General features: G+C 40.0%; 4 protein-coding genes across 10 annotated transcripts; 1 reads left to right on the top strand and 3 right to left on the bottom strand.

Annotated features, from left to right (window-relative positions):
• Positions 1-39,142: 39,142 nt before the first annotated feature.
• On the bottom strand, positions 39,143-75,668 carry STK31 (serine/threonine kinase 31). 3 transcript variants are annotated; one of them, XM_040548709.1, is made up of 23 exons: positions 74,986-75,665; positions 74,819-74,871; positions 73,253-73,351; positions 72,053-72,127; positions 71,208-71,366; positions 69,445-69,800; positions 67,735-67,924; positions 65,758-65,873; positions 64,776-64,935; positions 60,036-60,158; positions 57,285-57,464; positions 55,585-55,701; positions 54,441-54,560; positions 53,819-53,950; positions 52,405-52,506; positions 51,368-51,448; positions 50,939-51,064; positions 50,122-50,247; positions 49,737-49,823; positions 48,726-48,875; positions 46,875-47,000; positions 44,815-44,883; positions 39,143-40,192 (listed from the first exon to the last, which is right to left on the bottom strand). In XM_040548709.1, exons 1-23 carry the CDS (start codon positions 75,011-75,013, stop codon positions 39,932-39,934), a joined length of 3,036 nt encoding a protein of 1,011 aa, XP_040404643.1. In that variant the 5' UTR covers positions 75,014-75,665; the 3' UTR covers positions 39,143-39,931. The 3 variants fall into 3 exon arrangements, with proteins under 3 accessions (XP_040404643.1, XP_040404645.1, XP_040404644.1); XM_040548711.1 differs by lacking the exon at positions 48,726-48,875 and having other exon boundaries at positions 74,986-75,668; XM_040548710.1 differs by lacking the exon at positions 74,819-74,871 and having other exon boundaries at positions 74,986-75,667.
• Positions 75,669-77,047: 1,379 nt separating this feature from the next.
• FAM221A (family with sequence similarity 221 member A) lies at positions 77,048-87,745 on the bottom strand. Of its 2 annotated transcripts, XM_040549138.1 has the most exons (7): positions 86,313-87,738; positions 84,801-84,974; positions 84,138-84,328; positions 81,659-81,865; positions 80,753-80,863; positions 79,969-80,057; positions 77,048-78,676 (listed from the first exon to the last, which is right to left on the bottom strand). In XM_040549138.1, exons 1-7 carry the CDS (start codon positions 86,537-86,539, stop codon positions 78,614-78,616), a joined length of 1,062 nt encoding a protein of 353 aa, XP_040405072.1. In that variant the 5' UTR covers positions 86,540-87,738; the 3' UTR covers positions 77,048-78,613. The 2 variants fall into 2 exon arrangements, with proteins under 2 accessions (XP_040405072.1, XP_040405074.1); XM_040549140.1 differs by lacking the exon at positions 80,753-80,863 and having other exon boundaries at positions 86,313-87,745.
• A 6,988-nt stretch (positions 87,746-94,733) lies between these two features.
• CCDC126 (coiled-coil domain containing 126) lies at positions 94,734-108,354 on the bottom strand. Of its 2 annotated transcripts, none has more exons than XM_040548543.1 (4): positions 108,227-108,354; positions 98,279-98,408; positions 97,235-97,636; positions 94,734-96,295 (listed from the first exon to the last, which is right to left on the bottom strand). In XM_040548543.1, the coding sequence occupies exons 3-4, from the start codon at positions 97,470-97,472 to the stop codon at positions 96,114-96,116; spliced, it is 420 nt and encodes a 139-aa protein (XP_040404477.1). In that variant the 5' UTR covers positions 97,473-97,636; positions 98,279-98,408; positions 108,227-108,354; the 3' UTR covers positions 94,734-96,113. The 2 variants fall into 2 exon arrangements, with proteins under 2 accessions (XP_040404477.1, XP_040404476.1); XM_040548542.1 differs by lacking the exon at positions 108,227-108,354 and adding an exon at positions 107,812-108,041.
• A 4,468-nt stretch (positions 108,355-112,822) lies between these two features.
• TRA2A (transformer 2 alpha homolog) lies at positions 112,823-138,470 on the top strand. 3 transcript variants are annotated; one of them, XM_040546709.1, is made up of 8 exons: positions 112,823-113,357; positions 122,484-122,617; positions 124,214-124,385; positions 128,059-128,247; positions 135,828-135,943; positions 136,454-136,561; positions 137,278-137,345; positions 137,516-138,470. In XM_040546709.1, exons 1-8 carry the CDS (start codon positions 113,322-113,324, stop codon positions 137,524-137,526), a joined length of 834 nt encoding a protein of 277 aa, XP_040402643.1. In that variant the 5' UTR covers positions 112,823-113,321; the 3' UTR covers positions 137,527-138,470. The 3 variants fall into 3 exon arrangements, with proteins under 3 accessions (XP_040402643.1, XP_040402646.1, XP_040402644.1); XM_040546712.1 differs by lacking the exon at positions 112,823-113,357 and adding an exon at positions 114,586-114,604; XM_040546710.1 differs by lacking the exon at positions 112,823-113,357 and adding an exon at positions 121,894-122,203.
• The last annotated feature ends 5,709 nt before the right edge of the window (positions 138,471-144,179 follow it).

Genomic DNA, 144,179 nt, shown 5'->3' with positions numbered 1-144,179 from the left:
GGTTTGTTCAGCCCAGAGCAGAGCAGGCTCAGGGGAGGCCTCATGGCGGCCTGCAGCTCCCTCATGAGGGGAGCGGAGGGGCAGGCGCTGAGCTCTGCTCTCTGGGGACAGCGACAGGACCCAAGGGAACGGCATGGAGCTGGGACAGGCTGGGTGTTAGGAAAAGGTTCTTCACCCAGAGGGTGGTGGGCTCTGGGACAGGCTTCACAGGGCAGTGGTCACAGCACCAAGCCTGTTGGAGTTCAAGAAGTGTTTGGACAATGCTATCAGATATGATTTTTGGGTGGTTCTTTGTGGAACCAGTGGTTGGACCTGATGATCCCTGTGGGTCCCTTCTAACTCCGGGTATTCCGGGGTTAATAAGGGAAATCTAAACTAGAAATACTGCAGGACAGTAATACATCCTACAAACTGTCTGGTATAGAGCTGATTGGGAATTTTTCTGACACAACTTCAACTGAAAAATTTTGCAGAACAAGGACAGTCAGTAATGAACTCCACCAGTCACAGCAGCATTACAAACAAGCAGCCACAGAAAAAATGCTTACTTCACCTAACAAATAACTTCTGGGGTGAGAGGCACTTGGGGAGTTGTTGCTTCATAAAGTCTGCAACTTATGAGCAATGTTAGCTAAGTTTGTAACGTTGTGTTGGAACAGATATATTTAATAAGAACAGTCACTCTGGATCTGATAGAGAAGACATCTACCCCACATCCAGGCTCCCACAGTGATGAGCAGCAGATGCCTCCAATATAGAGTAAGAACTGGGCAAGGATGCCATGAAACTTCCCCCAGCACAACTTCCCTGCTTCAAACACCCTAGAGCTGGAGCATATCCTAAAACAAAAATACAATCTACTGCTTAACAGCCAAAGCATTTTTCTTCTTTTGATTTTTCTGTATGTTTTGGGGCACAAATAAGCCTTTGGGAATAAAGCTTTCTGTAATGATGATCTTCACTTAGATGCAAAAAAATACCTCTTTCTGTTTAATTTTGAGCCATCACACAATAGACCAGTTCAAGAATGTTAATTCTTGTAGTATAAGAAACCGTAATGACAAGCATTCCCCTTTGACTTTACCACTACTGATCTTACATGTGGTCACCAAAAGTGTTGTTTAAATCATGGGTTATGCATCACATGAGCATATTTTTCTTTTACTCTTCAGTTTCAGTAAATTTTCAAATTCATACTGCTAAGTTCAGTCAAAGGGTCCTAGATCTTCATAACAATGGCAAAACAAGATGTGCAGTAAGTTTCCAACTTAAGTATTTAACAATTTAAGTATTTTAGCACTTGTGACTGGCTGCCTAGTTTCCATGCAAATCTGCTTGGGTTTAATACTTTCACATGTGAAAGCCTTCCAGCCATTCCTCCTGTTAAACAAGACCAATGTTGACGTGGCCCATCAGCTCTTTCATACATCATCACTTCTACAGAATCTCAAACTGCAGAACTGGGCATGCTCCAGACACAGTCACATGTCAAAAGAAGGGGAACATAAGAACATATTTAAACACATGAAAGTGATCAAAGACACATTTAGACATTTAAGAAACCCAGTAAGTTCATTCAGGGCACTATCATCTTTTATAAAACCCAGAAAATATGATGTTATGTGCACTCAGAGGCCTTCAGACTATCTAGGGATATAAACTGATGTAAGAAAATGCAAAGAGATCAGGACAACAACCTTAAATGACTAAAAGGCTACAATCCAAAGAATTTCCTTCATCATCTTTTATTGTTTGCCTGACATGAAAACAGGAAGGCATTGTTTAGATTTAATTAACTGAAAAGCACCTGAATATTCACAGCAGAACTGAATGCATGGCAGCTCAGCCTTCTTCGCTCAACACTAAATACACCAGCAGGCTGCCTTTGCTATCACTGTCCTTGTCCAAAACCTGGAGATTCCAGTCTAGTATCCTAAAATGTCTGTCAAAGCACAGTTATACTTTGCTGTTGATTCCAGGAGTTACTGAGAGAAACCTGAGGGGAATCCAATGCTAAAACAAAGCCTAAGTGTAGATGACATAAGTCATAATGACACAAACACAAACACAGCAAGCTTCCTGTGCATATCTTGGGGCTTGCCCTAGCAGAAGGCCACTGAGGGATTGCCTTAGGGTAAAGTCCCAGTGAAGGCAGCGCCACTACTACTGCTACCTTACTCCACTTCCCCGGTTACTCAGCATATGCATCTCAGTACACAGGCAAACACCCTTCTGAAAGCTGCCCTCATTACCTAACACACCTGTCTGTATGCTTGCTTCTATTTCCAAGCAACTGCCAACAAAGCAAGGTTAATGATGATGGTAGCACATTTGTGAATATATGTTCAGCAAAATGCATCAAATACAGCAAACCTTTTTCACTTTAAGTGAAGTAAGCAGAGACATGCAAACTACTCTATTTGGTCATACAAGCAGAGATGAAAAGACAGGAAAAAGGTGTTTAGAACATAGTCTTAATTCAAAGGTCTGATGATGAGACATTTCCTGGCAAACAGCATTTGGACTTCAAAACACACAAGCAACAAAAGCCCAGACTTTCACTGTGTTAACTTCATTCACTAGGCTTTGGCAGAGGAGTGTGGCAAGTATACTGAAGACATGCCAATATTTACAGGTGCAACCTACTCCCTTTAGGTTATCCAGTTAAAAATAAAGCCAAAGCACGAAGTGAAAAAACTAATTGAAAATAGCACATAATAAGACTAATCAAAACTTAACCGTGACTTGGTTAAATTCACTCATAATAGTTAAAGCTGTAAAGCCAGTTACTAGTGTTGTTCAGGTCTGGGATTTCCCCCTGATGACAGTACCAGCAGAAATGGTTAAAAAGCAGTCAGCAGCAAAGCTAATGGAAAGAAAAAAGCTTTACAGTGGTATAGGAGCAGTGTTCAGAGAGGGGGAAAGGCTTCTTACAGTCTTAACACATAAGGGGCTATTTAAGTGGCACATTCTGTTCTGTCTCTTTCTCCCACACAAAGCAATTGTTCTCACTACAAGCAGTCCTGCTGAAGGTATCAAGGCAGATCCAAGCAAAGTTGTCGTTTGGTACCTGACGAGCCCTTCGGTCCAGCAGATTGGTCTATCCCCTCCGAGTGTACTTTCACAGTTGGATGAAGATGATCTAAATCCACGTTGTCACCTAAAGGGGTAGAGCTGCCTCCAGCCACGTGCTCCTGCCCTTGTGCAGTGGCCATCTGGCCAGGCAGATCCACGAGCTGACACACAGCTGAAAATTAAACCTGGAAAATAAGGTTGCTGGCTACCTGCAAACAGATTTGCTGCACAGCTGCCTGTAAGTCAATGCTGGCAAAGGGAAAGGAGCAGAAACATGAAGGCAGACAAAGGCCATTTCAGAGGTGGCATAGACTTAGATGTGCCAACACCCTGCAATAAGTCCCTGCACTGCTAGTTAGGCCCTACCTTCCAGGTATGCAGGTTTGTGATGTTTTTCCCCAAAACAGTGTTGGAACACCCAATGGCAACCTACACAGAAAAATGGGAGACCAAGCTCAATTTTCCACCTGACTATCCCCTAAAAAAGCTCTACTCAATCTCCTCTGCTCTCTGCCCCATCCATACCTTGTAATTATAGTTAAAGGTACCTGGATCACTATTGTTTAGCACTTCACATAAAACACTGTTGCAAAACTACTCAAGATACACAGAAGCACAAGTCCTCCCTTTCCTTTTGTGTAAATCTTCTTGAGAACATTTTTCTTATGACCACATTCAGTGGGATGAATCAAAGCTTTTCCTTGCTCTTGCACAGTCTACCTCTTCTGATTTACCTGGTTTGATGTGGCTGGACCATTTAGCACAAGTTACACAAATACAGGTATTTAAGGTTAATGCCAGAAGATAAAAGAAATGTGAATATATATATATATATATATATATATATATATTATCTGAGTTGTTTTCATTATCCAAAGACTACTGATTGGGCATCAACTCATTGACTAATGATTACTGTCTTCCACCCCAAAATGGCTTGAGGTTCCACCTGAAGACCAAGGGTCCCTTATAGTTAGCAGACAATTTTTTTATATCTTGAAGATACAGACAGATGACAAATAGAAGAATTTAGAAGAAAACTGTAGTTCAAATCACAGACACTTCAACCACCTGGCTTCATTACAGTAAATAGCAGGTTGATCGCAGAGAACTCCCACAAAACCTCACACCAAAGATGTAATTACATCATATACAAAATGAGGGATAGTCACAGTGGGACATCTAAACCACAGATTATCTACAAAATTGTGTCCTTCAAAGGTCTTTCTCAATGCTTGGGGAACAACCCTGGAAGTGAGTTACATGGGATAAAGTTCACTCCAAGGAAGGGACAGCCCAAGAACTAGATGCTATAGCAATACAGGTACTCTGTAAGCCATTTAAGATCCATGTTAGCATGATTTTGAAGGCCTGAAGAGAATAAGCTTTGCACTGGTTCTTACGTGAATCACAGAATCATAGAATCATCTAGGCTGGAAAATACCTTCAAGATCACTAAGTCCAACCATTTACCTAACCTGAGTCCCATCACTTAGCCATGTCCCTTAGTGCCACATGCACGTCTTTTAAAAACATCGAGGGATGGGGACTCCACATGTCCCTGAGCAGCCCATTTCAATGCCTAACCACCATCTTCATGAAGAAATCTTTTTAACATCCAATCTAAACCTCCTCTGGCACAACTTGAGATTGTTTTCTTGTCCTATCACTTGTCACCTGAGAAAAGAGAAGGACACCTCCTTGCTGCAACCTCCTTTCAGGTGGTTGTAGAGAGCGATGCGGTCTCCCCTCAGCCTTCTCTTCTGCAAACTAAACAACCCCAGTTCCCTCAGCTGCTCCTCGTAAGTCTTGTTTTCTAGTCCCTTCACCCGCTTTGTTGCTCTTCTCTGCACATGCTCAAGCAACTCAATATCCTTCACGTAGTGAGGGGCCCAAAACCGGACACAGTATTCAAGGTGCAATCTCACCAGTGCCGTGTACAAGAGGACAATCACTTCCTTAGTCCTGCTGGCCACACTATTTCTGATGCCGGCCAGGATGCCACTGGCCTTCTTGGCCACGTGGGCACACCGCTGGCTCACGTTCAGACATGTTCAGTTGTGAATGCAACTTACTAGAGAAGATGCAAATTAAATTTAAGATTACATTCTTATCATGCTTCATGGCTTAAGTTCTCCACATGATGAGGTCCGCAGCAAACAATTCATGCAAACATCCAGAGAAATAATATACATGTCATTTTCTGAAAATACAAATAATCAGAGAACAATTATCAAAGTCTGGACTATTTTTTTCCCTTTGAAAATAGAACAAAGGGAGACTTGATGACTGAGTTGTAAAAGAGAATGATTCAGGCTGTAACATGCCTCAGAGGAGGTAAACCTGAATTTAAAACAGTTTCACAAAAAAAGCCATGAAGTTGCCAGCCAACCAGTATGGATGGTTTTGCTTCTGATTTGATTACTGGCATAAAAGTCACTGAATCCCAACTCTCCAGATGAATCAGTGAGAGTGGGTTAACACAAGCCACCACTCTACATATTTTGTTTCTTCCAAGTTACGAATTATAGTCCAATAAACAAAATTTTCCTTGAGTCATCAAGTAGTCAACTATCAGAACCAGATTTATTCTCATTTGCTAAAGAGCATTAAGAGCCACTGTCACTTAAGCCAACCAACTTAGTTTGTTTTCACTAAAGTAGACAAGAAAAGTAACTTGTTCTAACAATGGATCAGGGCAGCTTCCTAAGAGGTGTTATAACATGGTTGCTTGTGGAAAGCAATACGGCAAGATCCTTATTGAGTACCATGGTCTTAAAACTTCCAGGAAAGCTGTCAGTCACCAGCACATCTGAATGTCAGAGTCCACATCTGAAGTGCCCTTTTTCCTGACAATATGATTTATAGCCATTTATTAAAACAGCTTATAATCTAGACCTGTTTGTATATGTCATCCATGGTGGTATGTAGTGGACTAATATCTTCTATACAGATTTAGCTGTAAAGGGGATTTTTGATAACTGTCAATATCCTGTATGGCAATAACACTTTCAGATGACTAAATCCTGGACAGAAGCTATCTCTAGGCCTTTGCTAGGAGGGGAAGATAGCTATTAAATATCAGACGAACCACCACACAAACCTAAAATACAAGAAAAACATAAATATATTTATAGAAAATGTCAGCAGAAAAAAAAAATAGCTCCTGGCCAACAGTTTTACAAATTATGTTCACATGCAGTGAACAACAGGCTTCACAACTGACAGCATCTGCTCTCTGGCCTTTCACAGGTTAAAATGAAAGGAGGTCCTTTGGAGTGAACCAAGGCTAAGAGAGCATCTCATAAAAGTTATAAAACAGTCCAGACCTGACAGTCTGTTTATCATAATTGCAGTTAAGCAGGAAAAGTGAAAAACTAGCCCTTTTGATCTCGATCCATATACTACACTTGGGGCCATCTTTATCCAATTTTACCAGACCATTCAATTTGAGACAGGGAGCACACAACTGACCTGGAACCCAGCCCTCAAAAGTGAAGATGCACCTTCCTCCTCATGCAAGCTGCATGTCAGTAAGAAACAGGTGTGTTCAGCACCATTCAAGGTTGGGAACCTGACCCCAGTTATACAATCACAGAATCACAGAATGGCCGAGGTTGGAAGGGACCTCTGAAGATCATCTAGTCCAATCCCCCTGCCGAGCAGGATCACCCAGAGCACATTGCACAGGATGGCATTCAGGTGGGTTTTGAATATCTCCAGAGAAGGAGACTCCACAGCCTCTCTGGGCAACCTGTTCCAGTGCTCTGTCACCCTCACAGTACGGAAGTGCCCTCTCATACAAGGACATCTCTCTCCCATTTCTCCTTTCGTCCAATTTACTCTGCGTGTGTTTTGTCAGAATTCAGCCTTGGTACAAAACATGTTCTTTCTCAGATGATCATCTGGCAGCTATTACCATTTGTGCATTAGTCTGTTCCAGCACTATTAAAAAAATCACATCCATTTAACTGCTCATGGGCAGACTGAGCTCTCTTCAGAAAAGCTACAGGTGATGTGCAACCTCTTAGGCACCTGGAGAGAGATCTGTACTTATGATTTACAGATCCCCTATACAGATTTAACTTCAGTACAGCAGATGGCACATTTGATGGACCCATCTAACATAAACAACAAGAAAATTCTCTCTTCAACCCCGGTCTTTCCCAGGGCTTAAATACCTGCATCAGTCTGGGATTTATAGCCTCTTCTACAGATCTTCTGGATCACACCAGATCTGATTATTTCCAAAGCAGAGCAAGAACCACTTCAGACCTAGCCTGAACCCCAGCCCCCGGCTCCGACCTTTATACAATAACATAATCAAAGAAGGTTTGGAAACATCTGAAATTTACCTTTTAGTACACAGACACCTAATTTTGCTATACCTTGAATGACTAAATCTTTTTGTAGTTCTCCAGAATGTGACTACAGATAGGGACACATAAATTAGAAAAGACGAATGAGGACAGAACGTTATTAAATAAGCAATAGTAATACAGGAGAATATTAATTATGCAATACCTGATAGATCATTAACTCACTCTCTTTGGGATTCTGCAGCAATAAATCATGAGGAAAGGTACAACAGATAAGATTATTAGCAACATTTGTGGGCCAAAGGTTTGAAAAATCGATCAAGATTTATTATGCCTTTGGAGAAATCAAGCATCTCTGCACGTCACTGTTTGAATTTGCCAAGTGAGACAGGTAAACCTACCAGAAGGAGGTATCTAGAGTACTAGATGGTAAGTAATAGCACATCTTGCAATTTATAAACTACACATTTAAAAATTACCTAATTGCAAGCAAAATACAATCTCCCCAATGTATCAAATCCCAGGTTTGTCACTAATAATGAATCGTATATACTTAATCTTGATTCCATAAATTGTTATTTTTTTCTCTCTTTTAGCAATGGCAATAAAAAAAAGATCATGCTAATAAAGATGGCAAGATTTATTTTTGAGGATGGTAATACAAAGATGCTGCTCTATAAGCAGTTGTAACATTTACTGAAGGCGGCCATAGATTTTACTTCCAGACAGGATGATTATGACCATATAGTCTGGGCTGCTATGAAGCACCACTGGCAGACGAAGCAATTTCTGCATCAAAGCCCATAAATTCCTGCTCAGACACTTCCTCGCTTTCAGAGGCCTGTCCTGATTTACAGTTTTTATATCCTATCCCCATGCTCCTGTGTGACACAATGGCTATTAGCCCTTTCTGTTAAATATGCACCCCACACGCATAAAACTGCGTGACTGCATATATACATATATGGATTGTGAAAATGGCTATAAATTAAGAGATCTAACATCTTTGAAGAGCCCACACTAAAAGTGTATTTTTACAACTCCTTTTCTTCCCCCTGCCCCTCCCCAGCTGCACAAATCAAACCCAGACCTGTTGTTACCCAATTGCAAGCACCTCACCTTCTGGGCCAACATTCTGAATACAGCTTCTTGGTAAAAGCTGGATCACATCTTTAGGACATTTCTGCATAAACGTCTTCAGTAGGGCACTGAAGAGATGTTAAAAGAGATGTTTAATTACAGATTGGGGTAATAGGAAGCAAAGAGACAAGCACTGAAACAACACTTTTTCTACCCCCTTTCCGTGCCCAGCCTCCTGCCTTCCCTCCTGACTCCTCTGCCTGCACCAAGCGCCGTGGGGAGGTGGGGGGCAGGTTATGGCCAGTACCCAGGGGTTTCTCTGCTTCTCCTTCCTCCTTGCAGCTCTCCTCTGCAGCTCCCCATGGGCTGCAGCTCCAGTCAGTAACATCTGCTCCAGTGTGGGCTCTCCACAGGCTGTGGTGAATAGCTGCTTGGGCACGCAGAGCACCTCCTCCTCCAACCTCTCACAGAATCACACACAGAATTACACAGAATCACAGAATTGTAGGGTTTGGAAGGGACCTCAAGAGATCATCGGGTCCAACCCCCCTGCCAAAGCAGGTTCCTTAGGGCAGGCTGCCCAGGTAGGCGTCCAGACGGGCCTTGAATATCTCCAGAGAAGGAGACTCCACAACCTCCCTGGGCAGCCTGTTCCAGTGCTCCGTCACCCTCACTGTGAAGAAGTTCCTTCGCTTGTTGGTGCAGAACTTCTTGTGATCCATTTTGTGGCTATTGCCCCTTGTCCTGTCCCCACAAACCACTGAAAAGAGGTTGGCCAAATCCCTCTGTCTCCCACACTTAAGGTATTGGTAAACATTAATAAGATCCCCTCTCAGTCTTCTTTTCTCCAGGCTGAACAGACCCAGGTCTCTCAGCCTTTCCTCATAGGGGAGATGCTCCAGGCCCCGTATCATCTTTGTGGCCCTCCGCTGGACTCTTTCTGGGAGACCCCTGTCCTTTTTGTACCAGGGAGCCCAGAACTGGACACGGTACTCCAGGTGAGGCCTGACCAGGGCAGAGTAGAGGGGGGAATTTTAATAAAGTCTTTCCAAACTTATTAGCACTTCAACAGAGAACACTTAAGGATTTCATTTTAATGGTTTTGAAGAGGTACAGCGCAGAGCCACCAGGAATGCACATCCCTACACTGAAAACAGATACAAAATTGTGCATATTACATTTACTACCAATATCTGGAGTAAATCCCCTTTCAGTCACAAGGATCACTGAGCTCCACTGAGGCTTTTGAATGCATCACCGGATAAAATTTGGTAAATGTTACAGGTATACTACCCTGGTTTCAGCTGGGATAAAGTTAATTTTCTTCCTCGTGGTTGGTATGGTGCCATGTTTTGCACCGCAGAGAAAAATAATGCTGATAACACAGGGATGTTTTAGTTGTTGCAGAGCAGTACTTACACAGAGCCAAGGACTTTTCTACTTCTCATGCTGCCCTGCCAGTGAGCAGGCTGGGTGTGCACCAGGAGCTGGGAGGGGACACAGCCAGGACAGCTGGCCCAAAGTGGCCAGAGCCATATCCCATAAGGTATGATGCCACATGGAACAACAAAACTGGGGGAGTCGGCTGAGGGGCAGGCTGTCACTGCCCAGGAGCAAGCCGGGTATTGGTCGGCTGGTGGTAAGCAATTACATTGTGTATCACTTGCCCGGTTTATTTTTTTGTTGTTGTTGTTATAGTGTTTTGGTTATTGTTTGCTTGTTTTGTATTGTTTTCCTTTCTTATTAAACCATCCTTATCTCAACCCACAAGTTTTTGCATTTTTCTTTTCAAGTTTCTCACCCATTCCATTGTGGGGAGCAGGTAGTGAGCTGTGTGGTTTTAAAACGGTGTCTGCCAGGTTAGGCTACAATGTATATACAGCATGGATTTGATGGGAAACTCCCTCATCTTGAGATGATCATATACTCTGCATCACAGCAAAGGAAAAATCTCCAAGTCTGGGGAACAAGTTCAAGATGGAGGAGACTGGATGGACGGACTTCTCTGTATCCTAGAAAATTAGACCACACTTGCCGTTTATTACAGAATTTTCTTAATCTTATAAATAGACAACTCAAGAAGCTTAAGTTCACCATGTTTCTCAATATTATTTTCGTGGTTTAACCTGGCAGACAGCTAAACACCACACAACCATTCTTCTTTGTTCTTCCTTCTTTACTCCTCACAGCTTTGTATAGTGGTGGCCTTGCAACAGAGAATTCAAATCGCACTCCTGCTTCCGAGTCAAAACCAAGAAGGTCCATACAGATCTCCAAACAGATCAGTGCTTACGGACACACAGATATCTCTTCTTCCAGCTCCACACAGCCTGACGGGAACCAGAGACACCTGACACTTGGATCACTGATTTGTGTCAGCACTGAATCCTGAGGTATAGTTTCAAGAATAAGCACACAGAACTGTAACATTTGCTTCTAAATACTTTACTACCTGGCTGGAAGTTAGCATTTATGCTATTTTTCTTCATTTTTAAATCATCAGTAGTATAAGCAAGTAGTTTCATAGCTTTAGGCTCAGCAAGAACACAGTGAGCACTGGATACAATTTCAGGATCTCTTTGACACACATTTGTTGCTTGATATGTAGGTTCTGGCATCCTAAGTCAAACGACATTTTTGCTCTTAGGCCCTGGAGAGAAGAAGCCCAAGAGCAAGATGAAACAAGCTGAAGGTTTCATCAACACACAGCCAAGGGTGGCTGAAGGTGGGGTTTTGAATAGCATGGTGTTTTCTGCTACACATCTGCTACGACTGAGAGCATGGATTGAACACATCTGTATTTGAGTGGCTGCTCCGATCACAGTAATTAGTTCTATAGTTACCACATACAGGTGTTTAATTATCAAGGTCTCACTAGCTACAGGTTTTTATTAGACTTTTTTTCTTCCTCCTTTTGTGGCATTACACCATGTGTTCAGACTTGATGGGAATGGTACCCTTGAGAGAGCACATCTTTGAACTTCAGGGTTTATTTTAGCCATCCAAAGCAAGCAGAATTAAATAAATATAAATGGTCACATGCATGCACACACCCCAAGCTGAGTCCGGATGAGGACGAACAGATTGTGCAAACAGAGGTTTATCCAAGAAACAAGTGGCAAACCAGTGCCCTACACTGCATTTGCTGGAAGTCTTCACATAATCAGGCAGCTGAAAGTTAATTTTCTCTCTGTATGGCAGGTGATTTAAAAAAAAAGTTTATATTTGGGACATTGGAGTAACCAATATTCTTAAACATTTTTGCAAATAAAACCAATATTCATTAGCACTTGTGATCCCTCCCACCACCCACTTTACTTGGCTCATCTCTACTCCCCTCTCTTCTAAAATACTGCCAAGTGACTCCAAGTGAATTTCTGAGAGCTCCCTACAAGATTTATTCCCAAGACCAGCAGGAGTCTTGGGATTTCCCTGAAGACATTTACACCAGAAGGTCCAGTGCTACCAATCACTTCCATCAGAAGAACAACACGCATTATACAAAGACATTAGGTCTGCTTTAAATGATGGCAAATCCATCAGATCCAACCATAAGTTGTCTTCTTGATTATATTCATTATTAATCTTGTGCATCACAAACACTCCCAAAAAGTCCATTGAGAGAGTTGGCACCTTGACATGATGTTATACCCTGAACCAGCCTCCTCACTGCTACAGGATGACTGCTCACCTTCAGAAGCAGTGCTCTCCTTCTGCACAGGCACAGTTAAATTGAGCACCAGCATGGTAGGAAGCATTCAGCTGTTTTACTGCTATTCCTGCACTCTCAGGTGAAGGCATCAAATCAGATGGGAAAGTCCAATGGATCACATCTAGCCCACGGGGCTGCAGCTTTTGTTTTATTCTCAGCCAAGCAGAAAAATCACATGGTGCTAGAAATGGTAGGGCACGCATGACTGACTACTCACATGAGCACGGAGCATATGCTGCTGCAGGGTTGCTCAATCTTCACCACCCAAGCTTGTGGACATACACAAGATGTGCATTAAAGACTTTTGTAAAAATATCAGGATCAATTCAGCAGAGCACAGAAGAGTAGCGTTGGGTATATTCATGGACCAGCCCAGAAGGTGTCTGTGTCTCCTGTCCCAGCAGCCAGCCTGTGGCCAGAGGAGCTGCATTTGCAGAGGCCATCACGCCACCCCTGTACCCACAGGGCACATGCTGTCCATGGACAGGACTGAGAAGATTGGTGTTGGACACGATCTGTCTGAAAATTGCCTTCTGTTGTGATAACCTGCACCACGCTAACAGATTTGCCAACGGAGCACAGTGGGACACCTGAACCGTCAATGAGCTAAGCAAGGCTCATCCAGACCACCTCTACTCCATGTATGTGGTCATTTTCTTAACGTAGTAATTTTATGTGATCTCTGTCTTGATGAAAGCAGAAATCTCTAACCACCAAGCATGACCCTTGTTTTTTTCTTTCCATCAACATTTCAGAACAAAAATCCAGGTCTGAACAATTATTCTCAGAGAAAAAGCAACAGCAAAACTGGAATGCATTAGCCACAAATGAGGCAATTAAGTCTAACCTTTGCTAACCTGGCAGGTCAATGGTAACAAACAGTATGCCAGGAGTTATTTGGGTCCTATAGATGCCCTTTAAAAAGCCAATTATCTGGAAATGAGTGACTCTGACAGATTACAATATAGCAGCCCTTCAGAAAGGGCTGGGAGGGCAGGGGAGGGGGCTCTCGGGCTGGCCCACATGCAGCTTTCCAGTGTAATTGAAAAGCTCTCACTGTTCAGAGGAAGGCCAAGGTTTCTTTCAGCTGAAGGTCTTCGGAATTAATTGCGCTGCCTCTTACCAAGGAACAGTAGGGCATGTTTTCTTGGATGCTGTGTCAACATGTGAATGGGGTTTTAAGAGGTACAAAAAATTACAAAAGCAAAGCAAAAAAAAGAGAGGGGACACAGCAAGCTATATAAATAAGAGTGCCAATTCTTTCAAAAATGACAGGATGAGATGAAACAAAACTGAACTGAGCTATCTTTATGAAATGGCTGTCAGGGCACATAGAGGGACAATGGTTATGAAGCGGGTAGGACAGGCGTGCCCATGTGTGTGTACACAGGGCAGGGAGAAGGAGGGCCCTGATGTCAGTTTGGCTTTCAAAAATAAAATCCTCCTCTACATACTATCTTAGTGAGAGCAGTATGTAAAATCCCACGCCAGGGACTTCTCCAGGTAACACTGCTGGCCTCACAACAGACCTCTTCATCAAGGGATTGGGATTCCAAAATTTATTTTGCCTCAGCCTTTTTTTTTTTTATTTTCCTCCTCTTTTCTTCTTCCTTTCTTCTAAACCCGGGCAGTTAGGAATGCTGGTTCAGCTACAGCCCTGAACCAAAGCTACATTGCCCCTCCTAGACACAGCAAGAGGGAACCAGGAAAACCTGACGTGAATGCAGTGAAGGACATCTACCTGCCGTCTGGCATCCAGTCCACCACTCTCTCCTCTCTCTACTGTCCCACCTACTCCTACCTTGCCCCACTGCCTCCATCCCATTTGTCCTTCGCTCTTTCACTTTCCAGCAATCATCCTTAAGCAACAGAGGCTGTAAAAGGGCTCCAGAGAGCAGGCTCTCAAAATGCATCAAACAGCAGAAAATTAATGGAACAAAAATCACTACCTGCAGCCTGTACGAGTAGGAATTAAAGCTCTGGAGACAAGTCAAAGCTTTGTAGGGACAGCCCTTTAAAACTCAGGCTTTAGGATGGCCTGGACAAACTCTGGAAGGCAAGTCTCTGAATATTACATCTGAGAATCAACACACAGCCTTGGGCCCACCCAGGCAAGCAACATTTACAGCGAACTGATGAGGCTGCTCACAGCCATAAGCACTATGGTTACTCACACTGTGGCTGCCCACCTTCCTCTACCTTCCCACCTCCAAAGGGTGACCGACCAGTCCTTAGTCTATGGTCTTCCAAAAGGTATTCACCCCTGCTGCTCTGAGCATGTTACTGCAACACACAAAAATCAGCGCTGGTTTTAACCATTACAACACAAAAGGACATGCACATTGGCACCAGATATGACCAGTGTATATAACTCTCTGCACCGTGCAGACTCTTCTTGAGACCACTGTGCTGCTTCTGCAGGATGGCAGGCTGCTTCACGTTGGCTCTAGTGGCATGCAAGTGATTTGCATGTGATGTGGCATGCAACTGATTGCACGTGAAAAGCCTCTGGAGTGGGAAGAGCACGATACTGCCTGGGGTTAGGCAATAACACGCACAAGCACTATTGCTAATGTAGGCTCCTGCCCTTGTGTGTACTTGCCTTCACAGGCCAACTGGAGAGAATATGAAAATCCATAAACATCAGCAGAGAGCAGGGAGCAATCGGAAAACATGAGATCATAAAACAGCAAAGTACTGCAAAATCATTATATGCTCATCTTTGACATGCAGACTGGATGTCTCCAGCTTTGGAAAACAAAACGCAACCGTCACAGCACCCAGCGAGAGCAAAACAGGCGGCAAAAACAACTGCATCCGTCAGCTCTCTAACTACCCCATGCAGACCAGCTTCCCCTCCCCTCCCCAAAAAAACTTTAATTTATTAGTTCCTCACCCCAAATTCCCATTTACAACCATAGACTGTTATCTCCCAGGAGTCTGACCCACCGACAGCTACTGCTCTGTGAGAGCAGCTGTGCTGCGTGCCAGCCTGTAACACAGGTGAGCTGAATAAAAGCAGCTCCTGGGGTGCCACACATTTAATGAGCTGGGATCTCTTAGCAGAAGTAAATTTACAAATTTTGTATTTATTATAGCTCTCGATATAAGCAACTAAAATGCACGGACCATTAGTTAAGCTGCTTTTTTGGTTGATTATGTTATCAGAACTCCCTATGGTGATCTGACTACATATTACCATATACTTAATGGCAGTAACTGTTGGTAATACCTGATCTGACAAACACAGGGCTTTACAGCTTCTTTTCTAAGAAAAATATATCTAGAAAAATTGACCCCTGGTCCTTTCAATGAATCATTACACAAAGAGCACACCGGGTCCCCTCTCAGCAACACCGGCCACCTCTGTTATTAACTTCCCACTCAGTCCGCTTAATGCATGCCTCGCTGACACTGGACCTAGCAGCTTGTTTCTTACAAGTGCTCAAGTCCTACCGATTCATCTCTGTTCCCACTGCTATTTTTTCCATTTCATTTACTGCTTAGATCTGTTTTTCCCCCCCACGCACGTTATCGCCGCGGTAGTTTTCCTCCACCTCATGCCACCTCCTGCTCAATAGCCACCCCGGTCTCTGTGCTGGCTCAGTCCCACAGGCCCAGCCCTGCACACACCAGGCCCAGATGGGTGCCACCACTGACCTGCACTGGGAAAAGCATCAGTGCAGAGGGTCCGAGCCCACCATCACTACTTGCTTGCTTACTTCTGAAATCAGTAAATGCTCTCGCTCATGTCTGGCCTTTAATCAAGCAGCACAGGACAACAGCAACAAAAAGCAGAGCCCTTAGGTTACTAACAAGCAGCGCTACTAAATCCCAAAAGCCTAAGAGACACTGTTCCAAACCCCCCCAGAAGATGTAGAGTGCCTGCCTAACCTAAGTATTTGGCATCTCCAGAAGCCCGGGCTGCAAGCTCAGCAGAGCAGACTTTCGTGATTGTGGAGGTCATGTGGTAAGTCAGCTCCTCGGGCCTTTCAGGCTTTTCCTACTTCAAAGAACTGGCAGGAGCATGAAACCTGAGAGGAAAGGAAAAAAGGTTCACGTGTTTCCCCTGGAAAATAAAAAGGGTGTTTGATTCTACCTCTAATTAGTTGCTTCTTCAGCATCCAAGAGCAAACCCTATCCTCCTGTGTCCACAGCAAGGCTTTTACTGGTGAGCCACACACAGATGCTGTTCACAGGGCTGCCTTTACACAGGCACTCTCTGTTATGAGATTTTTCACCCCAGCTCTGTTCTGTGATCAGCTCAGCTTCACTTGGCATGGCAAAAGCAACCAGAGCAGTTTAGACCCACCAGCAGTTACACGGTTGCACACCTAGCGTCCAGCCACAGTTCTATTTTATCATCAAATTACCTACTCCAAAGACTAAATTTCAGAGCAAGCTCCATCGTGGGGACCCGCTGGGACTGGCACCAGTGTGATACCACCAGCTGCCCCCAAGCCCAAGCACACCAGGACTGCCTCCTTCCACTCACTCAGATTTCCTCCTCCTTCAGAGCCTGGAGATGTCAGCCTTCTCAGAGACATTTCTTCAACACCACTGTCTAACCTTATCATCTCATTTAACCATCTGAATTTTCACCAAGCATCCTCTACATTTTTTTCCTTATAGCCTGCTGTAAACATGTTTCTCCCGTTTTGTCCAGTTCCTCAGTATTGCCTACAAGGGCACCTGACCAGATCTAGTCTCTGAGCATAAAATCTACCCTCACTAATTCAATCCATTCTCACTCTTCTGCACATATTGGTCTTTCATAGCTCATTTATCCCATTTCAGTGGTTTTACCTTCTGGCTCTGGCTGTTATCAATCCAAATTGTTTTTTTCTCCTTCTTTTAAAGGCTTTAAATATCTTTTTCTTGATTAATTACATGTTGTTCCCAGTTGCTTTTGGCTGAACACTCAAACAACAGGTGAGAATCAGCGTGATGTAGTAGCAACATAGCTCTTCCCCTCTTTCCTAGTTTGTTAACAGCCCTTCTCACCACCAGGCTTTCAGCACCCAACCCCATTCCCCATGGCAATTAGTGAATGGCCACTTGTCAAGTACTTCTGCTACTTAAACATGAGGAGGACCATGTGTAAAGTTGGTGAGAACGAATGCTTCAATCCAACCCCAATCTCCCAGGCTGAATTTCAACCTCTCCCTGGAGGCCCCACAGCCTCAGAAGAACAGATACCAGGCATTAAACAAATCACGGGGACAGGCCCAAGTACCAGCAGAGAGGCAGGGAAGAGAGAGAACTACAGCAAAGAAGAATAGCACCAAAAATAACTTTATTCTGAAAGACTCCTAATTGAAAGAAAACCTCAAAAGCAATCCCCACAAATCACAATGTTCCTTCAATGGACAGTCCAGGGGTGACAATTAGACTGAAGGGAAATTCTTGACACAAAGTTTGAGGTTGGAGCTGTAGCAAACCTTTTCATCTAGGCCTATGCTAAACCAAGGTTGCCTGCATTCATACAGGAAAAAGCAATCAAGGAGTTCATTTGTTTGGGTTATTCTTGCCTCATGGTGCTGGAACAGACGCTCAACTTCCTATTCATTTTCTCCAGCAAAACCAAGTGATTACCACTTTATTTCCACACTCAAAGCTGAAATAAAAAACGGAATCCCACGCACTCCTTGTGCAGCCTCTACAGAGTGACTCGTTTTCTTGGAACAGGTTACAGTAATATGGCCTTTCTTAAGCAAAGACTCAGCAAACAAAAAAGCAATGACTGTGATCTCCTTTTCTATTTTATGTCCTGAAAAGGCAGCCCAAAGGGGTTTTGTTCACTGTAAGACTTCTTTCTGTTTAATGATTCTGTCAATAAAATTTGGGGATATCAGAAATATCTCCAAAACAACCCAGAGATACCAGGTAGGAAAAAGGTTTCTAAATGTCCACATCAACAGCTTTTCTTCCATTTGCCAGCACTTTAAGATAAGTCTACTTTACATAAAACATATAAAAGAGAACCGTAAACAGTCTTAAACAATGAATCATGTGTCCTCAGTTAACCAGTTTCGTTAGCTTATAATGTATGATCCTACTAATACTGTTCTTTCAGAAAAAAACAGTGTTAGGCAAGATAAAGATCTTGTAACACAAAAGCAAGCAGCAAAAATTCTGGATGTAGTTCTAGTACATCTTAGAAGAGTAATGAGTAGTCAGACTCCTTTTCCCTTTTGCAAATGATTAAATCAATCACTTAGGAGCTTCACCAAATCCCTTCTCTACAACAGGAAGCTCCAATTAAATTAGTTATTAAACCCAATTAATTAAAGCTGCACAATTTCTATACAGATGAACTTGGTTTTGTGTGTCTTACTTGCGTTCAACCCTCTTTCTAATCAACGTAAGTAAAATCAATATATGAGAGTTAATAAAGCTTGCTGATAGTTGAAGGATGAATTCCAAGTCATTTAGTTACAGTTAATTTGGAAAAATGTTCTCTACTACACAAAGCCTGCCCAAATTGCCATTTTCTCTTATCTGAGAATCAATCATCTGACTTGATGACAAGAAGGGGTGGGGGGATACATCTCTTCACTCTACAGCATTAAATGATTAATTAACGTTTTCCAGGTAACATTTTAAGTGACAAATAGGAGAGCTTAGACTGTAACAACTTGTCAGAGCTTGAGGAAAGCCTCCTGTCACACAGAACGGCCACAGCTGTTTAGCAGCAGCAGAAACTGAGCTGAAGAACAAGGAGTCCAGAAACACAGCCCATATGACGAGGGCCAAGGAAGAGCTTCACACTCCCCTGAGAGTCAGCCCCACTGAGCCAGTCTTATCCATATACGCATGTAGGCAACAGAAAATACAGAATTTAATTCTGCCATTGTAGACAAAGCCCTGGTTTTCCTGAGGCATGGAGACCGATGCTGGTGAGGTCTGAATTTTAGTCCAAATTTGCCCAGGACAACAAATCCTAAATTGCAGTTGAATACTTTGTAACTGCCTGCAGCCGTCCATGAGCTGCCAGCATGAATAGCAATGGCTTTGTGTCAGCCAAAACCCTGCAAAGGAAGCAGCATGGCCCTACCCTTTGGTGTGAGCACCAAAGCAAGACCTTCCATTTCTGGGAACGGCGCAAGTTCCCACGAGCTGCTCTGCGCAAGGCCTAACACAAAAAGGTTTGCCGTAGTTTTGACTCATCTTCCCTCTCTTCCCACTAGCTTTTCCGAATGTTTTTCATTTGTTTCTTTTTTTTTCATTCCACAACTCTCACATCTCCCCCATTCATTCCCTATCCCCTTCACAACCTCTCTTGCCCTTCTCTCCCTTTATCTCCTGCCTTCCCCCAGCCCCCTCCCCATTTTTTCCTCTCCTTCAAGTCCCTTTGCAGGCACTTGCAAACGTGACTGCTCAGCAGTCAAACAGAACAGGAAAACCCAGGCATCAAGGGAACCTTACTGCTTCGGCCTAACCTGAAATAGACTGACACGGGAGCAATTAGAATGCAATTTTATGTAATAAGATGATTTATTCATTAGTACAAGGCATAGATAAAAGCTTATGGCTGATGAGAGAAGCAGGTTTGTTACAGCTGTCAGTTCCACCAGCAAAATGTATTAGTCATTTCATTTTTCTTTTTATTTTTTTTAAACACCAAAAGCATCCTATAATTATGTGTATGTGCCCTTCCTTATAGAAAGAGGCTTTGCACAAAGTTATTTTCATAATAAAATAGCAACAATTAAAGTGTCATAAGATGATTGGTCTGTCAGCGAGTTTGATTGACCCGCGTATTCCTGATTTTTTTTTAATATTATTTTCTAGTTTCTAAAAGATAACAGTAAGATTTTGGTCTCAAAATATCTATCTTCTCCACAGTAGGAAGGTTAACAAACATCAGGTACTTTAAGCATGCTCTTGGCCAACAGACCTATAGAAAATTTCAGATGAATTCTTTTCAAGGCCAGCGTCGGTAACAGGAGTCTTCTTTTCTTCTTGTTTTTGAAATAATTTCACCACAGCCCAAGTACCAACACTAAATCTCTTCTAAAGTTGTCCTTCCAGCCAAGACTGATGAGTAGCAGAGATCACCATGAAAAATACCTGCACCACTGATGGCATGTGGAAGAGACTGCACAGCTTTGGTTCACCGTCTCACACACTAGCCACAACGCTTGAGACTCTGCAAAAAGCAAAGAGCACTCAGCTTTACCTTTCAGTGATCACAGCAGGAGCACACGGTTTCCCTTTTGCAGTAGTTCCAATGTTGAATTCGTGCTGGACAGGAGCACTCAAAGCCTGCCCCATTCCTGCAACGAAGCACTTGGACCTCAGCAACATGCACAACACAGGGAGGCTTCAGACCCCAAAACAAACAAATGAAAAAAACTGACACAAGACAACAAGAAGGTTCCCTGGGAAGTAAGGAAAACCAAGGAAGACTATGTTCCACTTGTGGATTTCTCAGTGCAAGAAGGCCAGGTTGTTAACCCCATCTTGAATGAGTTTGGGACTGCTTTAATGTCTGACCTAGGGAAATTACTAGAGAAGGCAAATGTCTTCTAAAGACCATGAAGTCTTCATTTGCAGAGCAGGTGCTGTGTTTGCAAAGGGACCTGTAATAGGTAGGCTTCATATTAAAAAAAATAAAAATAAAAATAAAAATAAATAGAGAACATAAACACCTTAATTCTGTTTAAAACAACTCTTGTTATCAAGTGCTGTCATTAAATGGCCTCTTTCATTAGTGCTCTTTTTGTGAAAGAAAGGTGTCAGAAAAAGCAACCCTTTAAATAATAATAATAAAAAAAAACACTCAGTATCTTCCTGGTATTTAGAGTCCCATTCATAGTACCCCTTTGTGCAAGGACACCTCTCCCCTCATCAGAGGGAAATAATTCTCCACTCAAACATACTGGTCTCGCAACACTATTCAAAATAGAGGTACACACAATAGGTGAAGGGATGTCTGCCTGTATTTAAACTGCAAAAGCAATACTTAGAAATAACAAGGATTAGTCATACAGCACGCAAGACACTTTGTTCTGTACTTTATGAGAAAGTATCAATTACAGGATGGAAGACAGCAGTATAGCATGGGAATAGACTGATGCTCAGTACAGACCACAGTGAGCAATGCGACCGATAGTCTACATGGGCTAAAAGAAGAGATTTCTCAGAAGAATTCCCACTTTCATTTCAGTTTGGATCTATGTTTCATCATGGCTGACTCAACACGAATCACTTAAGACAGCACATCTAGTGAATTCTTACAACGTATTTTACTATTTAGAGGTGGAAAAGCATTCGCATAGTTCACTATAGGCTTAAACCTGACACACATTACGCTCCCTTAGAGATTTACCGAAGCATGTCCTAAAGCCTCTTGCCAGCGGATGGCTCACATTTCCCTTGCAACATCTATATCAGGTGTCTTCCCTTCTTCTGTGCAGACTCCACACCAGTCCCCCAGTTGAAACTGAAAACTGTGCCTCGTTCCCATTAAATCTGTGAAGAGATTTACCTTTAAAATAACAGGTCTGCCCTCAGTTTCAATGGCACAGCTATTTGCTCAGGCCCTCTAACCAGCTTTAATCTGTCATTTTTCTTCCCTATTTGCTTGCTTTTAGCACATAGCAATGTACCTTTCTAAACAGCTCCCAGATATATTTTCCAGTTCCTACATTCTTCTCCAAAACCCTGTATTTGATGCTAACAGTCTAAAAATGCACTGGTCAGAACAGAATGCTACCATCCAGATGTGATTACCCCAGACCAATACACTAACACGCTCACGTTCCTCAGTGGCTAAATGGCTAGCATAGTTTTGTACCTCAGCCTCACTGAAAGGTAACTGAAACCAGATACAGAACTAGACAACTCTCAGTGAGATGAAAACCAGGAATTAAATGCCTGCTGTTACCACAACTCTTGAAAAAGTTTCATTAGGATGCCATGGGATTCCCATTTCATAAGCACAGAATCACAGGGTGGTTGAGGTTGGAAGGGACCCCCGCTCAAGGAGGGCCACATAGTACAGCAGGTACCCCCAGCACCGTGCCCAGCTGGCTCTTGAAGTTCTCCATTGATGACCTTTCAAGGCAACCTATGCCAATGCTTGGTCACCCCCACAGCAAAAAAATGGTCCCTGATGTTCAGACAGAGCCTCCTGTGTGTCAGTTTTTGCCCCCTTATCCTGTCAGTGGGTAGCAATGGCCTTCTTTGCACCCTTCCCTCAGCTATTTATACACATTGATGAGATCCCCCCCCCCCTCCCTTGAGCCTTCTCTTCTCCAGGCTAAACAGTCCCAGCTCTCTCAGCCTTTCCCCACCAGAGAGACATTCCAGTCCATCATCTTTGGGGACCTTCACTGGTCTCCAGTATGCCCGCATCTCTCTTGTACAGGTAAGTCCAGCACAGGACACAGCACTCCAGACGTAGTCTCCCCAGTGCTAAGGAAAGGGGAAGGATCACCTCCCTCAGCCTGCTGGCAATAGTCTGCCTAATGCAGCCCAGGATACCAGGCAGTAAGGACTTTCTTGTTGGTTTTGTTTGTTTTTCACTCTTTCCTTTAAGACTAGGACTCTAGATCCAAGACTTGTCACCCAGGACTTGAATGTCTCAGCTGGAAGCCATTGTGTTTCCGTTAGTTTTGTACAAAAATAAGACATGCCTTCAGAGCAGTACCTTTGGCAAAAGCATCCTGCTTCTCAAAATATTTCAGAAACAATCATTTGCTCTATTAGATGCAGAGCATCCGATCCTAAGTCAGCAGGTTCTGTGGCAATGAACTGACAAACCAAGTCACCTCCAGGGCCAGCAGTGCTGGTGCCCTTCCACTCAGATTAGCTGTGGATATCAGGCAATGTCATGACTAAGGACAACTGGTGAGTTTGCAGCAGCCTTCAGCATGTTAGCTTGAAGATACAGCTATGTGAGTCATAAACTGTCCCTTTTAGGAAAACATCAGTACAAATATTCCTGCTCTCCATATAAAAGGCACTGCCATTTAAAGGGTTAAGGCGCTGATATGTTCACAGAAGTTATCAAATACTGCATTGAGGGTGTAATGTAAGAACATAAAATATATTTTGCAAACTGTTGCACCAAAATATCCAAAGATCAAAGTAAAATCCAACAAAAGCAGGACCATGTCATGCTGGTTCCATAAAAAATAAAAAATAAAAAAATTAAGTGATATATATCTTTGCAGAGACTGCTTTACTAGAAAGTTTTGTTCCAGGTTAGCGATACATCCTGAAAAACATATCTCCACTTCTCGCACAGGTGGTAGAAACTAGCACGAAAGCAAATGCTGCTGTTGAAGTCAACAGGTGACATGCTAAATTACACTGGGAATGAATAGCCTCCTCCTGCCAGCAGGCAAAGCTGCCGTAGAGTTATTGATTCAGCTGCACTGAGGTTTTCAGTATCCCTGCAGCAGGCAAGTGACTGCCCACAATGAAGCAGCATCCAGAGGTTCCCCTCAAGACTCTGTGTTTGTTAAGCCATAGAAGAAGTTCATACCCAAAGACCTTGTGCTCTGATTTTTTTCTAAATCATGTGGAAAAAAAATGGGTAACAAATAAGAAGTGAAAGAAAGAAAAAGACTGAAATCAAAAAGATAGGAGACTACAAGGTCTTACAGTATATAAGCCAATAGCAGTTCCAGACTGGATTTAAAACGCACACATGAAACCCATTATCTGTAGCTGCTGCTCTGTCTGGCCACTAGCCTAATTTCTCACCAACATCACAGAAGTGTTACTCTGCATCCCAATTCATTAAAAGCATACAAACTTCCTACTGAAATATCCGCATAAGTGCCATCCTTTCTCATACAAGTGAGAAAATTTCCCTTTGGTTTACTTGCATAAAATATTTTCAGGCTCATACTTGCCACTGACGCTGCAGTCACCAAAATCACACGACGTGAAAAGCACTTACACGCCCACGTAGCTCTGCAAGCACAAGTCACTACGTTCAAACATCCTGCTCAGGGCATCCAGCGAGGGGTTTTCCCTTTTCTGGGGCAGTGGGAGAGTAGCCTGCCCGTGTCAGCTGAAAGAACCGTCTCCAGCATGCCAAGGGAAGCAACCCTTCCCCTCTGCCCAGCACCGGTGAGTCAGCTGGAGCACTGGACCCAGTTCGGGACTCCCCAGTACTGAAGGGACACGGACATATACGAGCAAGGCATAAAGATGGCTACACGGACTGGAGCATATGGCACACGAGGAGAAGCTGAGAACTCAGCCTGAAAACCAGAAGGCTTAAAGGGGAGTTTATCAAAGTGTACAAATATCTGATGAGAGAGTGTAAAGATGACTGAACCACACTCTTCTCAGTGGTGCCCTGTGAAAGAACAAGAAACAATGAGCACAACCTGAAATACAGGAAATTCTGTTTAAACATAAGAAAGAACCTTTTTTTTAATTTGATGGTGGTCAAAAAATAGAGTATTACCCAGAGAGGTTTGCAGTCTCCATCCTTGGAGATATTCAACACCCAGCTGGACAGTGCTGAGCAGGCTGCTTCTGTTGATCCTGCTTTGAGCAGGAGGTTGCACTAGACAACCTCCAGAGGCACCTTCCAGCCCCATACATCCTGTGACTCTGTGAATATGTTGGCTCTAAGTGTCTGTTGTTAGCTTGAGTCAAACAAGCAAGCAGCACCTAAGCCAGAGAGACAGAAAGCACACATTTATTTGGCCTGCATGACATTATCACAAAGATTTATTTTTTTTTTAAACATTGCATGTGTACATTACACATCTGTCTACCCACATGCTTGCTAACAGCTGTGAGGTCTGCCTTGTCATGCCCTGAGTTGTTCACTTCGTTCTGGGAAATATTAAATTAAAATGCCAGCTTTCAGATTCGATACATTTGAGTGCTTTTTTGCATCTTTGTCATCAGCAGAGTTCAGAGACGAAGATCTCTGAAGATCTCAGATGCAAACAGGCTTTGCCCTAACGTTTACTGACTCCTGGAGACAAGTAACTGAGTTGAGTCACAGCTCAAAAAAAGAAATGAATGCAAGCACATATACACACACACACACGTGTTTTTTAATCATCACCCCCAGGAGGTTGCACTTATTTCAACACTTTGAAAAAAGTATAAGGATTCAAACCCCCTCTTCCTTCATGAAAAAAGTAACTACAAAGAAATACAATTCCCAACAGGCATTTTATACACTTGTTATAGAAAAAAATTTAAAAGGTGTCAGCATCTGGAGAAATTGAGTAGCTGCTGTGGCTGAAAAATGGTGCAAGTGAACCATGGACCAAAGCTAAAGGCCTGATGCTGTAATGAGGATTTTCTGCATCCTTTAAGTATTCTGTTAAAGTAAGGTTTGGGTAGTCACCTGCATATGAACAGAGATCCCTTCTGTACCACTACCTAGCATATGAAGTGATGCAGCCCCTTGAAGTTACACTTAAAGTAGAAAAACAAGTGTGGCGGAGTCGGGGATTCAATGCAGAGGAAGACAAGATCACAACTTGCAGACTGAGAAATCAATGTAAGATAAATCACCTCATTAATGATCTGGAAAAATCAGTTTTCCACCCCATTTCTGCATGGGGCAGCACATTCCTTGGCATGGAGGAAATGTCACAGCTGTTAACTTCATCTCAAGAGGACACATACACATCCAAAATATATCCATGCCAACACCACCTCCCTTGACACCTACAGTGAGTCAAGAGACACACATCAAATCTAAGTGGTGTTAGCAACTTAAATCTAATCTGCAAAAAAAATATTGACATTGATCTCTACATGGTTGTTATCTACGCCAATACAGGACATTTTCAAAGGGAAAAAAAACAAACCTCAAAATGAGAGCTACAGTCAGACAATGGAAACTCATTCCACGCAAACTCATTCCCAATGCATTTGGGCATTTTGGTATGGCATTGCAGTATGAAACTTCACATCTCACCCTGGAAGTCAGATTTTTTTTTCCTCACTTCCACCTTTTAAAATAGCCCATGAAAAGCACAATGTAAGTGTTAAAAAAAAAAAAAAAAAAGCAACAAATCAACCACTTTTTACATATTTTAAGTAATTAAAAGTGAGATTTTTAAATCAATTTCTTTTCTTCTCATGATTATCTGGTATATGAAGTGTGAACTGTAAGGTAAGATCTCACTCAAGTTCCAGACATCACCATAAGAACTATATGTAATGTACAAAAAATTTAACAGAAAACATTTCATTTCTTTTGCAAATAAAAAAATAAAACCACTTTTGAAAAGCTGACAGCTTTTCATCTTATTTTATAATAATAAATTCAGAAGTCTGCATTCTTAGATATTTCATTCTGATCTTTCCTTAATCCCAAAGTGATGAATATTAAACACTTGAAAGTAGTTTTGAGTAATCGGATGAACGGTGAACTTCAGAAAAAATCCTCGAAAACCCTCAAGTATTACCTTGTTTTTTTTAAAAAATTCTGTATTTAAATAGGTCACTGCTACATCCTAAAGTTTTAACAATTCTTAATTAAGATGTATAGAATTCCTTTCAACACTCACATGCACATTAAATATACACATTCTCAGAACAAAAACAAACCAGAAAAAGCCCACATACGTAGTTCTGTACAGCAAAATACGTCATAGCTGTGCTTTGACAATAGGGTTCCCTTAACATCACTGAAAGCAAATCTTTTGAAACCATTTCTCAGACCAACGTCCTGCTTCTAGCACAGCTCAGATTTTTCACTGATACTCCTAGGTCAACGCTAGCTTAGCAGAAGACATCCTTTACTCAACCTCCCCCAGTGGAAGGCAAGAGGAAAAAATACCTAGACACGGCAGGATAATTATGAGTTCCCAGAAAACACAGCTAACTGGTTATCTTGTGAACTGGCATCAGAAAGCCCCTAAAAGTTGCATTAATGATGGAGAGAGGGAAAGGACACAACAGGAGGAGGCAACAAGAGGACACAGAGCGCTTCTCCTTCAACACACTGCACAGTTTCAGGTTCTGTTAGACAGAAGCCGTGCCATGGCTAACAAATTCCGATAGGGAATTCCTTTTTTTTCTGCTGGCAAACTTCTGAATAATTACTTGTGGTTTGGGTGGGATCTCCACAAGCAACAGGCTCAATTGCACTGAAGAGAAAGGTTTGGATTCCAGAAATCATCATTTGCATTGTACTTATCTAGAGTTGTCACCTCTCTACATTCAGTGATCACCGTAGTTCACCCATTTACTGTAATAAAGCTTAGTCCTTAGACCCTCAGCACGGCAGAAACTTAGTCCAATAAAAGGCAGGAAGTTAAATCTTGGTAACTGCTCTTTGTCAATGCTATTGCAAGAACACTGACTCATAAGTTTCTCCAAGCACTGAAGAAAAATGCTGCTTTGGATCTGGGTCCATATACCTACATGAAACTCTGAAGAAACCAAAATCAGGTCTACCATAGAGACTTACTGCAGCTCTCCTTGGAAGTGGAGTGACAACTGTTGTTTGTGTCCCACAATAAAAATCCTAGGAGCACATACTTGCAAGGATTGCACTCCTGTTTCCTTTGTCTCTGGTCCATGAAGTTCCATTTTCATGAAGAACAAACTCTTAAAAATCTGTCACAAATTTAACAGTAACTTTTCGCCTTCAATTTTAGATGCATTTCTTTATGTTCTTGGCTTATCTCAGAAGATCTTTCCCACATGGTGTAATAATGCAGACTTCCTCTCTGAACCTGATGAAGGCTATCCTATTTCAACACATACCATGTGGTAATGGTTAAACCAGTAATAGGTTTAGAGAAGCAGACTTCCAGCCCTAAACATGATGCCCCCTGTCTCTCACTCCAAATACACCCTTTTATTATTTCCCACTTAACGGTATATACCTTTCCATTACCATTTCAATTAAAACTTTGTAACTGCAAGAAACTTTACAAGTCTCCACCAAGAAACACTGAATTATTATCAAAAAAAAAAAAAATCATTTTTCCCATATACTCCATAGAAATCAAATTTAATATTTACCAGGAAATGACAAAGGCATTATGTATGTATATAATTTGGGAATTATTACAGGAGCCATACGCTATTGCAGAATCCTAAAAGAAAGTACACATACTTCTATCCATAGTATCCTGCTCTGGATCAGCACTACAACGTGCCCATCATTCCTGTGCAGCAACCAAAACACTCCAACACCTGTAAACAGCCAAACTTACACGTCCTAGTCCCAACATGTTGATTTAAAAAAGCAGAGGAGCAGAAGTCTGTGCACCAACCCTTCCAGTGCTGAGTCAGTGTGCAGCGAACCCCTCCCACCCACCTCTCAGCCCCAGTGCTGGTGCACAGCTGAGGTGTCTCGTCATCTGGGCTCCAGCTGGCAGAGGAGCTCAAGATGCTCACTTTATTAACAAGTTACCTGAGAAACTGCTACTACACACAACGCACCCAAGACAATACAGAGCACTCCAGTTTAGTTCGAAGGAGTTGCATTTGCTAGTGGTATGCATTTTGGGCAGAAGTCCTCAGTTTTAGAACCTCTCTCTAATTTTCCAGAGCCACGGTCCATTTACACTACATACATACTTCAGATGTCTCCCTAGTCAGAGGAAAGAGGAGGAAATAGGTTCATGGATATAAGAAAGGAACGGTGTGAGGGACGTGCATGTTACCAGGAAAATTTCCAGAAGTTGTTAAGCTACGTGGAGCACTAGCAGTATAGGACTGCTGTGAGTGTAAATGCAAATGCAGTAGAAGTGATGGTAGTAAATATATTTAAAAAAAAAAAAAAAAAGTAAAAATATTTAATCAAACAATACAGCTTGGCCTGGGGCAGAGGCCAGAATGCTTTGTCTCACAGGGATTCTTGCAATTTCAATCAAGGCAGGCTAGGCATTAGGCCTCACAAAGAGGTCTTTGCCACACAGAGTTGCAAAACTTTGAGTACACAGATGAGGAAACAGTGACACTGGTCCAATTTCACCAAGCCGCTCAAGGCGCCTGCTTTAATCCACCTCCACTCAGACATTTAGGCACAAACTGAAGCACTTTGTTAGTCCATACCTTGAAGTCACTGCCTGTGGGGGACTTAGAGCTGTGGCACATACTCTAACCAAATTCAGTACAATTTCTAGGGTCCCATCAGATGACTGAAAGGTCTTCCAAACGAACCACCACCCTGACTGCATGGACACAGCAAACAGGAGAACACACCCTGCTATGACCATCTCAACAATTGACCTGTGAGAGAAGGAACACTCCAGTTTCTGTTTTTTCAATTCAATTCATGCAAAGGGCCAGGCGAGCTTATTTACCCTCTGCTGGTTCAGGATTCCCCCTTGACCTTTGATTTTCAGGCTTCCTGAGAAAGAGGCCGATAGCAACAATTCAGTACAGAGCTGATGGACCAAAACATTCTACATACTGAGACTCTTCTGGAACACTTGGTGCATCGCTCCGTTTCGAAACAAGTCAGCTTGCATCACATCGTATATTTATTTTTTTTATATTACTCCTACCAGGGAGAGCTGAACAAAAGCAGGTGTGTTTTTCAGAAGTTCACCTCGTGCTGCTGCATATTCCCCCGCCTTAAGGCAACTGTGACTAGATCATTGTAACCATCTCCGCAGCAGATATGCCAAAGAAGCACAGCAGCTGGGGAATTGACAGCAGATGACAACTGCTGAAAAGGAATCTGTTTTCATCAGTGGATACCTTTTGGGAAAAACAAAAAACAAAAAAAAAAAAAAGATGAGTTGCAAGAACAGAGGACAGGGATTTGGTAACCTCTCTCAAGCGGTAAAGTAAGTTCCACTTAAAATCAGGTTTTTGGGGGTTCCATGTAAATGTGGATGTAAACGCAGCTTCCTACACAGTCCGATGACAATTTACCAGCAGGTGGTGCGTTATCTGGCAATTCTTTCCCCGTGGTGGCAGACTAGATGTATAGGCACAATACTCCAAATAGAATGTTTCCCCACAGGATGAGACATCCGTGGGTGTTTTCGGCCTTGTATCCAAACAAAGCTCAATGTATTACTAATCATATACCCATAACATTCTGGCCACAGAAGATAGTTGGTGCTTGCAGCAGCGCATTTGAAAACTAGCTAAGGACAACAGGCCTCCATGTAAAATAAACTAATTTAAAATTGATTTGCAGCTCTACTCAACAAGACTTTACAATTGATAAAGCTTTTGCTTAAGTCATCCTTGCAGGCCAGGTCTATTATTTTGAGGGCTGCAGGTCTCTGCAAATGTCAAGCTAAACCTTTGGCACAGAGCAAGTCATGCGTGCAGCTTCCAATGAAGAGAAAAGGCTAGCTACAATTTAAGCTTTCTAGGGCTAGAACTGCAGGTGGATGTGGATTGCATGCAGTTAACCTATGTCTCCTCTCCCTATGATCTGCAAAAGGCATACTAACCCAGGTTTCCACATCTTAATTGACACAAATTCAAGACGTTACTCCATGTTCACATACTATTTTTATTGAGGAAACCAACCTACCTAATAGTGAGCAAGTAAAAGTGATATATTTAAAAATATGTACTACAAAAGACATAGCCAAGTAGAACAGAAGAGTTATCCAGTCCATCTTCCTGCCAGATGGCTGTCTTGGTACAGTACTAGAGGCTTCAAGCCTCCTTAAGCAATGCCTAACTATGCAGAATCAGAATGTTTCTTTCCCTAATGTCCACCCTCAATTTCCTTTGCTGTACAATTCAACCCATTAATCCTCAAAGGGCAGAAGTAGCAGTAACTTCATTCTGTTCATCTCTGTTCTAGGAGGCTTTTACCTCTTTTGAGAACTTAAAACCCACCCTTTCTTTACTTAAGTCTTTTTTCCACGTCACAGATCCTTGTTTGTAGACCTCAGTCTTCCTCATACACTTTTCTGAACCATCTCTGAGTTTTCACTTTTCCTTGATGTGTGATGTCCAAGTCGAGAAAGAGTATCTTGGCCAAGAAAAAGTCTATTAAGGAATCCCTCTTATTTTATTGAGAAGACATATAGTAGCACTGAAGTCACTAGAGATGTTTTTTTAAGTGACCAAAAATCCTGCCATCCTCCACTGATTTACCCCAAAGTTGTTTGGCATTTAATTTGCTAAAGCTAGCTCAACCTGATTTTGAGCTACTAGGATGATTAGTGAATGGTCAAAAGACATGATTCTGCATATTCTTTAAAATTGACCCAATCTTGCACAGCAGATTACCAGCAGGAACAGGGAGGTGATTGTCCCCCTGTACTCTGCTCTGGTGAGGCCACACCTTGAGGGCTGTGTTCTGCTTTGGGCCCCTCACTACAAGAACATCGAGGCCTGAGGCATCATTAAAGATGATACGGGGCCTTGAGCATCTCCCCTATGAAGAAAGGCTGAGAGACCTGGGTCTGTTCAGCCTGGAGAAAAGAAGACTGAGAGGGAATCTCATCAATGTGTATAAATAGCTGAGGTGTGGGAGACACAGGGATTTGGCCAACCTCTTTTCAGTGGTTTGTGGGGACAGGACAAGGGGCAATGGACACAAAATGGATCACAGGAAGTTCCGCACCAACATGCAAAAGAACTTCTTCACGGTGAGGGTGACGGAGCACTGGAACAGGCTGCCCAGGGAGGTTGTGGAGTCTCCTTCTCTGGAGATATTCAAGGCCCGTCTGGACGCCTACCTGGGCAGCCTGCCCTAAGGAACCTGCTTTGGCAGTGGGGTTGGACCCGATGATCTCTTGAGGTCCCTTCCAACCCCTTCAATTCTGTGATTCTGTGAGGCCCTGGAATGTGTCCAGAGAAGGGCTACGAAGCTGGTGAAGGGCCTGGAACACAAGTCCTGTGAGGAGCGGCTGAGGGAACTGGGGTTGTTTAGTCTGGAGAAGAGGAGGCTCTGGGGAGACCTTGTTGCTCTCTACAACTGCCTGAAAGGCCTGAAAGGAAGGTGTGGGGAGCTGGAGGTCGGCCTCTTCTCACAGGTAACTAGTGATAGGACTAGAGGGAATGGCCTCAAGTTGCGCCAGGGGAGGTTTAGGTTGGAAGTTAGGAGACATTTCTTCTCAGAAACAGCAGTCAGGCATTGGAAGGGGTTGCCCAGGGAGGTGGTAGCATCACCGACCCTGGGGGTGTTCAAGGAAAGGTTGAACGTGGTGCTTAGGGACACGGTTTAGTAGGTGACATTGGTGGTAGGGGGATGGTTGGACCAGATGGTCTTGGAGGTCTCTTCCAACCTTAATGATTCTATGATTTCAAGTTTATATGACATTTACTTTCAATTAAGCTTAGAAATGTAAAAAAAAAAATCTGAGGATACTTATTTTATTTTACTAGGGCAGGTACAAAGATGTCAGTAATATGTTCATATGCCTGTAACTTGTTTCTCCTCACCCCACCGGCTCCTGAAAAAGCAATAAGCATTATTAGAGCAAATTAATTCCTGTGACTGTTGGAAGTACTGATTTAGAAATCAGTCTCTACCTATCTACACGAGATTTCTGTGTAGCTTTTCAAACTTCAAAAAAAGTTAACAGGTGGCACAGCTGGTATAGCACTTAAACAGAGGGGGCACACCAAAACAAATCATGCCACTTCGGGATTTTAAACTGAAAGTAAACCTACAGAGGGTAATGAAAAGGTTAAATTTTCTCTAATTAAATTAGAGACATGAACTACTCAAGAACCTGAAAGTACTTCTGTAGTAGTGCTGATTTAACATTAAGCAAATGCTGATTGCTTCCAACTTAAGTCAACCCAGGATCACTCTAAGTGTCTGTGCACTGATCTACGGTGCAGGTCACCTTCAGCAAATGAACAAATGCATTTTAAAACAATTTCAATGGACTCTAAATTTTAGGTTAAGATAGTGGTCATTTGATAATCCGAATGTCTTAATCAGCAAGTGTTCCACTGCACCGCAGGAAGTTATTTCACAGATTTAAGAGGTTGGAGGGAGATTTACTACATGTACGTAGGAACAATCAAACCTGCACGCTCTCCTACGACTGGGGTGAGACAAGACAATTCTGCCACCTTACTGTTGAGCTATTTATCTGATGACACACTAAAAAAAGAAGCGAATAGACTTATGAATCATAAAATGATACTAACTGCAGCGGATGATGAAATTCATGACTCAGGCTACTAAGATTACCGTGTTCCAAATTATACTACTTGCATTTCTTTTATGTATTCCTTTGCAGCTAGTATAATTTGTAGTTACCATCAATTAAATGACACTAATAAATGGAGTTTTAAAAGATAAAAAAATGAATCGTGATGTTAAAAAGCAAAAAAATGTCAAAAGATTAACTTAGTATTATGCCTCAGGGCATTTATAAAGATATTAACACAACATGCAGGTCTATCAGTACTCTTCAACTAGGAAATGTTTCACATTTTCAGTAAACCACGTTCAGCATTTTGGCCCTTCTAACAGCAATAACAGGTGATTTCCTGCCACTGTGTTCTTGCAGAGGAGAAAAGTGGTAACTTCTTGTAGAGTTAGGACTCACAAGAAGGAAATAACAGCATATGGGTGGTAAATATAAAAACTACCAAGTATTCTTCAGCTGTACTGCTTAGAACAAGTTTCAGTGCACATTTCTTAAGCTTCCTATCAAAAGCCATCTTCTTTTAAAGTCACTTTCACTGAAGAGAAATACCCAGGAAGGAAAAAAAGTGGGGTTCAAAGACCAAGTCACGGGTATCCAGCATCTCCTTCAGTTCTCCAGCAGCGGGAGCAGACGACCGCAAAAGTGAGGTTTGTGAGCCTGATCTTTAAAGATTAGCTGCTCCCTAGTAAAACAGGGGGACAACATGCAGCACAAATTCAAACGAGGCTGAAGGCCTACTATAAAGTTGGAGGCTGCTTTGTGACAATCACTATGGCATACCCAAGTGATCAGTCTCAGTTTATGCACATTAGAAGTCACATTACTGGCAAACAGCATCACGAAATAAACAACAGTGTCTCCAAGCAAACACAAGCACCAAACCATTCCCATCCTTTACGATAGTCACGTTTGTAGAGACAATGTAAAGAATTAAATACTGAAGTACAAAGGCTGTTGAGTCAGTTACCACATTACGAGGCCCTGACAGCAAAAGATGTCCAAAGAATGTAACAACTTTGCAGGTATCAGACAGTAATACAACACCATCAAACTCTGTTTAACAAAATATTTCAGAAGAGCACTAGCAAAAGGCCATTAATGTGAACATGCTGTCATCCACCAGTAACAACTTGGCAATATTTTTTCACATGATGTGTGGGAAACTGTGGCCCTAGCTGTACCTGCAATTCAGGAACATTTTCACCTGCTCCCTGAGCATCCTGCATTAACAGGCACAAATGGCAGACGCTGCCCAGATAAGCCTCAACTCTCCAGTGCTCCTCAGTATTTAAAGGAGGAGGAGAGGCCTCTGGGAAGGTAACGACTATGCACATCCTTCCCATAAGAGAGTTTCATAGACCATTCCAGTTAAAAAAAATAAAAATAAAAATAAAAATAAAAAATGGTGTATTGTTCAGTGTGAAGCTACCTGGAAAAATAGGATTGCATACAAGAACTATCTGTCAGAGGCTTGCCTCTCCCCCACTACTCCCTTGGTAGAAGTTATTGCTATCGAGAAGTATCTTTCATGAATAATGGTTGGTGTTGTAATCAAGTGTACGGTCACATACTAGAGAATCTCACTCCCTAATAGAAAACAGGAAATGGAAAACCTGAACCAGAGGAAGCAAAAACAGGAAAGGGGAGAAGTAGAGAACAGAGACTGCCAATAAACAGATTAGTTTGAGCAGTCCCTGAGTAGTGAGGTACAGCACAGAGCAAAAAGGACAGAAGGCTCAAAATACATACATACATGAACGAATGCCAAAATGGAAGTCTAATTTGTTATACCTGGATGCTTGAAGTAGCAGTGTTCCTCTAAGCACACCCTGAAGCATTCTTAGGCCAACAGATGAGTTAAAAACATGCGAACAGAAGATTCCAACTATGCTTAAACAAAGAAAAAAGAAACAAAACAGAACAAAATAATACAAAAAAACCCACAACACTCACTAAAACAGGGGCAGGGAAAAAATTTATCTAGAAAAAGTGACAGCCAGTAGAACACATGAACAACAGCTCCACCTCTTGCTGGCAAGGACTGAGGATAAAAATTTCAGGCAGAAATCCATGACTGATGATCATATGACAACTACACACCTGTAACATGAACACTACCAGTAACCACCCTTTCAATAACCAGCCTTCGGCAAGTGGCTAGCATTGCTTTTGTGGAATCATTGTTTTGACAGTTATCTTAAATTAGGAGAAGGAAAAGTTACTTTGGAATAGATCTGCAGTTCCCAACAGTGCCCTTCAACTTTAAACAAAATCCTACCAGAAAAAATGCTTTCAAATAAAAACCAATTCCAGTTCCAGCAGCCTCCACACGCATATTCTCAGCAGGCATTTACTTTTGAGTGCTCATCCAGCTTTCATCTCAAAAGTTGGACCAAACCAACTTCGATCTATTTTCTCCAAAGGAATTCTCCTGGTTATACACAAACTTACACTGTATGCCACTTTTACACTGATCAAGACTCCTTAAATGTTTGTACAGACTTGCAGCCAGTAGGACTTGCACAGCATGTGGGCACTCCGCATGCTTCACACAAACAGCAGGAGAATTTTTTGTGTGCTGTTTATCACTTCAATTCCCCCTACTAAACCTTGAGACACCCAAAAGACCTTCCAGTGGATATATAACACTTACATGCTCCTTCAAGAGTTGCCCACATGTCTAGTCTACTCCTGTCTTTGTGAGGAATAATGTAACCCAGCACAGGGTACATATGGCAATGCTATTAAGAGCTTTCATTTCACAGATTTTCAGGTTCTGGTCATCACCATCACCTTTGAGAGCAACAGAGAAACCATATTACCAGGCCGAAGTCAGGAAACAGAAGAAAAGATCAAGGGGTTGTCTAGCAGCAGAAGTTTCAGAAACGTGCAAAAGATTCAGCAAGTGACAGTGAGGACACAGTACATGTTCCCTCAGCCCCTGGAACTAACCCCATGCAGCTCTATATTGCTAGAAAGGCTCTAACACGTATTTAATATGACAGGTACTCTAGACTACACCTGAGAGAAGAGACAATCCAAGTCACAGCTGGTAAGAGTCACGTGTGCTGTTGAATATTTATAAGACTGATACTTGGCATCTCAAAGCCTCAAAGCCCCAAGGCTTACACACACCATGCTCTTCCACTTCAAACAAGGACTCTCTTCAGAGCTGCCAAATCTGCCCCTATCCCACGTAATGACACCAGGTGGTACACCTGTTGGCCTTGCTGAAACAGCGGACTGCTGAGCTGGAAAAAGAGATGATAAAGAAGCCAGAGGGCTCTCAGATTGCCAGATTAGTCTTCTAATAGCATACTTGGAATACCAAAACCTTCTGGTCTATCCTGAGACTGCCGAGATGAGACTGTCCAGATCCTTTCTGCTTGACCATTGTACCAGTCATAAGGATTGAAAAAAAAAAAAAAAAAGGCTGAATAGCTGTAAGTCCACAAACAAAGAAACATGTCAAGGAGTGAAGAAACATGTCAAGGAGTTCCTGCAAGCTTTCCCAGCTCTGCTCAGCAAGTTTCTACCTGCAGGCCCTTTGCAGCTAGCTACTGAAGTAAAACAAATAAAAACAGAAAATAGTTAGCACAGCAAATAGTTTTTCTCTCCACTTATTGGTGACATGCTTTACAGCAGTAACACACACACCAGACAAAATGGAAAGAAACGATCTGAGTTTTACTTCTGAAGATGCACCTACATAGTGCGATCTTGATGTATTTCCTTGCAAGCTGGGAAAATGAACAGACTGCAGTTGAAAAATCTCATCCAGGGAAGTCCATGAGGCAGCTGCTATGAGGGAATTTAACCCACAGACTATACAAACCTGCATTTATCAGGAAAATAAAAAGTTAAAACACCAGTAAATGCCGAGATAAAAGACTATTCTGGAGTACAAAAAAAAAATTCTCAAAACTGCACAGGCAGAAATGTTAAATACTAATGGAGTGACCAACAAACTACATGGAAAGATGTAGCAAAGTTATTATGGATGTTGGAAGGAACATGCAGATTAAGAGGCAGTGAACAGAACAGCTGGAGTCTCAAGAAGTGACAATGTGTGAGCATTCAGAGAGGAGTAATTCTTCACCCAAACTATGGAGATAAAAAAAAAATCTTTACTCTCTCCAAATCTCCTGAAAGTAGTCCCCTTCCCACAGTAAAGACAATCCTCCGAGCCCTGCAGGCTACATTAGGTAGAGTCATAGCAAGTGATTGTCTGCAGGTGCCTGAAGAAAGCATATCCTCATATGTGACTTTGTTAGCAGATCTACAGGTTAGAAGGTGCCTGCAGCAGGTGACTTGGATATGATGTCCTGTGCAGACGCTGAGACTGATACAGACATCTATCTGACTGGTGGGCACCAAGGCCAGGAGTGCAGACAGAAAACAGAACTGAACAAGTAACAAGGTTACTGTCCTCATAAAAGAAAAAATACCTATGTATCAGCGCCGAGACTTGGAACTGTAGGTCTATCATTAGAGGCCATAAGAAGACATGAACATCTTCAAAGTAAGTAGAGCTTCTGTCATGTGTCCAAGCAAAGCAACAGTTAGCCTCTGAAAGTCCCCCATCTGTTTGGTCTGCACAAGGACACTCCTAAAAACTGCAGAACACTGGTACCAAGGAAGAGTGAAGTAAGTTTTGTCTGAGCTTCTTCGTAGGAAAACCTAGTGAGTAGAGACACTATTCCTACAGCATCATTTCAAGCTCTGTTCTCCAAGTTCCCATCTTCCAGACAGAAGAGATGCAGTTTAAAAAGGTATGTCACAAACTAAACAGAAGGCAGTCCATTACAATGGATTAGTATGCAACTTCAGCAGGATAGCTGTGCAACTTGACACTGAACCAACCTGTTTTCTTAATGCCTCTGGCAAATAAGGAAAGAAAAGAAAGCCAGAGCTACAAAGTTACCACAGGAAAGGTCAAAGTAGAAATAAACAAAACTGGTGACACAGAGAAACTGTAATCAATGCTTAATTCAAATAGAAAGGCTGTCCCATACCCTGACGCTTGTATGTACCAGAAGCTTTTAAAGGCTTAATTGCAGGTTTTATAAATAATTTCACCTCTCATGTTAGGTTCCATGTGTAAAAATCAGATTACTTATAGTTGGTGAAGAGATTTGGAAAAGATTGCAGCTTTTGAATCAAACATAAACAGAGACTTCTAGTTTCAGAAAACAAAGGTTAGTAGTTATGGGATTTAAGAAGTATGCTTTAGGTTGCATGGACACGTGCAGAAAAACCGGGCAAAAAATTTATTCCAATATACAACAAGACACAAACCAAATGGAACTCAGTTCAGTGTTTAACATTAATTAATGTTAGCCTTTTGTTAACAGTGAAAGGCTACAATCAGACTTGGGAAGTATCTCTCAAAACTGCTACCAGTTGTTTTCATTGACAAAAAACAAGGCATTATTCTTCTGTGATTTCAGTAATGAAAATACATTTAACACACTAACCAAAAACTCTAAATCCAAAACATTTTTAACAAAGGTTTTGATATCATTGATTGTATATGCAATACAAAAACTAGAAAATCATTATAATTTAATGAAAAAGGACAAAGCATCTTACATGCTAATCTGTGTTAAAAAAGAGTGATTTAAGGATGGAAAAACAAGTCTATTTTCAGAGACGAAACTGCCAAGGTGACATCATCTACCCACTGCCCATTACTGTTGTACCTGAGGGCTTCCTGGTTTCCCTACTGCTGTGTCTTGCCCATTACATACTGGATTTCTACATTCTTCATCTAACAACATGCAGCTTTAGTAATTCCTCTACAGAATACTAGTCTGCCAACAGCACTGTCCAAGAGCAACACCCAGAGGCTAAATATATCGCTACAGAAACTCTGAACATTTTAACCATTTTTTTTTTCTGAGAAAAGAAAAGCTTCATAAAGATAAACAACAATTTCCTGTAGAAATAAAGACCTGACAAAACTCTTTCAATGGTAATGTTAACAGAAAAGCAAGTAGGCAAACCCACTCAAAATGGCATTTTTATAGCTACTGTGAACAATGAGAACAGATGATTTACAGACACACACTTATGTAGAGCAGACAGATAAAAAGTAAGTTTTGCAACATGCATGTGTATAGCATCCTGGTTAGCAGAGCAGCACTGCAAAAGAGCAACTAAAATGATGCTCTCCTGAAAGTTAATTGCCTTTTGCAAATGCAGAAAAACAGAAGAGCGGCAGCCTGCTCCCCATTTCCTTGACCAGCTGTCAAAGTTTTTTCTTCTTCAATCTTGAAGGCAGTTGCTGCAGAAACACCTTGAGTACTGAACAACCTGCAACTAAAAAGGTAATACCCTAGAGCATCTCTAACAGGAATATCTAACCTACAATTGCAGCCAGAAGGGGGACAGAAGACTGGATACGAAAGCGAGTCGCTACAGCTTCATCTTAAATACTTCTGGCATCTAATATGACTATATCCTGTAAATTTAAAGCCTACGTAACAGACAAATAAAAAAGACTGACAAACTAAGAACACAATCAGGAACACCACACTTACATCTCTGAACTCTTATTTAGAATCAAATGTACTCTGAAGAAAATGCAGTTAAGGTTATGTAACCCCAAAACATGACTGCACCTACCCAACTTTTTATATTTTGAGATTTCAAATCAGGACAACTGATTTCATAAATAAACAAAAACACAAGTTTCAATCAAACACATCATGAACAAGTTCCTTATCTACTGGAGTAGGGTCTATCCCATTCTCCTCAGAGTTAATTTTAATTGCATCTTCCTTTTCATCCATCTTCTCAGAATCATGCTCCTTGTGTGGCACGTGCTCTTCACCTGGTTGTGATGAATCTGGAATCACATCAACTAAGAGGAAGCAATCATCTGCCAGCACCTGCTCAGCTGTCAGTCTGTTACAGCAGAACAAATTCCGAAGAAGAGATTTAACTTTATCATCCTACAAACAGAGGTAGAAGAATTTCATCAGCAAAGGAAACAAACGTAATTCCAAACAACAACCAAGTATTAGATGAACAGGTCTCATAAATGCTTGCAGCCCATGGCCCTCACAAAAGTTTGTACCACAGCACTCTCCATGGTCTGCACCCTTCACAGACATGGTGTTTGTTAACAACAGAATAAAAGAAAGCTTTCGGCACCAGGTCTGCCAACTTGGTGCCAGCAGACTTCACAGAAGAGCATAAGTTATGTTTTAAAACACTAGCTTCTCAGCATTTTAGAGAAATACAGAATCATAGAATGGTTTGGGTTGGAAGGGACCTTAATCATCATCCAATTCCACTCCCCCACACCCCGCAATGGGCTCTTGAAGTCTGCCTTTCTACTGAGAAGGAACAGAATGGGTGCCATTCACCTTCTACAACATCAACTTTTAACTCTGTTCTATTGATTTCTTGCAGAGCAATAAAGTAAGAAAAAAAATGAAGTAATGGGAGTAATGGGCTCTAAATCAACAGCAGCTGTTTTGCTATTAGGCCATCACTTACACTCAAGCTGTTTGAACTTCTCAGAAGGGATTACGTGCCTAAATGCTTAGCATATTAACAGTGCTAGACTCCATGCATAAAACACAAGAACACGGCTGCTACACATATGCATGTCAGCTGTTGAGGAAGGAAGGGCACACACTGGATTTGAACAAGGGGACTGCAAGAAAATCTCAAATGATAATCTAAAGACATAGATTAATAAAAACCAATGTAAAAATAATCTTCCCACAAGGGGGCGCTCATGTTTGTAGCCGCTGCAAGCCAGCATCGCCTCTGACCTGGGTCAACAGAACAGCAAAGCACAAGATACCTGCGCACCACCCCTCAGCTATCTCCGTTTCACCCAGACAAAAATCTATGATGCAAAGGAATGTACACAAATTGTCAAAAATCTGGAGACAGAAACAAGCAGACAATTTCCAACTTTCCCACTGACCGGCACAGTGACTCAAGAGAGACCGCCCCTCTCTCCAGATAATCTGAAATCTGGGTGGAAAGACAAGATCTGAAAACTGTTGAACTTGCAGGCACACAGGACTGTTAAATGGTTACAAAACATTCAAAACGCTTAAAAGAGAATCTCTAGTTAAAAACATTCAAACATTTGATGCACTGAAATGCAGAAGTAAATCATGCGTACACGCTTCCTTGGTAGAATTAAAAATGAAGAAAGCCCACGCATTTAAAGAGCTTGAAAAGTTTTGTACTTCCATATTCCCACTTCAAAAAAAAATATCAAAATATCATCAGCAAGTTTCCCCTTTTCACCATTTTCTCACACTAAGGAAACCTAAAACGGATCCCTTAAGTAATACTGCTGTAGGACAACATTTCATTGCGTTTACTCCAGCTGATTTGATCTTATTTACTCCTTTTAATAAATACACAAAACTGAATGCTGAAGTACGCTGAATACTGAAGCTCAGCATGGTGAAACGGAAGGTACAAGATCACGTCTCTAATCACTGCTTCTCCTCAACAGCTACATAAAATTAATATCCCCTTGTTGAAACTTAATGTTGCTTTCCTGCATTAATTTTACATTTCCTGAAAACAAACAAAAAAATTTAATGGTTGCAAGCATACAATTCCTCTAGGCATGAGACTGAGATGGAAGGGAAATTACCAGCCTGTCAAGGGCCTGCAGATGGGCATTGAGATTAATTCTGAATAAGCTGATTAAAGATAAAGTCCTTAAAAGCAAAATAGATTTTCCCCAAGAACTGGGACAAGGATTAACAGCCAGAGGTCTTCGAGATTCCCCAAGAAACTGTTGAAATATATTTATTAGTATTACATTTCTTAGTAGAACCCTCACGGATGTTCCTGTGAACTGCAGGAAGAACAAACTGCTTTGCAGCAACCTTTGACAGTTTGTGCACATGCACGCACATGTATCCAGGATGAATCCTTAAACTACCAACAAAGATGCATTGATTAGGATTGCATCACCTGGCAACGTTTTTAAAAAAGAAAAAAGCTGCTTCTTTTTATCAGTGAAAAATTATTAAGAAGCTTGCTCTTACTGAGAACTGTAAAATGAATGAATCCCTGCTAAGAACAATAATGAAGAACATTTGTTCTTCAGATAAAAGCAGATATTGCACTTCAGAAGATACTTATAAGAAAAGAACAAAAAATAGTAAGGGAAGCTGAAACCAGCCACTTATGCAGAAATCTTACAAGCAAAGTGAACCAATTCCTATTTTTATGTCTCAAGTAACTCTTTTCTATTTCCTCAAACAAGTTTTCCTTATGTGTGAAAGAAAGTTAGTTTCTTTCAGAATCTAAGGATTATTATGCACAACCCTAAATGATGCACTGGACAGATGCCTCTGTGCAAGTTTGTGTGTAATATTTTTAAAATCCTACAGTTTGTACTAATGATCACAGAATCATGATGAATCGTTAAGTACTGGATCTTCTTTCCTACAGCACTACACGTTTCATGAGAATCATTTATTTTTTAATAAAAAATGAGCAACCATAATGAGGAATAAGAAATGCTATTTACACGAAGACCTCACTGCTCAAATGCTACGTTTTTTATTCCTTTATTTTTCACGATAGTGTCACACTGGAATTAACTTTCCAGACGGATTTGGTAGGCAGTCCTGTGCTTTAATAGTAGCGATTTCAACACTGGAGAACACGGCTGAAAGTTATTAAAGAGACACTGTACAGGAGATCAGTGATCTAATGGAACAAAATTATTTAGAGCACTGTGCTATGCAGTGATACACAAGTTACCTGGCCTTGACATTGGAAGCACTACAGCTGTGTTAGCCTAATACTGTATCATGACAGTTTCTGAGCTTAAATAAAAGAGGATACACTAAGCTCAGAATGAACACAACTCTAGTAAATGCAGACCAATTTTTGCACCATGTTATCCTAGATAGCTTTGCAAAGCACTCACGTCATTAATACAGAAGTACAACCAATAAAAAGAGGGATTTATTAGGGTTTTGTTTTCCCTTGCTAAAACAACCAAAACTTACCTGGCCAACAGCGACTCTACTGTTTCATTCTACACTTTCCACTTGAAGTATTTTTCTACTTTTCTGAGTAGTATGGAGACTTACCTCTAATTCCTATATTCCTTAGAGAATTCTGTTTATTAACACTTCACTTAAAAACTAAACAGCTTGCAGGGTTTTTATAATAGTGTAGGACATGATTTAAAGAGTCTCACAACCTTCTCAAATCCAAAATCAAAGCTATCAAAAAAAAAAACTCAAAGGCAAAGTTATCACTAAAAGAGAGATCAAAAGAAAAAGCATGATGTGAGAAATATATCCCAGTAATTAAAAATCACAAGGGTAACCCACTCAAAGGAGGTGGGAAGGGCAAGAAGACAAGAACAGGTAACTAAAAGAGTCCAGCAGAAGTTTGAGGTAGAAACTAGTCTAAGCAAGCTAGTGATTTGAAAAAGGCCCATAAACCTCCCAAAGAATTTCTTTAAGCTATATATGTTGGCATAAAAGTTGGAAACACGTAAGAGATAAGAAGAAAAAGGAATCACCTGTAGCAAACATAGAAGTTGAAAGCAGGCAAGAGAAAAGGTCTTAAGTCCTGGCCTGAGGACTGAAAGCTTATGGGAAAGAATAAACCTGTGTGCCTTCATATTTCCAAACTTAATTGTCCAACTCTGAAGACAATCCTTTGCTTTCCGATAGGTAGCATCCCATCTCTTGGATGTTAATCATGAGTAGACAACTTTATAGCCTTCTCCTTTATAGCCTATGCCTTTGTCAACCTGAATATCTCTTTCCTTTGGTTTATTTTCCTCCAAGGCATAGAGAAGGCCATAAAATTACCTACTTCAAAGGTGGGGACCTAAGTTGGGAAATACGAAGGCACGCAGGTCTACTCTTATTTTCAAAAGTCATCAAGACATTGGGCAAGGGTCAGTTTCAAAAAACAGACTGAAAATATAGTTCAAGGTGGCAATAGTTGCTAGCACAGGCCAGGCATAGAACAGTGGCTGACAGAAAACAGTGAAAGCAGCAACATTAGATCTCATCACTTGAGGTCCTCTCACATCTCTGCACTTGTTTGAGGCATTTAAGAAAGCTTACATTTCACACACACAAAAAAAAAGCAGAAGATAAAGGGTACAATGTGACTTTACAACTGCATTAAGTGATTAAAAGCAAAATTGGCTGTTTTATTAATGCTCAGGAATTGTGCAATTATTATGTAGAAGACAGAAGAACAAAGCCAACTTCCCTGACTTCGGAAAAGACAGGCTTCTAACTCCAATACCTCCTTCAAGGCACGACTCTCAATGATTTATTCCCCGAGTCTGTAACTTGGTGTCACTCAATTAACAGTTATCTATGAAGTTGTTCCTTCTGAGGTTGGACTTAATATTTAAGAAAATCCTGGGATTTTATACCTTCTCAAATATTACTTTATTTTTACTTGATATTTAGAATATCCAAATCAGAACATTTTCTCAACCCAACACTTACAATCAATTTTTGTTTTTCCTTTAAAAAAAGGTATCAGTTAATCACCTCTAAACAAGACCAATCTAATCTACCTCATCTGACAATCAACATACCATACCAACCACATCCACCTCAGGTGTTCCATCTTCTCTTATGCCAAATTCCTGGTTTTGAATGCAAAGCTGTAAATTAAAAGATACATAACATGTAACATTGTTTTACCCTTTAGTTTAACAAATATCAGTCAAGGAGATTCCATGTTTCAAGTGAAAATGGACTGTTGTGAAAAATGGGCAGGGGAAAGCTTTTTTGTAGTTTCACAATAGGGTAAAATACATAAGTGGCTCACATTCGCCTTACACAGGAAAAAAACAATAAAAACAGTATCCGAGAAGAAACTTTTGGAAGTCAAAAGAAATAGACTTTTTAAAACATGACTCGAAGTCCATGCCTAATCTGTACATTTAATTATATAACCCACAGCATCTCTTAAAGAAGATGAAGTCTGCTGTAAAACAGCAAACATGAACCCTACATCCATAAGCAAACTGAAGTTTCCCCAGCCCTTATTAACGCCTAGAACCATGCCTGTATACAGCATTTTTCAAAATCCTGCTTGCAAGTTGAGCTGAAAATGCCTCTATTCTGTACAATTATAAAAACAATGAGAAGAAGCGTGTGTTTTGTCAGGGCTGGGCTCCTGTGACACAGAGCAGCTGAAAACTCACAAAACCCCTGCTTCCATCTTAGAAGTAGTAGGGCTGCTCAACGAGGGAGAACACAATTTCAGGTGTCTGCCATCAAACTAGCAATTGCTGAACATAAGACCAGAATATGAACTAGAATATTCCATCAAATGATCAATACAACACCAAGACGGAGCTGGAGATTTGTTACACGTGGATTAACATGAAATTCAGCTGGAAAGCTTGGAGATCAGTTTTCAGAAGACTGCAGATCTTGCTGCATCCCAGATATTCTCTTCAAGCAGAGCCAGCCATTGCTAGCCCTCCATTTGTTATGGTGGTTTAAGTTTTTGTTTGTTTTGTTGGTGGTAGGTTTTTTTGCTTTACACTCACTTTATTCATTTCCGCTTGTAAAAAAAATTTTTTTTTTTTGAACAGAAGATTTGACTAGTGGCACTGAAAATGTTCCAACAAAACCGTACCACATTAATAAGCATCTACAATATTAAGCTACATTTTAGTTCCTCTATTTCAGTAGAAAAATTACTTAATTTTACGCAACTGCTCTATATTGGGACAAAAAGATAATGAAGAATGACTTTTCTAAGAACCAGCTTCATCTTCTCAGCACAGGTAACTGATAATGGCTACTGATCAACTTGTGGCTTATGTCCCTATCACAGAGTGTTTGAAGATAGCTTCAGCCATCCCTTCTGTGCCACAGGATCATTGCGCAGCTGATGGAACTGCCAGCGTCACTTATCTGAACCCCAACTGGTACTCAGTGAACCAGCTCCAATGGATCAGGTGCAAAAATCACTGCGTGGGAACATCAACACTTGCTTGGTAGCTCATCACTTTTAAAAAAGTCTAAGAGATTTGAAGTTTTCCATTTGGAACACATGACACTGGGACCCTGAGCTGAGGAGGCAGCAAAACACTAAGAGAACACAAAAAGGAGTAGGAAGAGGAGATGCCGCATAATGTGCGACCTAACACAGAAAAGCAGACTGCTTTCTCCTCCCTGACGCAGCACACACTAAGGAACAGAACACCCATCTAAGGATAGGGAGGATGTCCTGAAGGATATCCTTCACCAGGGCTAAAGTCCTACCCTTACCCAAATCAAAAGATAGAGATGATGAACACACTGCCTCACAGGCAAGGGCACAAGAAAAGAATCAAATAGGGTTACAAGGATGAATGAGAAGCAGGGGAAGAACTTACAATCCCCAGAATGAGGAACAAAAACACAGTTTTTGGTCATGTAACTACAAATTACATTGTATACCTTACAGAAAAATGCACCGCCTTCTGCCCATAAACTCCCATTTATTCCACACCTACCACTCAGTTTAAAATATGCACACTCACTTCTCCAAAACATTCGACGTAGAATTTGAAAATAACATTCATCTATTGCTGTTTATGAAGCCTGCTACAGTTCCTCAGTTTTGTAAGAAACTCTCTCATAAGCCATAACTTACCCAGAACAGAAGGCAGCCGTAAGCATACATGTCAGAGGCTGGAGAAGCTGGCTGTCCCATCTTCAGTTCAGGAGAAACTAAGCTCAGGGAACCAACGACCATTGTGCTTGCAACAGCACGTTGTTCCTATGGGGAAAAAAATTGTACTCTTTAAGTGAAACCAATAGCAGATCGAAGGGGAGGTATCTCCCTCTCTAGTTTAATGGATCAGACAACTTTATCATAGCATTCTGTGCTGACCCCGAATGAAACGTAAAATCCTCCTTTATTGGTGGAAAATATGGGGTGTAAAGGAGAAAGGAAATAGTCACATATCTATCATCTGTACCTGTAATAGAAAAATAGTGCTGGCAGACTTTACTCCACACTGGAACTATTAAAGGTCATAAGGTAATAAAGAATACAAGTTACAAAACTTCTCAAATTAGAAGAAAAAATACAGAAAATGGTTAAAGACATTCAGTACTACTTTCGAAAACTTTAGTTCTATTATCAGTTCTGCCAGTTTTCCCATTTTCCCCGTCCACCTGGCCTTCACTTGAAACTAGCTACTTCCTTCTTCCCCATTTCCAGGGTATTTTAGGACTGCCTACTGCCACAATAAAAGCTAGACCCTGAGTTTCAACCTCTCTCCATGACTGTAGCCACCACCAGCTACAGCCAGACTGGAGGAGACAAGTCTCCAGATTGCCAAGAGTATTCAGCAACACAGCTCTGCTCATCAATTCGTGATCAAGCAGAAAGCACAACCATTGAGCAGTGCTGTGACACTTCCCATAGAGCAGGCACAAACTGATCCAGGCTGTGAACCACACGCGGAACTTTCCTGCTCCATTATAACCTAGCTGCAGGAAGGAATAGAGATGAGGCTCTCCTCAGCTCTTGCAGCCTTCAGATGGCACCACCTACACGGTGTATGACCTTTCAGAAAATTCAGCTGGCAACATTTTTAGAACATCTCTCCTTTGCATGCTGAAAGCAGAAATCTGCTTGTTGTCCAAGCATGACACGCTTCATTAAGATTAACAGAGAATGCACTGACAAAACAGAGATCAAGATTCTCAAAAAAAAATATTTTTATTATATATATGTATTATATTAATATAATGACATAATGTAACACAATAATATTATATAAACATTGCTATAAAAAATAAGCAAACATGAAGACCTCTAGCACCCAAATATGCTCAAATCAACTTCAGTTTAGAAAGTCAAAATGTGACAACAAGATACACCAGTAGTGGAGAGACTTTGCCATGTAAACTAAGTAAAACAGTAAGGGAGTAGATTGTATTCTTAAAGAACATTAGGCTTTCCCCAAGAATGATTATGAAATTCTTTACTACAGAAACCGAGGACTAAAGAAAAATACATACAAATACAGGTATGTTTATATAAGTTAATATGTGTAATCTTGTTAGTTTACTGAGACAGATTAAAACACATAGTAGAACCTCATTACCTATCACACAGAAAGGCAAAGTCTTCGTACAAGAGCTAGATTATTCTTTCCTCAAACAAGTTCCTACCCTCACCTCTGCTGATGCTGATTACCAATAAATATAGAAGAGAGCCAACTAGCAAGTACTGCAACTTCTGTATTTTTCTGTTTGTTTTCCTTAACAAGGGCTCATGCTCCGTAATTCTTCTCTTCCACATCCAAGATTAGATTGTGTTTACAAAAATCTCAGCAAGACTCAAACCACCCAACCCTATTCAGAACATGAAACAGGAATCCTACTGCAGAGCACAATGTTTATCAATAGATCTTATGTACTTCATCTATTTTGATACGTAACTGACTAAAAGTCACTAGGTTGTTTTTTTTTTAGTTGGTTTTTGTTTTACCTCTGGTTTAGCAAAATCAAAGTCTCCAACAATTCCTTGTTTCCGATTCACAGCAAAAATGTTGTTTCCATGCAGAGATCCATGTACTATATTAGCTCCATGCAATGTTTGCAGGCCTTGGGCAACTCCTTTCATCACTTTTAATGCCTCCTAATGATTTAATTTTGGTGTTTATTACAAAGATAGTTATGGAAGAACCAAAAAACAACATCTAATGTTTCTATTCCAAAACTAAGACAGATTTTATTTTTTTATTTATTTAATTTTAAGATTGCACATATACAAAGTTCCTGACAATTGTTTCATAAAGTATGGATTAATTCCCAGTAAGATTGTGATGACCTGCACAGCCAGTCATCTGATTGTTTTGTCTCACAAACAAAACGTAATCACTGGTTAACAATTCACTAGCATTAAACAAAAATAAACAAAAATAAAACCATGTAATATATTTTGGGATATGTATATTTACGAGTGCCTCCAAGTTAACAAGCAGAAGCTTTTGAGTCGTCAAACATAGCTAGGGAAAAAACTGTACTGGCTTCTAGCTACTGCTTCTTTGAGAAAGGTTGGCTGGCCAAAATGCCAATGAACGGTGTGGGAAGGAGGGAAAGGAAAGGGAAGAGAGAGAAGAACACCTCCTGCGCACACATACACACCCCAAGGCCTCCCCCCGCCATAAGTCCTCTAAACTTCAAGACAAGAATGCCTGCACTTACAAATTTAACGTATTCACTCTAGAATTTTTGAAGTGTAATAGCAGTACAGCTGAGGCACTGATTTTAATAAAAGAAGAAAGTGTATCCAAGTAAAATCTCTTTTACAAAATGATAGCCTACTGCTTGACCAAATGCTAGTCAAGCTATGTTAGGCAACTCTGTACAGTCACTGGCAGCCACCAAAGGAAGAACACTGCTCACACACCTCCGGCAGCATAATATACAGTACAATGTTAAGAGTTCAGTCCAAACACATAAAAAGGAAAATGCTGGTAATCTCAGTTATACTTACTTGTAAAGTCAGAGGTGTATCAGCCTGTAAAGCTCGCAGACTTGCCCCTGGGTAGTATGGGACCATTAAATACACCAGAGGATCAGACTTTAACAACAAAAACAAACAAAAGTTTAAGAATACATTGTTTCCGCTATCAGGAACACTGGAAAATTGAACATGCCTTAAAGATGTGTGATATATCAATTGATGTTTACTAAGAAAATAGTTCATCTAAACTGAAGTCAGAAATATTTTTCTGATTCAATACTCCGACTGAAAAAAATATCAAAGCCTTAAATTCCAACTTAAAAGTTCTTCTGCTTAAACTTAAAACAAAAAGCAAAACAAAAAACACAACTAAACAACAACAATAAACAAGCAACATTATCGATTTGAATCTTGCCTTGCAGAAAAGAAGAAACAACAGTTGTAATAAGCCAGATTTCTCCTTTTGTTGATTCCAGGCCCTGTGATACTTGGCAACTCTTTCAATCACTTTGCCTTCTGAGCTCACATCTACAGAGTATCCCTGAAAAACAAAACAAATACCCAAACTCTTACTCCTAATGTCTGTAACACTACTGCACGACACTTTTTTAATTGAAGAAAGGCAAACCATTAGGTTCCATCAAATAACTCTCTTCTATTTATCACAAAACTCAGTAACAACTGTCATAGATTGCTTTCATATTTATTAACACTTAGAAAGTCTGTAACAACAAAACAAGAAGCAAGTCTCCCATTTAAGAAGTATTAGGTAAAAAAAAAAAAAAATCAACTATGCCTCCCGTGATACTATAACCCTTGGTTTCTCAATTGCTAGCACACTGGAGAAGAAAAAGAGCAAGGGGAGCACAGCAGTTCCTGAAGTTTCACAGTGATATATCATCTGGAAGACAAAACAGCATTTGCATTTTTGGAAAAAAGAGTAATGAACAAGTTAAAGGGTTCACCAAATACGAGAAAGAACAGACAGCAGAGGGGATGCACTGCTCACTACAGCTGCCCTCAAAAGAAGTGAAAAATCAGCAAGTAACAGGAAAACAATCCAGACAGAGAACAAGGTCTTGTGTTCTACAGGCCCTGACAAAAAACGCGTATCAGAAAAGGGTTGTTAAATGCAGAAATACAAAAGGAACAGCAGAGTTCATTCAGAATCAGCACATTCCCAGGTCGGGATCTCACCTGCAGCGCTAACTGAAAGCCAGGACCAACATTACCTTTAGAAGAACCTTCTGATCCTGAATTTCCGAACACACTAACGGCCGCTTTGTGCTCAGCTCCTTCATGGGCTCAGCATCTAAAAGGTCTCGCTCCAGGCTGTGCGACAGAAGTCCACCTGAATTCTGAAGCACACATACACACAGATAGCCAGAATAAGAGTACAGTATTAACAGCCAGCAACACTCACAGGCTCTAACTCTCTCTTCTCTTCCTCAATCAACTTAACAAAGCACAAACACAGTGGGGACTTGTTAAAAATGAAGTTACCGCATCTGTTAGCGAGAGGCTGGCTGCACACAAAATGCCACTGTAAGGCAGCTAACAAAATACTGATCACCACCCAGAAGGGCAGGGAGTGGGAGACACAGCCATGAGAGTGCCTTAAACAATAACTGACAGTAGATTCGATCACAACCTCAGCTTACCATATAGCTTAAAATTCCTGCTTCTGGATAAAGAAGGGGCAACTCAGGGAACCACTTCTGTACCAAGAAGGAAAGTTTCTCCTGAATGAAGGAAACAAGCTTCAGGTCATTAGCTTCTGACACCATATACACCAACATTTGCCATGTTCAGACCAGGACATTCAAATGGATATCCATGCCTGTTCCACTTTCAGTAGCACCATGCAAAATAAGACAGGGAAGGGACAACACCCCATCTCGCACACTAATACAGCATTTCAATATGCATAGATAGATTTTGGAAAGCTCTAAGGGTCAATAAAGTTAAGGCCTTGAAGAGCTCATGTGCTATGAAGGAAAGACATCCCCTTTTTTTCCTAAAACAGGCTTTAGTAGGCCTAAACAAAGGACACAGCTTCACTAGAACTAAACAAAAGAAAACAGAAATCAAGTAGTAACGTAGATCGAACCACTCAAGCATCTACAGATCTCACACAACCATAATGCAAGGTAACTATTTTGCACAAATGCCATGTCTGCAGAGGTAAGATACATCATCATCACAATCCCTGGTACTCTTCTACTTCCTTAAAGGTGATGGTTTCAATTCTTCCCTCCATACAGAGGACTTAGAAAAAGGGTGATCTCCTTCACTTCAGGATAAAACCCTGTTTTACTCCACTGCTAAGTAAACATTTGCCTTACTTGCACAGAACAGTCTGTCTTCAGTAACTGAGCTTACACTTTAACCTGCAGCTCTTCTGGGTCAAGAACTGCAGCTCACATTTTCTCTCACTTCACCCCATTTGGGGGAGGGGAAGGGGATGCAAAGAAGTGTCTGAAGAGACTATGTCCAAACAGAAACAAAAAAAAAAAAAAGAATCGATCAGCCTCCCTTCTGTCTCCCAGAGATTTTGCCAAAATAGGGCCACCTTAACATTCAACACTAAAATTTAAAAAATGGGATTTTTGTATCCACGTCATACGTTAAAAGCAACTGAAATGCAGATGTGCCTCGCAGAGCTTTATTTTAGCTGTCTAAATAATTTAATACTTACATATTCTTCACGTTCCTTGTATATTTCCTGAAGAACCCCATTTCGCAGAGCAGCAATTTCCTCTTTTATTCTTGTCATTTCAAGCTCACTGCAATCATCAGACTGCGTTAGGAATAACAAAGTTAGCATACAATTCCCATTCTGCTATTATACCAAACAACAGTTATCTACTATATCAGGATTAAAAAGCAGTTTCATTATCACAGTTCTGGAGTTAAATGCATTGTGAAGTTTCAGTCTCCATCCTGGAAACCCAAGGGATTCTCTTAGAACCTAATCACAGGAAAAGGCGCACCATTTATTTACATAACAGACAAAATGTTCTAGCCCTTTGCCTACTCGTTTCTTAAGTCAAAGAGCTTTTTTTTGTTTAAAGAAATTAGCTGACCCCATATAATCATAACAGAAACACCGTTCGTCTACCAGCAAAGCTACGTTCCTTAATTCATTCACTTTTTTCTTCCGTAAGTGCAAATTTGCCTCATGCCACCTCATTTATCAGGAACCCTTTTACCAGTGGCTTTCATTTTAAATCCCTCTTGGAAGCTCACTGCCCCTTCACAATGCTTACAAAGACACACATGCAGGTTTCCTTTCCTTAAGCATCTCCAGAGTAATTAATGTGTGATCTATGCACTTGTGACATCATCAGTGCTGTTTATTTGATTTAGAGGTAATATTTGCATTCTTTCAACTTCTTTGAGGGGCAAGTGGGAACCCTGAAAATTGGAACAGACATTGACTTCTGCCTCCAAAAGGGAGGCACACGCGTTATGAACGAAGCGGACATGGCTCAGAAGGAAAGCTTTGCAGGTTAAGGTAGAAGTCTAATTTACTTGCTGTTACACACTTGAACAGAAGAGGTAAGACAGACCAACTCCAGGAAAATGAGCACTACGCACACAAGTATCACCCTGCAGAGTGATGAGTGTCACAGGCATTACAGAAAAAGTAAATCACACAACCAGCAGGGTAAAAACAGCAGGACCAGACTATGCAGTGCTTCGCAGTGACGGCCACCAGAGGGACCCCTTCCCTTTCCTTCCCAGAAGGGCTCCTTTCAGAGCTGTCCCAGACTTTACGGCAGCTGCATTTTGCGAAGGATTTCCCATGATTTTTAAGATAGTGTTACCTAACTGCAGTTCCTAGCTTGACATGAAGAAAATGCAGGTATTTAGCTCCTCACACAGCTAGTTAAAAGCATCGGTAGTGTGGCTAGGGACTGAAAAAAATGTCTATATAAAGTTAAAAGCAAATTCAGCTCCAGCAACTAAGTCTTGACTGAAGGGACACTTGAAGAACGTATCTTTGAAGCACAGAAGGCACAAACTGTTCCATGTAGTTACCACTGATTTGGACAAAGTTCATGTTCCTAAACGAATCTGAAATAACAAAAACTGTAACGTTTCCATACTTCCTCAAGGTTGTTCTTTTCAGCCAGTTTCCATCTTAAATGGGCCTTCAAGCTTTTCACAGTTTTTTTAATTGATAATAAGTTGTCAATATTAGGACTTTTATTCAGCCATTCCTCAGCTTGTTTTTTGAACTAGGAAAAAAAACAGAAAAAACATTCAAGCATTCTGTTTTAATATGCTTTAATCCAATACATTAGAGAAACTGCCCTAAGCCTATCTGAATTCAGTTTTCAGGGTTTTTCCCACAAAATAGTGTTTTACTGTGTTTCGTTTTAATGACATTAACGACCTCCTGGAAGACACTCTACTTAACCTTAGCTCCCTTAAGTTACATACTACAGATTTGTAATGAATCCAGAGATTCCAGCTTCCATCATTAAAAAAAGACAAGAAAACCACACAAACACACCACGCCTTGCATTTAGCTGAAACAAAGCCTTGGCTGAGGTAACGCACAACTGTTATTCTCAAACTTTAACCCAACCAATCTCTCATCACCAACTTACACCTAGAATTTCCATTATAAAATTAAAGAGAAAAAACAAAAGTGCATCTTTTAAAAAAGCGTCAGAAAGTGCTACTAATACAGGTCAGTGTGACAGAAATAAGGCATAAACTAACCTCAACACTGGCCAAGTATCTGTTCTGTATGACAGTGATCAGATTCTGCTCTTGACGTACTTTATGCACAACTTTACTGTATGCACTCATAATTATTCTCTTCTCTGCCTCACCATGCTCCTAGATTGAATTATAGACACAGAGTGATATTAAAGGTTGAGTCATTCTCCATTCATACAATCGATGTTCCATATGTAAAACCTTTACTGAGAAATTCCACTGTTACTGGAAAAACTTGTCTATCAGTTTTTCCTCTTCTTAAAGACGACGAAAGGAGAAATTAGCAAGTGTAAGAGTTCATCCAATAGTTTCAGGAAAATAAAATTCATCAGCACTTCCATGCAGAGGATCCATTTCATATTCCACATGCTATGAAGGAATTTTTTTCATTTAATGTTTTTGAGGATAGAACGGTTTAATAGATACGAAGCATCAAAGTAAGCAACCATTCTTGCAAAGGAGTCACTGGTTCTGTTGCAGATAGTAGTCAGAAGCAGGATAAACTGTTGGTGTGCTGTTCTATGGTTAGAGGACAAATTCAACATTTGCTGGTCATTCTCTGGCACACAAGGGGCTCACTGCAGAGACAATGCAAGTACCTCGAAGAGTCAGCAAAAGAAAACCGAGGAAACACTGAACAGGAAAGGTAAAGAACTGGAGAAAAAGTTAACGCAAGCATCAGAAAAAGACTCCCAGTGAGGCAAAAACACTTGCTCCATGCAAAAAGGAGATGTATACCATTTTGTCACTAAGACTGGAAACAGAAAGTTTATCCATAAACATCCACAAGATACAACAGAAACTTACTTATCTGTATTTTCAGCACAAGCACCAAAACTCAGAGCACCTCAAAGAAACGTATGAGCTTCTCTGTGCATACAGAGGGAAACACCGGTTTTCTCAGTATCTCTTAGTTAACTAAGTCACAGAGTTGAGTTCCTGTAACCCCAATCTGTCCTCTGCCTGTTGCCTAGAAAACATTCTTTTCTCTCTAAGGAGCAACCTTAGTGACTTTTTAATCATACTTCCACAAAGAAAAAAAAAAAAAGCTGTTCTGTAGTGAACAAACTTGTCTGCTACGTTAAGAGAAGCCTTAAACTGAAATCAAAGATGTATAAAACATACAGAAATGCTTAGAACTTACTGTTAAGTCAGTCTTCAGTTCTTTGCAAATATTCAACTCGGCCTCTTTGAGAACGTCATCCACATTGACAGCCACTTCCTCTAAATCTGAAGATGCTTCTGATGACAGGTCAAAACACTTCAAAAAAAACAGCCACGTAATTGAAAGTTAGAACTTAGCAAGAAGACAGCAAGAACAGGCAAAAAAATACAAAGAATGAGCACTACTGGAAACCTAATCAGAATTCCTGTCAAATATCACCTTTAACTGCCTGACACTTGAGTGATATAGCAATTTCTAGAACGAATGTAGCCATGATCCACCAAGCAAAAAGTTGAATTGTTCACGGAAAAGTTCAGGTTTGAAACAGGTAAATGAGTTTATCATTACATTAGCAAACTTTAGTCGCTTTTGTACTTCAGTCACTTGCATACATGCAGAATAGCACTTTGAGTTGCACACAGCAAGCACGCAAACCCACCTGCACGTAAGTATGTTTCCCCAGTCTAATAACTAACGTGGCTATAAATATCTGCAAGTAATTCATAAACATTATGCTGCACACAACATGCACCAAGCCCACGCTGCTACTGAACAGCATTTACCATGAGGTTAAGGCACACTGTTACTCATAACATCTGGCCACTGTAAATGGTCTGGGTAAAACAGAATGCAAAATGCAAAAATCTATTCACTACAAAATGGTACAACACTGATGGATTATGCACAATTCACGCGGGCAGGAAGGTTACACTGATACTATCTGAGAATATTTACACATGAGAGTGCAACAGAAAAGGCAATCAAGGAAGCTGGGTCTGCAGGAATAATGAAAGAGCAGCTTACAGTCTTCTCAGCAAGATTAAGAGTTCAAAACTCAGCAAAAACACAGGTATTAAGCACAGAAGCAGAACAGAAAGTTACTTCCCAACTTTGCACCTTCTTTACAAACAGAGCTCAATGATAAAAAGAGGTAAACTGTGGAAGTGGGTTAAGACAAATACCAGGTGTAGACATACTTGCTTCAATGCTCCCAACTTTCTACAACTCAGATCAAAAGAGCCCAAGCATCCATGTGGTATTTCAGCATCAAATATTGTAGGAAATGCCAATAAAAATGGGCAATTTATTTGCATAAGTTCTCCACATTCAGTGTTTCAAATGAGAAAAAAAAATTATGTATTTGCCTGCAACCTGTATCTAGACCATTTTGAGTCAGATTGGCTTCTCCAACAATGTTAAGTTCTCATTTACAGCGCTCTCTCATCTCTTTTAGCAGCATTTATGAACTAGCATCTATTAAAATCTTAAATATTTCTATCCAAAGACTACTTGAAGGGCTACTTGAAGAGACTAATGGAAGTATTTCAGTCACATAAGGATTAGATAGAGTATTAGATATATTAGACAGAGTTATAGTTGCATAAAAGCACTGATCTTTAGACAAAAGACATCCTTTCACATGCAAGCATAAACCCTCACTTAGTACCAGCTCACCGCAAAGGTATGCTAAGCACAGGGATAAATTAGCACTCTGCTCTTCAACACACGCCTTCTCCCCCTGCAAGGAGGCACTGACATGGAGTTCCACTGCTCATATGCACAGGCTCCCTGCCATAGACAGCTGTCCCTACTAACGACTACTGCACACAAGCTTGGTTAGATACAGTGTCATGCTTCATCTTTTTCTGTGACAGGAGAAGTGGACTTACTTGACTTACCTTTAAGATACCACTGAACAAGTCAATGAGAATTTGCAAAGCAGCATCTGTATCGTTTCTGATGTGAACAAACTCCTCCGTTTCAGCACACTTCCATTTAAAGAACTGTTGAAACACTTCCTCGGAGTCATTCACTTCACAAACTTGACCATACACCATCTCCAGAGAAACAGACAATTCCTGTGCATCAAGCAAAGCAAACAAAAACAGCAGGTTTGCAAGCCAAAAGAATTTTGTGACAGTATACTACAGACAAAAATCAAGACATTTAATGCGGAAAGACTTGGTACTACCTCCTGACATAACATTATTTCTATTACAAAATCCTTTCTGCATTAAGTGAGGTATTTTTTATATTCCACTTTCATATCTAGTATTAGCCCATCTATCAGAAAGCATAATGCAGAAAGATCTCACATTACAGGGTCTGATTCTCCCTCCAAAACACAAAGAAAAAACGCCACAAAAAGCTTAGCAGATCATATCATGTCATTCGTATTCTAGTCTCTTCTACCTTATGGGCCGGACTGTGAAGTTATGCTCATTAGGACAAAGAACAAAAAGGGGTTCAGTTTATAATGCACCAGAAAGCAGCCTTCCATGCAACTGGGTAGAAAGTCTAATGCTCAAAAATATTTGAGCTGCAATGATGTTTGCATACAACTTGCTATAGCTCAAGAGGTAAAACTGTCCCTACGAATGGAGATTTGACTGGACAAACCTTTGCTTTTGTAATATGCCACGTCTTTCAGGCTTACAAAAAGAAGCTAGTCACACCAGAAGAGCACCTGCATGTATTCCATCATACTGTCCTCAAGCAAAAGAGTCTTGTAAGTTAAGTCCCATTTCCCCCCATTTATCTTCCATATAAACATACTTCCCTAAAGCATTAGTACCTTTATCAGCAGGATAACAAGGTACCATACAAAGACTGCTCAATGGCCCACATGTACACAAACCAGTCTCCTAAGTGTGACAACTCAAGTTAGGAGGAATAAGCCACTGTAGGCTTCACTGTGCAGCAGAGGAAACACATGCTTACAGGCAGCTAACATGGAACAGCTGACAACTGTTCAGCTCATACCCCAGCCTGCTTTGGAGTAACTTACATACCCATACTCTCAACGTTCCTCTTAACCAATGTAATATTACCACTTGGAAAGCGTGCAGCTAAACCCAACTGCTTGTTTCAGTCCCAGTCAGTTGGACTCAGCTGGGACTGAAGCTTTTGGAGTTTGTCTGTAGTTCAGGCCAGCAATGGCTCTTACTGGAAAGCATAAAACGTAAGTCAGAAGAAATGTGTGATGGGGTGGGTTTGCAACACACCACCTCAGTGAGACAGGCATTAGCTCCCAAGCTCCCGTTGTTCTGAGACGCACTGAAAAATATTCTTTTCTCCAGGACAGTACAAGTGTGACCCTCTTCAGCTCTGAAACACGGCAACCAAGGTTCTCACTGGATTTTGTCAAAGAGGTTATTTCCGTTCTATTTGGGAAAGCTATTCCAATCATCTAGCTTGTAATACAGGAGAAGACCTTCAACACATTAAGCTAAAGCACAAAACTCATTTAACACACGGCCACATTTCACTACTCCTTCAAATATTTTCAAAAAAAAAAACAAACAAAAACTATTACAATTTCACTGCAGTACAATTATCCAGAGGATGTTTAATGTCTACCACCTAGTGGATTAGCACAGCATAACCTTTAAACACACACTACAAACACACCACAGTTTTCCTGTTTGAAGGAGCAAGACCTATGCAGGGTCTCCAGTGATAGAAAGCCATGAAATGCTACTCATCTAAACTCTAATTAGATGCTCATCTGCATATCAGACTAGCACCAAAAGTAAGTGCATCAAAACATATTTGAATGGTGTTTAAAAAGAATTCCACACTTTACTTCTATTAATACTGCTCCAACCTTACACAACTCTGCACGCTGCCTGTAACTGGGGTGTTTTTCATAGGAACCCAATCTTGTACGGGCGTAGGAGAATAAGCCTCCAGAATTTGTACAGACAAGCTGTTAAAACTATTGCTAACCTTTTTCCCCCCTCCAAAAACGCTTGCATGATCAAAATAAAAGCAAGCAGTATTTCTGAAGTTTAAAAGACGACGACAATGTATTTCTAATAACAACGCCCAGAAACACCAGTTTGTCTGTCTCCTCATTTACTCCCCCACTTTCTGCTGTTGGGTTCACTGGGCGAGAGAAGGGGAAGAAGAGAGAAGATAGGGGGAGAGGTAGAGGGAGAGAGATGACGACTCCCAGTATCGACGTGACATTCTGTACTGTTTAATGTGCCTCTTAGACAAAAAATGCTTTAACCACTCTGCACTTTGCCATACTAGTCCAAACTACACAGCCAACTTAACAGAAAGAGCTAGGAAAGCTTATAACCCAACCATGAAATGCATTGACTTGTTAACTGTAGGTTCTCTCTAATGCTCACCTTCCAAGTTTTCCGTGCTTTGTGAATTTGTTAGTCACCAAACACAGCACAGTAAGAGAAAACTCTTGCCCAAACCCAAGATAATTTCCTTCTAGAAACAAAACATCCCGAAGACCACGATCACAAGTAATACTGAGAACGACATGTGTCAGATCTACAACTTACCTCAGAAGTATAATCTAAAGCTTCATCTGCTGCTGTTGAGGTCCCTAACTATAGGGCATTTAACATTTAAGAAACATCTCCAAAGGTTCTCAGTGTTTCAGAATTAGTAAAAAGCTCCTGCCCTACCTGCAACATTCTTGAGTGCTCAGAGAGGAACAGCTGATCCACTTCTGAAATAAATTCATTAACTGCAGAATACAACTTCTGCTGCACCTCATTTCTCTTGATAATCAATTCAGCTCTTTCATCCTATGCAGAAGGAAAAGCAAATGAGCAACTCACACCCAGATTCCCCCTACACAGAGGGGCAGAAAAAAGTGGTAACCGTGTAATATACATAGTACACAACTGATGAGAATGAATGAAAAAAATAATTTGCTTTTGACATCTACTCTAACAAAATATGTAATACATCTGTAATATGAGTATGTATACACAAACAGGTTCAGAGTTTTTGAATTTACTTTATCCCGTGAAAGCTTAGAAGATGACTAAATCAAGAGTTTGTAAGTATCCAAAGAGGAGACTAGAAACCTTTTGTCGGTAACAGACGAATGAATTAGATCCAATGGTTGGTCAGTGAGAAATGGACAAACTAGCTATGAATAAAAACTCAGGTTGCAGCATACACCATTTTAAAACTTAAAACCCATACTAGCAATTGGGCAGATATTACTCAGCCAGACGGTAACAGACTAAATTAAGTTCTACCACAGAAGTTAAACACAAAGTTTCTGCAGTTAAAAAAAAAAAAAAAGCAAAGAATAAAACGGCAGAAAAACAACAAAAATTATTTAATAGACACTTCTGCACTTTCTGACATCTCTGGTAACCAAAAGCGCACACAGTTTTTACAGACTTCTTGCTGTTTTATGCATGTAAGACATGAGCCAGCTTGAGAAAGAATATTTAACACACTGCATAAAAAAATGTATAAGGATGCCTTGCCATAAAGAATACTTTCCAAGACAAATTTCCACAAACTATTGCTTCAAAAACTAGAGCAATGGAGACTTAAGTGCAGTAAAAGACTCAACCAAGCAACCAAATTCCAGGTAATACTAGTCCAAAAACTAAGTAAATTCAACAGTCTACAAAGGACAGAATGACACTCCCAGGAAGTCAACGCACAGCTCAAGAGCCACAGGACAAGTCTCCTTCCTCAGTCTGCCATTTAAGTGGGTACACACAACAGTTCATGCCTCATGGAACACCTGCTACATAACTTCAGAAAGCATTAAGCATTTTAGAAGCATTTTACAAGACAGCATTTTACATTTATAGAAGTATTTTGCAAAGACTTAAGCTCATGACAACAATAGAATTAAAACTCCTTTAGAACAGGATGAAGACTTCTCAAACTACACCTAAAAAATTTATTCTGTGTCTCAATCAATCTCACACCTCTCAACAAATGAGCAAAAAAAAAAAACACCACCCCAACCACCAGACCTAGTCATGCCAAATGCCCATCTAGCTTATTTTGTTTCAGAGAGCTCCAGCAATGGGGTTATTACAGAAGACTGTAAAAGCAGGATATGCATGGTGCAGTCACCTCATCAATGCTTTCTTGCTTTAAAGACCTCAAGACAAAGATGCATCCCCTTGCACAGATACTTTCTAATCCACTTTTTGAGCCTATTTCTACTTTTGACCTCAGTTTTTGGCTTTCTTTAGTGCAAATTACTACTTTGCAGTACATGAAATAGTTAAAACTAGCTCTGGCATCAGCACCTTCATTAATTGCTCCCCGGCTTTTTCTTTTTAAATTAAATTAAACAACTAAATAATAAATATATTATTATATGTATACTACAGTCTTCAATAAAGCAAATCTTGAATCAACTTCTAGTTCTAAACCATAAATTAAGCAACACTCCATAAAATACTGCAATGTCTGAATATACAGTATTTTTGTCACATATATACACTGCGTTATCCGCCTATATTGCAATTAGGGCAATTTTAATCATTTGTGTTTCTTCGTCTGTAAGGCTGCCATCCTGCCAGTAAAGTTTTGTAAGAGAGCTGGTTACGTGATCAACACCAATATCCCTCCCATTTGAGTACGTATCCTTCCTATACTGAGCACAGAATTTACATCAAATTCTATGATTATTTTTGGAAACATTTTAAAAGTACTTTCACTCCAGAAGAACTACCTTTGTTATTTTTATACAAACCATGCGCAAGGACTACCTCAGTTCGCTGATTATCTTCTTACGTTTCCAAGACATCCACTACATAAATACCTTATTCAGGAACAAATAATTCAGTCACCCATCTTCAGTTGGGGGTAGCATCCAGACATGAAATTAATTCAATTGATTCAAAAAATTCTTCATTAAAGAAATGAATAAAAATATCAAAAAGAATAAAACACAAGAATACCACCACTACACATTTCAAAGATTAAAAGAACAAACAGGAGTAGTAATCAAGTTAAACCAGCACTAACAAACTACGAAACCCCAGAAAATGAATATTGAAATGCCATTTTCTCTACATTCAAATTCTGTTGGGTTTACTCACCTGCAATATCATTTAAGATGTATCACATTTCTCCTAAGGCAAGAGATTTGCTCCTAAGAGCTTACAAACGAGACTTGGGATAGGTAAAGAGGGAGGTTAAAGGAGCAGCACATTGCTTACGCACCAAAGAGCGAGATTTAACTTTGCAAAGCCAATTTTGACAGATAAATTGACAGATTAAACAGAGTTAAAACAGTCTGTTATAGTTTAATAGCCAGCTATTTCACCCATCTGTTTGGGTTCACTGGGCTTCCCCGGGTACCTCATTTTAACTAAACAGGAAACAAAGTTAGTGCAACCAAATATGTTGATGTCACAAACAAAAAAGTATTTGTTATCTTACCTATAGCCAATATAATTTAAGAAGGGATGACAAGCAGAATAGCAAGCACACCATTTTACTGTGTTCATCTTGGACACTTATTGTATTTGAAAATACCGCAACGAAGACTCTAGCACGTTATAGCACATAAAATAGATTTTAAACTAAAAATGATTCTCACAGGGAAAAAAAACCAACACCTGCACTGTATGCTAAAAACAGGACAACATTGGTAGCACAAGATACTCGTTTATTTCAGGTTAATTACCCTAGCTTTAGCAGGATGCCACCAAAGCTCATGTTATGCACACTTCACCTCCCAAAATCTTCAGAATACTTGAGACATGTTCTACAAGACCCTTGAAATGTCCTGCTTCCAGCTACTACCAATCCATCTTAAAAAATAAATTAATTCTCCAGGGAGATCTACACTTAAGCACACTTTCCCATTTGCAAATGCTTTGCAGTTCTTGGGCGCTCTGGCGGATACCTGACACTTAGCAGAATTCCTGTCTTCTCTACATTTCCCCAATTTAAAATAGTTGTGACACTACCATGACAACTTTCCCTCTTTAGACAGCAGGAATTTTCAAAAACCATGGCATGCTCTTGAAAAGTCTTAAGATTTTGTGCTGCCATTCACTTATGCTTTAGTTTAGGCAAGCAAGAACAATGTCAGAAGTGGAGGAAGGGGTTCATTTCTAAACAAAGCCAGGCTATATGAGGTCACACCTCCCCAACACAAACACATGGCTAAAAAAACATATGGAAAAGCATAGCGTTGCATTTCCATAGTATTTCAACTATTTTAACAGTAACACACTATCAGGCATCCTACAGACATAACTTCGTTGTCGGCCGCCATTCACAGCTAAAAGGGCTGGCAATATTAAGACAGTCTAACATATTCCAACAAATATGTCCATCAGAAAAACCTCAAGCACTCTTCACTCTTTTCATTATGTTTCTCAGGGAAGAATGCTACTTGCCGGGACTGTCAACTCAGAGAAGGAAAAAGGAAAAAAAAGAACTAGCTATTCTTCTATACATTACTGGCCTATACAAGGCAAGGCCAAAATGTCATGTCTGTATTAACAGCTTAATGTTGTCGTGTTTTAACATCTTAGTTTTTAGTAAATAAAAGAACCAATTTTCACCTACATTAACTGAACATATGTCACGCTACAGTTGTTTTAATACCTTTCCCTGCACAAACAACAAAAACAGAACTTAATTCAGATCTCCACGTGGCTTATTATTTTTTAGTCTATTTCATGCGCTATTAAATTCAGTGCAATGCAGCAATTTCTCCTAAGCAAAGATGTTTGAAAGGGTTTAGGTTACAGGTGAAAATACTCGTAGGTATTTGCTGTCATTGTCCCAGCTGCACAGCTACCTTCCCCTCCCTGCCTTACCACAATGCCTGCCACAGAGCAGGCGACCCTCCTGTTCTCAGAAGCAGCACCTCCTTACAAGAGAGACACAGTACATAAGCATTTTTATCATCACAGCCATTTCTACGTACCCAGGCAGGCTTGTGCTGATTGTTGCTGCTGGAAAGCTACACTAGATGGCATCTTTCCCCTGTACAAGCCCATCTTCCAACACAACTGCCGTTTGCACACTGCTCTCCCTGCACATCTCCATGGGAGGGAAGCATATACTAGTGTAGTGGCATGCTCCTTTATGAAAGGTTTTCAGGATACACCAGCTGCACAGCTAAAGTGTTTTTTGTTTTTTTTTTTTTTTTAAACTATTACAGAAAATAAACCCTTTAGCCACCATGCTCTGATGTCTTTATAAAAATCGCGGGTGTCAAAAAGTCTGCATTTAACAGAAAAATAACACTCCATAAATATAGCAGCTGTGACAAAGGTAGCAAAGCTCTGATATTACCTGGCAGAGGTTTCCATTCTGTGCTCATGATATCAAGCTACGCTTACAAGACTAAAATACTCTGTAAACAGCTATTAAACTACAGTGTTTGTGACAAAAAAATAATTCCAACCTACCACGTTTTGGCATAATTGAATCATCTCTTGAGCCAAGTCATACTCTGTCCAAAGCTTCTGCAATTTTTCCAAGGAACACGGAACAGTGAGACATCCTTCTGTAACCACTTTTATGGCTTGTGAAAGCTGCTCCCCAAAACCAGCATTCTTTTTTGCGTGCCTAAATTGTGAGGAAGAAACAGCATTGTACCCAGAGAATACCTTTTCACCAGAACTCGAGCATTTTAAAAATCAATGCTATTTAGACCTCTTCAACATAAGGATCTTGAGATAGCACCTGCCATGTTAACCTAGTTTCTTCCACAAGGCAGTAGCAGCAAGTTGACTCACTCAGCTGTTAAATCCCTTTTTTGAGGAAGGAGGAAGTACCAGAATACATTCATTATACCTCAGTATTAACATGACTCTATATGGAAATTCTCTCTTGCTCTTAATTTCTCTTCTGTCTCATTTCCTCCCCTAGCAATTTCTTCATTCATCTGTCACAAACATATAAACCAATGTATATTACATAGAGTCCTTCTTAAAGGACTTCTTAAACCTTCTTAAAGGTTTTGTCCCTTCTTTTAAAACTTGAGGGGCAATTTTGGCTACCCAGTGAGACACCTCTATCAGCAATACAGAAACCTAGAGGGACTTGTGACTGCCCAGGTACTTTTAACAATTAGCTGCATTTACTAATGAGCATTTTCCTTTAAGATGGAATTAAAAGATCTTTTAACAGCCATGGCAAAAAAACGGAAGTTAACTGAAGTCATCTGATGAGCGTTCAGAAGCAGGCAACACAAATTCCAATGTGACAAAAATCTTAGGTTTCAGTCTTGGTCTTGGGAAAGGGTTTTTCCCAAGCTCTGTACAAAACACTGCCTTTTTTTTTTTTAAGCAAAGTACCTAGGAAACGAAAAGCATGCTTTCAAGAGATATCAAGAGATAAACAAGGCAATGACAAAATGTACTACTTTAGAAACAAATAAACACATACCTAATTTCTTTCAACACTTTCACATTAGCAGCCAAACTTCTCATTTTTGTTCCAATGTAATTACGGAAGGTTTCCTCAAAACGTTCAGCAGTTTGCCTGGATGCTTCCTTCTCTCCCTGAATCATTCATTGATTTTGGAGCAATGTTTCAGAAAAAGAGGTAAAAGAGAGTCAGCTGGGGTTACTAACATGCAGACCATAATTTAGACTTTTAAAAAACAGTTTAAAAACAAAGAAACACAGCTAGACATCTTTGAAACACTAACAAAATCCCTAGAAACACATAAACCAGTGAGAATTTTTTTTTGAATAGCTTCTTAGAGTTGACGGTTCATTTTCTTCCTTTTGTTTCAGTAGTGATGTGTTTAAGCATGTTTCTTCAATTACTCCCCATTTGCTAGCAACTTTTCAGACAGTAAGGAATTGTTTTGAACACACAGGTATTTTTCAGCAAGGAAAATTTAGGGAAGTCAAGTTCAGGACCACATTCAACTCCTTAGTCTCATAACCACACCTCAAAACAGTGCAGAAATAACTCTTGCCGTATGTACAACCATCCTGACCTTCCCACAAAGAATTTTCTCAGAACAAAAAGTAAAAACAAGAAAACCCCCGTTAGGCTGTATTCCTCAAAGGACTGCCTAACGTTAAAAGTGCTTGCTCTCATACTACTGAAAAGTTCTTATAAACCCCATTTTAGGTAATGATATAATCTTTTCTAAAAAAAAAAAAAAAGACCAAAAAAACACATCACCACTCCTGCACAGAAGGATTTAAATAGTTTTGTATTAACTGATGAACATTTAGAGTCTCACGACAGTAGGGCATTTTTGAAGTACCCCTCCAAGTGGCAACCACCTCTTCTAAAACACATCATTGCCTACTTCAGTGTTTTTAGCTGGGAGCAAAGATTGTCATACTTCGAACATACACAACTTTTCCTTTTAAAGCAGCTCACTTGCAGTCAGCACAAAACAGTAACTAAACCTTGTAGGAAGCAGCTTAAAAAAATCATCAGGATATAGAAAGTAGATGTTTTTAAGAATTCCTTGAATTCAGGTAACTTTTCTTGGCTGCAGACCCATATCCTGTTGTTTGTAAATTCAGTTTGCGGAGGAGTACACAACACAGTAACTTTACTCGATGAAGAATCTGTACTGTAATAGGTTAGGCAGTGTATGTAGAAACACAGGTATTCTAGGCAGAGGTAACTGAGCAGCAAAGCTGGTTGGTTGTGAGTAGTTTTATTACCCCAAGAAAAAATAGGAAAGAGCTGTGAGCAATCTTAGGTTTGGGGTTGTCAGATTGGTAAAATGGCAGATTCTCCTCTCTTACCTATACAGGTAAGAGTTTGCAGATTTTTCTCAACTCATGCAAGAGCAACATCCTTTCACACAATCTCTTCTCTGTACTGCCTTTTATCACACGCAGAATTTTAAGCCTACTGGTAACTAAGTACTGGGCTTCTCACATAGCATTAGGTAGGAACTTCCCCTGGAAGAAACATAATTATGTGGTATCTGCATCTTTTCTATTAAGCAACAATTAAGGAAACAAACATTTTTATCCAGTCCTAAAATTCAACAGCTGCAATGATTCTGTGATGCTTCGGAATTTTCAGCCCAACATCCAGAAAGTTGTTTTAGCCTTCAAGTCATGAAAAAAGGCACGGACGACATCCTTATAAACAAAGCATGTTTTTCATCACAAAGTGCAGAACTCCAAGCTCAAAGCGAACACCTAGATCCAAACCTGCAACTGCAGCAGCAAGCTGGTACACACACCAAGGCAGGGCAGCCTGGACTGCCGCAGAGGTGGTAACACATCGCCAGCATCTCCCTGCACAAGTGGGAGCTGAGTCTTTGGTCAACCAGTGAATCCTGTTGGATTCCAAACAGCAGTGCACAGCCCTGACAGCAGTATGAAGAAACCACATCTGCAACCAGGAAAGAAGCACCTTCTTTGCAATTCCACATACCTGAAGTTCACCTTTCAGCTGCTCAACTTGCAGCTCTAGTTCCTTCTGCCTCCTCAAGAGATTTATGTTCTCCTTTCTGAGAGCTTCTTTCTCCCCTTGAAGCTTTTCAATCTCTTCAGCCAGCTTCTGATCTGGTCTTACTTGTGCCAAACTTCTGTTAAGCACTGGGGCTGAAGCTAGCATTTTTTCCCTTTAAAAAAATTCAGAGAAATTAAAAAGAACCCACTATGATGTGTATTTTTTCATGCTACGGTAGTTTCAGTAACCACAGAACACCACGAAAAGACTGTAAGAGCATCTACACAGTTAATCCTTAATTCTTTACCCCTCTCAACTCTTCAGAGACTGTTACGCAAACAAACAAAACCAGCATACACACATCATTTGAAGACAATCCTTCCTATGTTTTCACATCACTAAATCAAATGTCTTTCCCATCCAAAAAACATCTTACGGTACCACACTGCAGACCCAGAAAAGCCAACGTCCATCATATTTCAAGTCTTCTCCCTACTTTTGCCTCTTTTTAACAAACGGATTTGGAGAACACCTAACTCAGAAAACAGGCCAGATTAAGAGTATCCAAGTATTCACAATGTGACACTTTACTATGAACGTGGACTTTTTGGAAGAGCCCCTCATTTCATACTTGGTAATGGCACAGACTTGCCTAAGTCATCTAATTGTAACACCAACTGGCATAGTATGCTAGTATGTGGAAGGGCGTGCCCTCGGGAGCTTCATTAAAATGTCTGAGAAGCTCAAATTATGGAACATAACCCTTTTTTTTTTTTTTGGGGGGGGGGGGGTGTGGCTGGAGGGGGAATGTTGTGGGGTGGTTTTTTTGGAAGAACATTACTTCTTACATCATTGCACCTCTCTGAATGCCAAGCACCATCTTTTCCACCCACAAACGTCTTCCTCAGCAGCCTGTTACCATGACAATCCTAGCAACTGTAGGACAAGTTTATTTTAAAAGATTTCCGACAACTGTAACTGCCAACTTACCACTGCCTCTTGTCAATGTAATTACAAGTTGCAGAGACATCACTATCCCCTAAAGCTTACTTCAGACTGCAATTGCCGGCTTTATTTCTTATAAGCACACACTGTTACACTCCTACACAAATAAATAACCAAAATATGTTTGTCCTGCTAGGTGAACGTACTTTTACATTACGCATTTGTGTCCAATGAGTTTTTAATACGAGTAAATAAACAGGGAATAGCTACAAGGAGTCTCAAGGACAAGCATGTGGAAATTACACAGATGCATAAACAAACATCACTGCCTGTCACTGCAAAATCTTTAAGAGGCCTGATATCTTGCAACCTTCGCTTCCAACTAAGGTTCACTGCATCTCCTTCTCTGTTTAATAGCTGCTACCCCTTCCTTCTTTTTCAAAATCCCATGTTAAGATATACAAGAGAAGTCTCCCTGGAAAACAAATGAGGCAGAACAAGCTACCCAACATGCAACAACACTAACAGCTTTTCTAGAGACTGATGCCCTAATTACAACCACCACACAGACTCAAATATACTTCCCTTCCACTCAGTATCAGTATTAGTAGATGCTGGAGAGACAGAAAATGCACCTTGTATGTTAGATGCTCATTTTCCCCTCCATCCTCACATCTACACACACCCCAGCAACCAAGCTCATCAGGTCACTCACACAAACCTCTCCCTGACACCCCACTGCCTTACTTTGTGGCAAACATACGGTTCCCAGCAGTGTTCTCACTCCTTGTGCTGGCAGACATTGGGTCAAAGAGCCCACCTGGACGGCTGCTCAGGGCACGACCAGGCCTGTTCACCCACAGGGGAACTGGAACTTTTATCTTCTGATGTTGGTTTTGCATAACATCTACTTCTCTCCGTTCCTCATCTTCAGCATTTCCTAGAGATCTGCATTTTTCAGCAAACCCTGCCTTGGCCACTTCTTCTCCAATGTCTATTTTCTCACATTCTGCCTGGACAATAATGATACCATCCTTCTGCTTGACCTTCTCTCGTACTTTTATTTCTTTTTCAAAAACTAGGCTGCCCAAGAACTTCTTCCCCTGTAAAACAGAATACGTTCAAGTTGCGAACTGGTCATTCTAAATACTTATTGTTGAAATCAGCCATCTTTCTTCTATGAACGGAAAAAAAAAAAAAAAGACATGTTTAAGACCAAAGCCCAAACAGCAGAACAAAATAAAGCTTCCTATGTTTAACACATTTATTCTGAAACACGGAACATCCGTACAATGACTGTCTCTGATCTAATCTCTGTCAGTGTCAGACCGGACATCAACAGCAAACCTCCCTCAATATTCAACTCCAAAGAATTCGGTATCATTTACAGGTGACAAGTCCAAAGACCCACCAACTCTCGAAGGAAGTTGGCAACGTAGGGTTAGCCCAGTCTTTTTAAAGGATACCAGACCAACTATTTAACAGTATTACAAAAATAACGTGGAAAGATATTCGAATTACATTGTTTAACAGCCTTTCAGTACATGGTCTGGAGGCTGAAAGAGAAGAAAGCAACAAGTAAATTATTATGTGCACCTACCTTCTTGAAATCTACCTTACTGAAACCACTCATTCAGAGATCAGGAAATGCCAGAATTGAAGCTGTCATTTTCATCAGTAATAACGAAGCATAACAGCTTTGAAAGACTGGGGAATACGCTCAAGACCTTCAAAAGGCATCCAGCAGAAAGTTAGCTTTCTGCCAAGAGGGTTTTTCCTTTCTGCTCAACTAGTTCTGAATACAAGCCGGTTTTGCTTAAAATTAAGAATGGAAGACGTTGGAGGCAGGAAAGGAGCATAATTTCAAGCAACACAGAGCCAAAAAGAAAGCTTTACCTCAAGTAACAAGAAGTGGTGAAAAAACAAAAGACAGGGAAGCAATACCAGAGATTTTCACCTGTCATAAGCACATTAAGCAAAGCCAACAGGACCACAGAGGAGGAGACCATACACACTGGGTCTTGGGATGTCCTCTGAATAGCACGGGGATATGACAAGGCAAGCAAGACAGCCAGTCCAGCTCTTCTGGCAACTGGTGCTCTCAAGTCACCAGCTGGTGAAGCGTGAGCAGTACCAGTAGCAAGCCTAAAGAAACGTAACTTTAGGACTGGAAAATGAGTGGTGCCCAGGAAAAGGAGACCACCACTAGTAAAACGAGACCAAGGGTGCTGAACTTCTATCAGTCCTGTTGGCATCAGCTCCTGAGCCTGCAAAACTGTAAAAGCATATTCTAAAATCACCTCCCAGCACATTCTGAACCAATCTCTAACAAAACATTTTTGTTTTTGGAATATGGCAGGGCAAGAGATCAGGCACTGCTTCACAGCACGCCCCGCTATCATGGTTAAACACCCGTATCTTCTAGAACTCCTCCTGGTGACAGCACGCTGGTATCTGGCATCACGTATTACAAAGCACATCGTCTCAATGCTTCAAAATCTGTCACTCACCTGGTCAAACATGTTTAAGTTCTGATCAGCTGGTATCCGCAGTCCCCAGAGCCTGTACTTCTTGGCAACGCTCGGACATTGTAAGTTTGCTGGAATTTCAACTATTTCTGATCTATTTAGAACCTCTGAATTTCCATAGTCAATGTATAATACCTGACACTGCAACAACAACATAAAATCTAAATAAGCAGAGGCTACAACATGAACCTCCTACAGAAATGTGTGCTGCAAACTAAAATATAAGCATTTTAACAGATGTGCACAATGCAAGTACTACATTTGAGGCAGAGATCAGAACCCTCTACACTAAGCCTAGGATATACCCTTCAGAGGAAGGAACAAAGTCAGAAAGAACGGACAACTCGGCACCCACCTAAAAACAGAAAACTTTCAGGCAATCTGATGTTTGCAAACCAACCAGCCTGTTCAGGAAGTATCATTTTAAATAGGAACTATTACCTGTCTGTGTCAGTCACCTGAAACTGAGGAGTAACCCTTTCAGTGCATTCGCATCAGTGCTAACATGTCACACAAAGACTGCCATTTTCACATCTCAGAAGTTTGAAACTAAATTGTATTGCTTAACAACATGAACTATCACTTGTGAATCTTTTTCAAGATGTACAAATGGCACTTCGCAACTATGTCATGTTTTGTGAGTCCTCCCATCAGCAACTTTCAAAACTACAGGTCACTTGAATTTATGCCGTATGTGCATATTCACTGTTTTTTAAAATTTATTTAGACAGCAAGGTTAAAACAAAGAGGGATGAATTGCATTTATTTCTATCCTCCTGCATGGAAAGCTGATAAACAAGTAAAAACAGTAAAAATATATTTCCTGCCTTTTCATTGTTGATCACTTGCTGTACCATACATCTGTACCAACATCTGTCTTCAGAAAAACACCCACCATAAATCTGAAAATTAGGAAAAAAAGATCAGGAATTGCATTCTGAAAACATAAGCATACCTCAAGATGATATTCATAATACATTACAAATCTGCTTTTCACACTCCTAAAATTCTCCCAACAGCAGCATGAAAACAAAGTAATGCATGGTATCCTATCTCTCACAACAGCATATGCTAGCTGCTTCAAAAATATACTCCTCTACTCCACAAACAATAATGTGAAGAGTGCATTATAACTAGAAAAATATCAATATTTTGTACAGCATGTTCATATATGCATTTTTCTACAAATGTATTGCTACAACATTTTACTGGCATTGACAGCTTAGTAAGCCGAACAAAGGAACATGTCAGGAACCCCACAAATGTGCTGAGTTTACTGTTGATGCGTTTTCTTCCATTTTAAGAGGAATGCAGAAGGTCATTTACCTGCACACACAAACAGTTCAAAGATAAAGCGTTTTATTTAAACCTTGTTTTGCAGTAGGCCATCAGAAGTTCACACAAACACAGAATTTACTACCACTCTTTGCAGGCTTATCATATAACTGCTACTAAATACGTTCTTATCTTCTTAAGAGCACTTTTCCTAGCCCACTAATACTACAGGTTTTCATAGGATCTTCCACAATTTTGAGATGGAGCAACAAATCATGTCTCTGAAAAAGCACTGCTCTCTAGTTAAAGATAACCCATAACATACGCTAGATAACAAGAGAATTCAACGTTATATATATATATATATATATATATATATTTCTTGTAGTATTTCCCGAGTGGTTTAACATATATATATATATATATATATATATATGTATATATATATTTTTATATATATATATATAAGTGTATATATATGTGTATATATATATATATATATATACACACACATAAATATATAAAATATGGCTGCATAATTTAATTGAAGTCTGAAGTGCAGAAAGAAATAAGACTTGCTCACACAAACCAAGCATTTTCTTTAGGAAAGCCAGCAGTTCTCAAGTATTTGAGAGAATTATGATCCACAACATAATTAAAGATCAAGAAAATACCAGAGAAAATAGCTGCACAAAATTAAAGCTTTTACATCCAGGCAGAAAACAAACTCTACACACACTCAGCCTACGTACCTTGCTAAAATCAGGCTTGCCAAAAATTGCATTAGCCCGAGGACAAGCTTCTGCCAGCGCACAACTTAATTTCAAGAGGTCATTACATCTACTGATACCCTAAGAAGTGTAGAGAGAGGGCTTGAGTTATTAACTGTCACTTTTAATAGCTGCTTGATGGCTTACAACAGCCAAAAATTAAATCAAAACAGTTGCACAGCTGTTGAGACAAGTAACGCCCCACCTTAAGCTTTCGATCTTCATGTTTTTGTTGAATTTGCAAGCCTGCTCTCATTTTCCTTCAAAAATAAATGAATGAGAGGCAGGTAACATACCCCAGAAAATAGTTCACAAGAACATTTTTAACAGTTTAATGACCTGATTTGCAGGAAGTTCACAGATCTTATTCATCAATCCTGCCTCACAAATTTCAGTATGTTTGGTGTTCTTTTTCTTCATAATACTAGAAGACATCAGCTTTGGCATACCCCTCATTTTCCTTACTTGCAAGACTTGGGCTTTGGTTCAAGTAAAAGCAGCAGATTCTTTCCAATTACAACTTGGTATCTGAACCACTCACTCTTAAGACTGTCAGTTCCAGTAACATGGCATTTATTAGTTGTCATCCTACTTGTAATTCAAAGCAGAGAATCCAGAGCTCAGAGCAGGAAACAAAGCATTAATGCAAGTAAATATTCTGTTGTCCTCAAAAGCCCACTCCTAATTATTATACCTTACTATGCTAAATAAGCCACCGTAACAGAGTCTCAGAATCCCAGGGAAGGAATCCAAAGGAGAATGAACCATAATTATTATATTTAAATTAAAAAAAAAAAAATCAACTTATGTGTTGTTTTGGGTTTTTTTGTTTTGTTTTTTTAAAAGGAGGTGTTACATAGAGCAAGCAAAGCTTGGTCTCTCTCCCCTAATCCGTATTAACAAGGCAAACGGCAGCACCTCCTGTGACTGGCTCCAAGCTAGGCAGTGCCACCTTACATACGCTAGTTATAGTTCTACAGCCAGCAGACCAAATAGAAAAGGTAACCCTAGGGGCTCCTTCTAGATTTCCCCCCCTCTCTGCCACACCTATTAATGAAAACTACTCTTTTTCCCCCCCTCACTACCCCCTCCTCCAACACCCTCCCGCCCATTTACACAAAACTAGAAGGGAGCTGGTATCTTCAAACCAATTCCCTATTAATTCTGGCTGAAACTGCCCCGAAGGCTCACTTTGGGAAGGGGAATCATCTCCAGCAGGTCTCCAGCTACCTGCTGCAGTATTTTGCATTTAACATCAAATACTTACACAAATATTTTTTCTTTTTGCATAGGGACTAAAAAATATTTGTGAAAACCCAGCTACAGTTCAAATGGATGGATAAACAATTCCCTTTCATGTTTCAGGAAAGATGAAGTAGCCAAATTCAGTTTAAAATAGCACAATACTTGGAATTCTGAGATCTAAATTAACATTTTTTTTTTTAGGACTTGAACACTACCAGTTGTTCTCACTTCCACAGAAACTGGCCATGTAGGGCAAATAAGATGAAGCACTTGAGTTAAAACCAAGCAGCTCTTGAAATTCACCTGTGCCCAAAACGTTATGGCATCTTCAACGTGGCAGCCCACAACATCTTCAACTTGAGGGAGAAAAAGAACACAAATGGTAAGGAACATTTAAATTATTCTTGAATGTAAGATTATACTGTTGGTGATGCAGTTTTTTGGTTTAATAGAAACCAGCCTCGCATTACCTTTGCTGCACTCTGTATCTCCATCCATGACAGCAGGTCCTGAGACACCCCTTGGGATGTTCCTCACAGACCCTGCCCCAGAGCCCTTCACAGGTCAAAAGCGAGACCCCAAACCCTGCTGCAGCGCTCCCCACCACCTCACCCACCCCCTCCTGCTCTCCCACTGCTTGCCGCCAACTCTTCACCAGCGCCACCAACGCGTCAGAGCCCCTTTTCTTTGCTAAAAACGCGGTTCTTAATCCACGGAGAAGCGCCACGGAGCAGAACCCCTCCCTCCCTGGCCCGGCGCTACCCGAGGCAGCCGGGCACTGCCGAGGCCGCACGTGCCTCCGCCGCCACCGCGCATGCGCCCGCCGCCAGCCCCGGGCTGTGAAATGGCGGCCCCGGCCTGCTGAGGGGGCTTTAGGGAGGTGCTCGGGTGCCTCATCCAGCCCCGGGGCGTTTGGGGACCGTGAAGGGTGGAGGGCTGTGGTTGCCGGGCTGATCGGAGGTGTGGCAGCTTGACAAAGGGGTTCTGCGCTGATGCTGTTACTGGCTGTGAATTCACGCACTGCCCTTCCTCCTAAACCTGAGAAAGACGTACATTTTACAACTAGTATCAGCGGAGCGTGGCATCAGGAGGAACTCCTTCCTCTAGGATCACTGATCAGTCTTTATTTCCACAAATAGCCATGTTACACCTAAGTCTTTTCAGAAGGGGATGAAAAATAGTGAAAATGTGGTCTATACTCTTGAATGTTATAACGGCAAATAATTCCTCTGAAAGCTAACTATTTAAAACATGGAAAGTGCTTAAGTGTTGCGTAAGACCCATGCAATTACCCTTTAATATTTCAGAGCACTCTGTGACAAAACCCCAAAAACATTTCTCCCGTGCCAGATTTCTTGGATTAGAGTCAGGAATGGTTAATGTGTCTGGCTGAACAACAGATACATGCCCACAAAGAAATCATACAGATGAAATGATAACTTACCCATCCCAGGACGTTATGTTCAAAGTTCATGACCTCAAGAAAACAGATCACCAACAACTACATGTTAAACTGAGCTCGTTATTTAATGATCACTGGCAATGGCAAATACTTTGGCATCTGGTCTCTGTTTTTACTTTTACAAAAAAATATATATTTTTTTTTAATAGAAGTACAGAGAGATTTTTCAATGGAATTGGAAGTCGCAAATTCAATCCTTCGAAATGATATTTTCCAGGATAATTTCCGATTGGTTACTTTAAATAAAAATTATTCTGGTTAAGTCTGCAAATTTCACTCAGGACGTGACATCAGTCTCCAGTTTTCACAGCCAGCAATGTTAGGAAATATATTCTACCTTTTTTCACATATAGATAATAAAAATACTGCAAAAAGTTCCACACAAGTAGTACCAAGAAGTCAAATGTAAGCCTTCTAGTAACAAACCATATTTTTTTATTTAGAAGTCATCAACATGGGTGAAAAGTGGTCAGAACGCCTAAGCAATATTTAATGCAGATGGTATTTTTACAATCCCATCTGTTTTCCAGCTATAAAGAATTATTATGAAATAAAGGTAGTAACTTTGTAGTGTCATTTAGGTGGAAACATTAAATATGTTTAAGCACTGAATAAGATTTTACAAGATTAACTTTGATAAAAAACAGTTCATAGTGATTGAAGTATAGTTTAGTAAGACTGAATTTGGGCAAAGCAAGTGTTTAAAACTGGCAAGTATTTTTAATTTTAAAAGTTAATAAAAGTACATTATTTCCAGAAGTGGAAATAAATAAGGGATAAATACGAAACTATTGAAATAAACTTCCTCTGTTTACCTTGCAATAACCTCTTGGAGGACTGAAATCAAAATATTTTTTCTATATTTACCATTTTTTACAAATGTTATATCCATTTTTTGGTTTCTTGTAATTCTACTGTGAAATTCCCATTTGCTTATGAGACTAAATAGACCTACAGAAACAATTGCTTATTAAGACCAGAAGAGGGAGCTCAAATTAGTATTTTTATTTATTAAGGTAAAGCAGTATGTACCCTAACAGTGTAGAATTTAATGGTAAAGGTACTTTTTAAACATTCAGTATACACTTCGATATATTGTTTATCTAAATTAAGATAACAGATTAACCTCTCTGTTTGGTATCACTAGTAGTGAATGGCAGCATAGCTCAGAGTTAAGTGAAGGTAAATGGCTGTTACCCCTGATTGAATTTGGGCAATCAAGTCCTTATTCCCTTTGCACTCCCATCAGCCACTGTATGACCCGCATGCGCTCCCAAGAGCCTGTCTTCCTTCCCACAGCTGCTATTTGAATAAAAAAAGCAAGTTACCTAAATGCATTCAACTTCACCTCATTTCCTCTGCCAATAAGGCACATAGAGGCATCACAGTGGCATCAGTTCTCTGACAAGAATCAAAGCTTTTAAAGTTTCTCCCAACCCATGCTATGAAGTCTCAGTACACACATACCACCTGGAAAGTCTTCGATCCAAGAGACATCTTCAAGTACGTTTAAGGACAAACTGACTTACACCTTCCTGTTTTCAAGGGAGCCTAGCAAAGTGGACTCGGGCACTGTTTTCACCTCCTAATTCCAACCATATTGCAGCCTCAGCCAGGTACTCACTCTGTACTATGCTGCTTCACAGATTTAGAACGTCACACAAAGTTACCAAACTTTAAATTTTCACACAAATGTTCACAACCTTTAATACAATATTTGCTGCCAGAGCTGTGAATGTGTGCAAAGAAAATAAGAGGACATCTCCCATCTTGAGGGACTCTGTATTGGATCACACACTATGAATCTGACTCTGTATTGGATCAGACATGATGAAGAGAATCTGTTGGTTAAGGAAGTTTATATAAATAATGTATAACTGTTTGTTTATGTGCAGTAAATAGCATGTGAATTTCCATGTAATGTTTTCAAAAGTTCATTGTAATGGAGTCACTGTTACAATAGTATCAGACAAACAGAATCACGAGAATGGTACTGAATCCCTACAGAAATCTGGGATAAAACAGGCAGCAAAATCCCTTCAAGTACCTAGTAAGTATGTGTGGCAATAGTTTTATGGACATACAGAACTTCATGTGTAACAACTACTTATACATTGTCATGAACAGAGCCTAGAGAAGTGTGACAGACAAAAAAAGGTATGTTTGAATTTTATGCAAAGGAAATTAAACCAACATAAATGAAAAAAAAAAAAAGATTTAAGATTAAAATGTCAGTATTAACAGAACAAACACAACCATTAAAAATCCATGAAAAAGATGAGTTGTAAGGATTCTATAAATAAACTACATCATAAAAGTCTAACGGACATATATTTTCTTTACCCTATTACAATGTAATATTTTAAAACGTTCTTATTCTCTCAGTACTTAAATAACAGTTCGGTAAACCTTGAAATATGATTTTCCATTTTCAAAGGAGTATCTACATAACAATTCCAGAGACTAGAAACTCTTTAATCAAAGTGCCAATTTTATTACAACAAGTTAATTAAAAATCAATTTCAGCAATAGAACAAAACCAAATAAAGAAATGAAGTAAAAGCAGGTGCAGTGAAAAATACTCTTCAGTACAACAATTAGCACTGTTCCACATAATAAATATTTCCTCATTAATCTCATGGCTTCTTTGATCGCACTGGACTTTTCTCCGTTTGTTTAGCAGCCTTCTCCTTTTTCAGCTGTAACAAAGAAAGACACAACAGTGGTTCAAGTTAATTTGCAAGTAGGCTAACGGTGCAATATTAAACCTCTACAGTCAGTCAAAAATTTACCAGAGTAATTTATGAGATAGAGAGACCTACAGATTATTATTAGCCCAACCCAGAACTGCTCACTTTTGCATCATGTGACAAAGGAGCACTTCTATAGCCCTGCAGCTACTCCCCTCTTCAAACCAAGGCTGCCTTTATCTCTGGTAATGGCAGTGAAGGTATTTATGTATCCCTCAAGGCCAAAGTGCCTCACAAATGTTCATGGTTTAATCTTTATCTCAATGAAAGTTAAAGGTGTTTTATTCCAGATGTCTAACAGACACAGTAAGACCAACCAGTATGCACAAAATCACAAAGGAAGTTTGTAGCTGAGCTAAACGCTAAACCTTTATCTCAATGTCTCAATGTCCAAAATCCTAAGGGGAAAAAAATTCTAGTAATTTAGATTTAACAGTAACGTCTTCTCCTATAATCTGATGCCTTTTTTCTATATTTGCAACAATTTATCACATTTTGAGATGATTTCCAAAATAAAGAAAATTATTTAAAATTTCACAAGGCTAGCACAGCTTTCTCATTAACAAACACACCTTTTTGCAAGGAGCAAGCATAACAGTAATTAAGCTTTTAGGAGTTAGTTAGTTATGCAACATCACTTTACAAAAGAATTCATAAACAGTAAAAATGTGCTTCCAGCTACGATGGTGGAGCTAAGAAGCTAATGTGGGGAACAAATAGGTATTTAAGCGTCTAGGTAAAAGTGCAGGACATTTAAAGTTAAGATACAGTCAGTGCAGTAGAAGAGGCACCTCTGACTGGGTGATTCAGGTCATCTAAGAAAGATGCACCTGATTTAGCACAACTACACAGACATTCCTACAGTAAGGAAAAAAGCATGAGAAAGTTTTGTAAGTGACACAGTAAACACACTTCCCTAAATGCTACACAGGACTTTCTGTGAGTCTGTTTTGTTGTTTCTTTTTCTCACACAGTAAAATACTTTGTTTTTATGTAACAGAGAGTTAAGGGAATAAAAATATGCCCAGTTAAGGTAAATACCATCCCAGAAAGTAACTAATGTCTAAAACCCTACAATAGCACATAACTGTATTTCAAATCTAATTTAATGAGCTTGTTTTTCTCAGGAAGAGAACAGATGATATAATGCATTTAAATGCCACTTAAATCATATGTTCATCTTTGTTGCCCATCTTTTTGTGAAAATATATTTAAATTAAGCAATAAATGTGGTAACTTGCCCGTTCCTGATAACGTTTTTCAAAATAAGCCATGTCATCTTCTTCTGAACGCCCTTCATGAGACACTTGCATCATGGCAGTAGAACAACCTAAAGTGGAAAAAAAAATCATTAATGGTACCCTCTATTCCAAAAGTTATTTTTAACATTTGGAAAACACATTTAAAAATGAGAACTCAGAATAGATGTAGTAACGTAGTAAAACACCTTTATAGACAAGTAACAAACCCTAGCAACTGCAACTAAAGAGCATCCATAAGGATGCACTCTAAGGACAGCAGCTACATACGATAAGCAGACTTGAAGGAGTTCAACAGTGATACTATACTAATTGCTTAATATTTACACTAAATAAGAGACATAAAGTAAGCATAACTGATCCCTAATTCTATGCAGAAGACTTTCTAGCAGAAGGCAGTTTCACAGGATTGAACTGAATCTGTGCTATTCAGATATGATGAGCTTCTACTAGGAATCAGAATTTAAAAAAAAACACGTATCCAACAAATAAGTGACACCATTAATAGGGAAGATACAAAATTATATATATATATAACTTAAAAAGCACATCGTGACCAAAATAACAAGCAGTAGTAACATAGTTATTCTAAGCACTTCTAGTACAGGAGAACTGTACTAACTTTCCAGATAACTAGGCTTCAACACTCGTTTTAATATTTACCTTTAATTTTTATCCCTAAATATATTAAAAGTCATAAATAGAACCAATTAATTTTATATGATATACTTATTGTGAAAGAAGTATTATCCTACTAATTTATCACCTGCTATCTGTGAGATGTTTTGAGTAGAACTAGAAGGTCCCTGAAATGCTTTTAGAAATGGATGATCCATGCTGGTTACAGGGGATTCTAGAAGTTCAGCAGAAGGAGCTCCTGTTAAATAATGAGTTGAATGAAAAAAAAATTTGCTTTGCAAGGTGCATTGAAAACACACATGATGGTGTCAAAACAAAGCTACAGATTCCTGTGAACAACGCTCTGTGCAGACCAAATAAACATGAGTTAAGAAAAATGCTACAGAGGATAGCTTCAAAAGAAATTAAAAACTTTGGTTCTTTACTTTCTACTGCTATGCTATAGTTTCTAAACTTCAAACAAACCCATGAAAGCAGATCAGAATTTGAGAAAGAAAGGGTGTGTATAAGGAAATAATAAATAAAACAGCCTCTCAGGATAAAATGAATTCATTACTATATGACACAAAAATTTAGAGCAGGAGAGGTTTCAAGGTCCTTTTTTATTTTATTTTATTTTTGTCCTGAACAGGTATTCATCTGTGACTTAAAAAAAAATAATGCTGGAACAGTATAACTGAGGAAGACTTGGGCAGTATTAGGCTAAAGGATTAATGTAAATATAAAATTAAAATATTAAGAGAAAACAGTAGTTATGGAGTTCTTTCTAAAAGATATGTTCCAGTTCAATGAGAAGCTACTGTGCTGAACACCAAAATTATGGATAAAACTTTTTTTTTTTTTTAGAATTCACTACAGGAAGCTGGACAGGATGGTCACAGTGGACTGCTGGAAAGAAATAAAATCTGTCTTTAAGTCTTACTCCTATTGATCCAGTTCACCTTCAGACTCTGAAAGTCTATGTTGAATGCCTACTTTTCAAAAAAAACCTAGTTGGAGACATCAAATTTCATTTCAGGTCAGCTGCACTTACCTATTCCGCTGTCATCAAGCCTCACGTAGCCCTCTGCTAGTGAGCTAAAACCAGTCAGTCCCCCCATAGCAGCATAAGGAACGTCTTGACCCACAGGCTTTCCTTGGGCTAACCGCTCTTGTTTAGTTTCCACTACTGTTTCGTGTGCATACGTTGGCTGACCACATCCACAGGTAAAGCAACTGTGAAATCCCGAACACTTGGAACCTAATTAACAAATAATAGATGTTATGAGTGAGATGATAATGGAATTTATATCTCATAGTAGACAAAACAGTATTTCCCAAAACTGATCTTGGCAAAAACTGGAGTTTCTTCAATGCAAAAGTATCCAGCCACATTTTCTGTGTGGAGGTTTGTAGAAGATTGCGGGCAAAGTAATCAGCTTTCTTCGCTGAAGCCTTTCACAGCCTCATTTCATCCCAATACAAAAATGCTTTATAAAACAGAAGGGGTGAATGTGGGGATTAGATCACAGGGTCATGCAGTCTCAGGGTCTCATGCAGTCAAGCTTTGAGAATCTCCAAAGACGGAGATTTCACAGCCTCTCTGGGCAGCATGGGCCAATGCTGGGCTACCCTTGGAATGAATTTTTCTTTCCTAATATTTATTTGGATTTTTTTATGTTGCAATTTATGTCCACTGCCATTAGTAATACCCTTCTCCTTCCCTCCCCTGATGAAAAATAAAAACAAAAAAAATCTGTCACTTAGTAGAAAAGACAAGCTGCCAGCATTTTGGCTGCATCATCTCCAACTGGGCACAGCGAGTGTCAATGCCGCATGGCCAGAAAACTTCTAATCACAATGCATGATAAAAATCATCAAATTTAAACGAATTTTAAAATTAGCAAAATTATCCCGGTATGAAACAGAGGCTATGGTAACAGCAAAGGAGGTGCTACAAAAGAGTACCATGAGACTGTCTCTCCATGTGTTTTTTGAAGTTTTACATAGCCATTAGATAAAACTGCAATGGTCATACAAATGGCAGGTGACATTCAGAAACACAGGGTGCAGAAATAGATCTGTCCCAGCTATGGCTAAGAATAAATGTTACCAAAGCCCTGCTGGAGCAGTGATGTGAAAAATAAATTGAAGAGTTGCAAGTGTTTCATTGTTCATATTAGTCTGTACTACAAATCTATTTATGACCTGCTTCTAACCAGTCCCAGTTACAGTTCATTTTGCAGAGTGCCAAGGAAGATTTTTTTTTAAAGACGCGTATAATATGCTCAAGAATTGCATTCTTGGAATTGTTAAAGGTTTGTTTACTTCATTTGGGGCATTCCTTAGTAACTGAGTTCTTACTCTATATTTTGATACAGAATACAGTAGATAAGATAAAGTGCAACAGCAGTGTTTTTTCAATTTTAATGATATTACATCTCTAATTTATCTACCACATTAGATTTAGACAACTGGGCTAGACTAGTGCCAGTACAATAAAACAACACAAGTCCAAAATTGAAGCAAGTCTTGGCATTCCTTTGCATAACCTTTGAAGCTCTCAGAAGTGCCTGGTGTTTTTGAGGAACACCACAAAAAGTGCATAACGTAAATGATTATTAAAAACGTTTTGTTCTGAAGGTTCAGTTTGAATCATCCAACTGCGCATTTAAGCCTTACGCATTACTTAGAGAAAATTCTTGAAAGGCTGTCATATAAATATTTTATGTTTATTCTGTGGGATATGATTCTCATCTCATCTAGCAAAAGCTATGTTTTTTTCACTGTGCCCATTAAACAGACTTTGTGAGAGAAATTTACTAATATTATAGAATTCTAACAAAAAATCTTCAGCTTACATAATTTGAAGTTCCACAGAAAAACATCTTTATGAATTATTTAATCTCCGTGGTTAATAATTACTGCTGCTTCTCGATCAAGTGAAGCAAAAAGCTTCCTCTTACTGCCTACCAAATATCTTGCTTAAAATTCCATTGCCATTTGCATTTCTGGACATACAATCAGTATGTTTGGGAACTGCTTTCTTAGACTGTTAGCAATAGTACTATTTAGGAACAGTGCCCTACTTCCTACTGAGTTGAGAAAAAATATAAAAATACCCTAATGTTACATTCAACCAGGCAATAAGAGGAATAGAGATGAGCACTTCTCTCTTTCAAACTACCAAATTCAGGTAAAAAAAGTCACATGTATGCAGCGGAGGAAGGGACACACTGCAAGTGGGTTGTTTTCATACTGCCTAATTTTAGGTGATTAGACTCCCCATGTACCTAACCTAATCGTTGACGAAGTTTACAGTCCTTCACAGAAACTGGAGAACTAGGGATGTTGTTTGAGATCTTTCTGTGCGAAAGGCTGCGCAGGAAAAGATCCTTCCTATCTCCCATCCTTCTGCAAAAATCAGAACGTGCATCAGTTAACAGCGGAGGGCAAACCTAGTACTCTGGGCAGAATACAGTTCCTGGTTAAGTTTATCAGTAAAGAATGCTGCAAACATACATGTAACTTACAAGAGTTGCACGAAAATCCAGGCGCTGCACTGTGCTGATCAGCAAAGTGTTTGCATCTACAGCGGATGGGCTGTGTGCCGTTTAGAGGAACGTAGTGATAGGACTGGCACTGACAGCGGCTCACTCGACACGGAACACAAATAGGACGGTCCTTAGGAATCACTTCGTAGTCCGTTTTGTGTTGTTTATACCTAAAACAGGCAAAAATAGTAACTTACATATCCTTGTTAGTATTTATCACAAAACTAACTGAAAGGCTTGTAAATTTGCTTACACGTTCTGGGTTGAAGTATCTTTAATTATCTTAATTACTGCTACTTACTAATTTTTATTTAGATACATAGTATCAGATGCTTTTACATCCATTGTATAAACATTACAGATCCTTATGTTTCATTTTGATAACACTATCAGAATCAATCTGATCTACAATAATTCATGCCTTAAAGATGAATTTATTGAAGATTACAGAATTGTTCTGGTTTCAAAAAAAGTTATTTAAATTCAGATTTTTTTAAAAATCTTATGATTTAAAACCTGATTTTCTGAAACTTCATACCTTGAACTAACTTGCCTATGCTGTACTTCAATGAATCTGGAATATTTTTATATTTCCCTAATTTAAGAAAAATACAACAGTGCAGAAAAAGACAAGAAACCTACCGGTGAGTACAAAAGCACAGTGTCTCTGGTCCAACAAGCTTACAGTCCATGCCAGTTGGTGATCTCCAGCTCACATACAACCTGTTCTGTAACCGAATGGGTAATACTTTTCTTTTGTACTCCTCATATTCCTCAGGGGTAAAGATTTTTCCTCCGTCATCATCACCTACAATTCTGTAAGCATGTCAAAAAAAAGAAAAAAAGAGGAAATAAAAAGAGGTTTCTCAAGTTTGTTTTTTTTTCAAACAATACATAATAGCACTTTTAATGTAAATGCAAAAAAAATCGTATCTTTCATAGTACTCTTCTAGTAATATACTTTTAACAAAAGGAGGAAAATAAAAGGAAAAAAATAATAAACTATGAAACTATGAAGCTCCTTTTTATACTGCAGAAAAAAACAGTCAGCATTAAGAGTTGTGTAATCAGCCTGCTCTGCTTGAGCAGCTTCTTGAGTGGTCTCTGGCAAGTCACTTCACCCATCTACACCCAAGTCTGTACTGCAGACTTCTATCGATTGTCTAATCTTCATTGAGCCTGAGCAAGAATATTTAACTGTAATTTGGGAAACACCAGCACCAAGGAAACAAACAATACATCTAAGCTATCTTCTAGTTTGCAAGAAAACCATGTTAGTTTCTGCAAAAGGATTGGAGCTGTACCCACACCTCTGACAAGCCCATTTGTTTGCATGACCACTGCACTCAAGTTCAGTCCCTGAATAGCTGGGACTCTGGACCAACATCCAGACCCTACATTTACGCAGACTATTGAAGACAATAAGTAAAACCTGTAAAATACAAATTACACTTAATTGCAACACCTAACTAAGCCTGCAGCATTGTTTATTAATGTCTGTAAATATTTCTGTTATTATTTGCTGGGTGTGCTTGAGCATATGAAATAAGCGATTCTTTGTGAAATGCTCTGTGGATTTGTACATTATGGCAGAATAACTGGGTATTGTTTCAGCACATCACTGTCACGTGCGTGTCAGTGAAGTTGGCACCTGCCTGACTCAGCGTGTAGCTGCGTACCTAAGAAATACCACTCTGATGCTTTACTGCAAGCTTTCTTAAGCTGAATTGACGCGTTTCAGTATAATGAGTTTGTGTTTGTTTCTGCTGAAGCCTTCAAGAGGAGTGACAAGGAGGTTAGCAAAACCCCTTGGGAGTACGAGGGCAGGTGTTTACACGCTGCCCAACCCAATTCGTGCTGCGCGCACGCTGCAGCTCCGGCACAGGTCACGCAGCCGGCGGCTCGTCCCCTGGCTCCGCTTCGCAAAAGGGCAATTTCGGCAGGCACGCAGGCCTGAAGGCGAGACACGGCGTTATTTCGCTGCCGAATTTCACCCGGCGGCCAGCGCTTGCGAAGCCAGCTGACACCGGCTCGCTCGTCAGCGGCCCTCCCGGCTGCTCGAGGCCGCCAGGAGCCTGCCGCGCCCCTCTCCTCAGCAGCCGGCCTCTGCCCCGGCTCCCCCCCGGCCGAGCCGCCTCGGGCACCGCCGCTCACCTCCGGTACTCGGCGAACTCCTCCAGCGCCGCCGCCTCCGCCCGCAGCCGCTCCATGGCCGGGGCCGCCGCCGCCGTTGGGCCGCCCGCGGGCGGGGCGCGGTCCGTCGCCCTCCCGCCCCCCGCAGCCATACGTTGGTGCCTGTAGGGTCCACGTACCGTACCTCGGAACGGCACTGGCACAAACAACGGGGCACCTAACACCCTCCGTCCTGCTGGCCAAGGCATCTGTGCCCCCCTCAGCGCCGGTGATTTCGTTGGGGTGACATTGACTGGGTGTCGGTGACAGGTCCGAGGCAAGGCTCAAGATGGCGAGCACAGGACCTCCAGTGAAGGGAACCCGCGTTGGATCCCCTTACATGTACCTCACAACTGGCCTGTGACTGTCCTGCTGTCACCAAAATCCCTACTGCGTGCCCTCGGGAAGCGTCGCTCTGGTGATCCCCGCTTGCTCGTAGCGGACACATCTGCACTGAGGGATGGTTGTTGCCTGGGGCCCACGTAACCCACCGGTGCTGCCACACAAGATGGTTTCCATGATCATCGCTTTTCTCTGCGGTGCAAGGCGGTATCTATCTGTTCAGCTGCTGCACGTTGGCTCAGAGGCACAAATTTTCCACAACAGCAATATTAACCATAATAACATGATTAATAACAAATAACAGCAATTGTTTGACTGTTTATTTTGTAATAGCGTGAAATTCCAATTTTAGTTACTCATTTTTCCTGTACGTGAACGGCAAGTCTCTCCTACTGTACTACAGCCATCATCTTCCTAGCAGGCGAGAGTCCACTGCCATCACTTCAGTCCCATGAGGAACAGAGAAATTTGTGGGTGTTGGTCAGGCTCCAGTAGCAGCCAGTGTTGTTTAACCTTTATATTCCCACTCAAGCTAAACAAACAAACCATTAGTTACCAATTTTAACCAGTCCCATGCTCCAGCTAATATACATCCCTGATTGCTTCTGATTCTGCTGTTATGCACTGTGAACAAATAAAAGGTCCTGGAAACGTACCATGTGAAAGAAATGCTAACAAATCCACGCATGACTTGTCTTTCATTCCATATTCAAGCAATATAATGCAAGTCAATAGCATTACTCAGGTTATGAGGGGTAGAAGTACAGGGTGTGGTTTGTAACTGGCATGATTAGCTACAGCCAAGTTGAAGATTGCCAGGTGGCAAGCCTTGCTGTGGAGTATCTGTTTAGTTTTGCAAAGTTTATGAAGAGGAGGTGTTTTATTTGATTGACTGATACAATGGGAAAAATAGAGAAGCTTTAAACAGAAAAGCCCTAAGCCAAGCTTTTCTTCAGGTTTAGCTTTGACATACAAGGTCCCACTGTGTAAGAAGGATTCTTTGCTTTCACAGCTTTATGAGTGGATGGATGTTAAAGATGCTAGCAAAAAAATATGCGCTATCTCAAACGTTAAATTCATTTCCTGACTTAAAATTCTTGTGTTCAGTTTATTAGACAAAAATTATACACCAAAGAAGTTACAGACTTTGTGTAATGATTACTGAAAATAGATTTCTGAAAATATGATTTTAACATGTGTGACCATTTCTCTGTGCTTTTCCACTATTCCAAGTTTTTAATTTCTAGTTTGAGTAAAAGGAGGTAATTTTGTAAATGAATCCATTCTAAAATATTTACTAGAGAGGCCCCTGGTGGAGCAGGTTGTCCCCCCTGCAGCCCATGGGTCCCACATGGAGCAGATCTCCACGCTGCAGCCCGTGGAGGAGCCCCCGGTGGAGCAGGTGGATGTGGCCTGGAGGAGGCTGCGGCCCATGGAGAGCCCCTGCATGAACAGGCCCCGGGCTGGAGCTGCAGCCCATGGAGAGGAGCCCACGCAGGAGCAGGGGGTCTAGGACACCTTATCTCAACTCTTGAGGCCTTTCCATCATATTTTTTCCCCTTTTCCATTTGATGAGTAGGAGTGAGAGAGCAGTTGTGGTGGAGTTCAGCTGCCCAGCAGGGTTAAAACACCTCATTTAGCAAAGAAACCTCCTCCCCTGGATTTCTCAACACCACCTGTGAACCTTTCACGTATTTTTATACATCTTGATTCTAGAAGTTATCTCAGCAGCTGAACTTATACCTATGGAGTTTCGTTCTTGTGAATGAAGAAATCTAGAGAGGTTGCAAAGAACATGACTCCGCTGCAGCATCAAGGAACTCAGCTATAAAACTCTTAGGAGCAGAGACGGTCCCTATCTTTGTGACAGAATCCAGAGCTATTGTTATAAATAAATAAATAAATAAATGTACTGTTTCCATTTACACAAAAAGTCTTGAAAGATTTATTTAATGTAGAACATGAAAGCTGCCTCTTGAAATCATAAATCTTACCTTTAACTCACCGATGTTCTTTGAAAGCTTGTCCTTTATAAAGTTTTGTTCATAGTCCAAAACCAAAGGAGGCCAATTTAGAAAAACTATCAAAACCAAAGATGGTTCTTAGATTGGCAACCTGCAATTCCCACTTGCTCCTGATGCACCACAAACCACCACCACCACGCCATTCCTCCGATGTGCTTAAAGGCTGCTGTACATAGACCACAGGCTGCTATTTCTGATACTTACCGCACTATCTGTAAACTGACTGCTTCCTCGTGATAAAAATATGTCAATCATCATACTTTACACATAGCATCTGAATATGAGAGCAGAAGATGTATACTTTTCTTAATTGAGCTTAATTGTACATTAGCATAAGCTATGAGCTCTTACTCAGGTTGTCAGAATAAGACCCAAGAGTAAGCTTTTTTTATACAATAAAATGATACGTGCCTGTTGAAAAATGTACAGCCATTCAAAGAAATCTCCAGATTGTTTTGCACTGGGCAAGCCACCAGCAACGAAACAGAAGGTGAAGAGGGATGTCACAGGGACCAAGGCAGTGTTTTGCCAATGCTTTTCCCCAGAGAGACATGAAACAACAGGGAGACTGTCAGGTTTCCAGCAGTATCTAAATAAGGTGACAGGGCATATGGTTTGGACATTTGTCCTGTGGCTATGTCACAGGTATAGGAAATTTCAGTGGAATAGCTAGCACTGCAATATAGCATGAATGTTTTGTCACTCTGAGCTCTGAACCCAGAGTATGTCCTTCTTAAATGCAGAACAGATAGTGGGAGCAAGTCATCACTGCAGTCAATACATCCTCAAGGAAGCTAGCTGAGGAAAATAAACCCACACAAAACTGTCAGGATTGTTTCTCCAAGGAAAAGAAACTTCCTCCAGTGACCAAAGTTTTGAAACAGGTGGGGGAAAGAGGAGCTTGAAAGCAGGATGAGCAGCTCTGCAAAAAGAGAATTAGAATATAATGAAGAACACATGGTACTGCACAGGAGCTGCAGTAAGACTGAAGATCTTTGGAATACTTCACCTGTATGCACGTTTCACTGGTGCCAGGGATTCCAGCACCACCAATACAATGGGAAGTGGCCTCCGGCAAGCCTGGTTCACACAGAATCAGCAGAGCTTCTTTATCATGGGTTGACATACCTCATCCAAGCAATCTTTGGTAAAAACTGTGCTTTAAATACAGTTTGGCTTTGAAGAGCAGAGCTGTGTTTCTGAATAAGGCAGAAGGTGAGGGGAACAAATGTTCAGCTGTGTTGTACTTCGGTATCAGATTACCTGTGAACAGTCAGTGTGAAGTTGTTGAGAGTAACAAATCAAGTTTTCTGTGGGTCACCTGTCCTATGAACTACCTGTCTTCTATCTTAAAAAGCAAGTGTTTATTACTGGGTTTGATCACAGCAAGTGATCTCTTTTTTAAAGAGCCTAAGTTTGGCTCATCAGTACCCCAGCATCTGCTTGGATCCAAATTTGTGCTCATAGACTTATTTAGGAACAGACGTAAAAAATCAAGGACTTCAGCGAAGAGACCTATTCCTTAATTATGACATAGGTATTTCAAGCACCTGCTGCTTCACTGTCATAGCGTATTGGAACACATTTTTGATTCAGAAAACCCTAGTCTGTCTCCAATCCATTCTGAGAAATTGTTGGTGGACATTTGAAATAAAGTTGGTTAAAGTCTGAGTCAAACAATATTCCATGGTAAACCACTGAATAATTTTGAACAGCGGGGTGAGGGGGAAGGCTTTGTGCCACTGTGGCACTCCCTGTTTACAAGGTAAGCGAACAGAACAGAAAGCCAGATGGCATGTTTTACCTCCTATGTCTGTGATGGAGCATACGGATGCTGCTGGCCCAAGATCTCTGAACATATCAAAGTGGGTTGAGCATATGGACACTTACTTACAGGACAGCTCTGTGAGACCTAAGGTGCCACCTACACATCAAAGGCAACAGCTTAATGCTGCATGGGGTGTTGACAGTCCCCCTCAACACCCTCTGTTAACAATAAAATGTGTGACCCATTAAATTTTTAAAAATTCTTACAAGTTTGACAATTGCTTTAAAATTCAGTGGAATACCTGTGTAAATAGAAGTTAGCTACTGTATTAATGCAAGGATAAATGAGTTAGATATAACCATTTTAATGTTTTAGACAAGTCATCATTTTGAATTAGTAATTATTCTATTTCTGTGCATTTGCTCTTTGACCATCTCTAATTAGCTGTTCTGAAAATGAGTGACAAATAATGTTCACATTTTTTTAATCAATGTTCTGATACACTTAAAAGCAAATGCAAGCAATATTCACTGTAAGCTTCTAACCACAACCATACATACAATACGCTATAATTAAAAAAAAATAGTCTGTTTTATTCACCCTGCTTCACGAGCATTTAAAAATGTCAACGTTTCTCTTTGGTTTTGCTATCAGAGAAACGGAACATGATTAGACATCTACTGCATGCCACAGGGAATGTGCAAGCTCATATGCAAGCAAGGGTCAATTAATAATGATAGGCTTTTACTGGAGGTACTAAGAAACATAGTTGGGAAATTGCTAGTAAATAATATCATTTACTGATTATTCTGCAGCATGTGATGCCACTGGCATTTAGGCGGTGCAATTACGTACATGTATGTCATATGAAGTTTTCTCTCACGTTAAGTTGGGTCACAGTTTAATAACCTTAACATTTTTAAACAGATACATATGCACGTGCGCATCATCCCAGACAAACTGAGATTTAGCAAAATACCAATTCGGTAACAGTCTGTTGTGTATGAGACATTACAGACGTCTGATTCACCTTTTTAGCTGCCATAAAAAGAAGTCTCCCATTTCACTCTTGCCTCTGAAAAAAATTTTACATACTATCAAATATATTAGGTTAAACCCCACCAATAGCATCCTGTGTTGTTTTATGAGGCACAAACTAATGAAAGGACACAAGTCCTGGGTAAGGGGGTCATATTTGAGTTAATTGTTATAGATGTTGATTGACACTCCACATCACCTCTACAAAGGACCACACCAATTAAGAGTGGTTTAGAAATTTAGTTCATTCCATTAATTTGAGTATTTGGAGGAAGTATTTTCTAAAGAGATTTAAGAAAACATAATAAACTAGGATGTCAAAGTTTATTTAATCATTTTTCCAAATCATCTTCTTATAAAGGCTCCCAAACTTACTCTGCTTCTGCATTCCTGTCAAAAAAGACCGCAACTGTAGTGGTTATTCCCAGAATACATACCTGCACAGGAGGCACTTTGGTCACTTAGGCACCTTGCCCACAACACTAGACTGATGATGCTGTTTGGAAACCTCTGCATTAGCAAATATTTTCAAGTAAAATTTAGATCTATCTAGCCAGACGCTTTAAATGACTGCATTAATGAAAAACAAGTCTGTTTCTACAAGTAACTGCTCAATACAACTGTGCAGTATGTTAAGCATATTACTGGACGCCAAGGATGCTGATGTTTCACCACATCAACTAGAAGGACCTCTACATCCTTGTGCTACATTTCTGTACTTTTTTTTTTTTTTTTGAAAATTATTTAATTGAAAAACAGATCAGCAAATCTCTGTGATCCTAACAATGGATGAGCAGATTGTTATGAGTTGTCTCACTGGAGTATCCATTACCTATCCATCCAACCCAATGCACGGGACTACTCCACAGCTTTTCTTTATGCAAAATTGTAAGACAATACTTAGACATCTTAATTACATTTAGGTTAATATATTGAGATTCAGAAATAGTTTTGTTAGACTAGGAAAGCAACAAACAGAAAAATCCTAGAGAATCAAGACAATTTAACCTGCCAGTTATTTGGCTGTGGAACTTGAGAGCTCTGTTGAGACCCATGGTGCTTCTAGCTGCTTAGGTAGTAATCAATATATTCTTTTCTTTCAATTTTTCTTCATTAGAACTTTGAGAAGTGGATCTTGAACACTTTTGCTACCTACATTAAACAAACATTCAAAGGCACAGAAGTACTAACAACCACTTAGTGAAATCAGGTGGCAAACACTCATGATGCAAATTACAGATGGGGAAATTCAAGTCTCATCATATGCCAAAGGATTTAAAGAACAAACGCAGAAAATCCAGACATTCCCCCCAATACCACCACCCAAGAAGCTGTTTATATTATAAGGGAGGCTATGGGTCCTCCCTACCCTCCAAAAAAAAAAAAAAAAGACGACGAAAAAAATTCAACCCAGACCAAGAACCAACCAACCTTGAGGAGATTCCATGTTTCATAAAACTTGAAGCAGGTCACTTAGGGGAAATTTGTAATGTCATTCATAAAAAACTTATAAAACTTGCATCATAAAAAAAACCATAATGGACAAATACTACTGAGATCTTTCTTGAAAAAGAAACGAAATAATGTTTTGCAACACAACCAAATGTTGTGATACTCTAATGGTTTTAAATTGAAAGAGGGTAGATTTAGATTGGGTGTTTGAAAGAAATTCTTTACTCAGAGGGTGGTGAGGCACAGGAACAGGTTGCCCAGAGAAGCTGTGGATGCTCCATCCCTGGAAGTGTTCAAGGCCAGGCTGGATGGGGCTTTGGGCAACCTGGTCTGGGCCTGGTGGGAGGTGTCCCTGCCCATGGCAGTGGAATTGGAATAGGTGATCTTTAAGGTAGGGGCCTCAAACCTAACCCCTTCTATGATTCTATGACCTAGCACTTCGGACCTGGGGTGAGCTGTACGGCTTTCTCCTGCATCATTTCCACTTACAGAGCCCTTTAGGTCTTTACAGGGCTGCTACACATCAAAATATTCTATAAAGAAGACTGCAGGTAAATCACACAGAAACATCTTCTTGCTACTGTTGTTGATAGAAAGAGCAGTTGAGACCCTCCCCTCATCTCTTCCTTACCCTCTTTTCCTTAGTCTGCATGCTTAGTTTTGCCACTCTGAGAAGCATCAGCTCAGCAAAAAGGATGAAGCTCAGCTTCCACCCTCTGCACGGCCAGAGCACAGAAATCTGGGAGTGGTCATACTGTGCTAGATAGATAGTGCTGGCAGGACACAAGGCAGAGGCGCAGCATGGTGATACAACACCAACCCCGGCCACAAAGAGTGGGAAAAGACATACCACAGACATTGGTGTATTGCTGTATCAGCTTCTAATAATGCTGTTTTCACATAGAGTTAGATGGAGAATGCTAGGAGTGTATTTTTAACTTGTTTCTTGGTAAACAGTTGTTTCAACTATATTCCTGAATGGAACATTTATGCCATAAGACATACATGGTTCATGGTTCTCCCTATATAATTGTCAAGTACAAGCTAATTCCCATGAGCTATTGTGATTCTGAAAAATGAGAGAAAAGCAACTGTTCACTAATGGAACCATGAACTACTGTGAGGGGTACGGAACTGCCCATAATTTAGTGTATGCCTATTAGTCTCCAAAATCCCTGAACAAAACGAACTGTGTGCACGCATAGTGACAAATATTCACCTGGCAACTTTTGTTAGGCTTGTCTAACAGTCCTCAATAATTTTGTTTTAGACTTCACATACCCTTAGAAGTAAAAGAAAAAACAATTTGCACACGCACACACAAAATCTACGTGTATTACTGTTTACAGGCCAAAGGGACACCGCCTACCAAGGTTTTGATTCATACAGATGAAGTACACAGGGAATAAAAAGCATAGCTAGGTTTTTATTTCTGTCTTCACCTTGCTAATAAGGACTTGCAGATGGCACCTCTCTTCCTCACCTTTAAGAGCTGGGTCCTCACCAATAAAGATCTAAACCAGTTGTTTTATCATATTTTGAATATCTTTCTCCCCTTACTTCTAGCCTGAGGAAAGTTCCCAAGACATTAGAATTTCAAGAGCAAAATAACTTGGCAATTGAGCAGGAGGAGTACCATACAGATTACTACTAAACCTACTATTAAACTACTACACTACTAAACCTCAGAGATGTACAATTTTCCAATCCTGATACACCTAGAGCTCATGTAGTAAGAACCACAAGATCGTTAAAAAAGAGAACAGGAGCCTTTACAAATACAATTAAAAATTTATTTTTCTCTTTCTGCAAGGAAGTACAAGTTTACGCACAGTGTAACAAGAAGAAAAAATCATCTGGATACTACTGTTCTAAGCGAATCCAGAATACCAGCAGGGAAAAAGAAAAGAAGAAAACCCACATAGCTTTGGAAAAAAACAAACAAACAAAAAACACCACAGAAAAAGATACAACAACGAGCACACTTTTGGCTAAAGTCCCTGAACATACCCTCCCTCCCCACAAAACATTCACTATGTTTTAAAAAACAGGCTCAGTGGCACTTTCTCTTTAATAAGACTTCAGTAACGTTTTCAAATGCAGTGCATCCACACTGCAATTCACTTTGCTGTAAGGCTAACTTAGACATAAGGCAAATATTACCTTAGCTCTGAAATATTCCATGATAAGACACCCTTAGTACATATATCTCTGTTAAATGCAAAGATGCCTTGTCTCCCTTCATCACTCTCCCTCCTGATCAAGAAAGCATTTCAGGGAGATGGTGTGCTATACTCATCACAAACTGCAAAGTACTAAAAAGTTAAAAAGAAACAGCAGTGAATAAAAATAAACAGTATTCACATATCTAAAACTTATTTCCATCACTTAAATAGTTTCATCTGCAGTTACAAAATACATACACTTAAATATCTTTTAGGAAATCATCATATAAGGTATCACAGATTATGCTTTGCTTTTGATAATCTAACTGCCCTAATTCCGGCATAAGGATATACCTGGACAGTGTTACTACCTAGAATGTTTTCCTATTATACTGGATTTTCTTAAATATACAGTAAATTCTCTCTAGCTATTCTGACTGATAGTGCAAATAAAGACATTCTTTGGGTCACAATTCTAAAACATTACCCCCCAATGCTATCCTCAATTTAATAATTTTTCAATAAATGAGTAATAAAATACTGTAAGTATACACATTTTCTAGCATCTGTTTAACAATATGTTTTCCTCAGTTACCTCTGTTTAAAGCAGATCACAGAAATGAATAAGCTACAATGCTGCTCACCTATCCAAAAGATATGCTATATTTATACTTAAATAAATACATTTATAACCCTGCCTGTAAGTCCCCCATTCCTTTCCATTTATTATCCAATGGCATACGACATCAAATCATGATATCAAAATATTTTAAAGACAACAAAGATCACTTTAGAAGCACTGCTCAAGGGCAATGAAATAGTGCTTTGAGAACCTTATGCACATAAGTTAGGCCTACGTATATCCAGCGCATTCTATAACAGAATAGTGTACACTTCTTTTAGAGGCGGCTACTACTTTGCCCAAGCCAGAGATAAAAAGCTTGTCTTAATTATGACCTATCATAGATGTAGCAAGACAAAGTGGCCCGCTTTGCTATCTAATGTTGCCTGCTGCTTTTGCACGTTTACTTGAATTTATTGGTGCCTGATTGTTAGTTCCATTAGTGGTATTTGTAGCTGAGCCATTCACAATGATGTAATCAACTTTGTTTTCCAATTTCACAAGGCGTTGCAAGATGTCATCCAGAAGAACTGCAATTGTTCTCTTAAGATCAGCTGAAGATAATGAGGAAAAAAAATATTCTATTATCAGCTTGCGTATGGAAAATAACTTCTATTTCAACACATTCACATCTTAAAGCCTGCCATCTTTCCTACTATTCGTTTTGAGAAAGCACACAGACTGGGAGGAAGGGGAAATTAAATAACTCCTTGTTTATTTTTGTTTAAATACCATTTCCTTGTTATTTTGGGAAAGACAGATACCAGCATTATAGTAAACTGTGAACTCAGCCAAGTAAACATTACAGCATAAGAACAAAACCTCTAGTTAGAGAAGAAGGATAGTGAGTATTTCAAGGCAATATTTCAGATTTCATCCAGACAATACCCAGCTATGATACCTTTTAGCCTTGGACAGCAATAGAATATATTTGATACTTTCCAACATAAAAGGGTAGTTATTCACTTTCCTCTAAATAACAGATCTATTCCACAGAAAAATTGTTGTGGAAAGTATCATATCACTTTTTGCACAAGCTACAAAACAGGAAAGAAAAGGTTACTTTTTCTTAGTTTAAAACGTTAGTATATTTAAGCCTAAATTGACTGAAAAGCACAAGAAAGGAAGATTTAAAAAAATCCCGGGTTTACTAAAAATGACAAAAGGATCTTGAGTGTTATAAGAGTATTTTTTGGAACACAAAAACAGTATCAGTAACAGAACTTTCAAAAAAAATTTAAGTATACTGCTGTCCATGTTCACACCACTGTCTTCTCTCAAATTTGGAAAAAAAATATTTAAACTTACTGGGTTTACAAGGCGTACTGAATCTTAAATTTCAACTTTGGTTAATAAACTAAAGTCAAATCAACCAATACAGAGGGTTTTTTTCCTCTGAAAGATTATTATATATTACTTTAAAAAGAAGTAAAGCTTTATAGTTTTCATTTTAAAAAGTTATTAGAACAAATAGAATGCTTTTTTCCTCTTACCATATCCTGCCATAGAGGCTCCACTGCCACCATTCATTAAATTTTTATTTTCTTCTGCCAGTGCTTTGACATATCTTTTACTTAGGTCTAATATCTGACCACGCAACTCGGCACTGCTTTGACGTCTTGGATACTGAAAAGTGTAGCGTAGCAACATTAAACCCCAAATGATTCCAAAAACCAGTAAAAACATACTCAGTTTCTGGGACATATTTTTTCTTGAAAATGTTAGAAACATCTCGATGAAGGCCACAGGTGTGTCTTAATTTCAGGAAAAGTAACTGAACTTGACTTAGTCAAATTGTATTACATATTAAAACAAAACCAGGATATCTATAAAGTGAAAAATCTTCTGGCTGGATCATCTTGAACACATCTTCTCAGTTTAGCTGGTCTTGATTCCTGAAACGTAAAATATCACTTGGTTATTCAAAATTGTTACAGTTGTTGAGATCAAGGAAACAAAATTTTCCAGATGTAGTATTATTGCATAACCTAAAAAAGAGTTGTAGATGTGTACTTGCTTAGAGGTACAGTCATCATTCTATCTCACCTGTTGTTACAAGGTTTCTTTCTTTAAAAAAATAAACCTTTGTTCTCCAAAAATCAAAACTATATTTTTACAAATCATCTTAACTACTTTAAATGTCATACTTCAAATGATTAAACCCAAAAGCAGTATCTAGAAGAGACTTGTAAAACACTTTTCTATATAAGTCTTTTCCATTTATACTCAACATCTTGATAAACTATACAGACACATCTATACCAAGAAAATAAAAATAAAAGCTTGTGAAATCATTCACTTGATTCTTGTTCCTCACATGGAAGCATTGGCCAAGTATAGACAGATAAAAGGAAAAGCAAGGTCTCTTAGCTGTTTTGTTAGTTCAAAGTTGGGTGTCATCCTCTTCTGGTTTTGTACAGTATTAATTCTTTGTCCTTTTTGGTGTCTTGACAATAAACAAAGAAATAAAACCAAAACGAAGGTGCACACTGCACCCACTTCTAGCACGTTGCTACTACTATAAAAAAAAGTCTTACCATAGTAGCCAATTCTAACACGTCGATAGCCAAAGGCTTCAGAAGAACAAATGGTTGGAAAGCTTCAGCAGTTAAACAGTAAATGTCCAGACAGTTTGAAGCAATACAAGCCAGACATCTTCAGGGAGCTCTGTAATGGAAGAAAAAATTATTCAAACAAGATGAAATACAGGACTAAAAAAACCTTAATTTTCACATGTACCAGCTGAAGTTGATCTCTTCAAGACGTGGTTTTTGAAACCAAAATACATTTTTGGTTTTGAAGCAACTGTTAGGAAAAAACACAGAATCCAGTTCCATTTTATTATAAATGCATATATGTAAATGCCCTAACATTCATTTTGACTACTTTAAAAAAAAAAAAAACTTCGTAAGAACCTCACCAAAACATCTCACTATAAGACAGTGAGAGCCCAATTCCTCACATGCATAAACACACTTACATGTGTCCTTCTTACTCATTTTTTCCCTCAAATGAATCTATTCTAAAACAGTCCCTTTAAATGCTTACATCTTCTATTTCTCTTTTCTCAGCTACCCCTGAAACTTCTTCAACTACTCAATACTTTTTTTGAGAGGAGATTTCTATTATTTCACATAGTCTGGACAAAACCACCCATTCTACATAATAGTACTTTTTCGAGTTAGTCTCTATTTTCTCCCACATATAGCCTGACACGAGTAGTTTTTAGACTGTAGTTACACATATAATAGAGTTCCCCACTGCACTTTCTACGCTGGTACTTAGGCCTCTGTTTTTAAAACGCAGTGTTAGTACAGAATACCGACACCATTATTTCTCATCCTGCTAAGCACTCATCCAAACTTAACTCAATCTCCATGGTATTTTTCATCGTTCTGTTGACCACTTCATCTGGCCTTATATGGACACATCACAGTCTACTGTAAATTCTAATGTCAGCAGCAGCAGTGCTCGGAGCTGTGCTTCTTGCTTCCTCTCAACTTTCATTCTTCAGATAATCTATCAACATGCATATCTAAATTATCCTGAAGATTCTAAACCCAAACGAGGGGCAGTAGCAGGACTTGGACAACGAAGTTGCTGTAAAGTGAAAGGTATTGCGTCTAAAACGCCTGACAATAATTGCCAGTACACAAAATCTTACTTTTAATGTAGGGTGCACTCATGTAAGAGGCAAACACAAGTCAGTGAATGAGGAATAGGTTCCTTCACCTTAACTGTGGGATATGACCGTGCACACAGGCAGATAGCCTACATGCAATAATTTGACATACCACTGTAAATTCAGTGGGATATACTTTGTTCAAAGAACATCCTAATCTCCCCCAAATCTGCCTTTTCAGACAATTTTTTCTTAAGTATATAAAATAGAGAGACAACCATAAAAAACTTAAAATCTATGGTATCAGCACAAATATTTGGAATTGTGTGATTACAGATTTCCTGAAACAGATCTTCCCTAAACACAAACTAACCAAAATCTCTTTTCCCTAGGACTTTGCCAAATCCATGGCTCTGTACTCATACTTTAAAGCACCAACTGTACCTACGTCATTATGCAGACACATAATCCCTGGATAGTATCAAATAAGATGGAAAACATTTACACGTGAGGTACTGCAGTAGAGTATTCGTGTGATGGCACAGAAGAACAAACAAGAGCTCTCAAAGAAAAAAGACCACAAGTTCCAACCACCCTTCCCAAAAGCCTACTATATATATATATATATATATATATACACGCTTGTTTAAAGATAACACAGACAGCTCTTGCAGAATTTAAATGAAGTTCAGCTCTCCACAGAACTCCACTCAAATCTCATCCCAAACCACTTTAGTAGACGGTATCATTGTAGAGTTCTGGAGTAGCAATAACTCTGCTATCACACTGTAAATAAGACCGCAAGCCAGGACGAGAGTCCTAGCCAGGCTGAACAGATTGAATCAACTCCCACCAAGGAACAGCAGGAACAACAGACTGGGTCATTGCCACATAAATTTGATTCACAGTGCACATGCTGACCACTGAAACTAACGGAAATCAAGGACTTAGCCTGCTGGGCAAACGGCATAACACCCGAATACTCACTCTGCTCAAAGAAATGGGGAGTAAGGTGTACCAAAATGAAGGGAACTATTGGCAGATGGCACTTATCCTATCCTGCAACGGCATTTTAAGGGGCCATTCCTCCTTAAATGATTTCCAGTGTAATTTCAAAGTTCTCGAGATCTGGTCTCCTCTTTCTTCCTGAAGCACGCACTTCCAGTGACCCACAATGTACTTCCTGTAGTGGGTTTACGTGGCAAGGTTTTGGTAGCAGGGGGCCATAGGGGTGGCTTCTGTGAGAAGAATCTAGAAGCTGCCCCATGTTAGATAAGGGCCCTGCTGCTGGCCAGAGCCGAGCCAATAAGCAATGTTGTTTGCACCTCTGGGAGAGCATACTAAAGAAAGGAAAAAAAAAAAAAGAAATCTTAATCCTTTCAGGATTACGCAGTGCTGAGTGAAAAAAAGAAATGCGAGCTTACACCCAAGTGATTTTATAGCAGGAAAACAAAAAGGGCAGCAGAGCAGCAGGTGTACACACTAGGAAGAAAACAGCACAATAAATAAGATGGATGGACTGGAATAAGCTTTTACTTCTTGTTGCCCTGAAGGGTAAGTATTTCTGTACATGAACATTATGGTTTAAACAAAATTTGTCTTCAGAATGGACCTTGGTTTTCAATAATGCAGAGGCAATGCAGCATGAGATAAGAGTACACTTGTAAGAAGGAACTAACAGTTTTGTGACCATTTCTTCCCTCCTCACCCACCACCTGCTGATTAGGGAAATAAAGAAAAAAAGAGAGAGACTTCCTTCTTCACACTGACTTAGTCCGTGTGGAAATCCAGGCTTACCAATCTCCCAGCCTCAGCTGAAGTGTTTTTATGGCCAAGGAAGTAATTGCAAAGAGCAACAGAAAAAAAAAAAAAGGATGTATCAGAGCTACAGATTGTTACAGTTCCTAATATCCCAAACCTAAGACAAAAGGAAAAAGACCATGAAGATAGTGAAGTACAGACAAGACAAAACCTGAAAATCTGAAGAGGAAAAAGGACAAAACAAACAAAAAACAGGCAACTGTGCAGGCAAAATGGCAATTCCAGAATCCATGAAGAAGTGAGTATCTTGCAGATAACCCTTTAAATAGGCAGGCAAGGTGACTGATTCAAGTGGCAATTTATCAGAGTTCTCAAAATCCAACATGCACGCCTAAATTATTCTGAAAATTATAAACCCAAGACAGGGGCAACATTAGAACTTGGAACTAAAGGCAATTCCAGAACAGAGGATATGAGACTAGGTTTGTCTTTCACAGACACTGAAAGAGTTTGCTTTTGTTTATTGTCGCCACTGCTTGTAGTGTAAGAAATGTATTGCCAGAGCCTGCCAACGCGGATTTGACACTGTCCAGGGATACCACAACAAACAGTGACACATCTGGCAATGAAAGCAACGAGCGAAGGAACTCAGCCTCTCCAAAATAAAATCACATCTGTCCTCTCAGCTGCGTTCCAACACTGAAGTCATATATAAATTGCATCATAAGCACATGAAACAAAAGAAACAAGGACCAAAGAAAAAGCAACAGAAAATCCATTATATGTTCTGTAATAAAGCAAAGTTCCAGTCTCTCTGGTGCTACTGTTAAGTAGCATCAGACCTAGGCTTGAATACTGACTCTACTCCATGGAAACCAAGCCATACATAAAAACATGCTAGCTGAATTGTGCTGCAAAGCTTTCCTTAGATTAAGCTTTCCTTATTCCTAGCAAAACCCAAAGATTACATTCATATACTTCACCAAAAGCGTGACAGTTTGTAAGGCAAAGGAGTGCCTCATACATCCTCTGAAACAACATAAGGGTATCATGAAAACAAGGCATACTCAATCCTTCAAAGGTCACGGCGCACCTTACAGCATTGTCAGTTCTGCTAGTCAGCCAGCTAACAAAAGACGAGTACAAATTCATGACCAATTTTCTAGTCTGTCCAAGAGATCCCACCCTTCCTAAACTGCTAGAAGTAGTTTGTGGCATCAGGATGGCAAATTCTAAGTTGTGCTACAGAGGTGGTATGTATCTCCTAGCTTTGAAAAACGTACAGGACAGATGAAGATGACTATTTGTAAGAGCAAAATAAAGTAGCAGGCAACTACCAGGTATTTTTGGTAGCTATTAATAATCAACTTTAGCAAAAATGCGAACAAAGTGTCAACAACGGGGGAAAAACAGGGAAAACTGAAGTCTAAGAATCCATTCCCTTCCAGGATTCAGAAGAGTTTAAGGATGAAGCTAAGAAAAACGCCCTGAAAATAGTATTATTAATATACAGTCCAATAAAATCACCTCTTTGGTTATGTATTTTGGACGATAGCATGCCAAATACTGAGGCAGCAGTTCCTCAGTGATACCGTAGAGACCTATACAGGTAGGTCTGTAACGAACTAATATATTAAGAAAGTAACCTCAATAAATGGGAATTTTACTTCATGTATTACTTACTACCATAATACTTACCGGTGTCTCACTGCCAAATTATGACCAACAACACCATGACTGAGTGAATTCAAATGCAAGTCTGGCTTTGTGCTTAATTATCATTATTAACTGTATAAGCACAAAAAGTGATTTATCAAGACAGAGATTAAAAAGGAAATGCCAAATACAGCCACAGGACGGTGCATCCAACTACAGACAGACGAAGGGGGAAAAACATTGAAAAAGAACAGACAGCAGATGAAAACTAGGACAGTACAAATAAAAGCTGTCACTAATAATTACTATAAAATAATTGGACAGGACAAATTTAGGATTTACTACAATATCAGTAGAAGTGTCATAAGCTTATGAAACATTAGGGATTTTTAAATCAGCATATTAAAATTACGTCTGTAGTAGACACTTCCTTAGATCTATGGCAGCACACATTTCTCAGTTTGGAGGGGACATTATATTAACAGACAACGAGCTGTAAACAGACATGACAATACTTGTGTTGCAACAGCCAACTACCTTCCAGGAAAGCAAAATCACAGGATATTACAGAACACCTGGAAACGTTTCCACAGTCCTTTCGGCAATATCTTATTTGTTTTGTTTTACACGTGTATTTAGAGTCCACCCCTTCCATTTACTTCTGTGACCTCCAAAATCTTTTGTTTGTCCAATTTTCCAGCAGAAAACTTCCAGAATCATAGTCCCTCAACTGACAGACATCATGCTGACCACTCTGACAAAAGACAAGCAATTTGTTTGGTATTTGGAAACCTATCAGATCACTCACTGCAGCAATGAGAATGACTGAGAAAATAGAGAATGGAACAAAAGTGCAATATAACATATTCACTGAGCAATTGATCTGTGCAGACAGGGACAACAAAATAAGCATGCAGAAGCCCAGGAGCTACATGCCGAGTCTTTCCCAGAACAGGAAGACCAAAAATGATGTTTGCATTCTGGTCATTTGCAGTCTTCACTGGCTGGCTGCTTGGCAGTAGGAGAAAAATCTGCACAGAGTGCAGCTGACAAACAGGTGCCCAAAGAAATTAAGTATATCCTGTTACACAGGACCATGACTCCTGGCAAGATACAGAAGAAAAAAAAAAGCTATTTCCCCATCTGTTATTTAATTCATGTAGTTTTCTATTATCCCATCATACTTGAAAAGACATCTTCTAATTCCCTCCCTTTAATGGTCCCTTCCTACACATACCAAAAGCTCCCTTAACAAATCATCTTGCATGCATCATTCACATTTAAAGCTGGTGCCCAAGAAAGAATCACATTCCTCATATTTTAAAGAGCATATAAGCTCTCAAAAAACTGAAGTGAAACTATTTTCCTGTCCTGGCCCAGTCACACCAGTGACTTTTGCAGACCACCGCTGCCCTTTGGCTCCCAGGTTCACACCAATAAGCTCTCCCATAAGCTGTGCAGCTAATATTCTACTAAGCAGCAAGCAATTAATAGCAAAGTGTGTCCCTAGACAAATGAAACCAGATTTGAGCTGTTTTTATGACAAGACCAACTCTTAGCACGTTAAGTATTCCTATTATTGGTGGTGCAAACTCTGGTCAACAGAAAAACATCACCAGTAGGGAAGGAAATGAGAAATACGGTCAAAAATCTCAGTCATGCTGACCCCATAGAGCCCCTCAAAATCCTATGCTTGTGTGCTAGTAAGGCTCACGGGTCTTTTCAGACAGCATCATAGATCAGTCAATAGAAAAGAGAATATTAATTCCAATGATTGCTTTTACTTTTGGTTTCTTAAAGTATCCTTGCATGCTCCCCCCCCCCCCCCCCGCTTTGTTCTGCTTGCTACTGTCCGTGAATGCTTCTAAAATCAACCAACAGAAATTCATTGTTCCTCGCCTGCAGGCAGTCAGCCAAGACTTTGAGTGGGGAAATGACTTGCCAAGTGTTGTGAAGAAAGTTAAAGCGAGCGAGTATCAATGGGAACAGTATACTATACTTGCTGAAGTTCCCTTCCTCCCCCTAGGTCCATCTGGACTTTGAAACATTCCTACAACTCCGTATCTTCACATTAAAAAAAAATATCTCAGCTTCATTCCATCTGGGACACTTTTCCCTATGCTTTGTCACTGATGTTCAGGCCATCCTGGTAGGACCCCAGCTCACAGTTATGGCAGAGCACGAGCTACCTCCTTAGCTTCTTATCTCCTGGTAGCATTGACACAATTTTTTCATGGCAATTAACACTGGGCTATGACAAATCCACATTTACAACACATTTTTTCAAAGCCCCTGGCATTCCAAAATTTCCTTCCGAAATGGTAACGTTCAGCTAATTTTAGCTAGTTTTACAGGGAGCCATACTTGCAAAACCATTAGTGTAGGCTACGGAGAGGAAAGGGATTTTCACTGAACATTTTAAAAAGACCTAAAAAAAGAGGGTTGGTACGGATTAAAAAACCAACTAGCAAAGTGACTGCTACAATGGCAGAAAGACTGCCGCTGTAGAACTGGTTATACGTGTACACAGCATCCACACAAACGTTGTGCCTGTAGAAAGGCAACGAAAGAGCGCTTGTACCACCGGGAAAGAGCGGAAGAATTTAACTCGCCTGGTTTTATTTCAAGAAACCTGCAGAACTCTGAGTACGGGCATGTGCAATACTCATCCACCAAAAACATGTTTCAGTCGTAAAACTCCAATATAGACCAGGCCTCAGACTGATGCTCCCTCCAAGGAGGCTGATCCATTTGAAGACTTTAGAAAAATAAAAATGCAGGAAGTGATAGACAGTTTATTTCCTTCTTTTTATTATTTCTAGATTGGCCTGTCATTTTATCTTAGCATCGCTAAGAGTTGTGACAGGCAGTAGATAACCACAGCACCAGAGTGGTGGGCACGGCAAAACATGTCATTGTTCAAGTGAAGGAGAAGATACCCAGAACCGTCACTTGGGTATTTATATCAAGGTAGCCTCTTATTTCTTTGTTACCACCACACAAAAGAATGATTTTAGTGGAGTAAGTTTGAAGTCCTCGAGTCCAGTATTAGCGTAGACCCTCTTTTAAATAGAGGAACTACCCATTTAGTTCAAAATTCATCTTGTAAATGACATAGGCAAATGGTAAAAGAAGTAATTTTTGTAAATCTGACAATCATGCAAGAAAGGTTAGGAGACTATTAATAACGCTCAGTTGAGGAAAACACAGCCCACCTAACGGTGCAAGATTTCAGTCACAGTTGAAAGAGCTTTTCAAATAACAAATACCATATAAAGTGCATTTTAGCAATAAACATGTACCAGGACAAAACACATTCATCGGAATGACTGAGCTCCACAGCAGATTTTTGACAGCTACTGGAAACAACTTAATGGGTATTTTTGACACTGACTAGTCTGTAGATAATGTTGTCTACACAGCTGACGATTTAAGCTGACAGCATGCACTTATCCTACTCACAGTGTGGGCAAGATGCAAAAACTAGTGCCCTTAACTATGCTCAGAAAAGCGGTCACGAACTCCACAGGAAATATTTTACTTTTAGCGGTTACGTGACATCCACTCCTCAAGCTAAACAACATGGGATTAGCCATACCAATGCCTCCTTCACGAAGCTAAAAGCCACAAGAGGCCTCTAAAAGAAGAGAGAAAAGAAATCTAGAAGAACTGGAGGTAGTTTTATTTTTACCTGTAACAGCTTTAGAAAAGAGACCTATTTACTAGACCAAATGAATTCCATCATAATTGCTTAAGCCTCTGGAGTTCTCAAGTACCTGAAATGAATTATTAAACACACATATTATAACACACAAAATAACAAAAAGAGGCCACAATAATTTAAGTTTTATACACATGGGTATTTCCAGCCCTCAAAATGGGAACAAAGGTAGCAATAGATTTTCACATGACTAAAAACTGCAATCTCTCCACTTATAACACTAAAGCAATATGCTGCTTACAGCATAGTTATCTTCATTTTGTCTTTGATATTCTCATGAAACAGCAATTCATGACACTTGCACCAAGATAACACTACATCCCAATTAGTTAGAACAAATCACACGCATTCTTATGTTCAATATGCCCATATCCTGAAGGCTTCGTGAAAAAAAAAAAGTCACAACTCCTACAAAGCTCATTTTTCAAAGTGAAAAACTACCCCCCTCTCCATAATCTACCGACTTTGGGTATCAAAACCCCAAATATTTGTTAGCCTGTTCTAGACTGCACTGAAGAAACTCCGCATCATGTCAAAAGAAACAAGAATTCCTCTCTGCATTGCTTTGTGGCACACAAACCCAGAAATTACACTCCATTCTAGCTGTCAGTATCTTTCAGATGACAAGATACATAAAAGAGAATTTATGGGATACTAGCATGGGGGATTAGGAAACTGAAAAAAAAGCTTATTAATAATAAACGATTAATGAGACTACAGAAGTAAGCAAGAGACGTGCTAATGCATTACAAATATTTATAGAAATAAAAAACTACCATTCCTAATGAATCTGTTTTTGCTTGAATATGGATTAAGCAAGCTGTTTTTCTTCCATGTTCCACCACATCATTGTAAGTACGCTTAGCCTCTTTGAAAGTTAGGTCATTACCTTACGAGAAAGACATAAATCTTGCAGCGTCACTGCAGCCACAGCTTATGACAAAAGAGCCACTGGAAAGAGGAAGGAAACCACAAAATATTTTTGGAAGTCCTCAGAGAGTTCCAGATTTGCTTAAGTTATATTAGGTTGACATGTTTCAATTCCTCCCTTGGTATTTCAAAACAAGTCACTTGAAAAATAAAAAATAAGATTCAATAGACGTCAGAAATTAGCATCAGTAGTTACATCTACCCAACCAACGGGAATGACACACTTCCACCTTACTGAACATTACATGCAAGAACATGAAAATATGCTAAGCGTTACAAACCTCTGCAGTACCACAGTCAGGATGATTAAAAGCCTAAAAATCATCTTCATAAAACTAAGTGGTCTTTAGAGAAGAATTTAATCACGTGCGTGTATTTACCGGTGCACAACACCCAAGAAATCCCCTTTTTCTTTCGCTGCTTCTTCACCACCCAAGGACACCGTGAAGCGGGGCTACCCAGCCTACGGCAGCACTCAGCCAGCTGCCTGCAGAGCCCACCGCACTGAAGCACCTGTACGAACCAAGAACGAAGCGGGGGGCGCCGAGGCGCGGTGACAGCCGGGGCTCTGCTGCCCGCCGCAGCCCGCCTGCAGCCCCCCGGCTCCCCCTCAGCGCCCCCCGGCCTCCCACCTCCCCAGAGGGAGCGGGACGAGGCCTCCCCGCGCCCCCTCCCCGGACACGGGGCCGCGACGCCTCACGGGGCCGCCTCACGGCGGCGGCGCGCGACCCCCCTCAGTCCAACGGCCGCCCAACGGCCGCCGCGCGCAGTACCTCTGCTCCCCCCCGCGCCCACCTGACAGAGCCGCTAGCGCCGCTTCCGCCCGCCCAGCGACGCGTTGCGTCACGGCGCACAGCCCGGCCCCCCCCCCCCCCCCCCCCCTCCCCCTCCCCGCGCTGCCCCGCAGCCCTCGTCCTGTCCCGCCCCAGTGCGGCGCATGCGCAGGGAGGGGGTTGTGCCCGTGTACCCCGCCGCCATGTTGGGGCGGGGGGCTTCGTGCCAGGACTAGGCGGGTGGAGGGGGCGCTGCTGGGGCTGGAGCGCCTCTCCTGTTGGGCTTGGAACTAGATGATCTTAAAGGCCCCTTCCAACCCAAGCCCTTTTATGAAGTCTTGTAGTTATTCCAGGAAACATTTATTATCAGACTCCAAATGGGAAGCCCATTGTGAAGTTGGAACACTATGTGGCTGTGACTATAAATTCCCATTGACATCTACAAGTAAAAATTATCCCCAGAAGTTATGGACCGTATACAAAAATGGGAAGGGTGTCACTTCTGCCCTCTAATGGTGTAAATTAATTTTGACAGTAGTCTCGAGTGAGCATGGTCCCTCTGGTTAGATACATGGATGGTTTGCCGTTATCTGCAGTCTAGTTCTTGTAATCAACTGCAGAAGCTGTTGACGGCTTTGACATTACTTAAATTTCCACCATAATATTCACATAAATCAACTGTGAACATAGAACTGTGCTAGCAAGTTATGTTATGCTCTTCCTACAATGTAGTATGTGAGGAAGTTGATATCAATTAACCAGTGAAGATTGGCGAAGATGCTAGACAAGCTAACATACCAGTTACCAATAAAGAGGTGCAAGTATTGGAAGGTTTTGCTTGCAACATGGTTCTGTCTGCATTAGCGCCATCATGTGTAACGTAAACATAAGTACAAGAAGTAGTGTTCTTAGTTTGCTCGTCACACCACCACTCCACTCCATCTCCCTATGGGTGCACATTTCTTCCCTTCCCTTCTTTCTGGTGCTTGTCAGAAGCTACCTTCCTCCTCTGTATTTTTCAACTTTTTTTGTTTGTTTGTTTGTTTTCTGCATGGATTAGATGCAGAAAAAAATCAGCATATAATCACTTCCTCCAGTAGACAAAGGAATATTAATATATCAGAGAGGTTTGTGGCCTAGACTGAAGAAAACAGACAAAACTGCTGGCAGGTAGTATCACGACAGCCAGTAAATCGGGTGCATATAAAAATATTTACTTCTGTGACTTCTAATGTTGACTAGTCTGCAGTCCCTTATTTTGGAGTCTTTCAGGACATATATTGGTATGGAAATATTGGCGTTCACTTGAGAGCTCGTTTCAATATGAGAAAATTATGCAATTGTTGAATTGGATGGAGGCTATATTTCCACAGAGAATTAATAAGAAGCTGCATTAAAGGAACGATATATTTTTAGTTATACAATCCATCCCATGGAAAGGCTTTTGCTAAATTATAAAACACTGAGGGAGGAGAGGCAAAAATTAGAAATTGAAATATTTGATAAGTAAGCTTTTCAGTGAACAGATTGACTATATATTGTGCAGCACCAATAAATGTGTTGCTAGAATTATTTCCTAAAGCCAAATCATCTCATCAGTCTCTGTATTTTCTCATTAAGATTTCCTCTTCTAATATCAAGAAAAGATCAAAAACAGATGGTCTGAAATGGACTTCACATGACAACTGTACTGCAGCTATTTACTGCCATTTATTACTGCACTATTTGCTCAGTGATTAATCCTTTATTTTCACAGACATGCAGTGAACAGCTGTAATATCTTTGCAAATAAATTATATGATATTTAGAGCTTACTAAGGGGAGAAAGGGAAATCTGTCCATGGTGTAATCACAGAAAGATTTGCTAGTGGAGGTCACAGAATTGTATTAAGAGATCTATCTCCGTTATAAACGTATCCTCTGTTGACAGGAACTCTTGACTCTTTATAACATTCTTAATTCTTGCTGCCTGAAGGCCTCATGTATTTGGTCATCTTTCATGAATGTGCATTTCACAATATACTCTTTCCCCTTATCTTTACCACCTTATAGACTGTGAAAGTCGAACGTGAAAATATATGCTATTTCAAGTAATTATTGGTTTTATACTCTAGGAAACTGCGGTGAAGTTATTGCAGGGAACAATGAAGACAGAGTCGTTATGGAAAACACAGTAAAGAGAGCTTGTAGTTTTCAATTTAAAATGTAAACTTGATCAGACTTGCTACAAACAGCTCTTTGTATCAGTTTCTGCCATCTTTATGTTAGGTTTAAGTGCCAGAATATTTTAGAATAATTTCCTGCTGGAATAATATAAATATCTTGAATGGGTACACTAATAGTGCTTAGGAGCTGCAGACACAATGGCTGGGTCTTACACACGTACGTGTTAACAAAAAGTATATTCCTGTCCTATGTTCTGCCCTTTCCTCCCGCTCCAGCTCATTTTTTAAGTGTGACTGTTACTTATGTTCAATAGATCCTTGGTTGCATTTTTTTCAGTGACCCACCTGGTGGCAGAAGACTAGTAAGTATTTTCTTGTTAGGATTTAAGCATGCCCTTTGCATCCTTTCCCTTTTGTTCCTGCAGTTAGGTTATTAGGCAGCATCAGCTCGGATAAGCATCAGATTATGCCAGAACAGTGTGTGATCTTGCAGTAGGATAAATGCTTATTAATAAGTTACACTTGAAGGGGAGATGAGAAAAGCTATCTACTGGAGCTGAATGGTGTAGAGCTGGTAAAAAACAAAACAAAACAACAACAAAAAACATTATGATATGGATTGAGAATGTCTTTTGGAAAGTAGGACATCAGCTGAGGCTAAAACATAGTCTAGTCTTTTAGGAAGGAAAATTTAATTGCAATTAAACAAGAACTGGCTAAGGAGCTGACTACAACTTTTGAAATAAATGACCTGCAAGAAGCTTTCAGCCAAAATGAAACATTTCACAAAACGTAGAGGAAGCTCTTCCTGAAATACTACCTTCTTTGCCATTGTGGCATAATTTAATTTTTTAAATATTTGCATCTCATTTACCAAGCAAAAAGAGGAAGGGCTAGCATGTACCATTCCAGCCCTTCATTTACAACAGGCGCAAGGAATAACCAACTTCATTCATGGGTCCACATAGGACACAATACAAACCATTTCCATATAGACAAATATAACATCAAGGCTATGTTGGAACCTCTGCACTGAGCTGTGTATGGATGAGCAGCAATATTTTGGCCCCTCCACTTCAAATTTGCTGGTGTGGCTGTGTTACTACAGATGCCGTTGGAAATCCTGTGTCACGGGCTGAGGAGGGAGAACCAGGTGGAAATGACAGCACTGCCATTTGAAGCCTCAGGAGCGTGCTTCACAGAGCAAGGGCATTTGGTTTCAAGGCAACCATCCCTTGCCTGCTGATCACCCTCTGAACTCCCCACTCCTCTTTGGGAATTCTCATTTTTGTGAGCACTCAGCTAAACTGGTCAGCCCTTGGTTATGGCAATGGTGAGCTGAAGATCTGGAATATTGTGTCCAGTTCTGGGCCCCTCAGTTCAGGAAGGACAGGGAACTGCTTGAGAGAGTCCAGCACAGAGCCACGAGGATGATTAAGGGAGTGGAGCATCTCCCTTACAAGGAGAGGCTGAGGGAGCTGTGTCTCTTTAGCTTGGAGAAGAGGAGATCGAGGGGTGACCTCATTAATGTTTATAAATGTGTAAAGGGCAAGCGCCAGGAGGACAGAGCAAGGCTCTTCTCAGTGACATCTAATGATAAGACAAGGGGCAATGGCTGCAGGCTGGAACATAGGAGGTTCCACTTAAACATGAGAAGAAACTTCTTCATGGTGAGGGGGACAGAACACTGGAACAGGCTGCCCAGAGGGGTTGTGGAGCCTTCTTCTCTGGAGACATTCAAAACCCACCTGGATGTGTTCCTGTGTGACCTGATCTAGGTGTTCCTGCTCCAGCAGGGGGATTGGACTAGATGATCTTTCAAGGTCCCTTCCAATCCCTAACATCCTGTGATTCTGTGATTCTGTGGTCGTCAGCCAACGTGGACATGACGGCAGAACCAGGCAGCTCTTAGCTCTGCTGGAGCAGCTGGCCTCTAACCTTGACCCGCTCTCCTGGCCTTCTGGCATAGACAAAGCAAGCCTCGCTATTTGGTCACCTTTGGCAATTTTCTGACCTAAGCAACCACCTGTTTGGTCTCGCTGCTGAGCTTCTGGTGCCTGCAAGGGGGCAAGCTGCCATTATTTGTGTGTGCTGGAGGAAGAGGTGTCCAAACCATGCAGGACGGGGAGGAACAAGATGATGTGAAAAGAAAGGCCTTTCAGTAATGTTCTGATTAAAAAAAAAACCCTCAAGACTACTAGTGAATGTGTAGGCCTGTCTTTCCTAGAAGTACTCAAGATGGATCTCATGGCTTTATTTCCAAAGTCTTACAATGACAGCAATCTTCCAGCCTTACGCATGAAGCAGCCATTTGTCATACCAAAACAACACTGGTAAGGGGGGCCTAAATCAAGGTTTAAAATTTTTTCCAGCATGGAACTTGAAATTTGCCAGAAAGAGGCGACTGTGTGATGTTAACGAGATGAGAAGCCAAGTCGGGCTTGGCTGTGGACAGGGACAGGAGCCCGGGCAGTCAGTGGGGGAACTGAGCGCCTCCAGGTGCCCCACGTCAGCGTGCGGGCACGGGGCGGCGAGTTTGGAGTTTCAGGGAAACAGGAGGGCAGGAAGAGCCGCGAAGGCTCTCCCTTCACCGCACGGGGAGGAGGCGACCACCGCTACCTCCGAGCCCCCCGTCCCACACGGAGCCGCCGCCCCTCACAGCGAGGCCGCGCTCGGCGCCTCCTTTGTGACAGGCGGGCCGCGCCCCGCCCCCCGCGCCGTGCCGGGCGCAGCCGGAGCGGTGGCGGCGCCATTTTGCGCTGCTGCGGGACTCGGCGCGGGGCGGCCGCGGCGGGAGGGAGGTGGCGGCGGGAGCGCTGACGGCAGCGGCGCTTAGCGGGAGCGGCGGCGGGTGCGGTTGCTGCTCGGCACTGAGCGTCCCCGTTCGCCCTAATCTAATCTAACCTAACCTAGCCTAGCCTAGCCCAACCCCGTGGCCGGGACCCTGCCGACATGAGCGACGTGGAGGAGAACAACTTCGAGGGGAGGGTGAGTGGCCGGTCCTAGCGGGGCCGTGCTGAGAGGGGGCGCCCTGGCGGAGGGGGGTTGAGGGGGGCGCGAGGAGCGGCGCGGTGCTCTCTAAAATGGCCCCTTCGGGAGCCCGAGGCTTGGCCGGGCCGTGAGCCACTCACGTCCCCCTCCTCGCCCTGTGTCCCCCCACCACCCCGTTTTTCTTTATTTTTTTTTATTTTATTATTTATATTTAACGACCCGGCGGCGCCGAGGGAACCGGCCCGGCTGGGGGCTGAGCCCGCTGCCTCCCCCCTCGCACGCTTCCTTCTCCCCTCGCGCCTCCGCCGCCATCCCCCTTCCCGGGGGGGGGGGGGGTGCCTCCATCCTGCCCCCTCCGGCCCCCCCGGCAGCAGGGCCCAGCTCCTTGCCCAGACCCCGTTTTCCCCCGGTCCCCTTCAGCCCCCTGCCCCCCCCCACCGCCGTGCTCCGTTGCCCACCGGGCCCAGGCTCGGGCCCCCTTTTCCCCCCCCTTGCCCGCGGGCCCCGCAGAACGAGGAGGGACCGGGTCCTTTTGTGAGCGCTTCTCCTGCCTGCCGGCCCGCAGCCAGCACCCGTGTGTGCCCCAAGCCCTGGGGCCGGGCCTCAGAAGGCACCGGGGAGGTACGGCCCTCGCTGTTAAACCCCTGACACGCACCGATCGCGTGTAGCCGAAGACTTTCTCTCAAGGAGCCGCTGCGGTTTGGTAACCCTGTTAGGCCTGTTCCTTCTCTCTTCCCTCCGATGGCTGCGGTTTTTCTGTAGGCCTCTGACTGGTCCCTTCCATTTTCTTTGTTGTTTTTTTTTTTTTGTGTGTTTTCCCCTAGTGATGAGCAGGGCAGGCAGGAATTAGGAGCTGCTTGAAACAGAAATTAAACATGTGTTGTTCTCACTCCATCACCATTTACTTTTTTTTTTTAATTTTGCAGAGATCTTTTTTTTTTTTGTTCTCTCCTAGAGAGTTGCTTTAGAAGAACACCTGAGCATCCTTTTGGTGACTTTTTCTGACGAACCAGTGATAGCAGCTTTTCAGTAATACGGTTACATAAGATTGTTGCCTGGAGAATCGAGCAATGAATTTTTAAAGGACCAGAGTCACTTTCCAATAATTATTTTTACAGAAATACTGTAGCCTTTTTGTAATGTTAGTCTTTAAAAAAAAAAATAAAGAAAACAAGCAAAAAAACCCAGTCCCCAGGCTGAATGTGTTGTACCTGCCTGCCCAGTGACTGCTGCTGGTTCCTCAGGTGAGGTAAACAAAATCTGTTCTTGTGTTAGTTGCTGGACAAAGACGGCTGTATGCCTATGCTCGTTTCAGATAAATGAACTAATCTCTGAAAGGAAAGCCAGCCAACTCAGAGAAGGTTGAGCATAAGTATTCTTTGTTGTTCATTTTTTAAAATTTGTTACTTCAGCCTCCCAGTTTCTAGCAAAATTTATATTTTTTTATTATTTTCTTATAACTATTTATGTTAGGTTCCTACAGAGAATGTGTATGTTAGGTTCTGTGATGGATCTATTGTTAGTGTTAAAAGAACCTGATACAGCTGTTTAGTTTCAGTATTTCTGCATACCTTCTTCTGCCAAATGTAGAAGTAAAATTAATGTTTTGACAGTATTTGAAATAAGAGAAGTCCTGCATAGCCGTTTCTCTGACTGTTAATTCTCAGTTGGCTTAAGCTTTTTTTGTTTTTGAGGTGGAAAATTTACCTGTTGGACAGAACTGCTGACCCCATTGAGTTTTCACTTGGAAAACTTGCATTCTTTCCTTAATAACGGAATTTCTGAATCAGTCTAGCAAGTGGCACTCTCTTGCTCAATGTTCTTTTTTAAACATAACTGAACGGAACAGGATTCACTTACAGCTTTTTTGTTGTTGTTCTAATTGGGAACATTCCTAGGGAGTTTTTTTTTATTTCACTAATACGTTTTTTGTAGACGATGAATATTTGAAATTATATATATATGTAAAATGTTGCAGCCTAATATATATTTCATAAATTAAGTGTGTAAGTTTTGGGGGGTACTTAGTGTTTAATCTCCTATCCCTAGTTGGACAGAACTCTGATGCGCTGAATGTCCTCGTGCATCAGTTATGTGCAGGCACATGGCATGGAGAGAGTATAGCAGAAGAGTTCAATGGGAGAAGGAACCACAAGGGGGGGGGGGGGGGCAGCGGGGGTAAAGAACCTGCTTTCCTCCAAATTGACACAAAAGAGATTTCTGAGTACCTAACTTTTAGTCCTCCTCACCTTCCTCAGCATTCAGCTTAAATACTAACTAGTGTGATGTTTAAAGGGGGATTTAGTCGAAGTCCCTTTCTGTCCGTGTAGATGCATATCATCCCCAAAACACTTCCAGTAAAGTTCTTGAAAGTAGCAAAGTAGTGATAAAGTCTGACAGCAAGGTGAAGGTGCATATTGAATCAGCAGTAACCAAAAAAAATCTTAAAAATAAATCTTTACATGGAAGATGAGTTAGAAAGTCCTTCCCTGTTTTGCTTGTTACATGTGAAGAAAAAAACAGTTTTAACAAAAATAAATGTCAGGAATTACTCTGTTTAAAATAAAGCATGTTTTAGCAGTGTTAAGATGTCCACGTATCTTGCCTCCAATTTGCAGTTTTAAAATCATGCTGTCACTTCATATGAAGAGGAAATTGAGGATGATCTTGGAAATAACTTTTCAGTGAGGTTGCATAATCTGTACTGCTTGAAAACTTGCATTTATAAAGTGTTGGTTAAAATTGTAGGGATTTAAACTATTATTCTTGAACTCGCTCATTTCTTTACTGATCTTTTTTTTTCCAAAGCAAATGTTAATCAGATACGTTCAGACTAATTAACGTTTGCTCTGTTTTTACATCAATTTTGCTTCAGCAAGTTCTGTATTAAGAATGTAGCTGGTGGAAGAGAAGAAATCCTGCCCCCAAGTATGGTTATTTAATGGAAAGAAATTGACAGAATAATTAGAAATATAATGGGCATACTAGATATAAGTTTATGGACTCGAAGAAGGAAACAGATTTTAAGTCATGTTTCTGTCCAATGACTTGAGTTTTGCAAAAGGTACAGGATTTTATCACCATTAAGTGTTCGTTGTGAGCAGGTTAGACAAATGAGGCTTTTTATCTCTTATTGTTGATAGATGATAGCTTTGTAGGGATTTAGATCTTAGTTCCTTTCATATTTGTCCAGTTATTTGTAACAACAGATTGTTCATCTGGTGCATGTTCTGTGATGCAGCTTTATTAAAAGCTTTCCTAGAGCAGTGGAAAAGTTGTAGTCTGAACAGATGCGGATGGAAACTCCACTTGCAGTTTTGATCAGTTTTTTTTGAGCTTCTGATAGTGTTTGACTTCTGTAATCTTAAAAGTTTACTAGTTCTCTACCAATATTAATGGGCTCTTTGTCTAAATAGATAAAACTTCATATCGGAGTGAAGGCAGAACTCTATCTTAGAACTCCAGATTGATCGTCTTTCGTGGCTCTAATGAGAGGCCTCTTCCTGCTCTCGCCAGAATCTCAGTGATTTCAGTCTAATAAAGCACTTGAACCCTAGATCATTTCACGTGTGAGCCATTTTGTTGAAGGAAGGATGTGTAGTTCATACGCATGCTTTTGGGTCAGCTAAACTCTGAATGTGTCTTGTGGTTTTTGCATGCAAGCTTCATAAAGAAAATGCTTAAATTCATATATGTTCCGATGCTACCTAAACCTGATCAACCTTGAGATCATTTCTTTGGTTCAGACACCTGTATCGGCCACCGGCCACCTCAGTGGCAAGGAAGGCATGCTGCTTTCCTACCTCTTGAAATACAGGCGTGACAGTCTGCTTATGCTCTGTAGTTCTGCATTAACTTGGGGGGAAGGCTGTGATCATGCTGTGGTTTCTGATGGCAAACATGGGAAAGGAAACTTTTTACAGAAGTTGATTTTTTTTTTTTTTGTTTAATCAACTTAATAGATTCTAGATTGTTACCTGCACAAAAGAGTGACCACAGAACCCTTCCTTGGACAGGTGTATATTCAAGCCTCAGTGAAAAGATAAGCATATATTTCAAAAGGTTTATTGCTGAAGCTACTACTTCTTACTTTTTTATTGGAGCAGTGTCATTGATAACAACATATAAAGCTTGCTGATGCCAATAATTTTATTTTTAAAATATTTAAATATGGATGTAAGATAGCACAACTTCAGTTTCTGTATGAAAAGAAAGTTATGTTTTACATATGTATTAAAATATTTATGGAAGAATAGCTAATTAAGAGATTATCATTTTTAGTGTGGAGTGACAGATCATAGTATTAAGCAAAAATGTAACTTTTCTGGTGAGTTTAGAGGAAAGTTGGTAGGTTCCTGTCAAAGCAGTGGTTAAAAAGTAATCTGGTCTCATCTCAGGAAGAGATGCTGCTAAATTGACAGCTTAATCCAGCGAATGTAGGCTGCTACCGAATTTCAGTTTCTTTTTTGACTGCTTTTGCTTTTCTGTTCCCTTATGAAGTTGGACTTTGTTTATTTTTGGAGTTTGGGCAGGATTTTTTTTTGCAAGATTTTTGTAAAGCCTTGAGCTATCTTCTGCTAGCTTAATGGTGTTGCTGTACTACTTGCTGTCCTGTTCTGTCCCCCGTGCAGGTGGTACTTCTCAAGGTGGAGGCCAACTGAAATTTCTGGGTGATAACGTGTTTTTTTCTTCCCATTTGACTTGCCATGCTTTCCTATAGGAAGCCTAGTGTAAGCCTAATTGGCTCTTTTTACTTAGTCTCTCTTTAAATTCTGATAGCCATGTAGCAAACCCTTTATGACGTGCTCTGAAATGGTGAGGCCTGAGGCATGGTAAAATGTGACAAAAGTGAGGATAGAAGAGTAACGTAAAAACTATTTTTGTCTTTTCTTGTTGTCTTTATCATGCCCTCTGATGACGGGTGGAAATCTAAAAATACTTCCTAAAGACTTTTGTAATTCTGTTCTACATAGAACTGTTTGGAATGTTGTGTTTTGTTTTTTTCAAGTAACTATTTTGGAAAGTAGCATTTCTCTGCAAGGATGTGAGGAAGATAAATGGCAGCTATAACTTGCATCGCTTATGGTTGAAACAGTTGTACTGGTATGGATGAAATGCATTGACGTGACTATCACCTTGCTTAGCTGAAGTTGTCGATCAGTTATTCAGTGCCTAGGTTTATGTGAGCATTAGGTAATGGTAGGAAGAGGCATCCTGTCCATACTACTTTTTTCAGTGTTGTTCTTTCTGGAATAAACAACGTAGGAACGATGGAAAATATTCTTCAGTGCTCTCTATAAATGCTTCTAGCTCTGCAGTTCTTAACCAGAGAATCAGTAGCTGAAGCGGCAGTCTTTAGATTGTGTTCACCTACAGTAATTTGTTTGGCTCCAAGTTTGACTTCTTAGTGAATCATTAATCCCGTTTCCCAGTATGTGCTTGAGGAAGTCGCCATATCTTACTCTGAGGAAGCACACTGAAGATTTTTTTTCCATTTTTGCCATGGGAAAAGTGGTATTGACAAATGTATGCCTTTTGAATGGGAGGGTTGATCTGAAGACTACTAGGTAGTTAGCTGGCTGTCTCTTTCCTACAGACCGTAGCGAGAGCAAGTGTAGATGGTTTGAAATGGTCCCAATGAGTATCTGCCTGTAAGGTTGTAAGGGTGAGAGTGGTGCCTCGAGAGTTGCATAACAAAGCAGAAAACATGAACGTGCACACTGCCAAGTGTGAGGCTGTTGTGGGGGTGAGGAGCTGAGTTTAACAAAATGCATTCTGATCTGTGGCCCTCAAATGACTGAGGATCTTTAGAACAGAAAGATAAGTAAATATTGAGGATACAGAGAGAAATTGTAGTTTATTCTTTCTTAAGTAGTAGTTAAATTAATTTCTGGGGTAAACATGGAGCTAAGATCAGGATATCTAGATTACTTGAAGGCTAGTACGGAATTTAGGGATTTGAATGCTTTGGATAATAGAGGTATCTATTTGTTGTTGTTAAAGATGATATACTAAGAAATATAATGTTCTTGTTGATATTGCAGAATGGATGTATAAATTGGTTATTTAGAACAGTGGGGTCTGTCCGTGACATAGACTAAGACAAATCTTGCTAGTTATTTTCTCATCGGGAAATAGAGGAGGAAAATTCTTTAAAATTGCTCTCTGTGACACCTTGAAGCTCTGAATCTCTTAATCCATACCTGTAGTCTTGCCGATACAAATCTCACTAGATACTTTTTCAGTGTCCTCCTTAAGTCCTTAAACTCTTCCAGGTTATTGTGATTCCCTTAGTGTCTCCTTTTGAAGCACTGTAGGAGATATAACTAGGTGATCTATGTTGCATCAGAAGATGAGATGTAATTGCCTGCCAGTGACAGACACAGTATACAACTGCTAACAGGTAATCTCTCTTTAGCTGCAGTTTACATCTACGGTTACTTTGTTTGAGGAAGTTTGAAATGTGTAAGAACTCGTGCTGTCACCTCTGTCACTCTGCTTCTAAAGTTACGTGTTTGTGAGTGCAGCCCTTAAAGGGCTGGAGCAACCAGCTCGGAAAGGACTTGACCTCCATGAAATGCTGTACTGCTTGCTTTTGGCAACTTCATACAGAGCCGTTGTCAGAACTGATACTATTAGAAAAACTGTGGGCAGTGTCAGAAGATGCTTCAGTTGAACAGATAAGGATGCTAAGCTAATTTTGTCATCATACGGGAGTTACTGGGTCCTTAATATTTTTGGCACCTCCCAACACTTCTAGATTGTGCAGTATCTTATTTGTTTTCTTGGTTTTGTTCTTGTTTTTTTATTAGAATTTTTTTTTTTATTAGACCTTATTGTCTAAGAAGTGATCTTTCAAATGTAAAAAGAGAATGGACAGTATAGTATCCTCATTAAGGAGTGACTGAGGAGAGTGAATTCTTTGTCGTTTTATTGAAGGATCTGTTCTAAATCTGAAGGATGTCACATTAAGTGCTTTTCTGTATTACTGGTCACTTTCACTAAGGAGGGGAGTGGAAATAACTCCCGGAGAAACTGGGAATTATTGCAGGATATGAAGTATAAATGTAAGAATTAAAGAGGGCTATCAAACAATGAAGAGTACAAAATTAGAGGGGAGGTAATTAAAAAGTATGTTAGGGGCTCTAAAAGGATGTTTTCTAATAATGAACAGTGAATTTCAGATGTAAAAATAAGAGCACCGTATCAAATCTGGTATTACTTAAGTGCCCGTTCTTCCTTCTCTTTCTGTGACAGTCTTTTGTAGCTAGACCAGCAGATAGCTGGTTCAGTGGGATACCCTGTAACGTAGATCTGCTGGGGTCCACGTCACCGCCCAGCTTTGAATTTGGCCTTCATTGATAAGTTTAGTGTGCCTGTCAAACTAGAAGGTGATGTTCTCCATGTATCCTGTGTCCTTTTCATTGAGGTAAAGGGGAAAAGGCAGCATAGCTGTAATACTCCTGTAATAAATAAGGGGCCTCTCATGTTCCATTTCTGGTTGATTTATTGTCTTTAAATATGAGGAAGGAGTCCTTTGAAAAGGACTTGAGTCCAGAGTGCTGAAGAATTCAACTACAAAAGAAAATGCAAATCTGGACTTACACAGAAAAATAGATAAGCTGGGAAAAGTATTCTAAGGACAGGCAGGAGAAGAAATGATGAAAATGAAATGTAACGCTTGTGGGAGGGGAACTTGCTATGCGATTTTTCCATTACAAGTTTTGCACGTTTTTTGGTGACATTATAGAGGTATATAGCACACATTTCCACAGCTTTTTTTTTTTTTTTTAATAGCTGAGCTCCCTAGGAATGCTGTACACTAAAATGTGAGGAAATCCTAACCTGCTCTTTGTTTGCTTGTTTTCCTAGTTTTTCTCTTGTGTGCATTATCATACAAGAAAACAAAAAAAAACTCCTGTCTGTTATTGGATTGCTTTGAACTGCAGTATTATACGTCTTGTTTTTTGTGGATTAAGTTGTGTGCAAGGAAAACAGGATAACAATGAGGAAGAGAAAGTAGGAAGAAAAATTTGTCTTGCCTATATCTATGTGCATGTATTATGCGAGTAAGTATGTGCATAGATAGATTTTGACTGGAAATCTTTGGCCGTGCTGTTGAACTGAGTGTCTTAGTAATAATGTGTAGGAGTGGAATTTGGGGTATTTAATACCGAGAAGTACATAGTTGTTATTAGGGGGAAACTCAGTTATTGATATCAATATTTTTAATATATATTTGTGCTAATTAGCTTTTTAGTTCATCTATGTATCGTACAGAGAATAAAAATCTGAAAGGGGAGGAGGGTAGCTTTGAAAATACAGTAAAACACCGAGAACTCAGTAAGCTCATTGTTAGACCGTAGACACTTATACAGTTTTAAAGCTTTTTTTAAAAAAGGTTGTTTTATAAAGTAGTTTCTTGCACTTTACCTGCTGGCTTTTCAATTTGGTAGATAACATCTGAACTCCAGCAGAGTTTTATAATCCCCACGTGCTTAAATATACTAAATGTTCTTTTTCCATTAAGGTTAATGTTCGTGAAGAAATTGAAGAGTTTTTTCCAAGAATGTGGAAGATAAATCAAGATAAAAGAAGGCTAATGAAAAGTATTAAAGATCAGAAAATTAAAATTGAATGGGGGAAAAAATTGAACAGAAGATTGGTCAGATAGAAGCACTTGAATGTTTTTTTTAAGGCTATAATGAATTGTTTGAATTGGGGAAGAATACACGAAGTATGAAAAATGAAAAACTCAATGAAGAATGAAGAGAAGTAGAAAGCAAGAGTGAAGTAGAATTAAAAGAATCTGGAAGAATGAATGGGTCCTAGGTTAAGTAAATGTATGGTTTATGTTCCAGTGTCTGTATGATCAAGTTGTAGATGAATTTGCATGATTACTTAGTTAATAGAGAATTGGTGATCTGGTTCAAGCAGGGATCTATTTGAGGAAAGCATACAATATTAACAGTGGGCTAGCAAAATGAAATTTGTTCTGGAGGGTATTGCCTAACCATTTGTTTTTTCAGGAGCAATCAATATAATAGAATTACTGTACTTTAAATGTTAGGAGTTAGGCATTTGTACAACCAATACCATTTGTAATACTATCTTTTTCGTTAGGAGTCTCGCTCCCAGTCAAAATCTCCAGCTGGGAGTCCTGCTCGTGTAAAATCGGAGAGCAGGTCAGGATCTCGCAGTCCATCGAGAGCTTCCAAACATTCTGAATCGCACTCTAGGTCGAGATCAAAATCGAGGTATGTCTAGGAAGTAGTTCGAGTTGATATTCAGTATTATTGCTTACGCCTGTTCTGTTGTTACATTGCTGAGAATTTTTTCCCCTTGTAAAAATGATAAACCTTTTGGAATGCACTAAGAAGACTGCGTTAATTTGTGTGTTGGTGGATGTATAGTTGGACAAAGCTGGGGGAAGATTCCATAAGTAATGAAGTATGTGTATTTATAGGGAAGTAATATAATAGAAGTAGCGGAGTAGAAATTGTTACTAAAATGAGAAGATTTAACTACTCCAGAAGAGAGAGAAGAGAGTACAGCTCAGTTCTGTGAAAGCTTATGTCCCCTTCCCCAAAATCTTTTTCAGGGGAACTCTTTATTGTGTAGACCCCTCCTTTAGGAAAGAAGGAAAACTCAAGTGAGAACTACAGCAAAAGTAGTCTGGGTTGGATAAAAGAGTAAGCTCCCTAACTATTGGAAATGTTGGAAGACACTACTTGGGCCAGTTCTTAACATTCCTTCACTGGAATCTTTTTTTTAAAACAAAATCTGAAAAAGTACGATTAAAGTTGGGCATGGATAGCTTCTTAATTTATGGGAGCTTTAGTATTTAAGCTCATTTTTGGAAGCTGCATATGCCTTTCTCTCACTGCTTGTGCTTGCACAGGCAAAGTTTTATAGTTCTCAGTTCTGAGAGAACTTGCTCAGTGTACGGGAGGAATGTCTGTCTTTTTTTCCTCTAAGTATGTCATAAAATATCCAGCTCATGCTACTTCTCTTCTTCCATCTTCCCTTGCACCTTCATACTGTTGAAAACTGGTAGACCTACTGAATCTTTTTATCTGTGGAGAGAGAAACCAGAAAACAAAACATTTGTAGCCCCGGAGGGGGAAGGGGATTTGCATAGTATTACATTTTTCCTCTTTACCAGTTCCTGGGAGAGATCAGTGACTTCCCTATCTGTTTACTTTACCAGGGAAGTCTAAAAGAGTTACTGTGCTCTGAAATTCCTAAGTTCAGCCCGATGTTACAGCTTCTGTCTAAACACTGCAAGAGAAGATATCTGCCTGTTATTAGGATATAACAACTGTATGAAATCATACAGCTTTGACAGAATTATGCGAGTTCAAAATTGTGTTTATCATTGACTGGATATCCGCAGGGAAATGCTTGAGGAGTTAAACAGCTTTTTTGGTCTCAACTGATTTTCAGACTTCATTTGTAGATACCCTAGCACTGTTGTACTGCTAGATCTTTCAGTTTATCAGTTAAGACAATATTTTACAGTGTGGTATGTTTGGTTTCTGTATCAATATGCAAGCGTTAGTTACATGTGGAGCCAAGCTAATACAAGTCTAAGCTCTGAACTTTCTGAAGACTGTTGTGAATATAATCTGTTTTTATGCCAGAAGCACTCTGACCAAATTGAAAATCGTGCTACTGAGCAAGTTATTTAAGATCTGCAATCTTAAGATGCACAAAGTAAAAGAAACTTAACTATTTTTATTGTAGCGAGCCTCTGAAAAATGAATTTAAGATTTTTCTCTGGGAAATGTAAGGCTTACATTTCAACAGATTGGGTGCATATGACCTAACTAAAAGCTTTCTCTTTGTTGAAGATCCAGGTCCAGAAGACATTCGCACAGACGTTACACTCGCTCCAGATCCCATTCCCATTCTCATTCCCATAGGAGACGTTCTCGAAGCAGATCGTACACGCCAGAATACCGCCGTCGAAGGAGCCGTAGTCACTCTCCAATGTCCAACAGGAGAAGGCACACAGGCAGCAGAGTATGTCATGTTCCCCAAGGCTGAGTATCAACAAAACAGTCGCTGCTTACATCAGTGTAGTCTAAGATAATTGCAGGCTGAATTTGACTTGCTGTCTTGTTATTGGAGGATACGGGAATTGTTTTTGGGTTGGGGGGACAAAGTCTTTCCTTAACAACTGGGCACTTATGTCTTGTGCCAGCCATTGGCAGGGTAGTTGTAGAATTTTACTGAAAGCCATGCTGTCCCAAGTGAGTATGGGTAGATAGGTGACATCTCTTTCCCTCTGCTCTAGAAGTTGGACTTCTCCTATTTTTATTCTGTTCCAAGCACGCGTACACTTCACAAAAAAGGAAACTGTGCGTGCCTTTAAAAAAATAAAAAAAGTGAAAATACAAGATCAACTGTAGGAGCAAAGGAAAAAAAAAATTTCAGGTGTTCTTGTTTATATATATATATATATATATGTGTGTGTGTGTGTGTGTTTATATATAGCGTATTATGTTGAAGATTGCTTGTGATTTTATATTTCCAAGTAATGATTTTGGTTTAACTTGAAGAAATAAACTCATTTGTTATTAGCTAACCTGTAAATCTTAATAAACTAGAAAAACAGACAGCTATGAAAAGGATCGATAGTCCTCTCAGAATTCAAATGAAATAACCTAGTTGTCTGTATGGACAGGGATAGGAAGTGTAGGTAAATCGACTTGAGATGCTACTTTTATGTCATTCAGAGAGATTTCCCCCAGTGTCCTTCCTTGTTTAGTGTCTTAGGTTCTGGTTTCGCATCACTTGATGCTGATCTGAGTGAGTACTACTACACACGGGTCTGCCTCTTCCTTGGTGAGGACCACAAACGATCCTTTTAGTTTCCATCTTTTTTATTTTCTCTTTATTTATTTATTTATTATTAATCCTGTCGAAAAGTATGTAGTTTTTTGCATACTCACCTTAGTGAAGCAGCTTACCACAACCAGATAAGACCTATGTGAGGGAGAAGATGATTATGTGGAAGAGGGCAAGACTACAGCTAATGTACATTGGCTTAAGCTGTTGTGAAGCAACACTTGTAGTTAAGCTATTTGTGGATTGTTGCCAGTGTGTAGTCATACTGTTGTAAATACGAATCTAATGTCTTAAAAAGTTGGCAGGAATAACAACTTCAAAAGGCTTAGCAGATTTCCTGGTAAAAGACAAATGAATCCACTTTACTACTTTAGGAAGTATTAGAATATTTTGCTGTGAAGTCCTTTTTGCCTTGGAAATGACTCTGAAACATGAGAAACTCCTCAGAGTGAATTTCATGTTTGTTCTAAGGAGTAGTTCTAATAGTGTCAAAACAAAAATAAATCAGATTAGAATTCTCTAAGCTGCAAGGTCTAAGGACACTAGGAAAATTGGTAGCAATTTTGCCACTTCTGCTGACCTTGGCATACTGTGCTAATGGGAGGCGGTACAATAACTCAGTATTAAAGCTGTCTTTTAATCCTGCACAGTCAAAATCTTTCCAGTGGTGATGTAATTGTCACTTGTTGCTTAGGGTGCACAGAGTGATTCTCCGTACTTAGCTTGCCTTAGAAAAGATAATAGCGTTCATTTCTTAAAACTGATGTTTGAAATTTGGCAAATGCAGAGAAACAAATACACAGGTATTTTTGGGCATCATATTTTCACAATGAACTCCTGAAAAAAAAGTTATGAGAAAAAAAAAGAAACAACATAATTTGAAACATACCATTATAAAAATAAGGAAAGATAATATGAGAGCATGCGTGAATCATGTACTTCATCACTTCTGTGTCTTGGTAGAAGATAGGAAGGGGAATTTGTTACATCTGCAAGCTATAACTTTTTAACTGGAGCTAAATTAGGTTGCAGATCTCCTGTTATGAGAAACTGATGCGCTCACTGAACCTGCTCAGGCAGAAGCAAGTAAACACAGCTGTAATGTTTTTTAAACATTCTTGTGAAAAGAAGTGCTTATCAAGTTGCTACTTCCTACATGGAAAAATACTATCCGAATACTTCTTTTCTTGCATAGTGAAAAAGATGTGCTTAACCTGGTCACAGTCACTATGTAATGTTATGGTTCTCCAGAAAACAAGAGTTTTTAAGTCTTAAACATTTTCGTGCAGATGGAGAACCCGGTAGGGTAGACTTAAGCCTAATGCACAGGCATGCTTTTCTCGGTTTATGTTTTGCATTCTGTTTCTCATGGCTCTCTATCTGAAAATCTACATGTTGCAGTTTAAAACCCAGTAACTAACGTGCATGTTCTACTGTTCCATGCATGTTATTTGGCTTAATGTAGTTACTTAATTTGTTTAAAAGTGTAGAATTTCAGCTAGGGACCATGGAATACTTTTACTCAGCTTTTAGTCTTAGTTTGTTTCATGACTATGTACTTGAAAGCAGAATTTTCCTTTCCTTACGGAAGTAAGCTTTGAAATTCAAGACTTTACTTATAAATTGTCATCTAAAAATTGTCACCTTGGTATCCAGGAGTACAGAGGGGTTCATAAGAGAACATGACAGGAGATGTCAATCTGTTCATTCTTCAAGTCAGGATGAAAGGCAAGCTCTGAGGCATAAATTACTGTGCATCAGTACAGTACAGCACTGTGCTTTGAAAATCTGAACTACAAATTTCATCTGTGTTGACTTGCAGTTACTATTTTAGCTGAAAAAATGCCTGTTGCTCCAATTTTAAATTCCTGCTTCTAGTATAACAGGTGTCAGGAACTTAGCTGGAAAAAAAAATCACAACAAAACCAAAACAACAACTTATTTTGATCAAGATAATTCTTAAAGTTAAATTGGCATTATATGAATTCTGGGGCATGTAGAGGAATCTTGAACCTAATAGGAAAATGAATTGCAGTACCTTGAACAACTGTACAATTTCTTATTTGACTTCCTTTAGTTGAAGTGAAGTGTATGAGAGTTTCCATTTCCTACGTTATTTTCAAGAATCGAGAGTCTTGCTCTAGAAAAGTGAGCACACTTTTCGGTTACCGTTTCACAGAACCAGCCTTCAGTATGTAGTTGAGAGAAGCTGCTGGTTTTGATCCAGTTTACTAGTGAACAGAGAGAAACTTTAAAATTTAAATATTAACTTTCATTATAGTTGAACAGGAAATGTTGGAGGGAGGAGGGGTTGGGAAGAACACCCCTTTGGTAGAAGGCAAGTTACAGTTCAGCTGTCTGTGCTTAGGATCTCAGCTGCTTTTAGGGTGTGAAACTGGAGGCAGCCTGCAGTATTCAGAACCAGTGGTGGTGGCCTTGTAGAATGGCTGAAGATGGGAGTTGAGGCTGGCTGACCAGTTTTCAGCACACACTTAGACATCCTGCCTGCAGCTTATTGGTGATTTGAGTGAGAAATACTAATAAAACAGGTTCTTGTTACCTGTATCTCTTCTGTAACCATAGTGCTTCATTTCTCTGAAGTGTACAGTCAGAATTTTTCACCAACATGAGAAGTTTACCTTTTGTGGTTTTTTATAAAATAAAAATCAGAAAGTGAGCTACCCTTTGAAACACGTTAAGATTGGAATGTTAACGCTCGAAATATTAAGATTTGTAATAAACTATGCTTAATTTTTTCACTTAAAAATAATTGAGAAATTTCAATGTAAGAATGTGTAACTTGTATTTTATTAACTTAATTGGAGTTGAACGCTTGTCTTACCAGGCCAATCCAGATCCTAATACATGTCTTGGAGTGTTTGGTCTCAGTTTGTATACCACTGAGAGAGATTTGCGTGAAGTCTTTTCCCGTTACGGACCTTTGACTGGTGTCAATGTGGTTTATGATCAACGGACTGGACGATCAAGAGGATTTGCTTTCGTTTATTTTGAGAGAATTGATGATTCCAAAGAGGTAAATTCATACTTTACTACTTTAAAGAGGTGTGCTCTTTGTGCGTTGTCTTTACAAATATCTTCGTAAAAAAATATTTTTGAGTGTGTATTCATTAGAAAGTTCTAAGTGAGATTTATTTAAAATGTTTTGTTCAAATCATGTGGCACTTTTAGACAGATTAAACACATTAGTTCAGTGTTCAGATGTTTAGGCAAATTTTGAGCCTGGGCTGTCTGTATTGAATTACTAAGGAACATGGTACTTTGATTTGATAATCTATTACTTCAAAATGAAAATAAGCCTTTAGGCAGATACAGACATCCAGGATTTTTCCAAATTTTTCAAAGTTAACTCCTCAAACTAATTTTCTGTATCAAAATTCTGAAGGTTCTCTTTACTGTTTTCTTTTAAAGTATGTCACCATGCATTTGAGGGAGTATGTTTTTTGTCCTCAATTATACTTCAGTTAGTGACTTTGCTAGTTACACAAATAGCTGTTTGCAGCTGGACTAGTGGCCAGTAGTGTGATTGATGTGTAAAGAAAGAATCAAAGAATCTGAACAGAGGTCTGTATTATGATTCACTGCAGTAAGAAATATTTTAACCTGCATATGGATATTGTGAGCTTTATTAAATTTAATAAAATTTGTAGATGCAAAATTGTTGTTAAAAAGTGTAGATGTATCCGTTCTTCTTTTAAAAAAAAAAAATATTTCAGTCAGTTTTTTTACCCCACGTTCTTTAAGATGAATAAAGTACAAATACTAACTTAGCATGTAAGCTTTCGTTGTGGGGTTTTCTCCTTTCTTATTTGCAAAATGAGTTACAGACTTCAGGCATCACGTTTATGGATGAGTAGTCATGGGCAGATGTTTCAGATTTGCTGTTTGATTCTGTTTATGTTAGATAAGTATGTTCATAACGGTTGGGTCTGACCCTTCTCACCTAGCACTGCAGGAAGGGAGGGTGGCAGCTGCGGGCCTACTATCAGTAACTTAAAAATGAAAATTGCTGATGCTAGTTGATGATACTTTAATGAAAAATGTTTCATGGATGGCTTGGTTGGACTAGACTCAGTTTTGAGCTTCGACTGATCTCTGGTATGATTGTACAAGCAATTGTGATATGGCAAGCAGCTGTAAAAGATGGTGAAGTGATGTACAGAGAACTGGTTTATAATGAGAATGGAAGTTGTATATGTGGGGTTGTTGCAGGCTAGAGGAGGAGGTAAGAACAGGAAGCTTCCTTCAGCTTCCCTTCATTTTCCCACTGTTGCTTTGACAGGTTGAGAGAGGAGTTGGTAGGATGGGTAGGATTCACGTTTAGTGGCCTTTCTGGTTCTGACCTTTTAGCCTAGTATTTCTTTGCACTGGGGTGCATGAGAAACAATCTGCAGCCAGTAACACAGGCTCACGTGAGGATCTCAGTGAAGTACTGTTTTTATTTACGATTGCAATGGAGGGTGTCCTGCAAGCAGGAGCATCCAACAAAAGTATTATAACCTTTTATTCCCTATTACCCAACGCTTAATTACTCCCCTGTTGGAATTGGCCGAGTACTACAGGTTCACAAACTACTCAACGCTTATTACTATACCATATATATACAGTTTTATTTGACCAGCCGTTAATTTCTCCTTTTCCTTTTTTTTTACTTATTCTCTCATGACTAAAGGGCCTGTGATTTTTTTGTTGTTGTTTTTACTGATTTTGCACTGCTCATCTTGTTTTTCTTAGCTATTCTCCTTATTTTGGAACAGTAGGACCTTCCCCTTATCTGCTTAACATACTTCCCACTATTATGCCTGCACAATCACTTTTGAATATACAAGGTTAGTAGAATTTTCCACTGCAAAAACACAACTTTATTTCTCACAGGTGGGATTTTGAAACTGTGACCGTTCTGTAGCACAGTTAGTATCTAAAACACCTGCACAATATTTTGGCACATTGATATACTAATCTTGTCTGTTTTAAAACTTCATGTGTCTTTAGAAGTACAGTTTTTTTCTAGTTGTCATTGGCAATGGTCATGCATAACACCATGCATTTCTTAAAATGTTCCGTGTAAATACCATAAAGTAATTTGTTTAGTATGAAGCTGCTTTGGCAGAAACTACAAAACTGGAATGCAAAGAAAAAAATGGGATATTACATGCAGCATCAGAAATACAGAAATGAAGATGAGCACCGTAAGTGGGAACTGAAGTCATTGGGAATGTAAACAAATTTTTCTCCTGCCCTCTTTGCTAAATTATTTCAGTTATATAAATTCCAAGTGTTGAGAGGTTTTACACTCCTCCCTCTTCCCACACCAGCCCATTGCGGGGGAAAAAGAAGACTTTATTTGACTTGATTTCACAGGCTCTGAATACAGATTTGAAGTGGCAATAAGCAGGAAAAGAGGATCTAGCTATAGGCGTGAAAATCTGTGGCAGGCCCTGTAGGAGGACTGAAGGACATAAACTAATTCCCTGTGGAAGATGGATCTAATCTGAAAAATCGGGTATGCATCATAGCAATGTTACTTGGAACAAAAGCAGCCCAAGTAAATACATTTTGTCTTAATAGAAAAACAAACAAAAAGCCTCTGGATAATGGGAATGTAAAACTCTAAATAAGATGCTTTAAAAGGCTGCAGTTCAGTTCAGCAGTCATAGATGGACTAAATAGGTGTGGAACCCTGTTCTGGGGAGTACAGGGGGAATGGACAACAAGGATTTCAGATCATCTTTACTGTTATCCTTCCAAGAGGGGTGCACTGGGAAGCCTCTCGGCTGATGCACTCTCAAACACTGTTGATACTCAAATTGGACACTAAATGGGTTGTGAATGTGTTTAAACTTTTGTGCTTGGTTTAAGATAGGTCAGTCCCAGACCAGTGTAGGTTCTGTTGCAGCTGAGGTCTTGTTGGGAACCTTTGTCATCATTAGTAACCGTTGTTACAAGTCGTGTCAGTTACTGAGCTGGTTAAAAGGCTGCTATGTGTTTTGATTTTTTTATGAAGCTACGTCTTCGTTTTCATAAAGTTAGAAAATTAGTATTTGGTACTCCTTTTTGGCTTTGTCTGTTGCAATGGGTTGTCTTACATTGTCTTGCTACTCTTAAGTCTTCAGAAGTACATGTGAGGAGTACAGTACCCTTATGTGGAGAACGAGATCCATACGTTTCTGCTGAAGACCTGTTTCTGAAGATAGATGTATTTTCTTTTATAGTTCTCAACATTTGCAACACTGGCACTGAGGTGTCCATTTTGAAATATTTTAGCTAAATTTTAAAGGATGTTCACCTGCCTGTTACGTTATTATTAGTTTAAGCTTTTCCATTTCTTCCAGGGTTTACAGAAAAAATACAGACCTATGTAGTAGGATTTAAAAAAAAAGTTGGGAGGCAGAATGATTATCTCAGGGTTAGCAATAAGAGAATCACGAGTAAAAAGCAGTGGGTGTTCTAGGGAGGTGATTCTTACTGTGGTAGGCAGGGATTTCATATGCCACTATCCAGCTTTTCAGTAACCCATACTATCAACCCGTAGCTGTTAAAGCTGAGGCTGCTGTGAAAGTATTGTGTGTCTGTAGGAGAACTCATCTGAGAAGCATTAACTACAACAGCTGTTGGCAATAGGAAATTTCCAGTTCCTAATGGGACTTAGATGCTATTTACAGTTTTGACCATCTTTCAGAACAATTTTCTGAAGTAGTTTTTTTAGCAATCAAGACAAACTTTATGGAGACAAACTGAGCTGTTAACATAGCTCAGTCACCAAAGACTAGAATAATTACAGGTGTTTTGGTCTTGTTTTTCATTTTAATTTGCAAGACATTTAATCTGTGGTGCAAGCAGACCGGTTTTAGAAGCATTGTTACTGGCTAAAGCTTCTCCTACAGCTTATTGAAGAAATGTTTAAGTGGTGTTTGTAGTATCAAAAGGACCCTTGATGTACCAGAAAAGAACATGAGAAAGTCTTAGATATTCGGAATTACAAGTTACAGACTTCTGGAGACCATGAAATACCATGAAATTGCTCATACGGAAACATACCCAGTTACTCATTCTGGTTCTCTAAAATCCAGTATTTCTTTACTATGTACAACTCTTCAAGGTATGCCTTAAAAAGAATCTAAGTAATCAGTAGATGTTTAAGCCCAGAAAGAAAAAAAATGGTATTTGCGATTATTCTAATTATATTTAAATAAAAAGCAACCTCAAACTAGAGAACATAAACAACTCTTGCTCAGAGGTGAAACAGGCACTTGAATTCAACTTGGCAGGTTGCATTAAGTGTAGAAAGTTGGGTTTCCTCATTTGTTTCTTCTTCCCACCACTTTTTTTTTTTTCCAGAACATCATTTCAGACAACCTCATAAAATCCAGGGCTGAACTAGTGATATCAGTGTACTGGGGGGGAAAAAAGTTAATTATGTCTGTTCATCCCATGTTGCACCTGTGACAGGGGAAATGATCTTTTTGTTGGTGGCCTTAAGTACCACTTGAGAAATTTCAACTCTGAGTTTAAAAGAAAAAAAAAAGTCTCTTACCCTGAAAATATTATTTTTAAAAATGAGTCCCACCATAAATTGCTCGTTTGACTCTTTAAGTATATTCAATCTACTATATGTAAACTCTAATATCTTTAGAATACAATATATCCAATGAATTGAAATCTGATGAATTTAATGTTTCCTTTCTAACTGTTTTGAGCCACTGGAGGTGATGACCTTGTAGTTTGGGAACTGCTCATCTTTGTCAAACACCCTAGATAGTAATTTGAAAGAACTTTCTTGTTATGGATAGACTATTCTAGGTTTAAAACTATAATGTAAGATTATTATATGTTTCATTCACAAGTCTTATTCTGTGTCTTCTGACTGCCAACATAGAGATGTTGTATATGCTGGCCTACAAAGTCAGTTTTTCCTTAGAGTTTGCAACCAAAACTAATAGTGTACGTTTGTGGGAATCCTGGTTGCTTGCTTGCTTACTGTCATCTTGCAAAAGCTGTGCCAGTCTTTTGACAGTGCTCAAATATTTGGAAGAAAATCAAGGTTGAAATAAAAATAGACTGACAGTTAAAGGCTCCTAAGAAGGCATTACTTGTCTTTAAACCCCAATGTAATTTGATTTTTTTCTTAAATATGTTTTGTTTGATCTGGAAAATATATTCCTATCTTTGAGATAGTGTTGGAAAGTGTTTTCTTCATTGTTAGAGCAAGTATGCAACTTCTTTTCACTTCGAAAGTTGAATGTTCTTAGCGTTCATGCATGCCCAAAAGTAGCAGGAGAAGCAAACTGAAATTTGTTTTGAATACAACGTGCTACTCTAATAAAATTGTAAAATCTTAAATTTGAATATAAGCTGCTTGAAGTTGAAGGAAAAAAATTTAAAAAGTAAGTAGGGTCATGAATATGTTTTGACAGTCTTTGTACAGCTTAAATACTGTGGTATCACTTGTCTGAAGTATGTTTTAAAATAGACTTTTTTCATACCAAAGCTGTCATTAGTTAATAAAGTCAACTGAAGTACTTTGTTTCAAAGAGTTAACATGTGGAAGTTAAGAATGATGCAGAGATTTTAAAAACATCTTTGGAAGGATTTTCCAATTGCAAAGGACTGAATGTGAGTGATACCATCAAAATTATTTATGTATTTATGGTGGTTTATTTTGTTTTCACTTTATCTACTGAAATAGAACACATTTCCTGGTATTTCCAATACAAACTATCAAGTCTCAAAATTAATTCATCAGCTACCCTGCTGGTATCCTGCTTTTCTCTGTACTGCTCCCTATATCAAAGAACTCTTCCTCCTTCTTCTTAAAGAGGTTCTGGTTCTTTTAAATAATAAATCAGGTGCCAGGTGTTCTGGAGTTCAGGTGGCTTGTTATCAGCTAAGTTTGTGTCTAAAAGTTATTGATCAGACATAGAAGTGCCATGAAGCAGAAAGTTCCTTTCCTTCTAAGACTCATTGCGCTTCACCACTTCTCCAGAAAAATGCTTTTCATCATGATGCTGATTTTTCAACCAGCTTTTTAGCAGCATTCAGTTTTAGTGTTACGTGTATATACGGCCATAATATGTGTGCACAGATGTATTTTTTAGTTCTTTCATCCTTGTGGAGCAAGACCTTTCAAAAAAATTCAAAGCTAGGGAACTAAAGCTAATGGTCATGTTTAATTCACAAAACATATTTTAATACATGTTGAGAAATTTGACATGCTCTTAGGCTCAGCCTTGCAGTTAGCCAACTCTAGTTGTTAGATTGCTGTGTGGGAGCAGAGCTCACTAGGTGGCGATATAGTATAGATATAAACAATTATTAAAGCACAACCTAAGTGCAGATAAATATGTTAGTGATAACTCAGTCACTTCCAGTTTGGAGACAGTTAGATCTTGTGGGTGTCAGGTTTTTGTGTTCTCCTCTATAGGCTATGTGTTAACTCAGTAAGATCTTTCTTATAGAACTACCAAAAAAAAAATTACATTTCTGAACAGTTGCTAATTTCATTTTTAAAAAGGAAAAAAAGAAAATGCTCTTCTCTGCCATGATTTGAGGCTTGTGTATTGTGCCTCACAGTTAAACTCAAGATTTGTCTTCTTGCTGTTGCTTAACTTGAGATTAAAACAGTATCTTTTCTCACAAAAAAATGAAAATAACATGTATTGGATGAACTGGGTTGTAAAGTAGTATTTAGGAGATCCAAGAGTAGTGGTGAGGAAGGATCAAAAAAAATGTTGGCTTTGAAAATTTTAATAACTATGAAGTCCAGCATTAATTGTAAATTTTTATTATTATTTTATTTTTTTAATTGCTATCACCTGAACATAAATCTCAAAAGTACGCTGTGGTCCTCTGAAAAACTACTTTCCTGATTTTGAGTTTGAGAAAGACCACTGTATTGATTCAAAGAGCAAAGAAGCAGGGGCTAGAACACCCAGCGAGCGTGTGCACGAGCTGCGAGCGGGTCTGAAGGCAGAGGCTTCTCAAGCGCAGACCCTCCTGCGTATCGCTTTAGCTGGCTGCTATTGTGAGAGTGAGTGGGGAGGAAGGTTGTAATTAGGTATCCATGTAGGCTGAACCCGCCATTTTACTAAGCTCTGCTGGAGTAGGTCCTTGTAAGGGAGATGGCAGGAGGCTGGGAGAGCATGAAATGGCAGCCGACTAGCAGTAATCCGGCCATATGCACCCTACAGGAAGCCACTGTTTTGCACAGCTTTTGAATCCGCCCATCCCCTCTGGGTCAGAGACGGCGCTAGGAAAGATGCAGTTTTCAGGAAAAGCTGCTTTGACTTTGTTTACCTTTCTGATGGGGTAGTAGGCGAAGTCTACTACAAAAAAATTGACTGTGTTAGTGGGTAGCCCTGTGCTTTCTTAAAAAGGGATTGCGTGGCACGGTGCTCCCGCGCCCCAGTGCAGCCCTGTAGCACTGCCGGCGGACGGGCCGGGGGACAGAGACCAGCCATTCGCCACAGTGGGGCACTAGTAACCAGGCTAAATGAAACAAGGTCGGGGCTTGTTTTTCTAACAGAAAATAGTGTTTTGCACATAGCTTTCCATAGTGGGTTGTAGGTTTCACGCCCCTGCCCCTTCTCTTTCTTGCAGGCAATGGAGCATGCAAACGGTATGGAGCTGGATGGCAGGAGGATTCGGGTGGATTACTCAATCACCAAGAGAGCACATACGCCCACTCCAGGCATCTACATGGGCAGGCCAACACAGTAAGGAGTTCACTCACTTCCCTTAGTAGGATTAAAACTAGTTTAAACTGAATGACTGAAATCTGGTTGAAAAACTGAACTGCAGACTCTTTTTTTAATTTTAGAGTTATGCCAATTGTATTTTCTCACAAAGGTATTAATATAATTGTGTTACCGTGATTCAGATATACTATTAAGTCCTACTGTAGTTTCCTGTATTTATTTTAAAAATTGAATGTGTTATTTAAAAAAATCATCTAGCACAGCCAGTTAAGGCACCTTTAGTTTACTTAAATATTAGGGTGTCCATTTGCCTTTGATTCTGATGTGAATTAGGCTGAAAACCTTGATGTTGTTTTTTATCTGTTTTGTTGTGTTATTTTAAGTGTTTTTCTTTGAACATTTAATCACTAAATTAATTGCTTCTTCTTAAGTGTCTCATTTACAAGAACACTGGAAAAAGTTTGAGTTATTTAGTTTGATGAAGAGTAGAATCTGAAATACTTCTTGCTCTTTTTTTTTTCCTAATAGCAGTGGAGGAGGTGGTGGTGGCGGAGCAGGTCGTCGCCGTGACTCTTACTATGATAGAGGGTATGACAGAGGTTATGACAGATACGAAGAATATGACTACAGATACAGGTGCATAATTTTAATTCTATTTTATTTCTGTAGGAAAAGTGGGTTTGGGGGAAAATTGATAAGTGGCAAAAAAGAAGTTACTCTGCTTGTACCAAGATTCAGCATACGTGCTTGCTTTGTTTGAGAGCCTCGTTACGATAGTTTGGGTAAGATTAAAGTAGTCGTCATCTTTAGTGCCTCTGTAATTCAGCTACATACTAAATAGTTAAGTGAGAGGTTAATTTTGCTACCTGGAGAAGGTAGAGCATATATTTTGCAAATGTAGTGGACAGACAGAAAGAGGACTCTTCTTCCATACTGTATATAGAATCAGGAACAGCTGACAAACAGTGCTGTTAAAGAAGAGGTTATTTGTAGATGGGGGTTTTTAATGCTTGACATTTCATAGCTATCTGACTGTTTTGAAAGTTATCTAGTTTCAGAGAATGTTGTACAACAAGAATTGTAGGCATCTGTAAAAGCATTTAGGTGTTTGCAGGGCTAGTGAGAGTTTATTAAATGTTCTGTAGAAATACCACATAGTTTTAAACCCATCAGGTAGAGAAATATAAAAGCATTTGTTAAATAGCTATAAGCCACAGCCAAATAAAGCTGAAGTCTTTCATACTGGCCAAATCTTTCAGTGCTAAGGAAATGGTTTTGTTCTGTAGAAGTAATGTGAATGAGGTTTCATTCGTTATGATGATGTTTGTTTTCTTTTTTAATTTTCCTTAAAGGAGACGATCACCATCGCCTTACTATAGCCGGTACCGATCACGATCAAGATCCCGTTCCTATAGTCCAAGTAAGTAAATACACAGGAATAAATAGAATCAGAACAGCATAAGACTTGTTATTAGTCTAATCGGTCAGTGGGAGTTCTGAAAACAAAAAACCTGGGCACTTCCAGTGTTTGAGTTCATGTATACTGTTTGTTCACAGTAATGATGTTGTCTGTTTGTTTTTTTTTTCCAGGGCGCTATTGAAGATCAGAAGAGTTACAGTTGAGGGCATGATTTTTAAATACAAGGTTCAGATCTTAGCTTCCCTACTGCTTCCCTCCCTCCCTTGTTCTCCATCCAGCTATTTTACAAAACTTTGGTTCATTTAGAGTATACATATCTTCAGTTGAAGTATTCCTGTTTTCCATCCCTTCTTATTGTAATACTCTTAAATATTGTAATTGTTGTAGTTTTTGTGTAGTAAAACATCTTAAGCAAAATGAAATAGAAAACCCAAAGTGTTGATACATTTTGGAAGTCATTCCTATTTTGTTTTTAAACCAATTGGACTCCTGGCTAATTACAAGAGAGCAACGATATTTTTAAAGCTTGCATGTCATATGTAATACACTCAGATACTTTAACATAAACCTGCATTTCCAAGTAACTCGTTAATCTTTCTGTTAAAATGTTTACCTATTACTTTGATAAACAAATAACGACTTTGAGCCTTTCCTGTAATGACAAATTTATTTAGATAGTCATGAACCAGAGGATTTCTTTTTTTGTCAGGTAGTTGCTTTGAGCGTAGAATATTTGAGCTAGAGCAAAATTTGGTACTTCGCTGACCAGGAAAATAGATCCTTGTACACCGAAAATTAAGACTGTATTTTATACATGTTTTTGGATTGCTACACAGTGGATAACATCTGAAGTTAAAACCATAAAAATCCTGTTTTTTTTTTATTGTACTTGGTTGAATTTTTCCCCCTAATCAGTGCAGGAGAAAAAATATTTATTGAACATAGCAATTAGTTATATAATTTGCTGTTCATTTAAACAACAACAACAAAAAACTTTCTGGTATTGCAATAATGATTTAAGCAAGTTTTGTTTCTGGTCCTTTTTGGAGTTTGAAAGTATGGATGGAAAAACCTGTAACTACATGTAAACCTTTTTTTTCCCCCCTCAATAAAAGTTAATTCCACTGAAATGTGGCTTCTTGTTTTCTGTTCTACATCTCATGTCACCTTGGAATACAGGTTAAGCAGGACATGATATTGCTGCATGAGTAATAAAGTCAGCATTTATCTGTTTCCTTAGGAGCTTTGTCTTCCCTGGGAATTGGCATGCAGTTATATGAGATGGCTAAGCAGAGTGGGTAGTCCAGATTTTTCTTGGACTATCTTTGGCACTTGCTGGAGTCATGGTGAGATGGTTTAAGGGGAAGAAACACTGTTGACTTTGTTTAGATTTCTGGCAAGTTTTGCCCTCTGAAATAACTCACCATGTGGCTGGTTGAATGTCGATGTTGGCACAGCAAAAGGAGTAGGACTACCAAGCTCTCACAGCAAAAATAATTTCATCCTGACTGTCAAGGAATGCCACCAAAAGTGTTTGTCATAATCATAACAGAGTAAGCATATGAAACAATTTTGTTCACTATTCCTGAATGCCAATGCCAGGGACTATTCACAAGTAATTATAAGAAACAAACACGTACCCTACTCTTCTAAAGGTTTGATACAACATGCCGTGAGAAACTGGTGACAAAACAAGTTCTATCTTACTGATCCTTGCTCAGTATTACTCGTCTATTACATTTTATCCTTAAATTGTAATTGAATGCTCATAGTAAAATGAAAACAAAGGATCTGAAACATTGAGGTTCAACAAATAGCCCGTGGACTCTAGTTTACTGCTATTTAGTGGTGAACCAGGTAGTTTAATAAAAGCTAAAAAAATCGTCCTCAGTAAACCAAATTGCCAAAGTCCAAAGAGTAAACCGTGAGTATTTCTTTAATTTCAAAATTACAGGGAGTACAGGGCAGAAATAGTGAGGCAACATGAAGCAAATGCACAGGGAAATAGCCGCAGGGCTGGTTGGGGGAGGCACATTCAAGCTCAGGGTTATTGTGATAATTGGGGAATGGAGAGACAGAGACGGCTGCTGTTTGCCAGGTTACAGCGTTTGTGGCCTCTAACTGAAGGGTTGAGATGTTCTGTTAGCTGGGGAGCAGTCTGTCAGTTCTGCTGGCTGGAAGCTAAAGCCAGATACGGGAGCGTCTGAAAACTAAATTTGAAGACGGTTTCTTCCAACAGTTAGACTTAACCTAATGAATCTATTTGTCACTGGTCAATACAGAGCTGTAAGTGGAAACAGTGTTTTATTTTGTGGTAAATGTTGACTGACGCGATGCAGATATTCTGAAGAACAGGTGAAACAATTCTTACAGTATTGGACATACTTGTACGTGTATTTAATGTATAAATAACTGTAGGACTTTAATGGCAATTTATAAAACTATGGGTCCTGAAATTGGAAGGACAATTTGTAGCTGTTTCCTCATTTATTTAATGCTTCCTTGGAACTGAGCAGAGATCTCAGCGTTAGCAGGTTTCTGTAGCTTGTACGGCCTGCATTTTCCCAGAGGATGGGAGCCGTTCTTTCAAGTTGCTTTTGAATGTATTTGGGAACATCATTTATATAAGCTGTTGGTACTTTTATGCTTTTGACATGTTTATGTTGATATTTGTGTTCATGAAAGAAAACAGCCTGGGTAGTTTGTACGTACTGTGTCTCTAATCACAGCTAATTAAACAGGTAAGTATTTCCTCTAGTCATTTGTATTTAGTGCTACGACTCTAATCATATACAATAGTTTTGCAACAAAGTAAATTAAGTCATCCTTAAGTAACAAAACTTAGAGAAAAGCTTACTTTGTGCTAGTACACGATAATAGTAAGTTTGCAGTTGAATTGCAGAGAATATTTAAACGTTGACTTCAGGAAAAAAAAAATTCGTCTTGTTTTTTCTCTAGCCTTAATTCTAGGCTTAGCATATAGAATGCAAGATAATACTCACGACAGCTGCTATAGCTGCTATGCAGGCTAGCCCAAGGCTTTATGTAATGGAAAATTCGCAACTGATAAGAACAGTTAGAGAAATACGGATTTACACGTTCGGTCAAAGTAACTTCTGAATTTGTGTGCGTATTTAAGGTGATGTACATAAGCATAAGGTGAAATATGTTTATTAAGGCTATCGTTTTATGTCGTTTGTCCTATATAACTACCCTTCAAATACGTGGTGACATTAAGCATTCTGTCCTGCAGTACTTACCGAAGCATTTGACTGTGTTGATATGAAAGAGATGTGACCTAGTCAGCTGAGTAATGCTTTTTGGAGAAAGACAAAACAAAAAAACAAGCACCTTCTACTGCATGGCTTCACAAAAAAAGAATAGTTATGTATACTTACACCCTCTTTTTTTACTTCTGGTAGATAGGGACAGACAGAATCCAAATGAACAAACCACAGCAGTGCATTACGTTCCTGTTGTGGAGGAGGATCCAGCTCTTACCAAACTGCCCACTCTGTTTAGATGCCGCAGTCCACCGGAGCTCTCAGGGCTAGAGAAAGGAGCAGTCTGGGATAATGCTGCTTCCTATGAAAATAACTTTTGTGGTGTTGTTGGGCAACTGATTGGAACAGAATTCCCTTGTGCCCGTAGTCAACCTCCTTGTCTTCTAAACAGAAGTGTGATGGAGAGTGCAAAATTTTCAAGCCACGCCATCTACAGTAGCTAGACATTTCTCGTGCTGCGTATGTTGTACCTCTCTGTGAAGTGTTTCAGGTGGCACTGCCTCTGTCTACAGCCAGAAAGGGATGGTCAGTTTCAGCAGAGGGATGCTTTTCTCTGTCTCATACAGAGCTGTAAATACAGCACTTGGATCAAGTTTAGGTGGAAAGTGCAATTTCCCTGAAGTTAGGTCAGCAGTATGTCTAGGCAGCGCAGAAAAGACCATCATCACGCTTCCTCAGTTTGGGTCAAACTTATTGAACTGTAATGGATAAGCTTAATCCTTCTGTGCTTTAGATAGGTGATAAAAGATGTTAAGCATTCATTTTTTAAAAATTGCAGATACACTGCCCATTTCTAGTGTCCCAGAAGAGGCTGTAAGCCATTTAAGCAGGTCCATTGTACAATCTCCTGATGAGAAGGTGAGCGATGGCCTTACACAGGCTGATTTCTTAACCCTTCTGGTATTAACAAGGGGCTACATTTTTGATGTCTAATAGCAGGTATCTTTTCATATTCAAATTTTGAAAAGGTATCTGTCTAAACATTAAAGAAGGTAATTAACTAAAATATGTAAAACTTTATTAAAATCGGTTCTTGGAAGAAAAAGGGTGGCTACAGTGGAAATAAATTTTCCCATGTGAAAAAGGGCTAGCAGTGCTTCCTGTGTAAGAATATTTTTTAAGGTTAATTATTTCCCCATTATTCTCCCCCTCCCCCCCTTTTTTTGAATTTTCCTACTGAAGCTGCCTGATACATTAGGGATTAAAAATAGAGAAGACTTGTGGTCATCAAGAATCAACATCGATTACAACTGTTCCTCACATCCAGTCTGAGATTGCCATCTCATCCTCCTTCGAGCACTGCAATAGGGCCAGCATGCACACTCTCTAAACATCTCAAATTCAGTAGTTTATGATTTGCCAAAACTTCCAGGCTGAATTTTTCTCTTGTAAACCTGGTCCCTTAGTACATGGGATGTACTATCACCAGTATTGCATGGGCAGTTGGGACCCAACTGTTGCACTGCTCCTCTTTTGTTCACGTTCGCGGGATGATGACTATGAGCCACTCTTGCTGGTTTGGTTTGTAGATCCACGGTGACGAAAAAGATGCTTATTTATTGTACTTTAATAACTGTAAGCTGGCCCTCTCTCTTTCACGGTGAAACCTTATAAATTCACGGAGATAAAAAGGACCTGAAGGACAGCTAAATATTACTGATATTTACACCCTACATGCTGTTAGGCTTTAATAATTTGCAAAAGCTCTGCTCTCTTTCATAGGATCTGTAGAAATAAACACCCAGCTCTCACAGCAGCAATTCACACAGGGAAAAAAAAGCCACTGCCTGTTGTTCACTGAAGCATGGTTGGAGATATGCGATTCCGCTATACTGACAAGGCGGATCTTTATGAATATTGTGCAGCATCTAATCTCACAACAAATACACAAAATGCCTTCATCAGGGAAAATTCAACTGGTTTGATGGCTATCTCACATGCACTGCTGGAATATGTTGACACGAAGCAGACTGTAGCAGAATGGCAACAGAATGGAGAACTTTGTTGGCAGCCACTCTCTCCTGCTTGGTAACTTGCACAGCCTAAAATCCTGAGAACCAAAAGCTAATCTGTATTGCACTGAAAAATCCCAGCTGTGAAATCCCATGGTCACTCTACAGTTGAATTCTTCCTGGCTGAGGATCCTCTCTTCTATGAGGAACTTCCAGGTTGCATTTTTAGGTTGTGGTTTAAACAATATTGTGTAGTAAATGTTCAGAAGCTGGTCTCTTTTAAAAACAAATAAAAAAACACCCCAAGACTTCAACTGTCCATCAAATACATCTTCAGTTCTACTGAACTATGTATGTAATTCTAGAGGGCATGAACACCTCTAACAGTTTTTCTTCCCTTGAGTGAGGCATTCACCTTAGCAGAAGGTTAATTACAGGTAACGAACAGGTAATGGTGCTTCCCGTTAGCAGCCAGGTCCAAGGTAGCTGCTCTGTACCCCTGCTCTCACTGTCTTCCTTCTACTTCCACTGCACAGGCACAGTGCACTGAATGCTTGCTTGTTGGCTAGAAAAGAGGGAATGAGAGCGGAGAAAACAGGTTATAACCCGCATTTCATGTTCTAAAACCTTTCATTCTTGTACATCTGAACCTCTTCCTGGTGGACTGCATCAGGAGGACCTAGCAGGCCTGCGGGCTCTTTAGAGCAAGTGGAAAAGAGTTATTGGCTAAGCTAGAGGCAGCAGCTGCCTTGTGTCCTTCACAAGTTTAAGGTAAGTGTAAGTAATAATTAAAATGGCTGACATAGGCTTTTCTGCGAGAGCAGGGCAAGGGCTGCTGGCCCCACTGCGTTAGCTGCTGGTGCTCAAGGAAAAAGGTGGTGAGCATAAAGCTTTGCTAAAAACAAGCACCCAGCCCTGATCTCTCACTCAGAGTGGAACATAAAGTGCAGGGATTATCCCACGTTTTATTTTAAAACTTTCAAAGTCTGGATTTTCAGTCAGTGTTAAATGCAGTGTGTGTAACTTGAGGCTAGAACAAGCCCGTGCAACAAGCCGTCTGAGGGGTCTTAGAAAGGAGACGAGAAAAACAGGTATTCAAAAACAAAAAGACAAAACCTTAGTGGAGCTGACAACTGGACCAGAGGCTGAGAGTATGCCCTGGAGGGGGAAGTTTCTGCTGGGATAAAGTTGCCTGATGTGCTGGGAATTTAGGAGGTCTGGGTTCATTTCCTGCCTCAGCCTCTGTGGGTAACTGTGGGCAGAGAGTTTCATATGGGCTTTCTGGGTATGAAGATGAGGATAATTACCCTTCTTCCATCAGTTTTTTATTTAGAAGACAACAGGCAATTTGGGAGAGGATCCATAAAACAATTTTAAAATCTATAGACAGGTTTGTAAAGGCTAAAGCAGCCCTGACAGACGCAGAAGGCACAGGAGGGGCCGCACCTGCACGGGGATGTCCTAAAGGACCCGTCTCCCTGGTCCCAAGCAGATGTTGCAGGACAGGCTACATTTTCAAGGGTCTGGCTCTGGAACCACAACACCAAGAGGTTTCTTCCTCCCGTGGATGCAGGCAATGAAGGAAAACACAGCTTGCT

The sequence above is a fragment of the Cygnus olor genome, chromosome 2 (genome assembly GCF_009769625.2).
Source record: "Cygnus olor isolate bCygOlo1 chromosome 2, bCygOlo1.pri.v2, whole genome shotgun sequence".
NCBI classification, from domain to species: Eukaryota; Metazoa; Chordata; class Aves; order Anseriformes; family Anatidae; genus Cygnus; species Cygnus olor.
The sequence above is the reverse complement of the archived record's forward strand: the minus strand, read 5'-3'. Positions and strand labels throughout refer to the sequence as shown.

Coding starts and splice junctions, on each gene's coding strand:
- CCDC126 (XM_040548543.1), bottom strand. CDS start 97,472: ATGTTTCTAACATTTTCAAGAAAAAATATGTCCCAGAAACTGAGTATG. Junction 96,296..97,234: donor AGCCTCTATGGCAGGATATG/GTAAGAGGAAAA, acceptor CATTATCTTCAG/CTGATCTTAAGAGAACAATT.
- FAM221A (XM_040549138.1), bottom strand. CDS start 86,539: ATGCCTTGGCCAGCAGGACGGAGGGTGTTAGGTGCCCCGTTGTTTGTG. Junction 84,975..86,312: donor GAGTTCGCCGAGTACCGGAG/GTGAGCGGCGGT, acceptor ACATGCTTACAG/AATTGTAGGTGATGATGACG. Junction 80,864..81,658: donor GCTTGATGACAGCGGAATAG/GTAAGTGCAGCT, acceptor ATTATTTAACAG/GAGCTCCTTCTGCTGAACTT.
- TRA2A (XM_040546709.1), top strand. CDS start 113,322: ATGAGCGACGTGGAGGAGAACAACTTCGAGGGGAGG. Junction 113,358..122,483: donor AGAACAACTTCGAGGGGAGG/GTGAGTGGCCGG, acceptor CTTTTTCGTTAG/GAGTCTCGCTCCCAGTCAAA. Junction 124,386..128,058: donor GAAGGCACACAGGCAGCAGA/GTATGTCATGTT, acceptor TTGTCTTACCAG/GCCAATCCAGATCCTAATAC.
- STK31 (XM_040548709.1), bottom strand. CDS start 75,013: ATGGATGGAGATACAGAGTGCAGCAAAG. Junction 69,801..71,207: donor ACTTAAACATGTTTGACCAG/GTGAGTGACAGA, acceptor TCTGTTTTACAG/GGGAAGAAGTTCTTGGGCAG. Junction 67,925..69,444: donor AACCGTATGTTTGCCACAAA/GTAAGGCAGTGG, acceptor ATTTTTTTAAAG/GGAAAAAATGCTAGCTTCAG.